Source organism: Lissotriton helveticus, chromosome 5_1, assembly GCF_964261635.1.
Source record: "Lissotriton helveticus chromosome 5_1, aLisHel1.1, whole genome shotgun sequence".
Lineage (NCBI taxonomy): Eukaryota > Metazoa > Chordata > Amphibia > Caudata > Salamandridae > Lissotriton > Lissotriton helveticus.
Window position 1 is genome coordinate 2128492382 of NC_136065.1, and position 144179 is coordinate 2128636560.

Below are 144179 nucleotides of genomic sequence, written 5' to 3' on the forward strand. Positions count from 1 at the left end.
CCCTGGGGGGCATTACAGGCGTATGAGCATGCACTATGGCAGAAGATAATGGGCCCGCCTGACAGAGTGGCTAAATATACAGCAAACGTGAATAGCGATCAATGGGCCATGAATATACGGCCAAAGAGTGCTAGCCTCTAAATCACACGCTAAACATATGAATAAGACATGATGATCTCACTTGTATTTTAAAAGATCCACACCCCATGGGTCTCGGGAGGGGGGTGGAGGCGACAATGGCACACCCTGTAGGTAAAGGAAAGCCTGGTCAGAGAAATGCGCTAGGGGGTAGCAAAAATTATTATTATTATTTTTTTTTTTACTTAGCTCTTTGTAAGTGCTGTGAAGGAATCTTACGCCCGCAACGCCTGGCACCCGCTCGGCACCTAGCTTCTCCTGCAACCGGACCCCGTGGATGTGGGCCGGGGCGTGGAGAAAGCTAATGAAGAGTGTCGGCGGGGGCCGGGTGACACGTCACGTACCGCAGCCAATCGGAAGGCTGCATGAAGACGAGGCTTGAAGACCAAGCCCGTGTGGGAGCCAATCAATGGTTAGGCTTGGGTACGAGGCTTGCAGGGCAAGCCCGTGAACTGGCCAGGAATTCTGGCAGGTTCAGAAGACCAAGCCCGTGTGGGAGCCAATCAATGGTTAGGCTTGGGAACGAGGCTTGCAGGGCAAGCCCGTGAACTGGCCAGGAATTCTGGCAGGTTCAGAAGGAGGCTTGGAACTCAAGCTCCAGTGGCAACTATGAGGATTAAATCGGCGGGCCCTCGTTAATGCGAAAAGATCGCGTGAAACAGAGGGTCTTGAAGTTACATTGAAAACAAACACCATATTTAATTTAATTGCCATCAATATTGAGTATCAATCATATTTCGATGATTATGGTAAGTAAAAAGGAAAAAGGAAAAAACTGAAAAAATTAGAACGGAATAGGGACTTGGATCTGAGGGATTTTAGGGTGGTTGGTGTTCCCAAAGGCATGGTTCAATAAACACGGTGGCCCCAGATGGTGCAGGTCAAATTATTAATAAAACAGGTTGAAGCCTATGTTGGGGGTATTCAGCCCAGATTGCAGGGAGTACTGTGGATCCCATGTTGGATTGGGGGATCGTGTCTGGATCATACTTGAATAATCAGCGTTTTAATACAGTCGACCAAGGGATATGGTCATTCAACCCATGTAGATGTGTACCGAGTCTGTACACCCAGCGTTGTTCTTTTTCGTACAGTACAGTAGTGATGTTTCTCTCTGAGACAATTTGCTCAATGATGTTCCATCGCAGGTCGTTCGGTGTATGGTTCTGTTGAAGGAAATGCTCGCTAAGCTTGGTGGTTACTTTGCGGCATCTAATATTGCTCCTGTGTTCACAGATACGTTGTTTTATTTTCCGGGTGGTCATTCCAACGTATCTTTTTTGGCATGTGCACGTGATTAGGTATACAACATTCATGGAGTTGCAATTCGTGTGTTTGGTTTGTGTCCATGTTTTTCCAGGTTCAAGAGAGAGTTCTTTAGTGTGTGTCGTCAGGTGGCAGACACTGCAATTGGAACATGGGCAGTGTCCTACTACTGGTGGCAGGCCCCATACACTCGTGATGGATCTGTCAGTGTGGGGGGTAGATTGTCCACTTTTACAGCGTGTGTGGACCAGAGAATCCTTGAGGCTTGTGGCCTTTTTAAAAGAGAAAAGTGTTTTTTCCCAGTCTCTTTTGTTGCTCGTAATGATTCTCCAGTTCCTGTTTACTGATTTTTTCATATCATTTGAAAGACTGCTGTAGGTTGTAACGCACGTTAGTGGTATCTCTGTGGGTGCCTTGATGTTGTCTTCCAGAAGTGCCTCACGTGGCTGGTTTCTGGCTCGTTTGTTGCCTTTTTCAAGGATTTGGGCAGGGTATCCCCTTGACTTTAGACGCTGTGTGAGAACCGCTGCCTGAGTCTTATAATCGTTGGTATTGCTACAGTTTCTACATATCCTGAGGTACTGGCCATAGGGTAGGTTCTCCCTAAGTGGTCTCGGATGACAACATCAAGGCACCCACAGAGATACCACTAACGTGCAGGAACTGGAGAATCATTACGAGCAACAAAAGAGAAAAAAACCACTTTTCTCTTTTAAAAAGGCCACAAGCCTCAAGGATTCTCTGGTCCACACACGCCCTAAAAGTGGACAATCTACCCCCCACACTGACAGATCCATCACGAGTGTATGGGGCCTGCCACCAGTAGTAGGACACTACCCATGTTCCAATTGCAGTGTCTGCCACCTGACGACACACACTAAAGAACTCTCTCTTGAACCTGGAAAAACATGGATACAAACCAAACACACGAATTGCAACTCCATGAATGTTGTATACCTAATCACGTGCACATGCCAAAAAAGATACGCTGGAATGACCACCCGGAAAATAAAACAACGTATCTGTGAACACAGGAGCAATATTAGATGCCGCAAAGTAACCACCAAGCTTAGCGAGCATTTCCTTCAACAGAACCATACACCGAACGACCTACGATGGACCATCATTGAGCAAATTGTCTCAGAGAGAAACATCACTACTGTACTGTACGAAAAAGAACAACGCTGGGTGTACAGACTCGGTACACATCTACATGGGTTGAATGACCATATCCCTTGGTCGACTGTATTAAAACGCTGATTATTCAAGTATGATCCAGACACGATCCCCCAATACAACATGGGATCCACAGTACTCCCTGCAATCTGGGCTGAATACCCCCCAACACAGGCTTCAACCTGTTTTATTAATAATTTGGCCTGCACCATCTGGGGCCACCGTGTTTATTGAACCCTGCCTTTGGGAACACCAACCACGCTAAAATCCCTCAGATCCAAGTCCCAAGGACAGATACAGCCACAGGCTAACGGGTACAGCACTGAGTGCACAAGAGCAGGAACAGCCACAGGCCAAAGGATACAGCACCGAGTGCACAAGAACAGATACAGCCACAGGCTAACGGGTACAGCACAGAGTGCACAAGAACAGATACAGCCACAGGCTAATGGGTACAGCACCGAGTGCACAAGAACAGATACAGCCACAGGCTAATGGGTACAGTACAGAGTGCACAAGGACAGGTGCAGACACAGGCTAACAGGTACAGCACAGAGTGCACAAGGACAGGTACAGCCACAGGCTAAAGGGTACAGCACTGAGTGCACAAGAACAAATACAGCCACAGGCTAAAGGGTACAGCACCGAGTGCACAAGAACAGATACAGCCACAGGCTAACGGGTACAGCACAGAGTGCACAAGAACAGATACAGCCACAGGCTAATGGGTACAACACCGAGTGCACAAGGACAGGTGCATCCACAGGCTAAAGGGTACAGCACAGAGTGCAAAAGGACAGGTACAACCACAGGCTAAAGGGTACAGCACTGAGTGAACAAGGACAGTCACAGGCTAAAGAGTACAGCACTGAGTGCTCAAGGACAGATGCAGCCATAGGCTAAAGGGTACAGCACGAGTGCACAATGACAGACACAGCCACAGCCTAAAGGGTACAGCACTGAGTGCAGAAGAACAGATACAGCCACAGGCTAATGGGTACAGCACCAAGTGCACAAGAACAGATACAGCCACAGGCTAAAGTGTATAGCACAGAGTGCACAAGAACAGATACATCCACAAGCTGAAGGGTATAGCACAGAGTGCACAAGAACAGATACAGCCACAGGCCAAAAGGCACAGCACAGAGTGCACAAGTACAGATACAGCCACAGGTTAAAGGGTACAGCACAAGTGTACAAGGACAGCCACAGGCTAAAGGGTACAGCACAGAGTACACAAGGACAGATACAGCCACAGGCTAACAGGTACAACACAGAGTACATAAGGACAGGTGCAGACACAGGCTCACAAGTATATCATCAAATACATAGGGACGGGCTTAAAGACCCCACAGCGAGCACACTCTGTTATAGGTAGCCCAGTCGCCACACCACACGTTCTGAGGAGGTGGGGTTTGGGGAGGGCTGCACACTGGTGCTTTTGTCTGCAGAACCACTTTTGTGTGAACAGTAGTGTGGACCGGCCGGTTACCTGTGGTGAACCTCTAATAGTGCCCCGAAGAAGGGTGTGGGCAGGAGCTGCGCCCCCTGTGCCATACTCACTGCCCGGCACCGGCAGTGCCAGCAGGTGCCCGTCTGTCCCTCGTGCGTCCCCCAGGATCACACAGCGAGCCCTGCGTCTTAACCCCTTCGCTGCCGGGTTTATTCCCCCGCTGTGCTGGGAGGGGCACGCACAGCGCCCCCATGCACATGACGAGCTCAGCTCGTCATGAGCTACGGCGCTCCGGTGCTCATGACGAGCTGAGCTCGTCACAGGTGTATTGACTCCCGTGGAACGCTCAGCACAGCAGGAGAATTCACCCCGCACCTGAGCGTTCCACAGGCCATGACGAGCTGAGCTCGTCATGAGCACCGGAGCGCCGTGGCTCATGACAAGTTCAGCTCGTCATGAGTGTCGAAGGAGTTAATACCTTTTCAATTGCGCGAAAGGGCACCAGCTCAAAAAAACAAAACAATACTTTCATTTGCAGCAGGCACCATCGGTAAAATGGAAGCGAGGGCGCATCGGCATTGGAGAGCGCGAGCCACCGACGACAGTACAGGATCGGCACGTGATGGGAGCGACACCTAGGTATATGCACAGGGACGTGCACACGTGCGCCGGCACAAGGGGCACACGCACACACGTGCACAGGCATAGCACAATTTATAAATAGAGGGATTTGAAATATGGTTTCCGTCGAGAGATCACAAATGGCGTAAATTACCACAGACATTCACTAGGTGACCTCTTAACCCAAAGTTACCTCTGTAGCTCAGTGAAAGGAGTGAACAAACTGAATTGGCTCCAAACATCTGGATTTGTGAAATGCTGCAAATGCAAGGCATGCAAATATGGCCAAAACCGAGTGTACATCGAAATTCACAAAGGATACAAGAGAAAAATCAAGGCGAGACTACTCTGTGATACCACCAGTAGCGGTCGGCAGTAGGTGTTTCTGTAGGGCAGTGACGTGGGCAGAGGGAGGGGCAGGGTGGGGGGTAGTAATGTATGGATTACGGAGTTTTACAGGTAAGTAAACATTTAAATAAATAAAACGAATCTCGTTGCGCGCACTGCATCACATTTGGTGTGAAGGAGAGACGCGTTTCAGCTTTGACAGCCTTTATCAATCTATATATATATATCTGCTCCCAAGCACGCCAAACAGCGAGTCACTTTTTCAGACGGGTGCTGTAATGCGGTGGCGTACCGCGAAATTAATATACACTCGATAATCCTCTCCAAGTCCTTAGAAAAGATAAACAGCACTCACGGGAAATTTCAGCATAGTGGGTTTTATTGCCAAGACAGACGCGTTTCGGGAAAGTTCCCTTCCTCTGTGTCTAACTGTAACACGGTGCGCGGCGCCATTTTGAAAACAAATTTGGAAGGTTGAAACAAAAGAGGGACATTGCGCGCTAAGACAATTCATGGGCGAGTCCTTCCCTAATTTTGACAGTCGGAATGCAAATAAAATATGGCGTTTCAAATGTGTGGCGGTAACATCGAGAAAGGCACTTCTGCCGAAACGCGTCTGTTGCTGTAAATAAAAGAATTTGCATTTGAAGCTGCCCGGAGTGCGGTTTTCCTTTGGTACGTCAGTACAGTAAGGATTTTGAGCTATACATATATATATATATATATATATATATATATATATATATATATATATAAACACACACAAGATTGGCATGCTTAAGCCACTTACACGGCGGGCTCACGACGGGGTACGCCAACCCCTACTATATAAACACACTCCAGGTCAAGATTCATCCATGAAAAACCAGAGTCGGAGCCCAATTGTGATACGGTGCTGTCAGTTTAATCAGCAGAGAAAACCCTACGCGTTTCGAGATCAGCCGATCTCTTGCTTGTACACAGATGACATTTTCTGTATTTGGAATGGCACCCTTGACCAGATACACGAATTTGAATATATCCTGAACAATAACTCTCTCAATCTAGAATTCACTAGTGTAATCAGCAAAGAACAATTGGAATTCTTGGACATCAAGCTGGAAATTGAGGATGGAAATCTAAAAAGCACTCTATTCCGCAAACCCACAGCTGGAAATAGCCTGCTTCACGCAGGGAGCGGTCATCCCCATAGTCTTATACGCAGTATTCCAATAGGTGAACTAATAAGGGCCAAAAGAAACTGTAGCTCGGCAGAGGGTTTCTCCAAAGAAAGCAAAATCATGGTGCAGCGATTCTCTGAGAGGGGATACAGTGAAAAAATAATACAGCAGGCCCTAACCAAGGTCAATTCCATGGATAGGAAAGATCTGTCAGTCCCCAAACAACATAAAATTGATGAAAAGGTACGTTTTATCACTACCTATAGTAGTCAATCCTGGAAACTACGTAAATGTTTAACCAAGTATTGGGAGACATTAAAGCTGGACAAAGATGTAAAAGAGGCAATTCATGAAATTCCGTCGCTGACATTCAGGAAGGCGAAATCGCTCAAGGACACATTGAGTAAGACACTGATAAGAGAAAGTAAGAAAACCAATTCTATCCAGGGTTTTTATCCATGTCGCAGGTGTAAAGCCTGCAAATACAGCAACACTTGTAAATCGATAGAATTGTCCAAAGACAGATGTGCTCACAAAATCACTAAACATCTCAGCTGTACGACTGAGTTTGTTATTTATGCCCTTGAATGCCCCTGCAAGAAATTTTACATAGGGTGCACAACGAAACAAGCAAAACTGAGAATTTTAGAACATCAGAGGGCAATCAGGAATGAGAACCAGCAGTATCCTGTAGCCAGGCATTTTGCTGATGTACACAACAAAAATCCAAATTTAATGAAATTCTGTGTTCTGGACAGCATTGAGAAAAATGAGAGGGGAGGTAACAGGTGGCTAGAGTTAAGAAAACTCGAATCCAAATACATTATAATGTATAATACTCTGCAACCGACAGGACACAATTTGGGGGAAGAGTTAGCCATTCATCTCCAAACCTGAAATATAGTTCTAATGATGTGAAATATTCTGCTGCTTCTTTGGTAACTGAATTCAAATTTTAATTGGTTTTAATTATGCATTGATCTAAAATGTAAATATTGTCACGTATAGCTATGTCTTTTTTCTTCCTTACAGGAATATGGAATGAACCATCGCCCACATGGGCAATATTGGAGGTCTCCACCAAAATGATTAACTGATTGACTTTTGCCCACTTGGGCAGCACAATTCATGAACAATGACCATGGGTACCGGTGTGAATTTAACACAGTATCGCAATTGATGCCGGGAATTACGGCGCACTTTAAATTGGACAGTTCAAATATATTTAGTGCTGTTCCATAATTACGAACATTGTTTAAATACTTTGACAGGTCAAATCGGACTATATAATGATTGGTGGCTTCCGAATGTTTCCAATTTAATTTCTGTTTGGAAGTGATACAATTGTTTACATGAAACACTGTTTCTACTTGGCAGACATAGCCTCAACTTGTTTATTTTCTTTATGTCTATGATCACATGCTGCAACTCGAAAAAAATATGTCACTTTAAATGAATGCTGGTACTGGTGAGCTCCACCCGTGAGCAAGAGATCGGCTGATCTCGAACCCGTGAGCAAGAGATCGGCTGATCTCGAAACGCGTAGGGTTTTCTCTGCTGATTAAACTGACAGCACCGTATCACAATTGGGCTCCGACTCTGGTTTTTCATGGATGAATCTTGACCTGGAGTGTGTTTATATATATATAAAGAAAGATTTGCCAAGCCTGGTTAAGAACAGTTCCAGCCATTTAATACAATTCTGCAGCTCCACACCTTACGCGTTTAGGCTTTGTTAAGCCTTGTTCACAGGTACGCGACATTACATCATGATTGCAAGTGCTCAAATTTATCGAGTCATGTGACTTTGCATATTAGCACTACAGGTTCCAAAATGCATCAGTTTTACTTTAGCACATATGTGCGGAATATATTATTTTGGCTTAATAGCATTCTTTGCCATCGTTGCACTGTTGTTAATGTTGCATCTCGTAATGAAAAGTCTGTGTGCAAAAAATTTCACTAGGTAGCAGCAGCTTAATTTCGAAATGGCAGGATGTTCAAAACTGTCCAAGCGAGGAGTGCCCTTGCTTTTCTTTCTTTCTCACCTCTGCTTCCAAAATTACCACAGCCCTCCAAGGTTTGGCGTATCAAAACAATACCCTTTCGAGCATAGAGTGATGCAAAAATTAAGCAAAAAAAAGAAGCAGAGAACTCTGGGTATTTGAGAATTACCCAGAGTTCTCTGCTTCTTTTTATGTGTATATATATATATATATATGCTCTAAACGACTTCAAATATTAGGTATGTGTGCTCTCCCCCACGTGGATAATGTCCATGGTACATACCCGGCTGGGAAAGTGCTGGGACAGATCCCGTGGGGGCTGCGAGTAAACACAATCCACAAGAATTTACACTGAGAATAATAATGCTGCTATAAGAAAACTATTAATGTTTAGTTATTATTGTTTTTTCACTGTGCACGTTTTTTTCTTCAAACCAGGTTAATTACCATTGATATACGAAGGAATGTATAGGTTTTTTAACATTTGGTTGTACACATATATTTATTTATCGTTTGAATTACTTTGGTGTTGGGTTACAGGCCCCGTGTGGACCTGATGTATTTGTCTTAACTCGTTTTAACACATACATATTTTAAACATGGAAACCTTGGCACTCTAGTAGTGATTTTCAGCATGAACTTGTATGACTAATGTGTGACAATTGCGAAATTAGATGTACCCGTTTAGGATTTGAAGTTATAGTAAAATATACTGTATAGATCCCTGTATGAGTAGAGATATATTATCCTGTCTCCTCACCAACATTCGATATACAGGCTAATGTTTCCTGTATCTAAGTGGAATGAATCAGGACCCCAGCATATTGCAGTATATGTATTTGCACATTGCCTATTTTGCACATATTGATGCACTTTCAAAGCACTTATGCACTTTAGAAAGTTAGCACGTAGCACTTTATATGTATTTTATGCTGGGATTCCTGAATTGGAAAACAAAACTGTGAAATTTTTCTCACAGTTTCGTAATTATAATGAACGGGGTTTCTATCAATTTATATCTTATAACCATGGTTTTAAAACGGGTCAGTACAATAGATCTGTGCATTTTACCTTAAAACTTTTTTTAGTCATCAATGTTACTTAATCTGTTGAATGTCACTCTTATAAAATTTGAATCCAAATGTATTTTACATGTATTAGGAAATCTTTTAGAAATTTTACTGTATTTTACATCTATTTGGAAATTGCATTGCTGAGTGTAAAGAATGGTAGTATGTTTTCCATGTTTATTAGCAAGTTTGCACAGGTGTTTTACGTTAATCACTCGCTTCCACTATAAAAGGTGTACCCAGTCAAAAATACGCTGTCATGTGATCAAGGCTCCGTTAGAGCCGAAACGTTGGTGACTCTTTCTGCGTGAATAAAGCTGTTTATACCTCGAGGTCCGTGTCCGGAGTCTGCTTGCTGGGTCTGCGCGAGCGTGCTAGCTGGGAGACAGACGGTGCACAGGATATATATATATATATATATGTATATATATATATATATATATATATATATATATATATATATATATATATATATATATATATATATATATATATATATATATATATATATATATATATATATCCCAAACAAACTCCATTTTGGTGGGGGCCCCCGACCCTGCAGGGCGGGCTCTGTGGCAGGACTGGAGATCCTGTTGCAAATGCTTTCACGACCAAAATGCAGAGCCACAACACCAGGTTGATTTTTTTCGTCTTAGGCAGCATGTAAAAAAGCAGTCCTTCTCCTTACGCGTTTCAGCGAACTAACGCCTTGCTCACAGGTGAGTGGCATTAAGACCCAGTGGTCACATGGCCCTTGTTGTAAACTACGAGGCCCAGCATGCATCACCACGGTTCTTCCACAACGTAACAGGAATAAAATTGAATTATAGCTTAGTAGCGTTTCAAAACATCTCATTGTCACGTACATATTTCTGAACCAAATTCGAGGTGCATGTCTATGAATGAAAGCAAAATGCATATGCTGCCACGCTCATGATAAGTACTTGGAATGCGGGCCACCGGAGAGAGGAATGACACCTCCCTCGTCTCCCTTTCTCTGTCATCACACCAAATGTCCATGGAAATCCAGTGGCTGGCGTGTATGTATATATGTATTGTGGGAAGTTGAGTCGGCCTGGCATATGCTGTCCACTAGTCATAGTGGGCACCTTGCACCAGTCCAAAGAACCCCTTAGAGGTGATAGGTTAAAGAAAACCTTATTTAAAAGCGATACTAGTGGTAGCTATGGAGAGCAGCCTTCAGGCATCACAGAACAGTCCCAGAGAATAGGTTCCGAAGGTTGCAGAGGGGTCCTGCTCATGCATGGACACCCTCTCACACAAAACCCAGCACCCTGCCTTCAGGACTGATAAGGCCTGCCATAGGAGTGACCGATAGGTTTACATGTGTAGTGATTTAAGGTAGATATAGGTAGCCTATATCTCAGTAAGGGCTCCTAGGAAGGAGTTAGGAAGAAAGTGGCATAAGGTTACTTGTGCTACCCTGGACCCGGTATTCCACTTTGAGACAGAGTACCTCTCCTCTGACATAGATGAAAATGTCCTTAGGCTGAATGCTGCTCTCATCAATGCGATTGACTCCATCGCCCCCCAGAAAATCATCACTTCCACTAGATCTCGTCCCTCTGCCCCCTGGTTCACTACCCCTCTCCGGGAGGAGAAAAGCAGATGTAAAGCTCTTGAACGTAAGTGGAGACTAAACTACGATCTCGAAGCCAAACTTGTATACAAATCTGCCCTGAAAAAATTCCGTAAACAAAAAAAGATCGCTATGAAAGATCACTTTGCCTCTCAAATCACCAAGGCCAATAACTCATCAAAAACCCTCTTCAGCATTGTTAAAGATTTCATTAATCCTCCGGCCAGGGCTCCTCAGAACACCATGAGTCAGGCTCTTTGCGAAGGACTCGCAGACTTTTTCCTCGAAAAGATCAATAAACTCTGTGTCTCCTTCCCCAAAGGGCCAGCCCCCATGTCTCCCTCCACTAGTCCTCCTGAGTTTCCGTCCTTTCTTTCTTTTAATAAGCTCAACCAGGAGGATGCTATCAGGTTACTTACCCTTTGCAAATCCGGCGCCCCCTCCGATCCTGTACCCGCGAAACTTATGGGAGAACTGGCGCCTTCTCTAGCCTGCTCCTTCCTCTCCATTTGGAATGCCTCCCTACACCACGGCTTCTTCCCTACCACCTGGAAGGAGGCCTTGGTGATCCCCATTCTAAAAAAAGCGGACGCAGATCCCTCTGTTTTTTCTAATTATCGCCCCATCTCCCTCCTCCCTAAACCCGCTAAAGTCCTGGAAAAAGCCGTGCAGCTGCAACTTACGGAATATCTAGAAACCCACTCTCTGCTGCATGGATCACAATCCGGATTTAGAGCCGGATTTAGCACCGAGACGGCTTTGCTGGAGGTTTCCGAAACAATTCGGGAGTGTGTGGACAGGGGCGAGGAGGCCATGTTGGTCCTCCTCGACCTGTCCGCAGCTTTCGATACGGTCTCCCACCCTATCCTCCTTGACCGACTTAAACAGATAGGCATTGGTGGCACTGCCTTCAACTGGATTAAGTCCTTCCTCTCGGCAAGAAGCCAGAGGGTACTGTTGCGACCTTTCAAGTCAGAAAACAAACCTCTGTCATGCGGGGTGCCACAGGGTTCTGCCCTCAGCCCCCTGTTTTTTAATGTTTATCTTGCCCCATTGGCCGACGTTGTGGAGTCCTACGGAGTCAGGGTGGTCTCTTACGCTGACGACACTCAGCTGGTGTTTTCTTTCAGGGACCACTCTGACTCCGCATTCGCCAACTTCCGCCAATGTCTCACCAACATCAGTATCTGGATGACCGCCAATCACCTCAGACTGAATGCAGACAAAACGGAGGTATTGTTTTTCAATCAGAGAGCGTCCATCCCCTCCTCTTGGTGGTGGCCCACGGCGCTGGATCCTGCCCCATCCCCCGTTCACTCGGCTCGGAATCTGGGTTTCCAGTTTGACGACTCCCTGTCATGTAAAACTCAGGTTAATAAAGTTACCTCTGCTTGTTTCCTGAAGTTGCGCATGATCAGAAAAATCCTTCCCTACCTCCCCCTGGATTCCCGCCGTACTGTTTGCCAAGCCCTCATCACGTCCCACCTGGACTATGCTAACAGCCTCTATGCAGGTGCCCCCCAGTACTTGGTAGACCGGCTGCAGATTATCCAGAACGCTGCAGCCACAATGATTGCCAACATCCCCTACCGCCAATCTGTTTCTGCCTATCGGAGGGAACTCCACTGGCTTCCAGTGGCCAGCCGCATCCAGTTCAAAGTCCTCACCCTCACCTATCGAGCCGTTAACGACTGCGGACCTAACTACCTGAAAAAACGTGTCTCGATATCCCGCTCCACTAGATCCTTGAGATCCAATGACCTTCGCCTCCTGATCTCGCCCCGTTTTAAATTATCTAGAATGGGTGGCAGAGGGTTCAGTGTCATCGCTGCCAAGCTGTGGAACTCCCTACCAATCGAGCTGAGATTCTGTTCTTCCGAATTCATCTTCCGAGCCAAACTCAAAACCTGGCTCTTCTCCGGACTCTGAATCGCTCTCCAGCTCTTTCTTGCTACTCTCCCTATTCCACCTGGGAGGCTCAGGATTTTAGCGCCGGGACACCCCTTCGGGGGTAGCTGCGCGCTCTATAAACTACATAAAATAAATAAATAAATAAAATAAGGGGTACCTATGCCCTTGCTACCTAAGGTACCATATACTAGGGACTCATAAGGGTACCCCAGTAATCAAACTGGAGTGTACCTAAAGTACATGGAATCAATTTAGAAAGGAAGCAGCTAAGCCTGGGTCCTGGATAGCAGGGCCCCAGCCCGACTAAAGTAAAAAAACAGTGAAACATCAGCAAAAAGTGGGGTTAACCATAAGAGCAGATCCTACTTTCCTATATATATATATATATATTGTGGTTCACAAAGCACAGTGAAGACTGTGCCGATGCACTCCATTCAAGTGGCACATCAATCACTTGAGCAGTTGGGTGTACTTGCAAAGAATGGTATTTATTTCATATCGGTTCCATACACAGATACATGAAACAGCCCAACGCGTTTCAGCGAACCAGTCGCCTTGATCACGGGTAGTTGAGTGATGTTTCAAACACATATAAATAAAGTTTCAAAAAACATACTAGTGCACACGTGATTACTAAGTGAAAACATTAACAAAGGACAAAGTCAAAGGGTGGTGGCCATCTTGTAGTGGTGTTTGTGGATGGTAAAGTGTAATGAAACACATATAAAGAAAAACTATCAATCATACTATGTTTACTATCCAAGAAAATAAATGTTTCAATTACTGCAATATTTGTACCCTATTTACTGCGGGATCTGAAATTCATAGAAGGAGTATCTTGATAAATTTGAAAATTAGACTTTATGTTCACATCAGATTGTCTAGTTGCCCGTGATGTCCCAAATGAAATTCCAAATAAATGCAAAATAGCTAATCTCTTGAAATTGCTCCGCATAACAAACAATTTGTATAGCGCAAGTGCCTAATATGTATGAATTCATGGAATTCCCAATGGATTTGAAAGCCAAGCAAATCTTAATTACAAATTATTGATTTAGAAAAGGAGAAACATTTGAGCAAACCAGAAAAAATAAATCTGAGAACATCCTGCTACCCCAGTGGGTGATATCATGGCGAATGTCCCGATTAATCAAGCTTTAAGAATGTCTTTCAGCAACCACAGTCCTCCACATCTCTCTGCAGGAAAAGGGGAAAAGACAAAGCAAATATGCCTGTCAATGCTAATGTCTTATACATAACACCTTTGCAGATGACTACAATGACTTTCTTAACAGTGCCCTATTCTTCCCTAAAGGAAATAAATATGTGAACAACAAAATCAATTAATCAATGGTTAAAAACAAGTTCTCGCAGAATTCTCAGGTAAGTCTATTTACATTATATAATACACGATGCAGAAATAGATCTAAACAGACAGTACTGTGAACACCCCACATGGTCGGGCATGGCCTACGTGTCTCCAAGATGCCATATCATTTCCTCTTCAGAATTGAGGCCTCCAGGGATCAAGGTATCTAGATTAATAATATATCTGTTTTCCAACTGTCTCAATTTTCGGATTTTATCTCCTCCCCTTGGCATTGGTGGAAGTTTGTCGATGACAAAAAATTTTAGGAGATCACGATTGCTTTTGTGATGCTCCTCAAAATGACGAGCCACAGGGGAGATTTGGTCTTTATTCTGGATGGCCCTCATATGTTGAAGAACTCGTATTTTGGCTGGGAACATAGTGCTCCCAACGTATTTTTTAGAGCAGGGGCATACCAGAATATATACACAGTATTCAGAGAGACATGTTAGATGTTTCCCGATGTTCTTCTCTTTCTCTTCTACTGGGAAAAATACCTTTTTCACGTTAGAGCTATATTTGCACGCTCTACATTTCATACACGTAAAGAAACCTTGAATGTTACTGGTCTTAGATCTTATTGTGCTAATTTCATTGTGACTCACTTTAGCTCTTAATGAGTCTGCCCTCCGGTATGTCATATTGGGATTATCACCCAGAACATCAGACAAAGCTGATTCAGTTTTAAGTACTTTCCAGTGTCTGGCAAGGCTTTTCAATATTCTCTATGATTTGGAATGGTAAGTTGATATGTACCTGATGATTTCCTTATCCTGCCCTTTCTCTTTACTTACAGGGTTCACTAAAGATTCATGACTGATCTTATTAGCCTTCTGGAATGCCTCTTCGATGACTTTAGGATGATAACCTCTCTCTTCAAATCTTTCCTTCATGCTTTTGCTTTCTTTGGCAAAGTCTTGATCCTGACTACAGTTCCTCCGAGCCCGGAGGAACTCGCCGTATGGAATACTGCGGATCAGTGTTTTAGGGTGTCCGCTATCTGCATGAAGCAGAGTATTCCCGGCTGTCTCTTTGTGGAAAAGTTTTGTCGTCAAGGTTTTATTAACCACCATGATGGATAGATCTAGAAAAGTAGCTTCAGAGCTACTGATTTGTCCTTCTAGTTTCAGATTGAGATTGTTATCATTCAGATCTTGTATAAATGAATCAGCTTGTTCTCTAGGGCCATGCCACACGATAAAAAGATCATCAATATATCGCAGCCATATTTTCACATATATAAGCCCTGATCTTTGGACTGGGTAAGAGTGGTCTGCTTAATTCAGACACTCTGTTCATCACCACCCCCTTTTCTGTATCGTTTTTGGCCACTATAGGTGTGGCAGGGTATACTCAGACATGAGTCCCTTTCTCACTGCTCCATCAGGATTCAAGCAAGCCGGGCCGAAGAGGCTGAAATACCAGAAACCGGTCCCCGGTAGCTTGTCTCCTTTCTGGTGAAGAATTGGCTTGGTAGTTTGGTCTGCCCTGTTCCCATGATGCACTGGGCCAGGGACAGACTAATTTGCATATAGCCAGGTTCTGAGCTGGGATGGGGCAGTGAGATAAATAACGGTGATGGATCAAGCCCTGATCTTTGGACTGGGTAAGAGTGGTCTGCTTAATTCAGACACTCTGTTCATCACCACCCCCTTTTCTGTATCGTTTTTGGCCACTATAGGTGTGGCAGGGTATACTCAGACATGAGTCCCTTTCTCACTGCTCCATCAGGATTCAAGCAAGCCGGGCCGAAGAGGCTGAAATGCCAGAAACCGGTCCCCGGTAGCTTGTCTCCTTTCTGGTGAAGAATTGGCTTGGTAGTTTGGTCTGCCCTGTTCCCATGATGCACTGGGCCAGGGACAGACTAATTTGCATATAGCCAGGTTCTGAGCTGGGATGGGGCAGCGAGATAAATAACGGTGATGGATCAAGCCCTGATCTTTGGACTGGGTAAGAGTGGTCTGCTTAATTCAGACACTCTGTTCATCACCACCCCCTTTTCTGTATCGTTTTTGGCCACTATAGGTGTGGCAGGGTATACTCAGACATGAGTCCCTTTCTCACTGCTCCATCAGGATTCAAGCAAGCCGGGCCGAAGAGGCTGAAATGCCAGAAACCGGTCCCCGGTAGCTTGTCTCCTTTCTGGTGAAGAATTGGCTTGGTAGTTTGGTCTGCCCTGTTCCCATGATGCACTGGGCCAGGGACAGACTAATTTGCATATAGCCAGGTTCTGAGCTGGGATGGGGCAGTGAGATAAATAACGGTGATGGATCAAGCCCTGATCTTTGGACTGGGTAAGAGTGGTCTGCTTAATTCAGACACTCTGTTCATCACCACCCCCTTTTCTGTATCGTTTTTGGCCACTATATGTTGAAAATTAGTACGTTTTGGTGAACATTATCTGCGCCATCTTGCCTCTTCCCCTGATGCCACACTTTTGTCGTGCGCGCCCGCCATTTTTAAGATGCCCCGATCAGAACGAACCCTTTTGCATGCCGCTGGCCCCTGACATAGCCCTTCGCCTTCACTAAGCCGGCACGCTGACCACCCCTGCTTGCACCTGCCTTGAGTCATAAACCCCTCTTCGGCGCTGCTCTGCCCCAGGCCCTCATCCTGTTCCCAGCGCGACACCTCCCTGCTTCCCTTTCATGATCTCCGGCCCTTAGATGCAAACCCCCTTTTTCCCTGTGTGCCCGTTTTGTCTTCCCCGTTCCCAGGCCGACACCCAGCTCTGCCGATACCATTCCTTGCCCCTCCCCGTACAATAGAAAGCTTCCCCCATCAAAGGATCCCCGGGTTGATCAAAGCCCCCACTCCATGAGATCCGATCAAACCCCCCCCACATTCCGTGAATCGGCGGAATATCCAGCTGCGTGATACTCATCACCTGTTGTGACTAGGGTGGGGACTTCAACTGTAAATGTGTGTGGGAACGGGCCCAAAGGGGGTTTCCGGGAATGTCTTTTCCATACATCAAAGCTTTTAACATGAATGTGTAATCTACAATAAAGTCATTAAACAGTGTATAAGAGGCCAGGCCTCAGAAATGTATCTAGAGCACCTCAGAACGATACCTTCTGTCCGTTTCGTTGTGTTCTCCTCCGGAGAGAATAAAAACCTTGTTTCCTGCTTTCCAGTCTCCAGCGCCTGCCTCTTCATTGATTAAATAACTAGAGGGTCACAGAGGCAATACCGCCGGGCAAATATCGATTGTCCCCGACCCGACTCAGGTTTTAACAATTGGCGTCCCAAGCGTGGGGCCCATCAGCGACTCGTGGATCCAGTGGGAGAGGTCCCGACGACAGAGTGAACGACTGCAACGATCGGGAGAGCTCTTGCCCAATAGACCCTCGTCTGGCAGCCGATCATCCGAACTTCACTAGTTCCGAACAGACCTCTCTCGAGTGATCTACGGTCCTGACTGGGGACCATCAGGAGTGCCGTGAGAAATACGAGAAAAAGAGGACGATCAGGCGCTGGATTCGGAAGACAAGAAACTGTCCACATGGTCCGGGTAAGGTCGTGTAATCACGACAAGTTGCGAAATAATTGCTTGATTGTTTGATTGTTTAAAAATACTAGTATTGCTCTTTATTTATTTGGAGATTCACTGTCTACAAACGGAGAAACAACGGGCTCTCTCTTTGCAAGCAGTGGAGGATAGGTAGGGCAGCAGCCGTGCTTATTTTTCTCCCCCACTCAATAATTACTTGAAACTGAACTGTTGTTCGCAAAACTATTGTTTCCTGGAGATTCCCTGTCTGCAAACAGGGAAGAGACCACCCTTTTTGCAGATAGTGAAAAGGGTAGGTAACGCAGATCTTTGCGGACCTACTCATTCTCCCCATTGTTATTTATTGGTCTTTTTGTTATTTTTGATCCATGAGGTATTCACTGCCTGCAAACAACGTTGAATAGAAATATTCTGTCCAGTCTTTGCACCTAGTGATAAGATAGGCAGTGCTGACTTTTTAGTCCCTCGTTACGAGCCGTCATGTCTGTCTTCTCCCCACTGATTAATAGCCTGTTTAGCCCGGACCGTGTATTAGAGGTGGACCATATAGCTCCACTAGAAGGCACCCCTAATAAGGACATGTTCATAAACTATGGATTAGTCACCATAGCCTATAATAAATTGTGGCACAGGTATACCGAAGAGAGTCAAGACAAACAGTGGCCACTGGCAGGATCCTTTGACCTTGATAAAATAGAAACGTTAGAAATAGCCCTTCGAAATAATAAGACAACGCCAATTATGCTCGACAGTCTCGGTATGTGGCGCAGAGAGGCCATGCAACGACAGAGAAAAGACGAGGACAAACCAAGTAGAGAAATATACCGACAGGACAACCCCAGGACATCGCTACCCACAACTTATCCCCCGACACTATGCAAAAGACGACCAGACTTAGGGCCAGACCAATGCGCTTTTTGTAGGTATGTCGGACACTGGAAAGCCCAATGCCCGACTCTACTGAGCGTGAGTAAAGGCAAAGGGCCGACAGGAATGACAGACCGGCAGTACGAGAAAAAGCGCGAGACAAAGAAGAACCCGACTTACATAGACAGACCAGACAGAACCACCACGTTTGATTATGCCCGATGGCACAGATTTCGCCAGGACAATTTCAGCGGCATGCTCAAGTTCTCCTAGGTCGGGCAACGTCAAGACGGGAACCCAGCCTCGTTTCAAATTCGCAGACCGAAAGAGATAATTATGACCAATAACTGTTTTATATTCTTCTTGGGTCTTTGTATGTCGTGCTTGTACTGTCCCCCGTCTGAGTTTGTGTGTATGTAATGTACAAATCTGCGTCATCCCTCTACACGTGTTTCCGTGTTACTCAACCTCTGTTAGCAGAAACTTAGCATAAAAGCAACCTGGAAAGAAAGAAATGGTAAAACAAAATCCGTAGACCATTAATGAACTTGAACTTTTAATTTAGCACAACAAACAAAGAATAATAACGATAAACTGTAGAAAATGAAAGTCAAACAGAGCATTCGCCCCCCCCCCCCCCATTCTGGAACCTTCCAAAGTAGGGCAGGGTTACGGCTACGCCCAACCAACGGCAACCCATATAAGGCGGGTCCGGCCGCCAACTCTTGGTCAGGAAATCTTAACGTATGGGGGAGCCGGAGGAGAGGCAGGAGCCAGCAGCCCGGGCAGTTGTAGGTAGTCCCGCCACATGTCTCCTCAGCCAGCCGCAACGGGCCTGGATAGACTTAAGTAGTCCCGCCACATGTCCAGAGAAGAACGAGGCACCTCTTCCTTTTCTCTTCCGTAACAGCCGCAGCAGCTCTGGACGGCGGGATGTCCTGCACGTACCTCCACAACAATTTGTCCAAGTTGGGCTGGGAGGGAGAGGCGACGCGGACGAGCCTCTCCCACCTCCACCGATAGGAGGTCTCCCAGCCCCCGGCCCGACGCCGAACACCCCCAGTCAGGCGATGGTGCCAATACTTCCACAGCACCGAACACACCATGGTGGCACCCCAGTACTTGCGCAGCACCGAACGTGCAATGGTGGCCATATTTTCGGAACACCAAACCTGCAATGACTGCACTGATACTCGTGCCGCGCCGAATGCGCGCCACAGGTGGCCATACTCCCACAGCACTGAGCACAGGACTTGGGGAACACCGGATGTGGAGAGACCTTCATGCGGGGCGATGAAAAGGAGCGGCATGGAGTGCACCGGGAGAAGGAGACGATGCGAACGAGTCTCCCTCGCCCCCCCCAGGTGGGGGCATCACAGCTGCACCCCAGCTGAACGTCCCGCTTTCACACAACAGGGACCTCTTCCTTTCACTCCGAAGGATCTCTCCCACTCTTGCAAACTCGACGAGAGTGGCCCCTGTAGGGCCTCAAAATGGCGTCTGGGTCCGCTGAAAGGCGGGCCCCGGCCACTAGAGTAACTTTGACCAGCAATATAACTCGAACATTTGCCCCCTGGAGCACGAGCCCCCATCTCCGACAGCATCTCCGCAGCCTTGAAGATCCTACAAAGGTCCCCGGCGGAACCTTCGGCCTTTGCAGGCTTCCGGTAAGGGACGGCTGCCTTGGTCGCCAACGAAACAAACATGACATTGCCACTCCTTCTGTTAGCATGAATTCTAGAACTGCCGAAAAGGACTCTGGTCCAAACTGCCAGTAATGGGAAACATTTCCCCCTGATGCTGCTTCCGGACTGAGCCGGCCCCGCCCAAAATGGCGCTGGTATCAATCGGAACTTACGAACACCTCGTGGTGTTCCTTCGCACTAATATAAACTTGATGTTCTGAGATTTTATATGATCCTTTGTACACTTGGCTAGAAAAGACAAGGAGAACTCACTCGACGAACAGTATGAAAGGATCCCCGTTACAAATGTTGATTACAAATGTACAATGTATTATATTTTTATAACTGATGTAAACCTCATTTACGACGCACACGTACGGTATGCATATAGGAAATCTGATTACCACTATTATGATTATGCTTCTAAATTATGAAAATAAATGCCCCCGAACCCCCAGCCAATTAATAGACGTTTTAGTCTCTTACAAATGAATGAGTAAAACTTTCCGATGTTTTTATTGCTGCAAACGACACCCCCCACTGTACGCACTTTAGCCATTGCCACGACCGGCCAAATACGACCGCACCCTCATAATCCTCATGCTGAAATGATTTTGCAAAATAAAGTTTTTGAAACTATGGACGGGTATTGCATGCTTTATTTTAAAAATGTGGGATCGGTGGGAAAGTTCTTTTCTGTGCACCCTACTCTGCTCTCTCCTTAAGGTTAAAAGAAGATGGTTGCCCAGCCCTGGAGGACGGATCGGATCGACAACACGACACTCCGCCTTCAAAGTACGCGACTGACTCATGAACTCTCGCGTAGAGGAAGACCTTGACTTCCAAGGATGGGTAAAACGAACGGTGTAAATGAGGGAATGTAAAAGGAGGGTGAAATGAAATAATGTAAATGTGATAAAGTACAACGTTCCAAAGTATCAGGGAACGGAGCTGACCCAAGAACCGAAGAACCTTAGAACGCCACAGCGTTGAAAGAGGTTTAAGGATCCCGATAGTGAGATACATCCTTTGACTAGATACCTCGCACTAAGCACCTCTGGTTTCCTTTTTACGTTTCCCCGCACACGACCTATATGGGCACACTAACCCCCCCTCGACTCCAGAAACCATATCCCCGGGGACCCTGCCCCGAGGAGGAAAGACGAGTAAGAGGTAAGTAAAGGACTTATGAATCCATGTATTTGAATATGCGCGAATGCTGTCTCCCCCACCCCCCCCCCCCTTTTTTCCTCCCTCTGTAGGTTACATCAGAGATTACAGCCGAGGTGTGGCGAAGATCTGAAGCCTTGCCATGTCTAATACACGAAGCGGACTAGCGCCGCAAGGTGGTGTCTAAGCACGCCTGCAAACTACTCACGTATCGAACAAACCCGGAAAATTAGCACAACCTGATAAAAAGTGATCACCCTTAAACCAGACCGGACGAATGAACCCATGTCACGTATGATGCGAAACTATGAGGGAATGTGTGTGTGTGACTGAGGCGTCGACCCAACTGGTCGAAGGACCGAGAATGCGAGAAAGTGCGACAAAATGGTACCTCCTTTCTTCTTTCCTTTTTCTCAAGGCACGTCCCCTCTACCCTGTCTAATGCTCAAACTGCATGATTACAAGATTCTAACGCAGACCCGTGAATGCCCTTTACTGTGTAATGCACTAAATAGCCTTTCTTGAATACACTGCCACCCTCTCTGTTGCACGTGTACTATTTAGCCTGCCGTTGCACTCTCTCTCTCTCTCTCTCTCTCTCTCTCTCTCTCTCTCTCTCTCTCTCTCTCTCTCTCTCTCTCTCTCTCTCTCTCTCTCTCTCTCTCCCTCTATTTTTGCACTCCCACTCTTCCGAGTGATTAGCCCCGAAATTGGCAGACTGCCACCCCTAGCACACCACCTAATTGGCTTCAAATACCGTCAGTATTTGCACAAAAACTTGTCTTTAATACAATCACCCTGAGGCCGCGTCATTACCTCTCCTTTTCCGCTAGAAGTCAATGAACCGAGGTTGGGCCGTAAGGGAAAGGACAGGTAAGACGACAGAGGTTCCCTAATCTGGCCCGAAATAAGGGAACTACATGTCGACGGCTCCTATGGTATAAAACAAGGACCTCAGAATACGCGACCCTCCCCTCCCCGAATTGTCGCAATACCCAAACCGGAAAAATGATCACCCCTGTTACCTCCCCTGTATCAGCCGCCCAAAAACTGGAATTATGAAACTACCCCTCATTTCCGGTTGTGAGAGATGGGTCGATTTATGCCCTTACCACAAGTTTCCTATGTCCCTGGTTGTTCCCCATAAAACCCCTGTCCTTCCTAATTAAGTAATCGGGCTGTAAAAGGTTACGTAGGATCCAGAGTGATGTTTTACAAGGTTAACAGACTAGTCCAAGGTAAAGAAATCATCGAAATGAACCCCGTAGTAGTTGAAAGGCAGGATGCATCGATAGAAAGGAAATGTTTAGCCATGTTCGTCTCTCAGCAAAATACCTGTGTAGTACCATGTTGACGACTCACAGTACCCTTTGTAAATATGAAACTCTAGAGAACGGCGTATCTTTGCCAGGTTCGTCTCACGAAGGTGGGTCACCATCAGATGAACTGTCGTGACTGTAATAAATAATTGTAAAGGAAAGTCATAGTAAATCCAACAGGCCCGTCACCGGTCATTCATATGCCAGTTGTGAACACTAATATAACGGGCATTTTTCATTCTTTGCCTGGAGCTGGGAGAGAAATAGACTTTTTGATTATCTTCATCTGCAAATTCTCTAAAGACTGTCTTTTCAAACTTGTTTAAGGGTACTGCTGTTGGAGGAGAGAAGGACCGGATGTGGGAGCACGAGGCCTGACTGCAGACTAAGGAACACCTGCGACATTAGCCAAGGCGAGACCACGACAGAAAAGAGCTGCAGGACGAGGCACTGTTTTCGACAACATGAGAAGAAAGGGTCGACCTGATGCCCCTGCTCGATGTCCAGTGTCTGTCGACAAGTCCCCGCTCTCTGAATTCGGTCACACGCCCGCCTATTTGAAGTCTCTCGTTCCCCTAGTTTGTTCCTAATTTGGCCTTGCTCCATCCCCCTTTTTCCTCTGACCTACCCTATGGACTGTTTTGTACGCTCTTCTTCCATCTGAACTTTCTGACAATCACCTCAAAGGACACAGGGCGAAAAGGACCTTTCCGACCAGAAACGCGAGGAAAGGGTCGTGCCCTGCAACGCAGAACTTAGAACAGAGCTGGACTTGTAGCTCCACCGCCGGTGCTCAACAGCGCCAACGAAAGGCAACAAAGAATGATGAGAACTCGTTAAACTTCGAACATTTGACATCCCCAATCGCCGTTTCTGCTAGACCTCATTTCTCTCCCAGCCGCCATTGTATTGATCATGCTCCAATCCGAACCTGATATATATGTAATAACCTGCCAGTATGAAATATGCTTGCTGCTCTCGCTACAGAATCGTTTTTGTATTGCATTCCTATGACTTTCCTGCTAAACAAATTGATCAAAGTTTATCAAATAGGCCCACCTCCTAAAAACTAGAAATGTTAAAATGTATTGTTTACAACTCTTTTTCTCTAAGGTTCCTACCGTTTTCTTTCTCATGCCCACCACAATAGAACCGGGTAGAAAATGGACCAGCAAGATGTCTTGAATATGTTAAAGGGAGGACTGTTGAAAATTAGTACGTTTTGGTGAACATTATCTGCGCCATCTTGCCTCTTCCCCTGATGCCACACTTTTGTCGTGCGCGCCCGCCATTTTTAAGATGCCCCGATCAGAACGAACCCTTTTGCATGCCGCTGGCCCCTGACATAGCCCTTCGCCTTCACTAAGCCGGCACGCTGACCACCCCTGCTTGCACCTGCCTTGAGTCATAAACCCCTCTTCGGCGCTGCTCTGCCCCAGGCCCTCATCCTGTTCCCAGCGCGACACCTCCCTGCTTCCCTTTCATGATCTCCGGCCCTTAGATGCAAACCCCCTTTTTCCCTGTGTGCCCGTTTTGTCTTCCCCGTTCCCAGGCCGACACCCAGCTCTGCCGATACCATTCCTTGCCCCTCCCCGTACAATAGAAAGCTTCCCCCATCAAAGGATCCCCGGGTTGATCAAAGCCCCCACTCCATGAGATCCGATCAAACCCCCCCCACATTCCGTGAATCGGCGGAATATCCTGCTGCGTGATACTCATCACCTGTTGTGACTAGGGTGGGGACTTCAACTGTAAATGTGTGTGGGAACGGGCCCAAAGGGGATTTCCGGGAATGTCTTTTCCATACATCAAAGCTTTTAACATGAATGTGTAATCTACAATAAAGTCATTAAACAGTGTATAAGAGGCCAGGCCTCAGAAATGTATCTAGAGCACCTCAGAACGATACCTTCTGTCCGTTTCGTTGTGTTCTCCTCCGGAGAGAATAAAAACCTTGTTTCCTGCTTTCCAGTCTCCAGCGCCTGCCTCTTCATTGATTAAATAACTAGAGGGTCACAGAGGCAATACCGCTGGGCAAATATCGATTGTCCCCGACCCGACTCAGGTTTTAACATATAGGTGTGGCAGGGTATACTCAGACATGAGTCCCTTTCTCACTGCTCCATCAGGATTCAAGCAAGCCGGGCCGAAGAGGCTGAAATGCCAGAAACCGGTCCCCGGTAGCTTGTCTCCTTTCTGGTGAAGAATTGGCTTGGTAGTTTGGTCTGCCCTGTTCCCATGATGCACTGGGCCAGGGACAGACTAATTTGCATATAGCCAGGTTCTGAGCTGGGATGGGGCAGTGAGATAAATAACGGTGATGGATCAAGCCCTGATCTTTGGACTGGGTAAGAGTGGTCTGCTTAATTCAGACACTCTGTTCATCACCACCCCCTTTTCTGTATCGTTTTTGGCCACTATAGGTGTGGCAGGGTATACTCAGACATGAGTCCCTTTCTCACTGCTCCATCAGGATTCAAGCAAGCCGGGCCGAAGAGGCTGAAATGCCAGAAACCGGTCCCCGGTAGCTTGTCTCCTTTCTGGTGAAGAATTGGCTTGGTAGTTTGGTCTGCCCTGTTCCCATGATGCACTGGGCCAGGGACAGACTAATTTGCATATAGCCAGGTTCTGAGCTGGGATGGGGCAGCGAGATAAATAACGGTGATGGATCAAGCCCTGATCTTTGGACTGGGTAAGAGTGGTCTGCTTAATTCAGACACTCTGTTCATCACCACCCCCTTTTCTGTATCGTTTTTGGCCACTATAGGTGTGGCAGGGTATACTCAGACATGAGTCCCTTTCTCACTGCTCCATCAGGATTCAAGCAAGCCGGGCCGAAGAGGCTGAAATGCCAGAAACCGGTCCCCGGTAGCTTGTCTCCTTTCTGGTGAAGAATTGGCTTGGTAGTTTGGTCTGCCCTGTTCCCATGATGCACTGGGCCAGGGACAGACTAATTTGCATATAGCCAGGTTCTGAGCTGGGATGGGGCAGTGAGATAAATAACGGTGATGGATCAAGCCCTGATCTTTGGACTGGGTAAGAGTGGTCTGCTTAATTCAGACACTCTGTTCATCACCACCCCCTTTTCTGTATCGTTTTTGGCCACTATAGGTGTGGCAGGGTATACTCAGACATGAGTCCCTTTCTCACTGCTCCATCAGGATTCAAGCAAGCCGGGCCGAAGAGGCTGAAATGCCAGAAACCGGTCCCCGGTAGCTTGTCTCCTTTCTGGTGAAGAATTGGCTTGGTAGTTTGGTCTGCCCTGTTCCCATGATGCACTGGGCCAGGGACAGACTAATTTGCATATAGCCAGGTTCTGAGCTGGGATGGGGCAGTGAGATAAATAACGGTGATGGATCAAGCCCTGATCTTTGGACTGGGTAAGAGTGGTCTGCTTAATTCAGACACTCTGTTCATCACCACCCCCTTTTCTGTATCGTTTTTGGCCACTATAGGTGTGGCAGGGTATACTCAGACATGAGTCCCTTTCTCACTGCTCCATCAGGATTCAAGCAAGCCGGGCCGAAGAGGCTGAAATGCCAGAAACCGGTCCCCGGTAGCTTGTCTCCTTTCTGGTGAAGAATTGGCTTGGTAGTTTGGTCTGCCCTGTTCCCATGATGCACTGGGCCAGGGACAGACTAATTTGCATATAGCCAGGTTCTGAGCTGGGATGGGGCAGTGAGATAAATAACGGTGATGGATCAAGCCCTGATCTTTGGACTGGGTAAGAGTGGTCTGCTTAATTCAGACACTCTGTTCATCACCACCCCCTTTTCTGTATCGTTTTTGGCCACTATAGGTGTGGCAGGGTATACTCAGACATGAGTCCCTTTCTCACTGCTCCATCAGGATTCAAGCAAGCCGGGCCGAAGAGGCTGAAATGCCAGAAACCGGTCCCCGGTAGCTTGTCTCCTTTCTGGTGAAGAATTGGCTTGGTAGTTTGGTCTGCCCTGTTCCCATGATGCACTGGGCCAGGGACAGACTAATTTGCATATAGCCAGGTTCTGAGCTGGGATGGGGCAGTGAGATAAATAACGGTGATGGATCAAGCCCTGATCTTTGGACTGGGTAAGAGTGGTCTGCTTAATGCAGACACTCTGTTCATCACCACCCCCTTTTCTGTATCGTTTTTGGCCACTATAGGTGTGGCAGGGTATACTCAGACATGAGTCCCTTTCTCACTGCTCCATCAGGATTCAAGCAAGCCGGGCCGAAGAGGCTGAAATGCCAGAAACCGGTCCCCGGTAGCTTGTCTCCTTTCTGGTGAAGAATTGGCTTGGTAGTTTGGTCTGCCCTGTTCCCATGATGCACTGGGCCAGGGACAGACTAATTTGAATATAGCCAGGTTCTGAGCTGGGATGGGGCAGTGAGATAAATAACGGTGATGGATCAAGCCCTGATCTTTGGACTGGGTAAGAGTGGTCTGCTTAATTCAGACACTCTGTTCATCACCACCCCCTTTTCTGTATCGTTTTTGGCCACTATAGGTGTGGCAGGGTATACTCAGACATGAGTCCCTTTCTCACTGCTCCATCAGGATTCAAGCAAGCCGGGCCGAAGAGGCTGAAATGCCAGAAACCGGTCCCCGGTAGCTTGTCTCCTTTCTGGTGAAGAATTGGCTTGGTAGTTTGGTCTGCCCTGTTCCCATGATGCACTGGGCCAGGGACAGACTAATTTGCATATAGCCAGGTTCTGAGCTGGGATGGGGCAGTGAGATAAATAACGGTGATGGATCAAGCCCTGATCTTTGGACTGGGTAAGAGTGGTCTGCTTAATTCAGACACTCTGTTCATCACCACCCCCTTTTCTGTATCGTTTTTGGCCACTATAGGTGTGGCAGGGTATACTCAGACATGAGTCCCTTTCTCACTGCTCCATCAGGATTCAAGCAAGCCGGGCCGAAGAGGCTGAAATGCCAGAAACAGGTCCCCGGTAGCTTGTCTCCTTTCTGGTGAAGAATTGGCTTGGTAGTTTGGTCTGCCCTGTTCCCATGATGCACTGGGCCAGGGACAGACTAATTTGCATATAGCCAGGTTCTGAGCTGGGATGGGGCAGTGAGATAAATAACGGTGATGGATCAAGCCCTGATCTTTGGACTGGGTAAGAGTGGTCTGCTTAATTCAGACACTCTGTTCATCACCACCCCCTTTTCTGTATCGTTTTTGGCCACTATAGGTGTGGCAGGGTATACTCAGACATGAGTCCCTTTCTCACTGCTCCATCAGGATTCAAGCAAGCCGGGCCGAAGAGGCTGAAATGCCAGAAACCGGTCCCCGGTAGCTTGTCTCCTTTCTGGTGAAGAATTGGCTTGGTAGTTTGGTCTGCCCTGTTCCCATGATGCACTGGGCCAGGGACAGACTAATTTGCATATAGCCAGGTTCTGAGCTGGGATGGGGCAGTGAGATAAATAACAGTGATGGATCAAGCCCTGATCTTTGGACTGGGTAAGAGTGGTCTGCTTAATTCAGACACTCTGTTCATCACCACCCCCTTTTCTGTATCGTTTTTGGCCACTATAGGTGTGGCAGGGTATACTCAGACATGAGTCCCTTTCTCACTGCTCCATCAGGATTCAAGCAAGCCAGGCCGAAGAGGCTGAAATGCTAGAAACCGGTCCCCGGTAGCTTGTCTCCTTTCTGGTGAAGAATTGGCTTGGTAGTTTGTTCTGCCCTGTTCCCATGATGCACTGGGCCAGGGACAGACTAATTTGCATATAGCCAGGTTCTGAGCTGGGATGGGGCAGTGAGATAAATAACGGTGATGGATCAAGCCCTGATCTTTGGACTGGGTAAGAGTGGTCTGCTTAATTCAGACACTCTGTTCATCACCACCCCCTTTTCTGTATCGTTTTTGGCCACTATAGGTGTGGCAGGGTATACTCAGACATGAGTCCCTTTCTCACTGCTCCATCAGGATTCAAGCAAGCCGGGCCGAAGAGGCTGAAATGCCAGAAACCGGTCCCCGGTAGCTTGTCTCCTTTCTGGTGAAGAATTGGCTTGGTAGTTTGTTCTGCCCTGTTCCCATGATGCACTGGGCCAGGGACAGACTAATTTGCATATAGCCAGGTTCTGAGCTGTGATGGGGCAGTGAGATAAATAACGGTGATGGATCAAGCCCTGATCTTTGGACTGGGTAAGAGTGGTCTGCTTAATTCAGACACTCTGTTCATCACCACCCCCTTTTCTGTATAGTATATTATTTTCACATGGCTGCGATATAAGTGATGGGTCCTCGCTACTTGTTGCTCCCAGCTAGCCATGAACAAATTAGCAAAGCTGGGAGCAAAACAAGTTCCCATCGCAGTACCCTGCTTTTGACGATAATAAATATCGTTGAAAACAAAAAAGTTTTTCTCTAGGCAAAAGGTCTTCATCTGGATAATCATCTCTGTATGTTCCAGATAGGAAATGGATCTGGTCTTGAGGAACCTGCTGCACGCATCGATGCCATCATTATGTCTTATTGACGTGTATAAACTACACACGTCAAGGGTGATCAGCAGGTAACTCTCCAACCAAACAAATTTCTGTATTTTGTTGATGAAATCCCTACTATCCTTAAGATAGGAGGGAGCTCCTTCCACAAATGGACGTAAAAAGAAATCAATATACTTCGAAGTGTTCTCGAGTAGAGAACCCATCGAAGACACAATGGTGTCCACATCTATGCCCGACTTTAACACCAAGGTTGTCCTGTGGCTTAGATACATCAATGAATTTTTTTTTATTTGGAATGGGAACACAGAATCAGCTAAGAACTTTGTGAACCAATTGAACAGAAATTCTTATAACCTGGTATTTTCTGAATATATTCACAAAACAGATATAGAATTCCTAGATATCCGTGTTAAAATCAAAGGACAAAGGGTAACCACCAGCTTCTTCAGAAAACAAACAGCGGGCAACAGCATCCTAAGTGCTAGAAGTGCCCATCCTAGGAATCTGGTTGACAGTATACCGTATGGTGAACTGTTACGGGCAAAGAGGAACTGCAGCACGACAAAAGCTTATGAAAAAGAAAAACAAGTTATGTGCTGCCGCTTAAGGGAGCAAGGTTACAAATGGTCCACAATCAAGAATGCATGCAATAGAGCAGATGCTACTGTGAGAAATGAACTTCTTAACCCTAACCAAACACCCACGAACGAAGAGAAGGTCAGATTTATAACAATATTCTCTGGCCAAGCTAAGGATGTTAGAACTATCTTCAAGAAACACGGGCATGTTCTCTTAACAGATCAACATCTCAAACCTTATTTAAATGTGAATCCTCAAATCACGTTTAGAAGAGGGAAATCTTTGAAAGATGATTTGAGTAGACATTTTGTGACCAGTAAGACAGTTGGCAAAGGTGCTGCAGGCTTTAAATGCTGTAGAAGCTGTAAGGCCTGCAGAAAGAGTGTAGAATGTGATTCTTTAATAGTCCCCAACTCTGGAAGAGAGTTTACCATCCGTAAACCATTGACCTGCAACACGATGTATTGTGTTTACGTACTCATCTGTCCATGTGATAAATGGTACGTTGGGTGCACAATACATTGAGCTAAGAAACGTGTGGTGGAGCATGTGCGGGTGCCAAAAAACAACAATCAACAATACCCCATAGCCCGTCACTTTTATGACTGTCACTTTCAAAATGAAAATGTATTGAGAATGGTTGTTATTGATATGGTGGATTTGGGGATCAGAGGTGGCAATAGGAAACTTGCACTGCGCAAGTTAAAATCAAGGTACATAATCGACTTTGAATGTATGAACCGGATAGGCCTTAATTCGGATGAGGAGTTAGCCGTACACCTTGCTGAATGAAGATGATGAAAGAAAATTTGTAAATTTATTGCGATTTACCCGCAGCCTGCTTTTCAGTCTTTTATTATGTTTTTGTTTTAGGTGATTCTTGGTAACAGTGGACAATTTTGGCCTTCAACATGCTACATCGGAATATCAAAATAAACATGAATGACCATAATGAGACAACACTAACATAATAGACTTTTTGGGTATATATCAAGACTTGCCCACTTGGGCTGGGATGTTAATGTATTCATACATCAATGGATTGAGATTATATGAACACTGAGTACGACTAAAATTGATGGAGAACTGTAATCGATTTATTTTGCCCACTTGGGCGTGGCTTCAATCTAGTGATAGCAAAAACGAACTCGATTGTGCATACGTCTATCACAATGGTCTCTAACTTTATTGCACGAACAAAACGTGCTGTGGGACACAATTTTAAAACAGGTATAATGTTGCACGCAATTGGTGCTAAATACTCAGCTGTTTAAACACAGTGTTTTCTAATCATTAACGGTAACAGTAACTGAAATTATAATTGTGTATGTCAACGAGAAAATAATAAGTATTTGATTCTTGATTTTTTTGACAAATTTCGAATTGTAACAAGCTCATTAATTTAGATATGATTGAATGGGATACATTTGGAGAAATAAGAGTTATCATGTATTATTTAATAGTGAATGACCTATTACAAAATGGCGGCCAAGTTCTACACTTTTACACAGTTACTTCACTTATGTGGTGGAAGTCCCATTTCTATGATGAATATGGGATAAAAATTGGTGCACACATCAGAACGGCTGAAACGTGATCAAGCCGATAGGTGAAACGCGTTGTTTCCTGCCTAATAAATTTTGTGCACAACAACAACTTCTGGTGTCCGAGTACGTGTGTTCTGATGAATGAAGTTTCTTTTGGATATATGGGCAACCGGTAGCCCTTCCTCGGACCACCTGTGAGCTGGCTCATCAAGTTTCCATGACCGGAGCTGTGGTTTGATATACATATATATATATGTGATCAAGGTACGTTGTGTACCGAAACGCGTAATGGCCGACATCCTGAACAGCTAATAAAGAAGATTGTAAGCACTTATCTGGGTCTGTGCTCCACGTTCTTTTCAGGAAGCGCAAACGACTGCTCGTGGGAGTGGAGTGGCGCGATATATATATATATATGGATGGTCCAGTTGAAGGCAGGAGCCGAAACGCGTAGACCGTCCTTTTTTGTTGCACGTTATGTTTGCACTGGTGTGTAAATAATAAAAACGCTAAAAACTACTGCTGCTGTGCCGTGTCCTTTGATCCGTAAGAAGTGGAGAGAAGAAGCTGTGGCAATATATATATATATATATATATTGTAATACAAGATGCTCAGAGTTGAAAGAAGCACTCCACAACAGCTGGTCGCACGCAACCTTTTATTGCTTTGAAGGTGGCATTTCCTCCGTTTTTTAAAAACCTTCCACCAACGCGTTTCAGAGCTGTCCGCTCTTTCTTCAGGGTGAGATGGCTTGATGCGATGATTTTCAGCTGCCTCACAGTCTCCTGCTCACGTGCCTTTAGTAGTTGCGAGCCGCTTTGTTGCGCTGTGCATTGTGGGACTTGTGGTGTTATGAATAGTCAGTGTCTGCCCACAGTGGGTTTCGCATATTCGCCATCACTAATATCAAGGTCCACAATGATTAGTGAATTCATTGTAGTGTTCAGGCACTCCAGTGTGCCCCGGAACGATCTGCTGACCTTCAATTATTCAAAGCGCTGCTGCGCCGTCTTTTTCACAGGCACGGTTTCCTGCTAAGACAGTCCCATTCCTCCTCAGCTCCCTTTCAATCAGCTGGGAGGTGCTCCTTTCCGCGACCGAAGCCGTCGCGTAAATTTTGTAATACAAGATGCTCAGAGTTGAAAGAAGCACTCCACAACAGCTGGTCGCACGCAACCTTTTATTGCTTTGAAGGTGGCATTTCCTCCGTTTTTTAAAAACCTTCCACCAACGCGTTTCAGAGCTGTCCGCTCTTTCTTCAGGGTGAGATGGCTTGATGCGATGATTTTCAGCTGCCTCACAGTCTCCTGCTCACGTGCCTTTAGTAGTTGCGAGCCGCTTTGTTGCGCTGTGCATTGTGGGACTTGTGGTGTTATGAATAGTCAGTGTCTGCCCACAGTGGGTTTCGCATATTCGCCATCACTAATATCAAGGTCCACAATGATTAGTGAATTCATTGTAGTGTTCAGGCACTCCAGTGTGCCCCGGAACGATCTGCTGACCTTCAATTATTCAAAGCGCTGCTGCGCCGTCTTTTTCACAGGCACGGTTTCCTGCTAAGACAGTCTCATTCCTCCTCAGCTCCCTTTCAATCAGCTGGGAGGTGCTCCTTTCCGCGACCGAAGCCGTCGCGTAAATTTTGTAATACAAGATGCTCAGAGTTGAAAGAAGCACTCCACAACAGCTGGTCGCACGCAACCTTTTATTGCTTTGAAGGTGGCATTTCCTCCGTTTTTTAAAAACCTTCCACCAACGCGTTTCAGAGCTGTCCGCTCTTTCTTCAGGGTGAGATGGCTTGATGCGATGATTTTCAGCTGCCTCACAGTCTCCTGCTCACGTGCCTTTAGTAGTTGCGAGCCGCTTTGTTGCGCTGTGCATTGTGGGACTTGTGGTGTTATGAATAGTCAGTGTCTGCCCACAGTGGGTTTCGCATATTCGCCATCACTAATATCAAGGTCCACAATGATTAGTGAATTGGTGAATAGGTGGAAGGTTTTTAAAAAACGGAGGAAATGCCACCTTCAAAGCAATAAAAGATTGCGTGCGACCAGCTGTTGTGGAGTGCTTCTTTCAACTCTGAGCATCTTGTATTACAATATATATATATATATATATATATATATATATGAGGTATGTAAAGTTCCAGATGTCCACAAGCGCTGCAGTTGACCGCACAAACGAACAGGAACCAGCGAGACCCAAATCAAGGTGCAAAGTTATTTTATTAAGTTCAAACCCAGCACCAGTCCGCCACGACGCGTTTCGGCTAGAGATAGCCTTGTTCACATGACATCGTCACGAGGGCTGGCCACCCATTTAAAGTGCATAATCACCATCACATGTTATGGAAATGGAAAAGTTACTATAGTTTCATAATGTAACTCCCACACAATTCAAATTACCGCTTAAATGCTATTAATTTGCACAACATATCACATATTAAATCAATGTAAATATGCTTCTGTACACTTGTCTGTAAAATACAAACTAGAACCCCAAGTTAATAAACCACAATACAAGTCAAAAATTTCATATATAAACATTAAATGACAATAGGTAATCAATATTTACTAAAAACCTCCAAATGACATATAAAAGTTAAAACTATAAATATTTTCACTTAAACCATGTCCTAATGATATAAATGACTCATGGGTTTATATGAAATTAACCACACTGACATCTAGGTCAATGTATAGGGTATACAGTACAGTTGATTGTTGTGCAAAATTGCAAGATTTGTGCAAAGTATTTTTTTATATATCCAGATGGCAAGAAAGTGCTACAATATAAAGTGCAAAGTGTGAATAAATTCATTAAATGTGAGTTAAAATAGTTACATTACAGTTCAGAAGGCGTCCAGGGTACATGATAAAACTCAATGTCCATATATAGCTACAGATAGGCATTATAACTCAAGGTACACATCTCTCAATGGACAGACAGCATTATAGATAGGTGTGGCAGTCCTCCCCAGTATTCAGGCCCTGTGGTGCCTTGGTGTCCAAGAGAATAATATAACGCGTCTCTAATTTGCGCAACAGGGACTCTCTATCTCCTCCCCTCCTCTGGGGAGGAACACAGTCTATCACATAATAAGACAAGAGGGAGGCATCTTTCCCATGGCACTGATCAAAATGCCTGGCCACTGAGTATGAGGGGTCAACGTTGCATATGGCTCGCAGATGCTGAAGAATGCGTTTGTGGACCTGTGGCCTCGTGCTGCCCACATATCTTAGCCCACAAGGGCACTCTAAAACATAAACTGCAAATTCAGTTTTGCAGTTGAGCTTGTGTCTAATCTTAATGGGAAATGGCGACAGTGGCGTTTTTACTTCTGTTTTACTAATGCCATTTTTACAAGCCTTACAACTCGAGCACTTCAGAAAACCTTTGCTCTCATTCAGCCAAGTTCCCGTTACCACCTCAGGGCTACTGGATACCAAGCTATCTTTCATAGACCTCGCTTTGCGATAGGCTATGCTGGGGAATTTAGGAATAACTGGACCCAGAACAGGATCTTCGGACAGTAATGACCAGTTATCCTTAATTATTTTGTAGATGCTGTTATGTTGGTTGCTATAACCCATAATCATCCTTATAACCTCTTGTGAACCCTTGACCCGTGGTTTCAAGTTGGTCACTCCTGAGCCCAGGAGTGTTGTTCTGTCCATTCTATTTGCCTTGAGAATTGCCACATCTATAGCTTCAGATTTATAGCCTCTAAGAAGGAAACAAGATTTGCAATGGAATTGTGCCAGCCGGCATTCTTCCTCACTGCTGCAAATCCTCCTGACACGGAGCATCTCCCCATAGGGTATGCTCCGTATCAGGTGTGCAGGATGATGGCTTCCGGCATGCAGCAGTGTGTTGCCCGCAGTAGGCTTGCGGTGCAATCTAGTGTGGAGACTGCCTGCCTGGACGTAAATCTCCACATCAAGGAACACAATGGAGGTGGCATTGATACTGCTGGTGAATTGGATGTTAAGGTTATTGTCATTTAATTTGTCAATAAAATCACTCACTTCCGTCTCAGTACCATCCCATATAAAGAACAGATCATCAATGTATCTTGACCACAGTTTTACTTTAGAATTCATAGTGGCAGAATGTTGTCGCAAGAGGACCTGCTCCTCCCAGTACCCCATGTGTAAACAGGCGTAACTGGGAGAGAAGCAGGCCCCCATGGCCACTCCCCTTGTCTGAAGAAATAACTGTTTGGCAAACATGAAAACATTGTTCTCTAAGCAGATTGCAATCATATCTATTAACATTTTTGAATGATCCTGGAAACAATTTAGTCTTTTCCCAAGAAAATGTTGCACTGCTCTTATACCATCTTGATGGAATATACTGGTATATAAAGAAGTGACATCCATGGATACCAGTATATAGTTAGTATTCCATCTAAAGTTTGCTAGTTTCCTCAATAAGTCACTAGTATCCAAAATAAAAGATGGCAAGTTTCTCACAAAATCTTGTAAAAAGAAGTCAATGTATTTACTCATGTTCTCTAACAGGCTGTTGCAAGCAGAGATTATGGGCCTGCCTGGTGGTTGTTGGTAACACTTGTGAACCTTCGGGATGAAGTAGATGACTGGTGTAACCGGAAAGTCGTTCCTCAAAAATTTGAGTTCATCCATAGTAAGCAGGCCCTTGCTCCTCCAAGCTGTAAGTGTGGAGTATATTGCATTCCTCGCCTGGAGAGCATCTTGTGGGGTGATACGTTTGTAGCAGTCCCTATCATTAAGCTGTTTCAGGGCTTCCTCTAGGTACATCTTACGTGGCCATAAGATCACGTTGCCCCCTTTGTCTGATTGTCGTATCACCACATGTTTGTTTGCACTCAGTTTTTTGATTAATTGATGGTATTCACTGTCCCTATAATTGAAGCGTTTGATTTTGTGGGCATTCCTAATCTGTAATTCCTTCAATTGTCCCGTCACTTTATCATGAAAAAGATCCACATTGTCCTTTATCATAAGTGGACAAAATTTAGACTTAGGTTTGAAGGGTGATATGCAAGAGGCAGTGACAGGTTCACCCCCGAGTATTGTTGAGTTGTTAAATTCTAAAGGAGATTCCTCCCCTTGAAGCTCGAAGAGTTCTTGTGTAAGAGCTGATCCTGTAGTAGTCGTATCGTTGGTCGCCTCCAAAGTACTGGGACTGCTATCTACAGGTTGAATATTGCTAGATACATTACGGTCCAATGCTTTGTGTGAATTATGATATTTTCTCAATTTTAATTTACGCACAAATTTGAACATGTCGATCTTAGTAGTTGTATAATTAAAATCACCCCGTGGACTGTACGTTAGTCCTAACGCCAGGATGCGTGTTTCTTTAGGGGTTAGATCGATATCAGTCAGATTGATGACAGAGTGTACGTTATCATCAACTTGTATATTAGCATTCACTCCTGTGGTGGTACCAGATGTGCCTTGTTGCGCTACCATCTGGTGCGCTGTCTCCTTGGAGTTCCCCTTGCGGTTGCGGCGTTTGTTGCTTTTGCGCCTCTCTGAACGTTTCCTGTTGGCTTGCTGCCTACGGGTAACTGATTTGCTGAGCGCAAGGTTAATTTGCGATCCTGCTGGACCAACTCCAACTCCTGCCCTGGGGTGAATTTTCGAAACCCCGACCGTTGTTGTCGCCTTACTTCTGTGTCCGACTCACTCTCGGGTTGTGAGCTGTCCCCCGAAAATGAGGAAAGTTCTACCTGTTGTGACGGTGCTGTGGTGTCTGTTGAGCTCGCAGCAGCAGTAATGGATAAGGTTTTATTCTGTTTAATACTATCATATTTCTTTGCAAAAGTAAAGATTTGGCCGTTTTCATAGTCCAGTCTGTCCCGTATAAACTTGAAAGCTTTTCTCTTCTTGATTATGCCTTCCTCACGCGCTATATATGACCTACTGGCGGTCGCCAGTAGGTAGTTATAGTTAGGATCACGTTTCCATCGGAATTTTTTTTTCATGTGCTTATAACTTTGGCATAGTTTGAGGAATCTTTACAAAATTTTCCCAAAGGTTTCTATGTTTAGATCAGCTCCTATCTACGAAGTTTGGGGGTGATTGGTCAAGGGGGGGGCTGAAAAAAAAGTGGAGTCCCAAAACATGTTTTTTTCCATGCAATTTCCATAGGAAACTTTAGACAAGGCGACAGGTCAAACTGCTAAACGGAATGACGCCAAATTTGGCAGGGAGAAAGGACTTGGTCCAGAAAGCACGCTTTTGTTTAAATGGGGTAAATCCGTTCAGAAGCTTTTAAGAAATATCAAATTTTACAAATATCGATATATGAGAATTCTGACAATCTGATTGGCTGAGGGGTTACGAGCACGAGCTTGCGGCTCATTGGCTGTGAACAGTTGAAACTAGGAAGTGTTGGCAGCCATTTTGTGACTCAGTTGCAAGGAGTAGGGGGAAAAAAGAGAAAAATTGTATAAGAGGGTATAGTAGGAACACTGTGGAGTTACTTTACGTAGTCTGTATGGTGCAGAGGCAGGGAGTTTGAATGTTGCGTTGGCAGTGGAAATCACGTCTGCAGAATAACGGTGTGTGGTATTGCGGCAAGATTGCGTTGGCTGTGGAAAGCCTGTCAGGAAAACAATGTGCCGTATTGCGACAAGCAGTGTGTAGGGTGCACACACAGGTAGTGTGAATGTTGCGTAGGTCGTGGAAATCACGTCCGAAAAACAACGATGCGCGGTATTGCGGTAATGTTCAGTAGGCTGTGGAAATCATATGGGGAAACAACAATACGCCGTATTACATCCTTCCTTTAATATAATGCGGAGTAATGTTTACTTATAATGCAGTGTTCACTTTTATCATTGATAGTGTCACTTTGTTAGAGGAAATTTAATACTATGTGGGAGGGCGTGTTCTCTCCCTGTGCATGGAACAAAATTAACGTTTAATTGGCTGAGGTGTTCCAATAATGAGCTTAATGTTCATTGGCTGCGAACCATTGAAAGTAGAAGTGTTGCCAGCCATTCCCTTCCCCTCCGCGGAGTAGGAGGGACATCTGATTGGCTGACGTGTTCCAAGGAGGACCTTCCCAAACTTAATGTTGATTGGCTGTATACCATTGAAAGTAGAAGTGTTGTCAGTTATTCCTTCCCCCTCCGCGGAGTATCAGGGACATCTCATTGGGTAATGTGTTCCAAGCAGGACCATCCCAAGCTTAATGTTTATTGGCTGTGCAGCCTTAAAAGTAGAAGTGATGGCAGCAATTCCCTCCCCTTCTGCAGAACACCATGGATATTTTATAGACTAAAGTGTTCCGAGAACAAGTTTGCTCCTTATTGGGTGGGAACGGATCACTGTTGTCAGCCATTTTGTGACGCAATTCAAAGGAGTGAGGGAAAACAAAGTAGTAGAGGGGAGGGTAGGAACACTATTAACTCTTTACAGTGGTCACAAGGTGGTGGACAGGGACTGCGAAGGTAAAAATAGTTTTTTATATATTTTAAGGGCCAATTATATAATTTGCTAGGGGCCTACAAATCACTTGGGAAAATAACAGTATGTTGTGGTCTTCTTTTTATTAAGTCAGCGGGTGGGATACTTCACACGAACAGTATTCACTTATAATGTGGTGGTTACTTTTCTGATGGGGAGTGTTACATCTTTGGAGCAAATATTATAATATGGAGGAGGGGGTTGAAAAAAACAGCGTGCTGTTGCTGTCGTCATTTAAAATAAATAAGGTTCTGAGGAAGCTACTTCTCGGGAGCAATGTTTACTTATAACGTACAGTTATAGTGCGGTGCTTACTTCTGTCACGGGTAGTGCTATTTCCTTGCAACAAAATAGTAGGTGTGGTTGCGTTGCAAAAAATTAAGTCTAGGTTTGAAACAGTTATTATTCAGCAATCAAAAATATACTTTCTTAGGAAAGTGTAGCTCTATATATCAGAGGGGTGACAAATAAAAATGCAATTCATAAAATATTCCTTAAGCGTGGCCACACCTTCCTTTTTTTTGTCGCCTATAGTTTGTAAACGTGTTGCCCCATATTCTTGTTAATATAAGAGGGCATCAGTTACTTTTAGATAAAGTAAAAAAGAAGTGCTACAAGAAACACTCCCGCACTACATCATCTCAGGTCACAACAACAATAACAAGTAAAAAACAGTTAAACACAAATGACATCATATTACCTAGAAATGTATGCTTCATCGAAACATTAAATAAAGCACTATGTATACAGTTTTTTAGGGACTACTATTTCATCAAATATTAGCAGTGTTGCAAACTATGAGGTAGTAAGTTATCAATGGAAATATCTGTAGTAAATGTTGTTAATATGTCGCAGAGATAGATCTCTAACCTCTCTGAAGTAATATAAGTTCACAGTATTAAAATAGACACAGTGACTTTATAGTATTCCACAGGAGAAGAAGAATAAGGGCCACATCAAAAAAAACATTTTTTTACACTCTCTATTCCATAGAAGTCTGGCAAGTTTTGTCGCAGTGCTTAGAGGTCTCTCACTGCTCTGCTAACAGATCACGTACTCCTTTAAGAATATTAAGGAAAGTAGTAATATATACAATACTAGTCCTATATAGTCTATAGGGAGAACGAGAATAGGAACCACAACAAAGAAAAAGAGAAATATGAAAATACCAATTAAGAAATATAGGGTTTATCAAAGGCATTCAGTAAAAAAGTGTCTTTGTAAACAATCTTTTTTTAAACTGCAATTTCGAAAAAATATTCTCACTGTAAAAATATCTGATCAAATAAGTTATAAAGATCTGTAAGCTGTATTTCAGATAGTTTACTCCTAGCAGCGACAAATCTCCAATTCCTCTTGTGTGAAAATATAATACTCTACTACAATATAGAGAGTTTCACTGATGCCACACAAAAAAGGAAAAGGGAAAAAAGTCATAAACACAAAACAAGATCAATAACGAAATATTTTTCAGCGGTGAATATGTTCAAAGCTTTTTTTTCTGGAACTACGAAGTTTTTCGGCTCCACGCCGATGGCTCATACTCTCCTTTCAGATCATAATGACTGTGAATCTTATAATATACATATTCACAGTATATGATCAAAGGGGGAAACAGAGTAAGAAGGAGAAGCTTTTCACGTTACATATTAATCTTTAGTCTTTGAGTCACCAACACCTCTGAAGTTTGCTATACTCTGATTATTACAATGTACATAGTCACAGTATATAACTTCAAAGAAGCCAGAAAAGGAACAGTGTTTCCTCTATTCTGGGTGTTTCTCAATACAAGCCGCTGACGTTAGATATAAATGGCAAAAACAACCAATAACACTTTTTTTTGTAATACAAATCTTTAAATATTCACAAATAGCTATGTATTATAAATATCTACTATGCCATGATCAAACAACTTACAACTCCGTAATATGTTTTGTTGTCGCAAAAGAAGAATCTGACGCTAGAAAAGGGAACCTGCATCACAGAATGGACACGCGTAAATAACTTGCAAAAGCTAAACTAATCGAACAACTGGTGTGGTTTATATACTTTTTGGTTATTGAGTAGTCTATGGAAGGAAGACGCGGCTCCGCCCATTTAGATGTCACGTTTTACAGTTGACACGTGCTCCAGTTTAACTTGTGCACGTGTTGGGAAAAGTTGCAAAATGTGAAGCGGTCAAGGTTTCACTTTTGTTCCTCATAAGTATAAGTTCCTTAATATGTACATACGTTGGAAAGCTTAAATACTGTTACCCGGCAAACCGTGTCATTTCCTGTCTCGTAACTAAAAACATCTATTAATTGCCGTAATTCTAAATAGAAGATATAACAAAAATATCGTTCAGAATAGAAGAAAAAAAAGTATGTGCTAATATTTCTCATCACTATGGTTTTAAATAAAAAAAATACCAGCATTTGTAAAGCGTACAGGTACCCCCGGAAATGTGTGCAGGTGCTCGGGGCATCGGGAAGATTAAGGAAGGTGTTGCCCACAGTGGAGCTGGGAATCGAACTGTGAACGCTGTTGTTCGAAGTCCGGTATCATAGCTGCTGCGTCATACTTTTTCCACACTTATATGGTAATTACTAATAATTACGTTTTAAACATTGTTAAATTATAACATATAACAGGCTACTGTTACAGTTAGTTTTTCACTACAAAAAGTGTGCACTTCTTTTTGAAATGTACTTAAAAACAATATAGGTTTCAGTGATATTGTAGTTAGAAATCAGCATTTGAAAAACCTTAGAAATTCACAGAAAAAAATATAGGTTTCAGGGATGTTATAGTTAGCTGGACATTTCTCTCGTACAAAACCAAAGAAATTCCACCGTTATAGTTAGTTCAGCTAACTATAACTTGCGCCCCCGCAATGCACTGCTCATGATGTCACATATTACATCATTGATGGCATGGTCAGTGACATCACGGATGACATCTCAAATGACATCACTGATGACATCACTAATGACATCATCTACATGAGAATCTGATGCCCCTCCTCACAGTCTAATATAACCTTTGATACACCCACTGTAATATACAGACTACCATTTTTGAAACCATCAAGACACCAATACAGTTACTACATACGCACTCACTGATTCCTAGGTCTACACACACATCCACTCATTCACCCATACAATCACTTATACATGCAGTCACACATCAATACAATACTATCATATGCACTCATTCACCTATTCAGACACTCGCATACCACCAATCATCCATGGAGTTACTTACACACCTAGTCAGTCATATAAAGAATCAATCACACTCCCATTTACTCACCTATACAGTTATACACACACCACCTCACTAATTAATATAGTAACACATACTTACTCTCTTATATAATCACTGATACAAGTACACACTCATCCATACAGTCACTCTCACAATCACTCTCTCTCACATATAGTTATTTATATACACCATTACTCACACATACTGCCTTTACATATGTAGTTACTCACATGAACCACTGAGACCTCCACTCACTCACCAACACACCCATACACACACTCACCCACTCATAGAGCTGTTTCCACATGCACTCTTGAACCCATACACCCAGTGAATCAACTACTCACACATCTATGCACATAGTCACACACCTCCAACCCACTCAGGCACCCATAAAAATACTCAGGTAAACAATCAATAACCCATATAGACAGTCATGTAGCTACTGACCATCCCATGTGCCAGCTTACACAACAACAGACGGACTGATACAGATATTCACACAGTTTAGTCACCAACCCATGAATTCAGTAAGACACGTTTAATCAGTCACTTATACAATCAGTCACACACCTCATAAATCCTCCATCCAGACACTTATACACCCACTCATTCTTCAATACATCTTGGCATATATATAAAACATATTTAAACTTTAGGAAACACACAGTCACTGGATGATGTCATCAGTGATGTCATTTGAGATGTCATCAGTGATGTCATCAGTGATCTCACTGACCATGCCATGAATGATGTATATGTGACATCATGAGCAGTGCATTGAGGGGGCGTGAGTTATAGTTAGCTAAACTAACTATGACAGTGAAATTTCTATGGTTTTGTACGAGTGAAATGTCCAGCTAACTATAATGTCCCTGAAACCTATGGTTTTTTCAGTGAATATATATATATATCATGGCTTCGTTTTATTGATGACCTTTTTATAGTTTGGCATGGAACTGAAGAAAGTGTTTTAAAATGTATACAGGAAATCAATGTGAATGATCTTAATCTAAATTTTACTTCTAGTATCAGTAAGGAATCGGTGACATTTTTAGATGTGCAGGTTTTTTTAGCTAATAATGTTCTTAGTACTACCCTTTTTAGAAAGCTGACAGCGGGTAACACTCTTTTACATGCAACGAGTGCCCACCCACAACACCTGATTAAATCAATCCCATACCGTGAGATGCTTCGCATCCGCCGTATATGCAGTAATGATGAGGATATGAAGGTGAAGCAACATGAAAGCTTGTCTAGATTTGTGGATAGAAGATATGGTACCAGAATAATAGAAACCGCCATCAGAAAGTCACGACAGAAAGCTAGAAGTGATCTCCTAAAATACAGCCCAAAAGTGAGCCAAACCCAGAGTGTAGATACTAACCCAGTTCGGCTAGTACTGACATACTCCAAACAAGAAAAGGAGCTAAGGAGTATAATCAGACAAAACTGGCATTTTGTACAGGATGATCCAATCATTGGAGAATTGATGCCCGCCAATCCATCGATAACCTACCGTAAAGGAATGAGTCTGGGCACAATTCTAACCAAGAAGAGTCAGGAATGCCTCGGTAAAGAACCCTGGCGACCCATCAGCAAAGGGTTCTACAAATGTTTTACATGTAAGGCATGTCAATATGGTGTGAACACCAAAAAATATACCACAGTCATCCCAAAGACAACTAGGGAGATCAAAAAACACCTGACTTGTCAAACAGAATATTGTATATACATCCTGGAATGCGAGTGTCGGTTGAAATATGTAGGCAGCTCTAAGCTGCCGGTTCATAAAAGAATCTTGCAGCACTTACGTGCTATAACTAATAAAGATCAAAGTTATCCAGTTGCGAGGCATTTTGAGGCATGTCACAACAGTAAACCTCAATGTCTAAAATACTACGTAAATGAATCTATCCCGGCAACGAAACGAGGAGGGGATAGGGAGGCCTACATGTGAAAAACTGAAACTAACTACATCCTGGAATTTGACTCTAAGTGGCCTGGGGGATTGAACACCACAGAAGACCTCCACACATACTTGTAAACGACCATCGAGTAAAGTTATATGTGAGGTCTCTAATAGGAATATGGGTTGGGAAGTGTTAAGCAACATAAACATCTAAAATAGAGTTTAGTATAACTAGGATAATTGGGATATTAACTTGCTAGATTTGCACAATTTTTGTACTAAAAATATTTATTTCTTTTAAACTATTACAGTTTTTTAGATATAGTACATGTGTAGAATAAATATTTATTAGCAGTAGCCCATAATCAACTCTGGCTGTTTTTTAGATATCAGGGTAGGTTTTATCCAGGTGTCTGTTAGATAGTTAGGTTTTATTTGTGTCACCGATATCCTTTTTTTATATAAATGTATTACTTGTATTAATGTGTTTTAACTTAACTATATTTCCGTAAATCATGGTGTTATATTTTAGCAACATACTAAATATACTGTCAATCACATGAAGTACTGTATAAATTAATTTGAACATGACCTTGAATAGAACATCAAATTTATGAAATTTTCTTCCCCCAAATATATCCGACGTTACACTGAACAATGAAACTGAACTTATACCATTATGAACTGAAGATTGATAAGTTATATGTGGTTTTATTAAATTTTGTAAGCATGAGTCACTTTAGCTGATTTGCACTTTTGCACGAGGTCACTTTAGTAATATCATGGGAGGGGATCCTCCTATGTAAGTTAAACAATTATGTGTTAGACACAACAAGTATTTATGTATACTACTGAGAATGACTCGTTCATATTGTTTAGTGACTCAAACTACACTTACAAAGGTATCTCCTGTGCAGTCTTTTTCCTTATTACATAGGGTTTAATTCTGAGCAACGTTATGATTTTTTTTAAAGAATTCTTTATTATGATTTATAGTTTGTGCACGATAGGGTGAGCATGTGTAACAATTAACAGACATGGCAAATGGTTATCGTCTTTGTGAATTATGTGTTGGATTATGGTATAAGCATTTATGCTATTAGTTTAAACTTGATTTTCGGTGGAAACTGTCTTTGCCCGAAACATAAGAAATTCACAATTCAAGCAGTTGATTAACTGTCTTTTCGATGTATACGTATTTATACGGTTATAAATGAGACAGCATACTTGAGACTTATCAATGTATTTAAACAGAAAGTATTTTTTCTATCTCCATTTGTACATGTGATGCAATTGCAACTTTAAAAGGGGATGAGTATATGGCATTGTCATGTGACCAAGGCCGCAGGGACGGCCGAAACGCATCATGACTAGCTGTTGGGGCGAATAAATTATATGCTACACAAGAAGTGGTCCATACCTTGTTTTTCACCTGAGTGGTGGAGCGCTGCGAGGTATTGCGGATATATATATATATATATATATATATATATATATATATATATATATATATATATATATATATATATATATATATATATATATATATATATATGTGAGAGCAAAGCCTTTGAGCATTTGAAGAGGGCTACTCACACGCTGTCTGCCATCCGGCCTCATTGCCCTGCAGCACCCATTAACAGCCTTCATAATGTGTAAACCAAGTTCGACGCGTTTCAGGGCCAACGCCCCTTCCTCATGAACTGCGCATAAAGGGAAATGACAAGCTCACCGCACCTTACTTTTCCGACCTTTATTGAGGGAAAAACACCCTACAATGGGCGTGGCAACTGTTGAAATACCCAGCAGCATGCTGGTTAATGCAGTCCTTGGTGCAATGAGTCCAGTGTTTTGCCCTGAGTGGGCTCAGTCCCCTTTACTGGTTGTTTGCGTTTGTAATCCTTGAGTAGGAAAGAAGGTGGCTATTGCGTGCTGAATTTCCAGTGACAACGTGTACTTCAAATGAAAGGGAGACAGTTCCGTTTCTGAAGCGCCTTCATGCTCCCGCTGCTCTTAGTTGGAAGCAGAAGTGGTGCCCCTCCTCCACGGCCAAAGGTAGCCGTGTAAGTATGTGTGAGAGCAAAGCCTTTGAGCATTTGAAGAGGGCTACTCACACGCTGTCTGCCATCCGGCCTCATTGCCCTGCAGCACCCATTAACAGCCTTCATAATGTGTAAACCAAGTTCGACGCGTTTCAGGGCCAACGCCCCTTCCTCATGAACTGCGCATAAAGGGAAATGACAAGCTCACCGCACCTTACTTTTCCGACCTTTATTGAGGGAAAAACACCCTACAATGGGCGTGGCAACTGTTGAAATACCCAGCAGCATGCTGGTTAATGCAGTCCTTGGTGCAATGAGTCCAGTGTTTTGCCCTGAGTGGGCTCAGTCCCCTTTACTGGTTGTTTGCGTTTGCCCGTGGAGGAGGGGCACCACTTCTGCTTCCAACTAAGAGCAGCGGGAGCATGAAGGCGCTTCAGAAACGGAACTGTCTCCCTTTCATTTGAAGTACACGTTGTCAACGGAACTGTCTCCCTTTCATTTGAAGTACACGTTGTCACTGGAAATTCAGCACGCAATAGCCACCTTCTTTCCTACTCAAGGATTACAAACGCAAACAACCAGTAAAGGGGACTGAGCCCACTCAGGGCAAAACACTGGACTCATTGCACCAAGGACTGCATTAACCAGCATGCTGCTGGGTATTTCAACAGTTGCCACGCCCATTGTAGGGTGTTTTTCCCTCAATAAAGGTCGGAAAAGTAAGGTGCGGTGAGCTTGTCATTTCCCTTTATGCGCAGTTCATGAGGAAGGGGCGTTGGCCCTGAAACGCGTCGAACTTGGTTTACACATTATGAAGGCTGTTAATGGGTGCTGCAGGGCAATGAGGCCGGATGGCAGACAGCGTGTGAGTAGCCCTCTTCAAATGCTCAAAGGCTTTGCTCTCACACATACTTACACGGCTACCTTTGGCCGTGGAGGAGGGGCACCACTTCTGCTTCCAACTAAGAGCAGCGGGAGCATGAAGGCGCTTCAGAAACGGAACTGTCTCCCTTTCATTTGAAGTACACGTTGTCACTGGAAATTCAGCACGCAATAGCCACCTTCTTTCCTACTCAAGGATTACAAACGCAAACAACCAGTAAAGGGGACTGAGCCCACTCAGGGCAAAACACTGGACTCATTGCACCAAGGACTGCATTAACCAGCATGCTGCTGGGTATTTCAACAGTTGCCACGCCCATTGTAGGGTGTTTTTCCCTCAATAAAGGTCGGAAAAGTAAGGTGCGGTGAGCTTGTCATTTCCCTTTATGCGCAGTTCATGAGGAAGGGGCGTTGGCCCTGAAACGCGTCGAACTTGGTTTACACATTATGAAGGCTGTTAATGGGTGCTGCAGGGCAATGAGGCCGGATGGCAGACAGCGTGTGAGTAGCCCTCTTCAAATGCTCAAAGGCTTTGCTCTCACACATACTTACACGGCTACCTTTGGCCGTGGAGGAGGGGCACCACTTCTGCTTCCAACTAAGAGCAGCGGGAGCATGAAGGCGCTTCAGAAACGGAACTGTCTCCCTTTCATTTGAAGTACACGTTGTCACTGGAAATTCAGCACGCAATAGCCACCTTCTTTCCTACTCAAGGATTACAAACGCAAACAACCAGTAAAGGGGACTGAGCCCACTCAGGGCAAAACACTGGACTCATTGCACCAAGGACTGCATTAACCAGCATGCTGCTGGGTATTTCAACAGTTGCCACGCCCATTGTAGGGTGTTTTTCCCTCAATAAAGGTCGGAAAAGTAAGGTGCGGTGAGCTTGTCATTTCCCTTTATGCGCAGTTCATGAGGAAGGGGCGTTGGCCCTGAAACGCGTCGAACTTGGTTTACACATTATGAAGGCTGTTAATGGGTGCTGCAGGGCAATGAGGCCGGATGGCAGACAGCGTGTGAGTAGCCCTCTTCAAATGCTCAAAGGCTTTGCTCTCACACATACTTACACGGCTACCTTTGGCCGTGGAGGAGGGGCACCACTTCTGCTTCCAACTAAGAGCAGCGGGAGCATGAAGGCGCTTCAGAAACGGAACTGTCTCCCTTTCATTTGAAGTACACGTTGTCACTGGAAATTCAGCACGCAATAGCCACCTTCTTTCCTACTCAAGGATTACAAACGCAAACAACCAGTAAAGGGGACTGAGCCCACTCAGGGCAAAACACTGGACTCATTGCACCAAGGACTGCATTAACCAGCATGCTGCTGGGTATTTCAACAGTTGCCACGCCCATTGTAGGGTGTTTTTCCCTCAATAAAGGTCGGAAAAGTAAGGTGCGGTGAGCTTGTCATTTCCCTTTATGCGCAGTTCATGAGGAAGGGGCGTTGGCCCTGAAACGCGTCGAACTTGGTTTACACATTATGAAGGCTGTTAATGGGTGCTGCAGGGCAATGAGGCCGGATGGCAGACAGCGTGTGAGTAGCCCTCTTCAAATGCTCAAAGGCTTTGCTCTCACACATACTTACACGGCTACCTTTGGCCGTGGAGGAGGGGCACCACTTCTGCTTCCAACTAAGAGCAGCGGGAGCATGAAGGCGCTTCAGAAACGGAACTGTCTCCCTTTCATTTGAAGTACACGTTGTCACTGGAAATTCAGCACGCAATAGCCACCTTCTTTCCTACTCAAGGATTACAAACGCAAACAACCAGTAAAGGGGACTGAGCCCACTCAGGGCAAAACACTGGACTCATTGCACCAAGGACTGCATTAACCAGCATGCTGCTGGGTATTTCAACAGTTGCCACGCCCATTGTAGGGTGTTTTTCCCTCAATAAAGGTCGGAAAAGTAAGGTGCGGTGAGCTTGTCATTTCCCTTTATGCGCAGTTCATGAGGAAGGGGCGTTGGCCCTGAAACGCGTCGAACTTGGTTTACACATTATGAAGGCTGTTAATGGGTGCTGCAGGGCAATGAGGCCGGATGGCAGACAGCGTGTGAGTAGCCCTCTTCAAATGCTCAAAGGCTTTGCTCTCACACATACTTACACGGCTACCTTTGGCCGTGGAGGAGGGGCACCACTTCTGCTTCCAACTAAGAGCAGCGGGAGCATGAAGGCGCTTCAGAAACGGAACTGTCTCCCTTTCATTTGAAGTACACGTTGTCACTGGAAATTCAGCACGCAATAGCCACCTTCTTTCCTACTCAAGGATTACAAACGCAAACAACCAGTAAAGGGGACTGAGCCCACTCAGGGCAAAACACTGGACTCATTGCACCAAGGACTGCATTAACCAGCATGCTGCTGGGTATTTCAACAGTTGCCACGCCCATTGTAGGGTGTTTTTCCCTCAATAAAGGTCGGAAAAGTAAGGTGCGGTGAGCTTGTCATTTCCCTTTATGCGCAGTTCATGAGGAAGGGGCGTTGGCCCTGAAACGCGTCGAACTTGGTTTACACATTATGAAGGCTGTTAATGGGTGCTGCAGGGCAATGAGGCCGGATGGCAGACAGCGTGTGAGTAGCCCTCTTCAAATGCTCAAAGGCTTTGCTCTCACACATACTTACACGGCTACCTTTGGCCGTGGAGGAGGGGCACCACTTCTGCTTCCAACTAAGAGCAGCGGGAGCATGAAGGCGCTTCAGAAACGGAACTGTCTCCCTTTCATTTGAAGTACACGTTGTCACTGGAAATTCAGCACGCAATAGCCACCTTCTTTCCTACTCAAGGATTACAAACGCAAACAACCAGTAAAGGGGACTGAGCCCACTCAGGGCAAAACACTGGACTCATTGCACCAAGGACTGCATTAACCAGCATGCTGCTGGGTATTTCAACAGTTGCCACGCCCATTGTAGGGTGTTTTTCCCTCAATAAAGGTCGGAAAAGTAAGGTGCGGTGAGCTTGTCATTTCCCTTTATGCGCAGTTCATGAGGAAGGGGCGTTGGCCCTGAAACGCGTCGAACTTGGTTTACACATTATGAAGGCTGTTAATGGGTGCTGCAGGGCAATGAGGCCGGATGGCAGACAGCGTGTGAGTAGCCCTCTTCAAATGCTCAAAGGCTTTGCTCTCACACATACTTACACGGCTACCTTTGGCCGTGGAGGAGGGGCACCACTTCTGCTTCCAACTAAGAGCAGCGGGAGCATGAAGGCGCTTCAGAAACGGAACTGTCTCCCTTTCATTTGAAGTACACGTTGTCACTGGAAATTCAGCACGCAATAGCCACCTTCTTTCCTACTCAAGGATTACAAACGCAAACAACCAGTAAAGGGGACTGAGCCCACTCAGGGCAAAACACTGGACTCATTGCACCAAGGACTGCATTAACCAGCATGCTGCTGGGTATTTCAACAGTTGCCACGCCCATTGTAGGGTGTTTTTCCCTCAATAAAGGTCGGAAAAGTAAGGTGCGGTGAGCTTGTCATTTCCCTTTATGCGCAGTTCATGAGGAAGGGGCGTTGGCCCTGAAACGCGTCGAACTTGGTTTACACATTATGAAGGCTGTTAATGGGTGCTGCAGGGCAATGAGGCCGGATGGCAGACAGCGTGTGAGTAGCCCTCTTCAAATGCTCAAAGGCTTTGCTCTCACATATATATATATATATATACATATATATATATATATTCAGCCAATCCTGTTTACCAACATGCAAAAGCAGGCACCGACTCTGTGGGATGATTTACAAGGATAGTTCTTTATTCCATACGATTTGACGCGTTTCGGCGGTCACAGCCGCCTTGGTCGCAATCTTCGTTGCTTGCACCTCCTGAGAATTAACTAACACGGACCACAATTGATGTGCATATATTTTTCTTTACTGTGGATTGCCCGCCGATATGCATTTCAGCTGTTACCGGCCTTGATCACATGACAAAGCTGTGCTATAGGATCAGATATTTTAAAGTGACAAGAGCTGTGCAATTCATAGATACAGACAACAGATTTAGTCTACGTTCTGCTGGTAACTGTACCTGTACAAATACTTAATTTAGTGCATTGCACATGGCCCAGCCTTTTTCCCAAACATTTGCAATTCAATGTGTGCATAATGTTAAACATACTATATATAATCCATTGGAATTGTCATAAATTAAAGTACAATACCCTTCTCATCTGATTTGTCCTTATTGTGCTGATAATAAGTGCAAAAAAGTGAATGAAGTGGCATTGTGCGTGCAAATGCGCAAAATAGATATATCTTAGAAAAGGCCTCTTTATTAGGACAGGTCTACAATGTAAAAGAGTGACTCCAATAAAATGACAAAAAGAATTCTACCCCAAAAATACAATAATAATCCTTGCACCCGCCCCCAACTTCAAGAAGTGACTCCACATAGCTGTACTGCCAACCAGGAAAACCCAATAAGGTTTTTTTGTCCTCACCCAAAGCACCCTGTTACCTACATTCACCCCAACATCACTAACACCTCAAGTTTCACCAAGCTGCTCACCACTTTCCCCCCCAGTTCCAATAAATGATGTTCATTTCCAATGAAGGAGAAGTGGACCTCATCCGTCCGGAACAATGAGCGCTCCCCCGCCCCATGTCCTGGTGCAGTCTAACTCAGGTGTCATGATGCTTACGAAGCACTCTAACTTTTCTGTTAAGTCTTTCTCTCTCTCTCTCTCTCTCTCTCTCTCTCTCTTTCTCTCTCTCTCTCTCTCTCTCTCTCTCTCTCCCTCTCTCCTTTCCCTCTCTCTCTCTCTCTCTCTCTCTCTCTCTCCCTCTCTCTCCCTCTCTCCTCTCCCTCTTGCCCTCTCTCTCTCTTCCCTCTCTCTCTATCTCTCTTTCTATGTATCTCTCTCTCTCTCTCTCCAGAGATTTATGCTTAGTAGCCCCTTCTATACTCTCCTTGCAATAGATTCCTTCCATACGATGGGGGCGCCTGCCAAGTGCAAACAGCCTTTTCAGTCGCAGCAAGTCTGTCTTCACTGTCTTCAGCAGCACCATATCAGAGAACTGCACACAATGTTCTCCCCTTGATGCACAACTAACAGGTCAGAAGTCTACAAAAAAGTGATGGATGGAATGCTTGAATTATTCCCAGCCGGCGGCAATTACTCGGGCCGCCTCCCAGTCCATCGTTATTTTGCACACCATGCCACCTCAGTTTGGATGAAGCTATATATATGCAAATCACTCTCGACTCTGCTCAAATGGGGACAGTCCAGTCCGAATTGCCAGGCCACATCCTCCCTGTACTGGAACACAAGTAACCCAAGACCGGTTTCACCCTTGTTCGGGCTCATCCATCCGGTATAGATTGGCTCCAGTGGCACAGTGAGCACGGGGCCCATGTCTGGGCATACTTGTCCAACTTAGAGCATCACACTGAAGTATACAAAACAAGTGGCAGATGGAATGCTTGAATCAATCTCAACCACTGGTAATTACTCTGACCTGCATCCCAGCCCATCATTATTTGCACACCATGGCTCTTCCGTTCAGACCCAGCCATATGCAAATCAGTTTTGACCCTAGGAACCATCCAGCCCGAAATGCTAGGTTTAGGTCCACCCTGAACCAGAACACCAGCAACCCAGGACAGGTACACGGGACCCACGTCTGGGCATACCTGTCACACTTAGGGCGTCGCACTGAAGTATACAAAAAGTAAGTAATGGAATGTTTGTGTTCATCTCAGACACTGGTAATTATTCAAGGTCACATCCCAGTCCACTGTTATTTTGCAAACAATGCTGCCTCCGTTTGCACCTAGCCATGTGCCAGTCAGTCTTGACTCAGTTCCACTAGCAACAGTCCAGCTTGAGCTACCAGGCCAGGTCCTCCCTAAACTGCAACCCAAGGTAGATGTCACACTTATTAGGGGCTCATCATTTGGTTATAGCTTGGTTTCAGTGGCACAGTGTGCATGGGACCCATGTCTGTAAAAACCAGTCCCACTCAGGGCGTCACACTGAAGTATTAAAAAATGTGATCGGTGGGACCCTTCTATCCGTGGCCTGTATTCGACTCCTGATTGGTCAGACAGAATCTCCCTCTACGCTAACGACATTCTCTTACATTTGGCCAAACCCCGAGCTTCCCTCCACGCGGTACTCCACATTCTCACACTTTTTTTTAAATACTCGGGCTACACCATCAATTGGGACACGTCATTGATCTATGTCCTTAGTGGGGAGCCCCAGTGACTCTCTCTGGGCTGCAATGCTTGCATAGTCACGGACGGCTTTTGCTACCTGGGCATTTATGTCACGAAAGATGCGGATGTCTTCTACCAGAGAAACCTCCTCCCACCGGTACTCCATTTCCGGGCTGATGTGCAGCACTGGAAGATGCTACCCCTCACTTTATTGGGCAGAGCTGCCCACTTCAAAATGATGGCACTCCTGCGCTTCTTATATGTCATGCAGAACGCATCTTATCCCATCCCGATTAAATATTTCCAAACGATTGATTCCGAGGTCTGTCCACTATTGTGGAATGGAGGCACACCCTTATTGCCCTAACAAAACTTACACGCAGTTGGTATGATGGGGGTATTGCTCTCCCTGCAATCAAACTATAATATTGGGCCTCCCAATTGGTGGTCCTTAATCACTGGGCTCACCAGCCCATAGCAGACCCAGCATACAGAATGGAAAGATACACTATGATGGCAGGCAATTATATGAAGGCGACCTTTGGGGGACCTAAACAGCTGCTCACCTTTACCCCTACCTCTACCACAATCTCGATTTGGCACACCACGACGGCCACGCTGGGCTGGAAGGGCAAAATAATGCGAGTTACTCCACTGTTGGAGTCTTGTCTCCTGGGTATGCTATCAAGTCAACCCGGGTTTGATAAATGGCTCCTGATTGGTCTTTCTGCAGTGGGAGATATGTGGACTAAGGGGGTAGTGGTTCCTTTCAATGATCTGAAAGCGGAATGCCAGTTACACGAGGGGGAAATGTTCCTGTATCTTAAGTTGCGTAGTGCATTAAATAATGCCATCCCCAGGGGTTCCGACTTGCCCCACTCCTCACTCCTAGAAGACAGGCTTCTTGACGACTACCTCCCAGATGAAGCCATCTCCTTAACCTACCGCAAGATACCTAACAATTTACCAGGGCCTCTCGACAAACTCCAGACAAAGTGGTCAGACGACATGGGGGATATGCCTGATGACGACTGAAGGGAGGCCCTAGCATGAAGTTGAAGTTGAAGGAAGTTGAAGGGTTTTGTAAAGCGCTCTACTACCAAATGGTTTCTTGGCGCTGAAGAAAAAACTAACCTGAGGGTAGCAGGGGAGGAACTACAGTGGGTAAGCTAGAGTGAAGAGGTGGGTTTTGAGAGCTTTACGAAAGTCCATGTAGATGGAAATGGATCTAATGGTGAAGGGAAGTGCGTTCCAGAAGAGGGGGGCAAGGGTAGAAAAGCTAGAACCGCCAAGTTTTTTCCTGCGGTAGTGAGGTACGCTAAGGAGGAGCTGGGTAGAGGAGCAAAGGCTCCTGCTAGGGACATAGGCCCTGATCTTTGAGCTAATGAAGTCAAGAGCCGTACCGGCCAATGACAAAAAGATCAGTCAGCCCATCTGGAAAAGGGAGCGTTCCAAGATGGGAAGCCAGTGAAGGGCCCTAAGCAGGGAAGAGGTGTGATGGAATTTCGGAAGTCTGTAACTGAGGCGGGCTGCCTGGTTTTGGATAAGCTGCAAGCGACGGCGCTCGTATGCGGGAATACCAACATACAGGCCGTTGCCATAGTCCAGGCGAGATAAAATCATGGCCAAGATGATAAGTTTGAGGGCTTCAGCAGAGAAGAGACGGGAAAATTTGCGGATGATTCTGAGGGTCAGGAAGCAAGTTGAGACTACTGAGCTGATCTGGGGACACATAGAGAGGTCTTGACTGACTTTAATACCCAGGGTTTTCACAGAGGCGGAGGGTAAAGGGGAGGAGCCAAGGGCAGGGGGCCAGAAGGCAGGAGTCCAAGAGTTAGAGGGGCCACCGATCAGGACCAACTCCGTCTTATCAGGGTTCAGTTTTAATTGATTGAGGTTCATCCAGTCGTAGATGAATGTCAGGGTGGAACGGAACTTGAGAATAGAATCAGGAGAGGAGGAAAGGTTAAAAATGAGCTGAAGGTCATCAGCTTAATTGTACACTGTGACCTCCATTTCCGGCAGAGCAGCAATAAGGGGGTGTATATAGAGGTTAAAAAGGAGGGGGGAGAGAGACGAGAGAGATGAGCCCTGGGGCACCCCGCAGGAGACTGGACAAGTGGGGGCGGAAAAACCCTCCAGTCTAAGGGCCTGGGTGCGGTCCGCCAAAAAGGAGGTAAGCCAGGCTAGAGCTGATCCCCGAACGCCGGCGCCCCCGACACAGTCAAGGAGGATGGAATGGTCGACCGTGTCCAAGGCGGCGGACAGATCAAGGAGGACCAGGGCCTGAGGAGAATTGATGTCGGCACTCCTCCTGAGCTCATCCACCACGGAGAGAACAACGGACTCCGTGGAGTGAGCAGGGCGGAAACCGGCCTGGTTAGCGGCCAGGAGGTGATTAGCTTCGATAAAGGTGGAAAGACAGGAAGTGGTAAAGCTCTCCAGGATTTTGCCCAGGAGTGGGAGCAAAGAAATGGGTCTAAAGTTCGACAGAAGAGAGGGGTCAGCGCCCAATTTTTTGAGAATGGGGATAACCGTGGCAACTTTAAACAGGTCTGGAACAGTTCCCTGAGTAATGGAAGAGTTAAGAAGAGTAAAGGGGAATTCCGGGCAGCTGGAGAAAATCTCCCTCAAAATATAGGCAGGGCAAAGGTCAGTGGGAGAGCCCGTCTTGACTTTCCCCAGCAGAGCCAGGAAGGCCTCCTTGGAAATCAAGGGGAAGTGGTCAAGGGTAGGAAGGGTCGGCGGCAGTGAGGGACAGGAGAAGGAAGGGGGAGGCCGGGGAATGGTGCGCTTAATCGTGGCAATCTTCTCAATGAAGTAGTCGTTGAGGGCATTGCATAGGGATTGGGAGGGAATGGGCTTAAGGGCGACTCTATCAGAAGCTGCAAGCTCATGTACGATCGTAAAGATCTCTTTGGGTTTATTGACCGCCTGCTGAATCTTCTGGGCGAAATATTCAGATTTGGCTGAGAGTATAGCTTTTTTATAAGCACGAAGGAGGGCCGAGTATTGAGCCTTAAGATCAGGACAGTACCTACGCCTCCAGTGGCGTTCAGCCTGCCTGAGCGCAAGTTTCTGTGTTTTAAGATTGATGTTGAACCATCTGTTGGCATCATGAGAGCGACATGTTCTGATCCGTCTAAGGGGGGCAACTTGGTCACAAGCAGCATGCAGCCAACTGTTAATGGCGGCCACCTGAGAATTAGGAGAGCTGTCAGCCAAAACAGGAGATGAGGAAGCTAGAGAGCGACAGAGAGCAGGCAGATCCACTCGGTTCCAGTTTTGGGCCCAGGTGTTTTTGGGAAGGGAGGGAATATTGGCCGCCCCCAGGTCGAGAGAGAAAGAGATCAAGGAGTGGTCCGACCAGGCACAGGGGAGAACCGTAGGGGTGGAGATGGGCTGATTGGCGAACCAAACTTGGTCGAGGGTGTGGCCATGAATGTGGGTAGGGAGAGAGATGTGAGAGGTAAAATTAATACAGTGGAGGGTGTCATTAAAGTCTTTCGACATGGGGTCCTCACGAAGATCACCAGGCCAGAAATTGAAATCTCCCAATAGGAATTATTGACCACAAGGGTGGCTAGCAGTTCCTGTATGACAGGGATAAAATGGGGCATTGCCTGGGGGGGCCGGTAAAAAGCGCACAGGTAAGAGGGATCGTAAGGTTAGTAGAGCGGACAACCAGACAGTCGACTACTGCAATGGCGGGTGGGGGAGAAGTTGGAACTGGAGGTTGGAGTGGACTATCATCGCCACTCCACCGCCGGCCTTCCCCTCCGGACGATCGGCTCGAAGAACATAGTACGAGTCGGGAAGGGCAGCAAGGACGTCCGGTAAAGAATCAGGAGTAAACCAGGTTTCGGTCGGGAACAAAAGATCGGGCTTAATAGTGTCCAAGAGGTCAAAGAGCTCTATTTGGTGTTTGACCGCTGAGCGGGTGTTGAGGAGGTAAGCAGTAGCCGCGGGGGAGGACTTGCACTGGGCTGGTAGGAGGCGGCGCAGAGGTTTGTAAACCCAACGTGTGGGTTGGCGAGAAATGTCAAGAGTGTTAAGGCGAGCTAAGATGGAATTACTGATAGGCCATTCGCCGTTGCATGCTAGCAGTTGTGCAGTAGAATAATTAAGGAAAGTAGCATAGTGAGGGGCCCTGAGTCCCGGTCTGGCGCGGACGGGCGCAGACGGGCTTGCCTTTGGAGCGCCGCCGTCGCGCCGGCTGCGCGGCCGGGGAAGGGACATCCTCTTAACCTGATGAAGAGAGGGCGTGGCCTAGCGTCAGCAACGTCACCCAGGGCTTCCCCCGAGATGGCGGCGATTCTCCCCGTAACCCGCTGCAGCGCCTAATCGGCTGTGCGGGTAAGAGCGGTGAGGGGAACTGAGGGAAGAAGGGGGTAAGTGCCTAGAGGTTAAGAACTAACACAAAAGTAATTGCCTCCGGCTTTCCGCCTCAGGAGTTAGTCAATATCTGATCCAGATTGCCCCTAGGTAGGTGGCAATCTGGTCCCGCTTTAGGTTGATACAGCTTAAACTACTTCACAGGGCTTATTACACCAACATAGCACTTGTTAAAATGGGTCTGGCGATCTCCCCACTTTGTCCCCGTGGCTGATGCTCCTTGGGTACTTTTTTGCACCAGTGGTGGGACTGTCCTCTTATTCAACACTGTTTGGGCGTGGTGATGTCTAATATGTCCAGAATATGTCTGAACTCAATTGAACCCTCCCCTCGACTCTGTCTCTTAAACATTTGGGATGCCACCGATCTTAACCATACCGAACAACTATGGGTTTCTTTGGGTTGCACCATCGCAAAGCGCAATATAGCCAGGACATGGACCGGGATAGTGATTCCACGACACACGGAATGGGCCAACGACATGGACTGGTGCATTAAGACTGAGAAGGTGATATACGTAAGCAGGGGATGCCCAGGCAAATGGACTAAAATATGGGGCCCCTGGAGCGAAAGCAGAGGGTTCTTGTGTACCCCCTTCACAAATGACTCCCCATTCAATGTTTATAATGAAACATTTTGAGGGTTTAATATTAATGCGGGGACATATCCCTATCTGTATTGTTTTTTTGGATTTAGTGATTGTATGCCTGAGATGTTTAATCTATACGATAGACTTATTTTGATGACTGCTCTTTTTCTTTGCGTTGTTGTTTTTATTGTATTATTGTTTATTGATTCCTTAAATAAAAAAATATTTAACCAAAAAAATGTGACAGGTGGAATGCTTTAACTAATCTCATCCATATTGTGTTTGATTACCTACAGCCCGAAACAAAACCTGCAAAACAAACAAGTATTGTTAACTAGATGCAAACCACTAACAAAATGCAATAGACATCCTAATGTACAGCTCACAAGACTATTTGCATCAACTTGTCCACATGATGTAATCTCTAGAGAAACAATTTATCCTTTTTTGTAGCCATCCCAGTTCTGAAAGATGTGTCAGGTAATCCTCAGAGTGCAAACACAACGCTCGTAATGCTGCCCTCAATACTCCTAGTAAGTGTGACGCTTCAGCCTGCTTCCACGTTCATGATAGAAACTCTCCACAGTGACCACAGCAATATTTGTTCCACATGGCCTCCACACTCCTAGCAGGAAATGTTATACAGCAGCACCTCTTTCAAAACCATCCAACATCTTTTCCCTTCTGATCAGATTTTTGTTGTCTAAACCATAATGCCTAAATCCCATTCCTTGACCTTTATGTCTCCTCTTATAATACCCTCCTTATTTCTACAATCTAACAATTCTGAAATCATAAGGACCCCAGAGAACACCAACACCAGACATAATGCCACAAATTCACCTCAAGCACCAAATAACAAAACACCAGCAAAATCCTTATCATGTCCCTCAACATGTCAAACGCAACCAGTTAGCCCACTTCCCCAACCCACCCTTTCTCCCTTGTCCATTCAGCTAGTTTACACTTGACAACTCCCCAACAATGGGATCACATCCCCAAAACATCTTACTGATAAATTAAATCCCTGCCAACTTCTTCACAAAAACAACCAGTGAAAGCTCACCCCAGCCCAACCAAACTGCACCATATTATCTCTTGTCTCCTGCAACCCAACATTAGCTATCTCCCTTCTGCTCATGCTCCAAGTGATATATTCCTTCCATGTCTGCTCATAATCTCTTTTGGTAGATGTTGCTAAAGCTAATTTGACCAGTTCAATCTTTCTCAATTCCTAATACTGGGAATTCTCTCTGAATCACTGTCTTCTACGCCACCGCCCCTGGAGCCAGTTTTTGGAACCTCTGTCACTGTGAACGAGACAAAGCATCTCCATTGTTATTCTCCGAACCTGGCCTGGGTCTGGCTATAAACACAATATTGTGCAGTAAACACCCCATCATAAATCTTCGCAACAGTTTTAAAACCCTTACGTCCTTTGCCTACTGTCCATTAACCAATGCTCATGCTTTTTGATTTGCAACAATAAATGTAATTTTTCTGTTTGCCAATTCTGTACACACAAAACCACCACCGCCAATGAGAAAAATCCCCAAAAATGCAATGGTCCTACCTTGTCTTAACCAATGCTCTGGCCATTACTATGAACATCATCTCCCATCCCGAAGCCGACCAAAACCATACGCACCTTCCAAATCTGATTAATCTGTCTCCTCCACAACTTCTCGAATGACCGTATTGTCACACCTTCAAAATGCCCCAAGAAACAGAACTAAACTTGCAACCCCGCTCCTACTGCCACCAAAACCTGTAATCTGCAATGAGACAACACTGCAACTGACATGGCAAACCCCAGCCATCTACAGAATGTCCTCTCTGCTCTCACCTCTCCATATGCACAATTCAAATAGCCTAAAAAAACTGTACTTACCTCAACATTAACTTCTGAGCCTCAACTTCTTATTTAAAAATGACCACAATCTCCTCAACATTTTTCTGTGAGAACCGTACCTGCATCAACATTGCGTCCATGTTGAAATCCAAAAGGTCATTGTCATATTCGGCTTCTCTGTCTTCTCCGCTATCAACGGGACACCAAACTTCCTGAAATCTTCCAAAGTCTTTCCATACACATGTTTTAAAAAATCATCCAAGTAACAAGTCACCCTATTCCAACCTGCCTTCACCCAAAAGTCAAAATGTAAATAAGTACTGAACAATCAAACATTGAACAAGATAATGCACTGCCCATTGACAGAACTTTGTAACCAAATATTACACAACCCAATTGCATTCCAAGTAGGACAAAAATTAGCATGGTGCATTTGCACAATGTGAAAAGGAGATTTAATGTCACACTTCACCAACTTCACCACCATATCACAAGTCCACACTAGTTTCAGTACCTTATCTACTGGGGCTTACTGAGCTGACATTTCTACTGTGCAGTAAAGTCACAGACGGGGTACCATCAGGCCTGGATAAATGATGGATTAGCCTCTGGTCTTCCTCTTCCTTGTGGGCACTACGCCTAGACACAATATCATGCATAGTTCCTCAATGTCTGACTAACCACAAGAGAAAATCACCTGTAGACCATAAAGTACCATTCAAAAGTAACAGCAGGAGTGTCCCTGAGTAGATCATAAAGTATCATTCAAAAGTAGCAGCAGGAGTGTCCACCTGTCGATCATAAAGTACCATTCAAAAGTAACAGCAGGAGTGTCCCTGAGTAGATCATAAAGTATCATTCAAAAGTAACCGCAGGAGTGTCCACCTGTCGATCATAAAGTACCATTCAAAAGTAACAGCAGGAGTGTCCCTGAGTAGATCATAAAGTATCATTCAAAAGTAACCGCAGGAGTGTTCCTGAGTAGATCATAAAGTACCATCCAAAAGTAACATCAGGAGTGTCCACCAGTCGATCATAAAGTACAATTCAAAAGTAACCACAGGAGTGTCCACCTGTAGACCATAAAGTACCATTCAAAAGTAACCGCAGGAGTGTTCCTGAGTAGATCATAAAGTACCATCCAAAAGTAACATCAGGAGTGTCCACCAGTCGATCATAAAGTACAATTCAAAAGTAACCACAGGAGTGTCCACCTGTAGACCATAAAGTACCATTCAAAAGTAACATCAGGAGTGTCCACCTGTAGATCATAAAGTACCATTCAAAAGTAACATCAGGAGTGTCCACCTGTAGATCACTGAGTACCATTCAAAAGTAACATCAGGAGTGTCCACCTGTAGATCATAAAGTACCATTAAAAAGTAACAGCAGGAGTGTCCGTGAGTAGATCGTAAAGTACCATTCAAAAGTAACCACAGGAGTGTCCACCTGTAGACCATAAAGTACCATTCAAAAGTAACATCAGGAGTGTCCACCTGTAGATCATAAAGTACCATTCAAAAGTAACATCAGGAGTGTCCACCTGTAGATCATAAAGTACCATTCAAAAGTAACAGCAGGAGTGTCCACCTGTAGACCATAAAGTACCATTCAAAAGTAACATCAGGAGTGTCCACCTGTAGATCATAAAGTACCATTAAAAAGTAACAGCAGGAGTGTCCTTGAGTAGATCGTAAAGTACCATTCACAAGTAACAGCAGGAGAGTACATCTGTAGATCATAAAGTACCATTCAAAAGTAACAGCAGGAGTGACTACCTGTAGATCATAAATTAGCATTAAAAGTAACAGCAGCACTGTCCACCTGTTGATCACTGAGTACCATGCAAAAGTAACAGCAGGAGTGTCCACCTGTAGATCATAAAGTACCATTCAAAAGTAACAGCAGGAGTGTCCACCTGTAGATCATAAAGTACCATTCAAAAGTAACAGCAGGAGTGTCCACCTGTAGATCATAAATAACCATTCAAAAGTACCAGCAGGAGTGTCCACCTGTAGATCATAAGGTACCATTCAATAGTAACAGCAGGAGTGTCCACCTGTAGATCATAAAGTACCATTCAAAAGTAACAGCAGGAGTGTCCACCTGTAGATCATAAAGTACCATTCAAAAGTAACAGCAGGAGTGCCCACCTGTTGATCATAAAGTACCATTAAAAAATAACAGCAGGAGTGCCCACCTGTAGATCATAAAGTACCATTCAATAGTAACAGCAGGAGTGTCCACCTGTAGATCACAAAGTACCATTCAAAAGTAACAGCCGGAGTGTCCACCTGTAGATCATAAAGTACCATTAAAAAGTAACAGCAGGAGTGTCCACCTGTCGATCATAAAGTACCATTCAAAGGTAACAGCAGGAGTGTCCACCTGTCGATCATAAAGTACCATTCAAAAGTAACAGCAGGAGTGTCCACCTGTAGATCATAAAGTATCATTCAAAAGTAACATCAGGAGTGTCCACCTGTAGATCATAAAGTACCATTCAAAAGTAACATCAGGAGTGTCCACCTGTAGATCATAAAGTACCATTCAAAAGTAACATCAGGAGTGTCCACCTGTAGATCATAAAGTACCATTCAAAAGTAACATCAGGAGTGTCCACCTGTCGATCATAAAGTACCATTCAAAAGTAACAGCAGGAGTGCCCACCTGTAGATCACTGAGTACCATTCAAAAGTAACAGCAGGAGTGTCCACCTGTAGATCATAAAGTACCATTCAAAAGTAACAGCAGGAGTGTCCACCTGTCGATCATAAAGTACCATTCAATAGTAACAGCAGGAGTGCCCACCTGTAGATCATAAAGTACCATTAAAAAGTAACAGCAGGAGTGTCCACCTGTAGATCATAAAGTATCATTCAAAAGTAACATCAGGAGTGTCCACCTGTAGATCATAAAGTACCATTCAAAAGTAACAGCAGGAGTGCCCACCTGTCGATCATAAAGTACCATTCAAAAGTAACAGCAGGAGTGCCCACCTGTAGATCACTGAGTACCATTCAAAAGTAACAGCAGGAGTGCCCACCTGTAGATCATAAAGTACCATTCAAAAGTAACATCAGGAGTGTCCACCTGTAGATCATAAAGTACCATTCAAAAGTAACAGCAGGAGTGCCCACCTGTCGATCATAAAGTACCATTCAAAAGTAACAGCAGGAGTGCCCACCTGTAGATCACTGAGTACCATTCAAAAGTAACCGCAGGAGTGCCCACCTGTAGATCATAAAGTACCATTCAAAAGTAACAGCAGGAGTGTCCACCTGTCGATCATAAAGTACCATTCAAAAGTAACAGCAGGAGTGTCCACCTGTCGATCATAAAGTACCATTCAAAAGTCACAGCAGGAGTGTCCACCTGTAGATCATAAAGTATCATTCAAAAGTAACAGCAGGAGTGCCCACCTGTAGATCATAAATTAGCATTAAAAGTAACAGCAGGAGTGTCCACCTGTAGATCATAAAGTACCATTCAAAAGTAACAGCAGGAGTGTCCACCTGTCGATCATAAAGTACCATTAAAAAGTAACAGCAGGAGTGTCCACCTGTCGATCATAAAGTACCATTCAAAAGTAACAGCAGGAGTGTCCACCTGTAGATCATAAAGTACCGTTCAATAGTAACAGCAGGAGTGTCCATGTGAACATTATAAATGTAGGAGGCTGGCTTACTATATCATGCTCAAATATGTAAGTGATGCACCTTGCATTAATCCAGAGAACACTTGTGGTGTTTTAATGGTCTTAGACAACCTTATAAAGCTCTCTAAGTGGTAGCTGTAGAGAGCACCCTTCAGGCTTAGTCCAGAAGGAGTGTAAAGCAGCTTCTTTCACCAGTACTTCATCTTATGATATAGATAAAATCAAAAATAACCACACAGTGTAGTTATAAAAATGTGTATTTATTATAAACACTCACTAACACATTGCAATATCTCCTACCAGGAGATTTAAACACAATATACACAATACTTTGGCAATACACAGTGATCTCCAAGGGAAGACCAAACCATAATCTAAAATAGTGGAATACGAACCATGACTTAAGTCGAGAATGGACCCAGAAGACGTAGGATCCAAGGAACCACCCAAGGTAATTATCTCGGAACCTCTTAGAAGTCGTGTGCTAAGTGGAAACACGACGGCGTGCTCAATGTAAATAAATAGGTAAGTCGTGGTTGCAGTTTTAAAGAAAAAGGACCTTTCCCAGTGGACCCTGAAAAATCCCTGTGGAATATGGAAAGTTGGAGAGTCACCGCACCCGTGGTTACCCTAGTACCCAGGACACCTACACCAGGGAAGCCGGGTGCAAAGGTGCGAAGTGACATTGGAAACCGCCGTTGACCACATTGGAGGACTTCAAAAAAGATAGAGCTGGCGAAGAAGGTGAAAGAGTCCAGTGGAACTCAAAGGTGGATTCAAGATGAGAGGTTCCTGACAGCAGAGGGGACAGAGTCTATGCCACTCAGGATTGACCAGGAGGCACGGAAGACGAATGCCAAACTATGGGGAGGCAAGAGAGTTGATGGTACCCTTGAAGTTGCAACTGTGCGGACCAGGTGATGCTGTGGAAGGCCAGGAGCCACTCAAGAGCGGTCCGACACCGGATGTCAAGAGCCAAGGGGTCAGTGTCTGGCAGGGGCACCAACAAGCATTGGCAACGGCAACCAAAGTAGTTGTAGAAAAAGGTGCAGTGTTGGACCAGCAAGGTTCAAGTGACTCACAATGAGCAGGTAAGTCAGAGCATACCCCAAGCAAGTTGGGAAGCCCACTGGGGCCAAAGAAGACCCAAGATCGGACTCACGGGCCGGTGGCACAGGAGTCGCAAGAAGACCTCGAGCAACTCACCAAAGTATGAAGGCCCACGGTGCAAAGGATGTGGTGCAGGCAAAGATATTGTCTTTAGTTGTTGCTTGAGGCTGGAGCTTCTTGGAGACCGAAGAGCTATGGAGGCGACAGTCAACAAGCCTTGGCAATGGTAAATTGATGCGGTGCACAGGAGTGCTAATCCAGCAGCTCCGACAAGGAATACTGGCCTTAAACTTGGTGAGAAGACAGTGCAGACCTTGTGGAAGTTGCAGAACCACTACCTGTGTTCCTGAGCCTTTTGGAGTTCGTGGGAGCTCAGGATCAGCAGACCGGTCAGCTGTGTTGCGGTGTCTGCAGGGGAGTAACTCCTTAACTCCAAGGGAGATTCCTTTGGGTGTCTTGGATGTCCACAGGCCCTATGAAGAACCTGCATAGAGCACAGGCACAGACGTTGCAACAGACTTGCATTACAACCAAACCAGGAACAGCAGGAGTCTTCCCAGTTGCAGTCTTGGTTCCCAAAGGGAAGTCCAGCAAAGTCCAGAGTACCCAGACGGTTGAAGTAGAAGTGGTTTCAGATCTGAATATTGTCCCATGACGAATCTAGGGACCCACCGACAGGTAAGCCCTTAAGTACCCTAAGGAAAGTGTTGGGACCATTAAGGGGTAACTCCCAGAGGAGGGGAGGGACAGTGGGGAGGATAATCCGATGTCCTTTGTACAGTTTCGCTCCAGATTGGAAGCCAACGGCTCCCTGAACTGGTTTCAACTGGAGTATGTAAGGAGGGCACAAATGTGCTCTTCAAAACAGTCTAATGGCGCTGGCAAGTGCCCCCACCCTGTTCCAATACACTAAGTCCTGTCTGGGAAATGGTCACAACTCCCTGTGACAGGATGCCTACTGTTCTGCCTTCCCCTGCTCGAGCTTGGCTCAGCAGCTGGAGGGCAAAATCATGTCTGTGGGTGGCTGCAGGCATAGTTTGCTGTCTTGGTCTAGAAGACTGGTACCAGGAGAAATAAGAGCCTCCTGGAAGAGCTTTACAGTGCATGGAATCATACCAGTGTTGGGGTATGATTCCAGCATGTTTGATACCAAACACGACAGGGTTTGACGCATGGCCACTCTATATATCGTAATGGCTGGTGCAATTACAACCCAGAAGAATGGACTATGTGGATTGTAGGGGTGTCCTGCCCATGCATGGGTACCCTCACACTTATAACCGAGCACTCTGCCTTCAGGATTGAAAGCCTCACTTAGGGGCGACTTATAGGTTTTAAGTGCAGTGACATCAGATATAAGGAAACTTAAATCTGTTGTATGTGGTGCTAGCACCAGCTTACACAGGCTGCAATGGCAGGCCTGTGGTCGCAATTTGAGTGGTCTCCCATGGGTGGCATAATTCATGCTTCAGCCCATGGGGGACCCCTGGTGTACCTAAGCCCTGGGTACTTTTATTTAATTTATAAAAATGTTCTCCAACGCTCATCAGCAGGCACTGATGTCTCCCCCTTATTGCTGTGTTTGCCTACTGGATTTTGATTTACATAGTACTTCTTTTCCAGTGATTTTAGCCACGTTAGCCTGCCAAAGAGTCTTCTATTTCCTGGTATATCATAGCAAGCTAGAAGGCAAGAAAGTCTCAGTAAAGCATCATATCTATAAATTACAGTTCACACAGCCTATCTCGTCCAGAGTTAGCTTGTGATGCTGAACTTGACATCTGTTCAAGTGTTTCCACATCCTCGGTACATTAGTACCATATACCAGGGACTTATAAGGATACATCAGTAACCAATCTGGGGGGTACCTCAGTACTCATCATGTCCAATTTAGGGAAGCAGCACAGAGACTGCAGCCCTGGCTAGCACAATCCCAGTCAGACTAGTTGGAAAAACATAAAGGCACCAGCAAAAATTGGGGGTGACCATGAAAGCAGATCCGACTTTAATACAGTCATGAATTTGCAATTAAGTAAATAACAGTGGTTTCTTGTAATTCTGAACAAAAAAGACATTAGAGATGTCGATTAGCTTGGAAAAAATTGATTAAGAATTGTTCCATTAAAAATATAAAGAAATAATATTTTAAGATCTCACAAGATGCTCGCAGGTATCTCGCAAGAGGTGCGGGAAATGGACCACACCCTAAGAATGGATTGTGATTGTTTCATATGGATGTATTTTTGCTTTAATTCACTATTGAGTTTTGGTGAGAGTAGATATAGTTGCCTTACTATCCTTTCCTGTTTGTGTTTCTACAGAAAGATATCTTAATCAGATTCTGATAACTATGCTATGGGCGGAAAATCTGTTCCGCTCGCGGAATTTGTGGATTTTCTGCAATTTCGTGATCCGCGAATCTCGCGAAATTGCTGAAAAATCCGCAAATCTGCTCGCGGGCGGATTTCAGTTAAGGCAGGTGCTTGAGTTGAAGAAAGCAAACTTTGTAACCATTTTAGAATGGCGCCGGCAAGCTGCCAGAGTTGCAACTTGCAAGTAAGCAACTCTGGCAGCTTGCCGGCGCCATTCTAAAATGGTTACAAAAGTTAGCTTCAACTCGGGCACCTGCCTTAACTCTGTAAGTGCTTCCTGTGGGCCAAAAATTAAACCTCAACAGGAAGCACTTACAGATATAAATAAAGCAGGTGCCCGAGTTGAAGCTCAAATTCAGTAACGTTTCAATCAGCCCAAAACATTAGTGAGCACAGTCGAGACTGGGCAAGTGTGCTTTAACCCCATATCTGCCGTCGAAAATTAGCTGTAATACTCGAGGGAGGTCTTTGAATCCATGAGTTTCTCGAGTGCAATTCCCGTGTAGTTCCTGTGACCAGGAGGCTGCTTTCTCCTCACCTGCTGCCCTGCTCGCTCTCTGACCCTTTATACACAAGAGGCATGTTGACACGCAGAGAAGCCCCGCACCACACACTAGCGGTATCAAACGTCTTCCCGCCCTTTCTAAACTATGATGGACAGCTCACTCAAGGAACCTCAGCGCCTTTTGGCGCGGTGGCAAAGTTACAGGCACACATGGTCAGTGGAGACAAATCTTCTGGCCCTTTACGCAACTGCAGTGTAGGAAAAACACTATACATTTACCCAATGAGGTAGCACTTACTGATTAGCCAGTAGAAAGTACTCCAGTTGAGTAGATGGAAATCGCAAAAAAATCCGCGAATTCGTAGACTTTTTTGCGATTTCACGTGAATTTGTGGACCGCAGATCCGCAAAATTCGCCCATACTTAATTCTGATGAGCAACCAGGGGAAACTGCACCAGATCAGCTATCTCAGCCTCCAAATGAATCCTTGGTGTTTCAATTCTTTGAAAAGAGTACAGGTAGTAAGAACATTTCGGCAAAGTGTGTTACCTGTAAAATTTGTAGCAAAGAGTTCATCGGGAGAGCAGAAATTAGCAATATAACATGAGTACCATTGTGATGCGGAGACACCAGAGGTCTATGTATCCACAAAAGCTTACACCGGCAGAGTTGGCTTGTACTGAAGAGCTAGACTACTATACAGGAGTATACACTATACAGGACTATGGCCCAGATGTAGGTAAAACTTATTTACCGATTCTTATTTACCGAATTTTACCGATTCGGTAAATAAGAATCGGTAAATAAGAAGGGGGGGTATGTAGGAACATCCAGATGTTCCAATTTACCGATCGGTAAATATCTGTATTTACCGAATCGGTAAATACCGACCGGTAATGCTCCATTCATTCCTATGGGCTTTGAAGCCCATAGGAATGAATGGGGCATTACCGGTCGGTATTTACCGATCGGTAAATACCGATTTTGACAAGGGTGCAGGGGTGTCACTTTGACACCCTCTGGCACCCCCAAAAAAGGTTCGGGGGCCATATGGCAGGCAGACCTGCCCTAAGGGCAGGTCTGCCTGTCATATGGCACAGGTGTGCATGCACATATGTGCATGCACACCTGAATCGGTATTTTAACATCAAATACAATTTGATGGTAAAATACCGATTTTGTAGGCCTTGTGGGACTCAGAAGAGTCCCACCTACATATCAATTTTACCGGTCGGTAAATATACCGGTCGGTAAATTTACCGACCGGTATATTTACCGACCGGTAAAATTACCGATTTGCAGCGTAACAGTCCCCCTACATCTCGGTAGCCAAATACCGGTCGGTAACGGCCGAATTCGGCCGTTACCGACCGGTAATTGGCCACCTACATCTGGCCCTATGTCCATAGTAGAGTAAAAAGTGGAGTTTATTATCATTTGCACTAGAAGATATTGTGCCTGGGCAGGTTCTAAGTGACAAAAACCCTGCTTTTTTTTTTTAAATAAAGAACTATTTTGCTGCTTGTGTAAGCGGATCACTTTTTCATCAGAGAGTAGTTTTTTAAAGAGTTGTTTAACAGTTTTTTGCAAGATTTTCTCCTTTTTAGGTTTCGCCCTGGGTGTTGCCGCCCACGGCGAAATCTCTTGATCCTACATATGGGCTTTGGTTCCGCCTCTGTCTCCCATTGGCTAGCTCCATAAATGGAGGCTAGCCATTGGGAGACAGAGGCTGTCAATCACGCTTTCCAGTGAAAACGCGATTCGGGGGCGTTTCTCGGTCTTTTTTTAAGTCCCGCCCCTTTGTCCTGGGCCGCGCTGTCATTGGCTGCCGGCCCGGGACACCCCCGTGATGTCATTCCCCGGGCCACGCTGTGATTGGCTGCCGGCCCGGGACACCCCCGTGACGTCATTTCCCGGGCCGCGCTGTGATTGGCTGCCGGCCCGAGACCTGACTTGTTTTCCTAGCCTTCTGAGGTTTGTAGTTCTTGTGCGCACACTACCACTTATCGATTCATTGTATAACACAAAGGCCCCTTGTTTATATTACATGTCGATTAGACTATCCTATTCCATGTCGTTTCTTCATTTTCTGCACGGATTAGTCATTTGACCACGTATTAAAGTTGGCAAATATCGGTCGTTTTTTAAAAACAAAATATCGACTTATTTTAACAATATGCTGGTTAGTGTTTCCCATGAATTGGATCGTTTACAGTTGATTGGTTTGATTGGGGCATAGAGCGGTTCGTTTTTCTGACTGGCAGGAGACTTGACTCTCTGGGGCCCTCGGTCTGTTTTGCGGGCAGTGGTGCAAATTTAATGCCCTACGGAGACAAGCAGCGCACCGCCTCAGATTGGAGCCACAGGGTTGTGCCCATACTCTCAAACCCTGAAGCCCGTCCTGTGCCGAGATTGTGGAAAGAAGCCGCAGGCGCCGCAGTCGGATTGTCTGAAATTGTACGAGGCGGCAACCAGGCCGCACTGCGCATTCACTGCTTTGAAAATGGCTTCTTCGATCGTCATCGTGCAGCCAGGTAAGTTAGAGAGTTGGCTGTCAGAGTTGACCGCTTTATACCCGAAGCAAGAAGTGCTGTGTATTAGGTGGCTGTGCGTCACGGGGTGGGCCACTGGGCCCCAGTTCATTTTTAATTAAAAGTGCTACAGTGCGTGCAGAAAGAGACATCATTTCAGACTAAAAAGGATAGCGGGTCTTTTAAAAATGAGGCGAGCGGGAGAGATGCAACATTCTGGGAGGTGCATGCCTCAGTCCCCTGAAGGGCTATCATTTTTAGAAGTAGCCTGTTGTAAACTGCACAGGGCAAGGCACACTGGTAATACGGCACACAGTGCTGTATAACCATAACGGCAAGCGGCTTTCTCGTCCTGGCTGTTAATTACCCCCCCCCCCCGCCGAATGCAGTTGGAGTGGAGTCAGTGATGACCCGGGTTGCTGCAGTGAGTTATCGGCAGGACATTCTATCACTGGACGGCCCCACTCAGCACTCTCCATGAACAGCCTGGACGGACAACTATCACTGGAGGCGGGCCGGGGCGGCATATCCGAATTGCCGAGCCTGCGGTGGCTCAAGGCCTGAGCCTGCCTTGCACACACTGAGTGTGAATGGCCTGCAATTAATGGAGCGCCACCGTCCTCCGGCCCAAGTAAGTAAAGCCACCCGAGTGTGTATGCTTATTACCGTGTGAAAACAGTATGTGCTGAATACGTGCCTAAACCCATTCTTCACAAGCAAGCCGAAATAAGTGACAATGTTGAGTTAAAACATTACACGACTATCGTTGCGAGTATTAACACATGCCATAAGTCTGCCTTTGTTTAGGTGTGTTTTTTCAATGATTGGCGAGTTTTGTGCAGGTTAGTGTCTTTGAGGGACGTGCGAGAGTTGTTCTATACATTGGTCATCGAATGTCACGTCCGGTTCATGCTCCCTCGCTGTGTTTCTACACGTAACTCCTGTTGTGCACAGATCCTGGACGTTTTTTCTCAGGCAGGGAAATGTAACCTATCATTTGGTTAAAACCCTATTCTGGCTGTAAAATTCTATCATGACATACGAAAAATTTTCCAACTGTAGTATAAATTGCAAAGATGGGTGAAAGTAAAGGCTTGTGCCAGTAACTTTTTTTACAATAATAAATGTGCAAGTCCTAATACATCACAGCTTTTGCGCCATCCGGATTGAGCATAATCTTTACAACAGAGCTGGCTCGTCGCCTTCTTCAAAAGAAAGTGTTCTGAAAGTCAGGTAAGTAAGACTTTGCTATCAGCCTGGCTGTGGCCTAAATGAGTGCCTCCCACGCTCCACTTTCTAATGCAGCTCCACCTGCAGCTCATGTGGTCGGCGGCAATCTAGTGACTCTGCGAGCCACTCACCTGACTATAATAAATTATGAACGCCTTCCAGGCTGCTTTATCTATTTTCTGGAATTTTGGCTGCAGTCTGATGAATTAGTTGTTTAACAATTATTTCTTGTGCTTTATAGCAGTTAACTTAAACTCTCTCTTTGCTCACATGATTATAATTTCTGATATTTATGTTTCCCTCTTCTTCGTTGCTTTATTTTGCACGTGAGCAAGTGTCACTCATAGTCCCTGAAATGTCACACATAATTCCAGTGAAATTATGAAAATGTCACACAAACCAATCTGAAACCTTGGCAGCTATGTTTAATGTTGGTATATTTTTTATCGCAAAGTGGTTAATTCATTGTGTCTTGTTAGTTAGTTTGTGTCAGTTTTCATCACTCTAGTTCGTTTTTGGCAGAAATTGATTTATTTTGTGAAATTTCGATTTGTTTTCGTGACAAGTCGGTTATTTTTTGCTTCCTTTAGTTCGTTTTTGACAAAAATCATTCTTTTTTTATTTTACAAAAGGATTGGTCGAGAGTATGTTGCGAGAACTGAATGAACCCGGAAATGGGAGCAAAATGTGAACGTTTTTATTACAATGCTATCTATGCATTGTATTCTTGTTCCGAAGATAAAAATGTCTCTGAAAAAAGCTTTATAGATCTTATAGGATATTTAGCTCTATATATAAAAAAATCGTAATTGGATCACTTAGTAATTATATATATATATATATATATATATATATGTGTGTGTGTGTGAGTAATTACTTTGCGAGCAAATGATTAAAAATCATATTGACATTTTGCAGTCCTCTGATAAAATGGACGTTTTTTTGTCCATATTTTTTATTAATCCTCTCTAGCGGCATTTTTCCTGTTTTCGTTTTTCTTTCGCCCCTTTTGTTTTGCATTTAGCCACAGGTCGGTCCTCTTAGCAAGTGGGGAAAAATAGTGATAAAAATAAAGAAGCGCGGAATGATGGCTCTGTGGGTAGGTAGGTCCTTTAGTGCATGGTCTTGAATAGTGCTAAAAACAAATAATCGAGGAGTGATGGACGCAGATACATTGTAAATGTGTATATTCCGTGCCCGCAGCCCAGGGGTTAACCTGAACTTTGCGCTAAAAAAAGCGTGGTTCTACTTTGTAGAGTTACATTTATCTCTATGTGTGGGTGGCTCTGTGTGTGGGTGGCTCTGTGTGGGTGTGTGTGGGTGGCTCTGTGTGTGTGTGGGTGGCTTTGTGTGTGTGTGTGGCTCTCTGTGTGTGTGTGCGTGTGGGTGCAAATGCAATAGGTCTCGCATTTGCGAGAGATTAAGCTATTGGCATTGTAAATGACAATGCCATTTATTTATCGGTTTTCAAAACCAACACATAAATAAAAAAAATTGTCATTTACAATGCCAATAGCTCTAACTTTTACAAAGGCGAAACCGTTGCATTGTAAATGCTTGTTGTTTTTAAAGAGATGCTGTTTGTGTTTAACATTTCAAGTTTTATATTTTTGCCGTACCCTTTTTAAAATAGAATTTGAAATACCCCAAAAAATATTTAAAATAATTGAAAATACAAAATATGCAATCATTGTTTAAAACTGTCAACAAGAACGGCTCTTTTTCAGAGACACCCTATAGTTTCTTAATCTATGTTGTTTGTACTATATTTCCCTTCTCCAAAGCTTTTGCAAGTGAGGCAATCACTTGTGTGCAGTCCAAGGGAGCAGTCCTCTCCGGCATACTCTTGCGAGATCGTACTTTTTATAATGGGATTTGCATTTACACTCAATATATCCTGACGAAGTATGTATAATTTATATAAACCAGAACAGTAACGGTGTGTTTAGTTTAATGAAATGCAATCCATTATATAATAGTGGGGAAAATAAACCACTTCGATTTATGAAAAAAAACTCTTGATTTAACTGCATGGGACAAACATTTGTACACAGCACGAATTGATACTCATTTATTTACTTAAAGTCCATTTATTATTAAAAAAAACTTCAATCAGTACTTTTTTTGCAATCCCGCGAGAGTCTCACGAGATCATAAACTCTTTTTTTAGAGTATTTAATATATATTTCTGCTCATACCTGTTCCCATGCTGACAAGTATGCATAGTAGACAGGGGAGGAAGTGCCCTATTTGATTGCAGATCTCGCTTGCATGTTTAGTCTGCGTAGTACAGTTTGGAAAGAATGTCCCCTCTCCTGTGACTTGGATGATGGGTGTGCAAATTACAGTGTGAAAAGGGGCTTACCTCGCTCGCCACAGCTCTCCTCAGGATGACAGTTGTAGAAGGTGTAGGGATGAGATTACCTCTATGCTGAGAGTCTTGTCTGCAAAACAACTATAGAGAGTATAGTATGGAAACGCACTGTCCTGTCAGATGGGGCATCTCCCCAGAGTAACATATGTGCAAGGTGGACTGAGGGTAGAAACTGTTTTCACTGCACATACCTCTCTTCATAGAGATAAATGTCCATAGTAGAGTAAAAAGTGGAGTTTCCTCTCTGTTGAAAACTGTGTCTTGCACAACAGCTTTCCATATTTGATGGTTGGGACATAGTCACCTCTCTATCAGACATCTCCTAATGGCGTCAGTCATTTGTAATACTGTGTGCATAGCAGCTGGCAAGGGTGTGTATTAGATTATAAAGGTACCCTCTGTTCTAAGACCTCTCTCTTATATCAGAGGTCCCTATCCCACAGCGTGGACAAGGACTGATCTCTCTAACATCTCACTGTTGAATAACAAGTCACCATAGCTGCATAACAAAATAATAGGCCTCTCCATTACCAAGTCTTTGTATGATAAAAGATATGCATAGTAACATAGAGATACATGTACACACAGCACCCTATTTACAGTCTATGTGAATACTGCAATGCTATGATAAAATTGAAATTTATAATAAGTATTAAGCTAAGAAATCAAAAATAACATACACATTTTTTATAATAACAGAACAATTTAATAACAATTCAAAACTACAACAACTATATTAACAAACAATATGAACAACTAATAAACAAACAAAATTAACACATATATAATATATAAAAATGTTTTCCAAGGCTCATCAGCAGGCACTAATGTGTCCCCCTTATTGCTGTGTTTGCCTACTGATTTTGATTTACATAGTACTTCTTTTCCAGTGATTTTAGCCACCTTAGCCTGCCAAAGAGTCTTCTATTTCCTGGTATAGTATAAAAGCTAGAAGGCAAGAAAGTCTCAGTAAAGCAGCAAATCTATAAATTACATTTCACAAAGCTTGGCTCGTGTAGAGTTAGCTTGTGATGCTGAACTGCACAACTGCTCAGCTGCTTCCACATCCTTCCGACCCCAATACACTGTGCCTTAAGAGGTTGGTTAGAAACATGCATAGCGATTTTACATTTTGGGACCCCCTTTTTTCTAAGCCCCTGCATGATGGATCACCATGAGATTTTCCAGGAAGGAGGTGAGGTAGATGAACATTTTGGGGAGGAAGTTTTGTGAAGATTAGAAAAAAATTGGGCTAATGTTATTAGCGGACAAAAAAAACAACGCTCCATTTATAACTGTAATTACCTAGTGGGGGTTGGTGCACAGTGGCGGTAGCTGGCCCGCTTGTAAATGCTAAAGAGATCCTTGTGTAAACATTACTACTCAATTGAGGCTTTGACAAAGACCACATGGTCAAAACGTGTCAGCCATTATAATAAATTGTGGCGGTGATTAAGGAGTGCTGGCTTTTCTTCTTTTGTGTAGTGATGTTTACACAAGGATCTCTCTAATATATATATATATATATATATATTACCTACTGGCGGTCGCCAGTAGGTATATATAGTTAGGATTTTTTCTCTATGGGATTTTTGAAAATTCTATGTCTAATAACTTTGGCGTTTGTGGACGGAATTGGCTGAAATTTTCAGGAAAATGGCACATTTTGTTTCTGAGCAGCCCCTGAAAATTGGGGGGGGGTTCGTCCAGGGGGGGTCGAGAAAAAAGGGGGGGTCGAGAAAAAAGGGGGGTCCCAAAACGTGTTTTTAACATTGAGTTTTCCATAGGGCGGTTGGCCTCACTTTTAGCCCGAACGGCTGAATGGATTTGCACGAAACTTGGCAAAATTGTAGGGACTGGTAGCCCGATGTGCCTTTTGTAGGTCTCAATATATGTGCTACAGTGGATTTTGAGAAATTAACGTTTAAAAAAAGATATATATCTGTAACAGCGGACCGGGCAGCGCTCCAGTACGCGTACTTTTCGCGCAACGGAGCTTTGTGAAGCGAAGCTGATTGGTTCTCCGGCGTCTGTAAACATTCCAAACAGTCCGTAGCGGCCGCCATCTTGTCTCTCGGTAGGATCGAGAGACAAGAGGAGGCCAAAGCGAAGGGGCAAATGACCATAAGGGGGCATAGTAGATCCTCGCTGACCCCCTAGGTTTGATGTGGAGGTTTTAAAAGGGCCCCGCGGGGCAAAAAAAAAAAATAATAATAATAATCGAACGGCTGAATGGATTTGCACGAAACTTGGTAAAATATTAGGGACTGGTAGCCCGATGTGCCTTTGCTAGGTCTCAATATATGTGCTCCAGTGGATTTTGAGAAATTAACGTTCAAAAAAAGATATATATCTGTAACAGCGCTCCGCTTCGCGTAACGGAGGTTTGCGAAGCTGATTGGTCATTCTGTCACTGGGCTATAGTTGGGCTACATCTGGCTGATATTTGGGCTACATTTGTTTTTTTTGTCTCTGGCGGCCATCTTTGGGCTACATTGGGCTACATTGGGCTTCATTGGGCTTCATTGGGCTACATTGGGCTACATTTGGGCTCCAACATATATATAGGCCAATGTAGCCCAATATATATTTTTCAAAGTTAATTTTCGTAAAAACCACTGGAGCATATATCTTGAGACATAGCAAAGGCACATCGGGCTACCAGTCCCTACAATTTGGCCAAGTTTCGTGGAAATCCATTCAGCCGTTCGAGCTAAAAGTGAGTCCAACCGCCCTATGGAAATGAAGGAAATGAATGGGTAATTTGTAATTAGCAAATAGCTCATCGCAAACTAGGAATGGTAAAGAATCGCTATTTATTCCTTAAAGTTCGCTATTTAGGAAATGCAAAAAACTTTGATGATACATATGGCGGTTCATCTCTAACAAGATAAGAAGCATAGGGATAGATTTATGATGACTGGCGCATCACCAGGGATGTGTTAGTCATTCTGTGCCGCTGTTCCGTCACCTATGGTGTGCTGCATTTACAATGCGGCGCATCATGGGGCAAAAACAGCACAGATGCGTGATGTATCTGTGCCGTAAAGGTGGCGCATTGCTGGAGTTGTATCGCAAGTGTGATGAAGCTCCAGCAAGGGTCGGGGGTGCCCCTGTCGCAGGGTTTCTGTTCTCACACAGAACTGTGGACAGAGGATTGGAACCTCGGCGAATTAGGGTGTCCCAAAACTCACCTTAGTAATCAAAAACCCCTTAGCAAGCTAGGTACAGTGTCACATTGGATATAACAAACTCTCAATGTTTAGACAATCCAGAATATGAACTTATAGTACCTCAGGATACGTGGAACTCATGAACAGTCGGTCGTTATATATTTCTTAGAAACCAGAACATGGAGTTAAGAAGAATACATGTGTATTTGAAATGTTTATTTACTAATGCCGTCTTCTCAGGCGTAGTATCTTAGATAATACAAGTACACATATTATCAGTAGCAAAATTACCAGCATAGTTACTAGTACATAAAAAGCGAATGGTGACAGTATGTTAACATGCTGTAAATGAATAAGAGTTAGCAACACTTATAAGCAGCCACGGGCCGTGGAGGGAGTTACGGTGGGGCAGGGAGGCGGGGAGGGGGAGGGGCAGGGTGGAGAGGGCTCCACCCTGCCCCTCCCCCTCCCCGCCTCCCTGCCCCACCGTAACTCCCTCCACGGCCCGCGGCTGCTTATATCTCACCCTCCCTAATACACATATTATATTATTTGCTAAGAAGGTCTGTTTGTGTTGGTTTAGGGCGTGCCCATACTTTAGTGTCTTAGATTTGAAGGAATCACATCAGCATACACCAGCTCTCTCTTCATGTGAACCGCATCAACTGTTGTGTATGTGTGTTCGGCAAAGCAATATAAAACCCGCCTCATGCCCAGAATTGGCAGAAGCTGCACTTATGTTATGAGTATGAAGTCGTGGAGATCAGACCTCATAACAATTCTGTATCGTGTTGTTCTTGAAACTTCAGCACTCGCTGTACAGATATAGTTTAACAAGCAAAGCAGATAGTAGAGCAATAACATATTATTCTCATGTAAACCACGATGAACTACTAGGTTGAAAGCTAAAGCAACAACTAAGTGTCGTGTGCAGAAGTTGCAAAAAAGGAAAAATGGCGTTTAAACCGGTAATGAGCCCATGCTAACTTAACACGGTGTAAAGATATCCAGGACCTAGATGACACCTCCCCATGATCCGGAAACGAACTGAATAAGATAATAGAAGTGCCATCTCATGAGAGCAGATTGCAACTTTATATGTGGACGGTCCGCAAGGTAAAACATTAAAAACTAGGAAAATTTAATGCTAAAGAAAAATAAAACAGCCAAGTACTTTATCGAGTCTTAAGCCAATAGGCAAGCTAAATAATAAAAACTTGACAAATAAGTCAATGAATTGTCAATGAAATGCTAGTACTCAGCATATCAAACATGAAAAAGGTCTATGACATAACTGTGTATGCAAAATAAGCTGCAACAGCCTCCAATAGGAAGTCACCGTCTTCATCCGAAAAGAGTTCAGCCATCCAATTTAAAAGCGGAAAAGAACATACGTGCTCTCCCAGCACCGGATCCTCTATCACCATCAGAGGACAGCTCGGTGGGTTTTCAAGAAAGCTCTGTTCCAAGAAAGACTGTGTTGCCGCCAGTAAATTCCAGGGACCAATTAGTCCATGCATCAATGCCACAGCCATAATCCTTTCGCCAGGACAAACCAACTCGTGAGTAATGATAGGAGTCATCAGCTGATTAAAGTCGACGTCAGGAGAAACCGGTCCGCAGAGACACAAATCAATGGCCCAATCGAAATCACAGGTCAGGCAGTGAAATACAGGCTGGACACAGGTGAAGTAGGAGAATCGAAAAGATAATCCATATGCCGTGCTTAATATCGCCAACGGCATTGTGCCATAATATTCTAGCATGCGATTGCGGAACAGTGTCAGCAGCTGCAGGGCGGGAGCTTGCACAGGAGGGACATCCATATTTAAAAATGTAAAAAAGCACAAGAGCGTCCGCTGGTAATGCAAGTAAAAATGGGAATCCACGAAGCAGAGTGGAAAAAATAGAATGAAAGAAAGCAGGGATGATTCCAAAGATTTTCTCAAATGAAGTCACGAGACCACTGGTAACAACTTTAAAAAAGTGCGCCAGGGCCTTTGTGGAGGACGCGTCAAAGATAGTCCGAACCATGTCGCTGAAATGCAAAGGCGAATCAGTATTTAAAAGGGTCTGCACCTCTGTACGGGTGTTCGCTATGTGAAGCACGAAAGTTTCACGGGCCGAACTCAAGGCCACCTCTCTCTGAGACAAAAGAGCTCTTATTCTTGCCATGCCGTTGAAATGTGCTCCCAAGGTTGGTATTTGTGGCCAGATTGAAAACTCCCTATGTTCATGTGTGGGAGGAAATAGAACATTTCTGCAGCAAATAACCAGTTCACTTACTGTTCCGATAAAAGGAATACTTTTAATTAACCCAGAACAATCTTCATTATTGAGCATCAAATAACTACCATTTTCCAACAACTTGAACGTGGGGATGATAGCAGGAACTGGCGTGCCTTGCAACACGCAAGCCATATTTGGTCGGTGTTTGTTGCATGAACCGTGTAACTGTATGTGCCTACACATTAGTGAATGATCTGGCGTCTCAGTGCATTCCTCTCCATTCAGATAAACTTCTTGATCATCTTTGAAACATCTGTATGTGTATGGAAGCGACCAGACCTCATGAAGAAAAGCACTACCTAAAGGTTCATAACGACCTATTGGTATATATTTCATACAATTTGAAAACTTATATAAAGCAAAAGGCAGCGTTATTAAACCGTGGATAAGGCACGTTGCCAAAAAACCCGCAATCCTCTGCTGATGATGTCACTGAGCATGTCATGAATGATTTAATATGTGACATCATCAGCAGTGGATTACGGGTAATAGTATCTCTAGTTTACTCCCCTATAGCTGTCTTTCTTTTAACATAAGTGTCTGTTTCCTTCCCTTATACTTACTGTTTTTTTTTTTTTTTTTAATTTTTGGTTCACTTCCGGTTCGCGTACCGGCGAGCGAACTGGGAAGCGAACTACGAGAAATAGAGGTTGGCACAGTTCCAAATATTGTACCAATTTTTTAATAACGGGGAGGTAGTTCTGAAAAGAACTTTTTTTTTATTGTTTTTGTTGTTTTATATTTTTTTTATTATTTTTCTGAACATTTTTTTACTTTTTTTGAATTTTTCTGAACAGTTTTATATTTTTTTGGGTTTTTCTTGCAGGGGGCAATGAAAACGATTCATTGTAAAGGGCTCAACAGGAGCAACAAAACAAAAAAAAAGTATTTATTATTTGGGGCGTTTCGTACAAACTTGCATATGATAGTCAATAGCTCTCAGAGTGATGCTTCTTTCTCCGTAGCAAATGAATCCATTGCAATGTACGCAGACGTGTTTTACTTCATGAAATCTCGTTTGAATATTTGGCACCATCTCCCTGCCCTCTGGTCCCGTTACTTCCGGTACAACAGATCTTCTGGCCATAATAGGGAGATTATCTAGGTCGTTACGAAACTGTGCAGCACTGTAGTTGTTAGGATGCCACCTAGTCATATGGCGATGCATTGTGTAGTTTCCGAAACTGTATTTTTTGTCGGTCCCTCTGGACAGTCTATCTTGACATATAAGGCAAGTTACGTATCTTGCATTTACTTTTTTCTGACCTTTGGGAATTTTAAAAAATTGCCAAATGAAGTTTTCTTTCCGGTGAGACGTCCTGGGCTCCTCAGGCAAAAAGTGCCTCTCTTCGTGCTCGTCGTCCTGTTCTTCTTCTTCCTCTTCTTGCTGAATTATAACTTGAGCAGGTGGTCCACTCTTCCTTGGATGTGGTGGAGGTGGTGGGGAAGCACCAGCTGAAGCTACTAAAGAAGCCATTGCTCACTGGTAACAAAGGGTCTTTCTCTCACAAAGATGAAAGTCAGAGTGAGGAAAGAAGGAGGGGTTTTCATCATTTGGGAAAAACAATAGTTCTCAACCAATGAAAAGTGTTCATTTTAGATTATATGACCTAGTCTTACATCATTAGGAAACCAAAAGCGAAATGAACCAATGAAAAGTGTTATTACCAAGTCACATGACCTGCTGTGTTTACGTTAAGCGCTTTGCAGGGCCTCCAGGTTTGCTTCCAGAAACCTGTGCTTTGCGACTCGGTAAGCATACCAGTTCACTAACGTAGCACGTCATATGACGTATCACGCGACAACTCGAAACGTCATGCGGACGGGAGGCGTCACGATGTTGTTTTCTAACGTGGCAGTTGCGGTAAAGAAACGTTTACCGGCTCGCGGTCTATTTCGCGGCATCAAGGTCAGCTAACGGGAAGCTTCCCGATTCGCGAAGCGGGAACGAAGAAAAAAAAATATTAAAAAAAAAAATTATTAATAAACATATAAAATATATTTTTGGATTTAAAGAAGAATATATTTTACAGCTACAGATATTAGCTGTTAAAAAACCAATGAAATTCACTGAAAAAACCATAGGTTATAGACCATATATAGTTAGGAATTAGCATTTACAAAACCTTGAAAATTCACTGAAAAAACCATAGGTTATAGACCATATATAGTTAGGAATTAGCATTTAGAAAACCTTATTTTACTCACACAAAACCATTGAAATTCCATATATAGTTAGTTGCACTAACTATATATCGCGCACCCGCAATCCACTGCTGATGATGTCACATATTACATCATTCATGACATGGTCAGTGACATCACTGATGACATCACTGATGACATCTCAAATGACATCACTGATGACATCACTGATGACATCTCAAATGACATCACTGATGACATCATGACACACCAATACCAGTTACTACATACGCACTCACTGATTCCTACGTCTACACACACATTCACTCATTCACCCATACAATCACTCATACATACAGTCACTCATTATTACAACACTATCATATGCACTCATACACCTATGCAGACAGTCGCACACTGCCACTCATCCATGGAGTTACTCACACACCAAGTCAGTCCTGTAAAGAATCAATCACACTTCCATTTCTTCATCTATACAGTTAAACACAGAACACCATACTTCAGTGACATCACTGATGACATCACTAATGACATCTGAAATGACATCACTGATGACATCTCAAATGACATCACTGATGACATCATGACACACCAGTACCAGTTACTACATACGCACTCACTGATTCGTACGTCTACACACACATTCACTCATTCACCCATACAATTACTCATACATACAGTCAGTTATTATTAGAACACTATCATATGCACTCATACACCTAGTCAGTTCTGTGAAGAATCAATCACACTTCGATTTCCTCATCTATAGTTAAACACAGAACACCATACTTTTCACACATATACTAACACATACTTACTCTCTTATACAATCACTGATACAAGTACACATTGATATGCACAGCGTCACACACCTCCCAGCCAGCCACACACACACTCAGTCTTCCATCCATCCAGTCATTCTTCAATATGTAAAACGTATTTAAACTTTACAAAAACACACAGACACTAGATGATGTCATCAGTGATGTCATCAGTGATGTCACTGACCATGTCATGAATGATGTAATATGTGACATCATCAGCAGTGGATTGCGGGTGCGCGATATATAGTTAGTGCAACTAACTATATATGGAATTTCAATGGTTTTGTGTGAGTAAAATAAGGTTTTCTAAATGCTAATTCCTAACTATATATGGTCTATAACCTATGGTTTTTTCAGTGAATATATATATATATATATATATATATATATATATATATATATATATATATATATATATATATATATTACCTACTGGCGGTCGCCAGTAGGTATATATAGTTAGGATTTTTTCTCTATGGGTTTTTTGAAAATTCTATGTCTAATAACTTTGGCGTTTGTGGACGGAATTGGCTGAAATTTTCAGGAAAATGGCACATTTTGTTTCTGAGCAGCCCCTGAAAATTTTGGGGGGGTTCGTCAAGGGGGGGCCGAGAAAAAAGGGGGGTCCCAAAACGCGTTTTTCCCATGTTAATTTCCATAGGGCGGTTGGCCTCACTTTTAGCCCGAACGGCTGAATGGATTTGCACGAAACTTGGCAAAATTGTAGGGACTGGTAGCCCGATGTGCCTTTTGTAGGTCTCAATATATGTGCTTCAGTGGATTTTGAGAAATTAATGTTCAAAAAAAGATATATATCTGTAACAGCGGACTGGGCAGCGCTCCGCTACGCGTACTTTTCGCGCAACGGAGCTTTGTGAAGCGAAGCTGATTGGTTCTCCGGCGTCTGTCAACATTCCAAACAGTCCGTAGCGGCCGCCATCTTGTCTCTCGGTAGGATCGAGAGACAAGAGGAGGCCAAAGCGAAGGGGCAAATGACCATAAGGGGGCATAGTACATTGTCGCTCACCCCCTAGGTTTGATGTGGAGGTTTTAAAAGGGCCCCGCGGGGCAAAAAAAAAAAAACATAATAATAATCGAACAGCTGAATGGATTTGCACGAAACTTGGCAAAATTGTAGGGACTGGTAGCCCGATGTGCCTTTGCTAGATCTCAATATATGTGCTTCAGTGGATTTTGAGAAATTAATGTTCAAAAAAAGGTATATATCTGTAACAGCGGACTGGGCAGCGCTCCGCTACGCGTACTTTTCGCGCAACGGAGCTTTGTGAAGCGAAGCTGATTGGTTCTCCGGCGTCTGTCAACATTCCAAACAGTCCGTAGCGGCCGCCATCTTGTCTCTCGGTAGGATCGAGAGACAAGAGGAGGCCAAAGCGAAGGGGCAAATGACCATAAGGGGGCATAGTACATTGTCGCTCACCCCCTAGGTTTGATGTGGAGGTTTTAAAAGGGCCCCGCGGGGCAAAAAAAAATAAAAATAATAATAATCGAACAGCTGAATGGATTTGCACGAAACTTGGCAAAATTGTAGGGACTGGTAGCCCGATGTGCCTTTGCTAGATCTCAATATATGTGCTCCAGTGGATTTTGAGAAATTAACGTTCAAAAAAAGGTATATATCTGTAACAGCGCACCGCTTCGCGTACTTTTCGCGTTACGGAGCTTTGCGAAGCGAAGCTGATTGGCTCTCCGGTGTCTGTAAACATTCCAAACAGTCCGTAGCGGCCGCCATCTTGTCTCTCGGTAGGATCGAACAGCTGAATGGATTTGCACGAAACTTGGCAAAATTGTAGGGACTGGTAGCCCGATGTGCCTTTGCTAGGTCTCAATATATGTGCTTCAGTGCATTTTGAGAAATTAACGTTCAGAAACAAGATATATATCTGTAACAGCGCTCCGCTTCGCGGAGATAAAATTATATGTGTATTACCTAGCTGTTGCTAACACCAGTTAGCGACGGCTAGTAGAAGATAGCGACCATCTTGGGCCCCACTTTGCATGTGAGTGATATTTATCACTAATGACATGCAAAGTGGGCATGCCAAGATGTTAGCGACTGGAAACAGTCGCTAACATCGCTATCTCCTATTATCAACTTTTGGAAATATTCGAGATAAGGGCGAATATCTCCAAAAGCTACCACCTGCCCTGAGCAGTTCTTAGCCATGTTATCCAATGGGAGGTGGATAACATGGCTAAGAGCATTAGCTCGGTAATGCATGAATATCGCTGAGTTTTCAGCGATATTAATGCATTGCGGTCGTTTTTTATCGTATTTCCGATAAACCTTGATAATAGCAAGGTTTATCTGCGATAATTTCTGACGGTAAAAAAATCGTTGCTAAGCATCGTTAGGGATAAATATCGCTTAACTTTGGTAATATGCCCCAACGTCTGTTAACGTTCGATTCGAAGGAAATCAGGAAGTGTTGAAAAACATTGTCTGCGCCATCTTGTCTTTTTTCAAATGCCACACTTTTGTCGTGCACGGCAGCCATTTTAGATGCCTTGACCAGACCCACTCTGTGCACGCTGTCGATCCTTAGCATGGCTCCCCACCCTCGCAAGCATCTCCCCCAGGCAGTGGTCACCCCCGCTCTCTGTCTTATGCATGGGTAATAAACCTCCCCCATCTGCGCTGCTGTTCCCTGAGAATCACACCCTGTGCCCGCCCGACACCTCCCTTTCGCCCTATTCACTACCGCACCCTCTGACACTCCTTTTCCTCTGTGTCCGATTGTCCAGGCTGGTCCTAGGGTATCAGCTAGCCCTGCAGATGTAGTTTATGGCCACAGCTGTAAAGAATCACCCCTCTTCAAAGGAGTTATAGTAGATCAAGGCCCACACTCGATGAGATCCGTCACAGCAGAAGCGTTGCTATTATCTGAAAACCATCCTGTATTGTGATTGGGGAGGGGACCGAGCCTGAAGCGGAAGATTCCAGGGATGACTGTTTGTACATCAAAGTTTTTACAATTATGTGTCACATTAAAAATATATAGCACTCCGACAAAGTAGTAAGATTATAAAACTTTAATAATTTATAAATATATACAAGAAAACAAAAATAGTAATAACATATAAACATTTTTAGGGAAAAACAACGAAGTAGCGGTCGGCTGTGCGAATAGTCCCAATGCAGCACAACGTCCAGATTTCCGGCGTGGGGCGTCGCGGGGGGGGTCATCAGTAGCAAACTGTTGTGCGAATAGTTCCAAGGCAGCAGAACGCGCCGAAATCTAGATGACACGAAAGTGATGTCTAGTAAGTTGCCACCCAGCAAATAACGGCATGGGGCGTCGCGGGGGGTGGGTCATCAGTAGCAAACTGTTGCGCGAATAGTTCCAAGGCAGCAGAACGATGGCACCAAGGTGATGTCCAGTAAGTTGCCGCACTGGTTTTGGTATCCTACAATGCTGCTCCGAATAACGGCGTGGAGCGCCCCGGGGGAGGCGGCGTGAACGGGCCTCTCCAGGTGGAGTGTCATCTGTTGTAGTGGGGCGCCCCTTTACCGTTTCAGTTGCCATTCCGTCCGTTTTTGGTCCACTGTGTCAAAAGCCGCAATTCAGCTGAGTTGCGCCCACTCTTGCGGTGCAGCGATAGGCGGCTGTCACAGGACTCTCAAAATGGCGGCAGGCTGTTTCCTTTTTGGGCCTGGTCCACTGAAATGGCCCTGGGACACCTTGGAAATCGGACGCTTGTCTGCTAGGTCTTGGACCCCATTCTCGAAAGCGTCCCCTCCGCCTTGAGAATTCATCAAAAGTTTTGGGGGCTCCGACTCCTGCAGGCTTCTGGTGGGGAGCGGCTGCCATGATTGCTCGCGGAATGACCACGACGGAGCCACGAGATGGTGGTGCTTTCATGCTGACGCCAGCTTCAGTCTGAAACATCCAGAAACAAGGTGGGGCTTTCATCGTTTGGGAAAAAAAAAAAGTTTTCATCCTATGAAAAGTGTTGTTTTTAGGTCACATGATCATGCCTTCCATCATTAGGAAACCAAAAGTAAAATGAACCAATGAAAAGTTTTATAAACAAGTCACATGACCTGTTATGCGGCATAGGGTGTAAAATGCGGAGAAAATACGTTGGCACGTGAGGCGGCGTCAGTAGCGGACCGATGTGCGAATAGGCCGAAGGCAACACAACGCGCCAAGATCCGGATGGCACCGAGGTGGTGTCCAGCAAGTTGCAGCACTGGTGTGGCCATCCTACAATGCTGAAAGTCGGCGTGGGGCGCCCCGTTGGCCTGTGAGTTTGCGTCAGTAGCGGACCGATGTGCGAATAGGCCGAAGGCAGCACAACGCGCCAAGATCCGGATGGCACCGAGGTGGTGTCTAGTAAGTTGCCGCACTGGTGTGGCTATCCAACAATGCTGAAAGTCGGCGTGGGGCGCCCCGTTGGCCTGTGAGTTTGCGTCAGTAGCGGACCGATGTGCGAATAGGCCGAAGGCAGCACAACGCGCCAAGATCCGGATGGCACCGAGGTGGTGTCTAGTAAGTTGCCGCACTGGTGTGGCCATCCAACAATGCTGAAAGTCGGCGTGGGGCGCCCCGTTGGCCTGTGAGTTTGCGTCAGTAGCGGACCGATGTGCGAATAGGCCGAAGGCAGCACAACGCGCCAAGATCCGGATGGCACCGAGGTGGTGTCTAGTAAGTTGCCGCACTGGTGTGGCCATCCTACAATGCTGAAAGTCGGCGTGGGGCGCCCCGTTGGCCTGTGAGTTTGCGTCAGTAGCGGACCGATGTGCGAATAGGCCGAAGGCAGCACAACGCGCCAAGATCCGGATGGCACCGAGGTGGTGTCTAGTAAGTTGCCGCACTGGTGTGGCCATCCTACAATGCTGAAAGTCGGCGTGGGGCGCCCCGTTGGCCTGTGAGATGGCGTCAGTAGCGGACCGATGTGCGAATGGGGCCAAAGGCAGCGCAACAATATTTTCTGATTTGAAGACACCACAAGGCGCTGAGATGCCAAGATCCGGATGGCACCGAGGTGGTGTCTAGCAAGTTGTGGCACTGGTGTGGCCATCGTACAATGGTAAAAGTCGGCGTGGGGCGCCCTGTTGGCCTGTGAGATGGTGTCAGTAGCGGACTGATGTGTGAATGGGGCCAAAGGCAGCGCAACAATATTTTCTACTATATTTTCGGAGTAGAAGACACCACAAGGCGCTGAGATGCCAAGATCCGGATGGCACCGAGGTGATGTGTAAGTTGCGGACCGATGTGCGAATGGGGCCAAAGGCAGCTCAACAATATTTTCTGAAGAGAATACACCACAAGGCGCTGAGATGCCAAGATCCGGATGGCACCGAGGTGATGTCTAAGTTGCGGACCGATGTGCGAATGGGGCCAAAGGTAGCGTAACAAGATTTTCTGTATGGAAGATACCACTAGGCGTTGAGATGCCAAGATTCGGATGGCACCGAGGTGATGTCTAGCAAGTTGTGCCACTGGTGTGGCCATCGTACAATGGTAAAAGTCGGCGTGGGGCGCCCTATTGGCCTGTGAGATGGTGTCAGTAGCGGACTGATGTGCGAATGGGGCCAAAGGCAGCGCAACAATATTTTCTGACTGACACCACAAGGCGCTGAGATGCCAAGATCCGGATGGCATCGAGGTGATGTCTAAGTTGCGGACTGATGTGCGAATGGGGCCAAAGGCAGCGTAACAATATTTTCTGTATGGAAGATACCACTAGGCGTTGAGATGCCAAGATTCGGATGGCACCGAGGTGATGTCTAGCAAGTTGGTGTGGTCATCCTACAATGCTGAAACTCGGCGTGGGTCACCCCATTAGCCTGTGAGATGGCGTCAGTAGCGGACCGATGTGCGAATAGGCCGAAGGCAGCACAACGCGCCAAGATCCGGATGTCACCGTGGTGGTTTCATAGTTGAGAGGCACTTCATCTGCAGTGGGGCGCCGAGATCCGGATGGCACCGAGGTGATGTCTAGCAAGTTGCTGTACTTGTGTGGTCATCCTACAATGCTGAAACTCGGCGTGGGTCGCCCCATTAGCCTGTGAGATGGCTGTTCTTTGGATTTGGGCCTGGTCCACTAAAATGGCCCTGGGACACCTTAGAACTCGGACGCTCGATTTTTTTTTCCTTTCCTGTACATGCAAAAAAAGGTAAATGCCCGGTATGTTACACGCTTCATCTGCCACGATGAACTCTCCAGAGGAACCGAAAAAAAATATAGTTGTGGTAACTATACCATGCATCGTCATATGGAGAGGTGGCACCAATTAATTATAGTGCTGCATAAAAGAGAGATTTGGAGGAGAACCCCTGACCTGCTAGTACATTCATTAAAGAAGTGGCACTGAGAGCTTCAGAGGCAAGGGAAACGGTCCCAAATATTTAGAAGAACTTTGGAAAGATTAAAATGACATGTTTAGATTGTGGTAAATTAATTTCATGTGGGCAGATGAGTGTTACTCTAATAAATACAGCATATGAACATCATCATAGTCGATGGTTGGTAGAGACATTTTGACTATATCCTGGACCTGCCCGTCCTCGCCCAAAATGGCGCCGGAATAAATGGGACTCGTAACTCCTTGTTGTGTACTGGTTGCACAACCTTGATATCACGAGATACGTATGCAGTTTTGAAGCACATGGCGGGCGGGGACGAGAATTGATTGAATATTTCGACATCCCTATTGATATTAAGTTCTGATGTGTTATTGATTACTGTACTGTTGAAAATTCGAATTAACGTCACCCATGGTACTTGCCCGCAAATGTATATCTAGATAATTTTATTGTAACTGGCCCTGTCGTATTTTAATTATAAAATGTACGTCCACCGATTCCGTAACTGTTAGACACCTTAGTTTTTGCAACCTAATGGCCCGCCCGTTACGTTGCTCTACAGTGTAAATGTCTATTCATCATATACGATTACAGTTTGCTCCGTGGCAGGCCCACGTGGTTATAGGCTCGTATTTGTATAATGAAATTTTCACAATAAAGGTTTTTAAAAGAAAACATGGTAGTAGTGTATACATTGGTAAAGTTTTTAATAATAGTCACTGTTTTAGAATCATTAAAAGGCAAGTGAAATAAAGCAGACCAATTACATGAAGGGTAAAAGGTATAATACGAAGGAACGCAGTAAAGATAAATGGTCAAGGGCTGTTGTGTTTTCTATTCCTGCAACATAAAGTGATCGATAAGAATCTCATATTCAGGCGTATCGGCGACTAAGACAGCAGGTCGACCCTCTTTTGCTCAACGGCTCCGTCATGGGACGAAGAAACGCTCTTTTTCTCGAAAAAAGAATATATTTTACTTGCAGGAGAGTTGTAAAATTTCCGGGAAAGTACATTAGCCTGGAACATTATAACATATATTTAAGAGAAAATAATGTTCGGAAGTAATTAAAAGCGTAATTTTTAGGTGATATGACCAAGGCTTTCATCATTAGAATAAGAAAAGTAAAATGAACCAATGAAAAGTTTTATTAACAAGTCACATGACTTGTTATGCTTACGTTAAGCGCTGCGCGCCCCGGATGACTTCCGGATGCGCTAACGCGGCGCGTCATATGACGCATTACGCGACAACGCAGGTCCAGAATATAGTCAAAATGTCTCCACCAACCAGCGGTCGAAACAGAACCCCTTTCAGCAGGCTAAATAGTTCTGTTAAATGACAACAGAAGGGACAGGCAACAAGAACCATCAGTCAAAGAGGGGAGGGCTAGTTCTTCTCTACCGGGTTACATTGGGGCGCTACCGGAACTGATCGAATTGGTAGTCTACAGTGTTTCTGGATGTTTCAGACCGAAGCTGGGGTTAGCATGAGAGCAGCACCATTTCGTAGCTCCGTTGTGGCCATTCCGCAACCAATCATGGCAGCCGCTCTTTATCGTTATTTTGGGCGGGGTGGGTGGCGGAGCCGAGCTGTTTTGCAGCCATCATTGTGTGGAGTTCAGTTCATCTCACTAGTTTTGTATTTGTCATGAGGGGTTGTTCCTAATGTTTCTATTTTAGCGAGGTCAAAAAGAGATCCCATTAGTGGCCTACTGATTTTGCTCGATTCCTTTTCTTTTTTTTTACACGATTTTTCGTTATCTGCAAAGACTAAACAGAGTATTGCGACTCTGTGTTTGTTTGTAAATAGAGAATGAACCAAAGAGAACTAATTCTAAAACAGTAAATACTTGGATAACAATCAATCAAATGGAGAGAGAAGCAGGCACGACGGATTACAACGGGGGCAAAGGCCTGCGTTAACTACCTTTCACTATCTGCAAAGAGAGAGTACTCCTAATAGAAATGAGGGGGGGGGGCACCATTCAAAGCAGATCAGTGTGCATAAACACGAAAATGTTTTCACTTACCACGTACTTGACATTCGACAGCTTATGATATTTGCTATTAAAAAACCATTGAAATTCACTGAAAAAACCATAGGTTATAGACCATATATAGTTAGGAATTAGCATTTACAAAACCTTGAAAATTCACTGAAAAAACCATAGGTTATAGACCATATATAGTTAGGAATTAGCATTTAAAAAACCTTATTTTACTCACACAAAACCATTGAAATTCCATATATAGTTAGTTGCACTAACTATATATTGCGCACCCGCAATCCACTGCTGATCATGTCACATATTACATCATTCATGACATGGTCAGTGACATCACTGATGACATCACTGATGACATCTCAAATGACATCACTGATGACATCACTGATGACATCTCATTTGACATCAATGACCACATCACTGATGATATCATTCATGTGACAATACAATGCATCTCCTCACATTTTAATATAACCTCTGTTTCACCCAGTGTTAAATACAGAGTATAATTTTTGAAACCATTGACACACCAATACTAGTTACTACATACGTACTCACTGATTCCTACGTCTACACACACATTCACTCATTCACCCATACAATCATTCATACATACAATCACTCATCTTTACAACACTATCATATGCACTCATACACCTATACAGACACTCACACTCTGCCACTCATCCATGGAGTTACTCACACACCTAGTCAGTCCTGTAAAGAATCAATCACACTTCCATTTTCTTGTCTATACAGTTAAACATAGAGCACCTTACATTTTCAAACATATAGTAACACATACTTACTTTCTTATACAATCATTGATACAAGTACACATTGATCTGCACAGAGTCACACACCTCCCAGCCAGCCACACACACACTCAGTCTCCCATACAAATACTTGGACAATCAATCAATAACCCATATAGTTAATCATATAGCTACTGATCAACACATGCAGTAGTTTACAGAACAACAGACATAATGATGCACAAATTAAGACAGTTTAGTCACTAACCCATGCACTCAGTGAGACACATTTAATCACTCACTCATACATTCAGTCATGCACCTACTAAATCCTTCGTCCAGACAGTTATACATCTACTCATTCTTCAATATCTAAAACATATTTAAACTTTACAGAAACACACAGTCACTGGATGATGTCATCAGTGATGTCATCAGTGATGTCATTTGAGATGTCATCAGTGATGTCATCAGTGATGTCACTGACCATGTCATGAATGATGTAATATGTGACATGATCAGCAGTGGATTGCGGGTGCGCAATATATAGTTAGTGCAACTAACTATATATGGAATTTCAATGGTTTTGTGTGAGTAAAATAAGGTTTTTTAAATGCTAATTCCTAACTATATATGGTCTATAACCTATGGTTTTTTCAGTGAATATATATATATATATATATATATATATATATATATATATATATATATATATATATATATATATATATATATATATATATATATATATTACCTACTGGCGGTCGCCAGTAGGTATATATAGTTAGGATTTTTTCCTATGGGATTTGTCAAAATTCTATGTTGAATAACTTTGGCGCTATGTCTCAAGATATGTGCTACAGTGGTTTTTACGAAAATTAACTTTGAAAAGATATATATTGGGCTATATATATGTTAGAGCCCAAATGTAGCCCAATGTAGCCCAATGTAGCCCAATGTTGCCCAATGTTGCCCATAGATGGCCACCAAAGACAAAAAAAAAAAATGTAGCTCAAATATCAGCCAGATGTAGCCCAACTATAGCCCAATGACAGAATGTCCCAGAGTGTTCTAAAGAACAACTAGAGCGCTAACAGTCTTACTTATGACAAAAGTATGGCACACCTGAAGTCATCTTGATTGGAATAAAGTGTTAACACTTAATACATTTATTTTGAAAAGGAACAAAATGAGGGGTTTCATTTTGCCATAGAAATTTTATATATATATATATATATATATTCATGCTCCGTTTGCCCAACAAATTGAGTTGCACTCTGACACAGGCGAAAGGTGGCAAGCCTTTATTTCCAGTATGAGCTGACATCTGCCTGCTGTTTCCAAATCCAGTCTCTCCCGAACGTAATGCCTGACGCGTTTCTGGAAGATACGACTTCCTTCATCAGAGGCTTTTACGGGATTGATGTGTGCTTTAGGACTCTGTTCCTCTTAATCCAATGCGACTTTACACGCCCCCAGATGGGCGGGTTCCTTAACCAGCAAGGCATTGTGGTATACAGAGTCCTGGCATTTCACGCACTATTTCTGGAGAAAACAGTTCGCGCCCTCAGATGGGCCCCCATCCAACAGTGCCAGCTCTCATCCCTAGCCGGTGTCCCACAATGCGATTCGGCAACTTCCTGGTCGCGTGGTCCCCACCGTTAGTAGGGGTGGTGCAACTCGGCGACTTGGGCAGCCGCCTAATATTCATGCTCCGTTTGCCCAACAAATTGAGTTGCACTCTGACACAGGCGAAAGGTGGCAAGCCTTTATTTCCAGTATGAGCTGACATCTGCCTGCTGTTTCCAAATCCAGTCTCTCCCGAACGTAATGCCTGACGCGTTTCTGGAAGATACGACTTCCTTCATCAGAGGCTTTTACGGGATTGATGTGTGCTTTAGGACTCTGTTCCTCTTAATCCAATGCGACTTTACACGCCCCCAGATGGGCGGGTTCCTTAACCAGCAAGGCATTGTGGTATACAGAGTCCTGGCATTTCACGCACTATTTCTGGAGAAAACAGTTCGCGCCCTCAGATGGGCCCCCATCCAACAGTGCCAGCTCTCATCCCTAGCCGGTGTCCCACAATGCGATTCGGCAACTTCCTGGTCGCGTGGTCCCCACCGTTAGTAGGGGTGGTGCAACTCGGCGACTTGGGCAGCCGCCTAATATTCATGCTCCGTTTTCCCAACAAATTGAGTTGCACTCTGACACAGGCGAAAGGTGGCAAGCCTTTATTTCCAGTATGAGCTGACATCTGCCTGCTGTTTCCAAATCCAGTCTCTCCCGAACGTAATGCCTGACGCGTTTCTGGAAGATACGACTTCCTTCATCAGAGGCTTTTACGGGATTGATGTGTGCTTTAGGACTCTGTTCCTCTTAATCCAATGCGACTTTACACGCCCCCAGATGGGCGGGTTCCTTAACCAGCAAGGCATTGTGGTATACAGAGTCCTGGCATTTCACGCACTATTTCTGGAGAAAACAGTTCGCGCCCTCAGATGGGCCCCCATCCAACAGTGCCAGCTCTCATCCCTAGCCGGTGTCCCACAATGCGATTCGGCAACTTCCTGGTCGCGTGGTCCCCACCGTTAGTAGGGGTGGTGCAACTCGGCGACTTGGGCAGCCGCCTAATATTCATGCTCCGTTTGCCCAACAAATTGAGTTGCACTCTGACACAGGCGAAAGGTGGCAAGCCTTTATTTCCAGTATGAGCTGACATCTGCCTGCTGTTTCCAAATCCAGTCTCTCCCGAACGTAATGCCTGACGCGTTTCTGGAAGATACGACTTCCTTCATCAGAGGCTTTTACGGGATTGATGTGTGCTTTAGGACTCTGTCCCTCTTAATCCAATGCGACTTTACACGCCCCCAGATGGGCGGGTTCCTTAACCAGCAAGGCATTGTGGTATACAGAGTCCTGGCATTTCACGCACTATTTCTGGAGAAAACAGTTCGCGCCCTCAGATGGGCCCCCATCCAATAGTGCCAGCTCTCATCCCTAGCCGGTGTCCCACAATGCGATTCGGCAACTTCCTGGTCGCGTGGTCCCCACCGTTAGTAGGGGTGGTGCAACTCGGCGACTTGGGCAGCCGCCTAATATTCATGCTCCGTTTGCCCAACAAATTGAGTGTCACTCTGACACAGGCGAAAGGTGGCAAGCCTTTATTTCCAGTATGAGCTGACATCTGCCTGCTGTTTCCAAATCCAGTCTCTCCCGAACGTAATGCCTGACGCGTTTCTGGAAGATACGACTTCCTTCATCAGAGGCTTTTACGGGATTGATGTGTGCTTTAGGACTCTGTTCCTCTTAATCCAATGCGACTTTACACGCCCCCAGATGGGCGGGTTCCTTAACCAGCAAGGCATTGTGGTATACAGAGTCCTGGCATTTCACGCACTATTTCTGGAGAAAACAGTTCGCGCCCTCAGATGGGCCCCCATCCAACAGTGCCAGCTCTCATCCCTAGCCGGTGTCCCACAATGCGATTCGGCAACTTCCTGGTCGCGTGGTCCCCACCGTTAGTAGGGGTGGTGCAACTCGGCGACTTGGGCAGCCGCCTAATATTCACGCTCCGTTTGCCCAACACATTGAGTCGTATCTTCCAGAAACGCGTCAGGCATTACGTTCGGGAGAGACTGGATTTGGAAACAGCAGGCAGATGTCAGCTCATACTGGAAATAAAGGCTTGCCACCTTTCGCCTGTGTCAGAGTGCAACTCAATTTGTTGGGCAAACGGAGCGTGAATATTAGGCGGCTGCCCAAGTCGCCGAGTTGCACCACCCCTACTAACGGTGGGGACCACGCGACCAGGAAGTTGCCGAATCGCATTGTGGGACACCGGCTAGGGATGAGAGCTGGCACTGTTGGATGGGGGCCCATCTGAGGGCGCGAACTGTTTTCTCCAGAAATAGTGCGTTAAATGCCAGGACTCTGCACACCACAATGCCTTGCTGGTTAAGGAACCCGCCCATCTGGGGGCGTGTAAAGTCGCATTGGAGTGAGAGGAACAGAGTCCTAAAGCACACATCAATCCCGTAAAAGCCTCTGATGAAAGAAGTCGTATCTTCCAGAAACGCGTCAGGCATTACGTTCGGGAGAGACTGGATTTGGAAACAGCAGGCAGATGTCAGCTCATACTGGAAATAAAGGCTTGCCACCTTTCGCCTGTGTCAGAGTGCAACTCAATGTGTTGGGCAAACGGAGCGTGAATATTAGGCGGCTGCCCAAGTCGCCGAGTTGCACCACCCCTACTAACGGTGGGGACCACGCGACCAGGAAGTTGCCGAATCGCATTGTGGGACACCGGCTAGGGATGAGAGCTGGCACTGTTGGATGGGGGCCCATCTGAGGGCGCGAACTGTTTTCTCCAGAAATAGTGCGTTAAATGCCAGGACTCTGCACACCACAATGCCTTGCTGGTTAAGGAACCCGCCCATCTGGGGGCGTGTAAAGTCGCATTGGAGTGAGAGGAACAGAGTCCTAAAGCACACATCAATCCCGTAAAAGCCTCTGATGAAGGAAGTCGTATCTTCCAGAAACGCGTCAGGCATTACGTTCGGGAGAGACTGGATTTGGAAACAGCAGGCAGATGTCAGCTCATACTGGAAATAAAGGCTTGCCACCTTTCGCCTGTGTCAGAGTGCAACTCAATGTGTTGGGCAAACGGAGCGTGAATATATATATATATATATATATATATATATATATATATATATATATATATATATATATATATATATATATATATATATATATATATATATATATATTATATATATATATATATATATATATTCACAGAAAAAACCATAGGTTTGAGACCATATATAGTTAGGTATTTGCATTTACAAAACCTTGAACATTCAATGAAAAAACCATAGGTTTGAGACCATATATAGTTAGGTGAATATTTTAATCATACAAAACCAATGAAATTCCCATATATAGTTAGTTGCACTAACTATATATTTCGCGCACACCGCAATCCACTGCTGATGATATCACATATTACATCATTCATGACATGGTCAGTGACATCACTGATGACATCTCAAATGACATCACTGATGACATCATCCAGTGACTGTGTGTTTCTGTAAAGTTTAAATATGTTTTACATATTGAAGAATGAGTGGATGTATAAGTGTCTGGATGAAGGATTTAGTAGGTGCGTGACTGACTGTATGAGTGAGTGAATAAATGTGTCGTACTAAATGCATGGGTTACTGACTAAACTGTCTGAATGTGTGCATCAGTATGTCTGTTGTGGTGTAAACTGCTGCATGTGTTGATCATTAGCTATACGAGAGGCTATATGTGTTATTGATTGGTTGCCCAAGTATTTGTATGGGAGATTGAGTGTGTGTGGGGTGGCTGGGAGGTGTGTGACTCTGTGCATAGATGTGTAAGCAGTTGATTCACTAGGTGTATGAGTTCAAGAGTGCATGTGGAAACAGCTACATGGGCGGTTGACTGTGTGCATGAGTGTATTGATGAGTGAATGGATATCTCAATGCTACATGTCATAGTAAGTACATATGTAAAACACAGTACATGTGAGAGTTGGCATATATAAATAACTGTGCATGAGAGCCAGTGAATGTGTGAGTGGCTGTATGGATCATTGTGAACTTGTATCAGGGATTGTAGAAGAGAGTAAATATGTGTTAGTATATGTTTGAATAAGTAAGGTGTGTATAACTGTATAGTTGAGGAAATGGAGGTGAGATTGATTCTTTGCATGACTGACTAGGTGTATGAGTAACTCCATGGATGAGTGACAGTGTGTGAGTGTCTGTATACACTGAGTGTATCTAAGGTTATATTAGAGTCTGAAGAGGTTCATCGTATTAGCACATGAATGACGTCATCAGTGATGTGATCAATGATGTCAAATGAGATGTGATCAGTGATGTCATCAGTGATGTCATTTGAGATGTCATCAGTGATGTCATCAGTGATGTCATTTGAGATGTCATCAGTGATGTCATCAGTGATGTCATTTGAGATGTCATCAGTGATGTCATCAGTGATGTCACTGACCATGTCATGAATGATGTAATATGTGACATCATCAGCAGTGGATTGCGGGTGCGCGAAATATATAGTTAGTGCAACTAACTATATATGGGAATTTCATTGGTTTTGTATGATTAAAATATTCACCTAACTATATATGGTCTCAAACCTATGGTTTTTTCAGTGAATATATATATATATATATATACATATATATATATATATATGTATATATATATATATATATATTCACTGAAAAAACCATAGGTTTCACACCAGTTATAGTTAGGAATTAGCATTTAAAAAACCTATTAAATTCACTGAAAAAACCATAGGTTTTACACCAGTTATAGTTAGCTGGAAATGGCTACTGTAGCAGCAACAGCTGGAGCATCTGCACCACCACCACCACCATCACCAACAGGACCACCACAACAATACATTGGTGGTGAAGAAGAGGAGGAGGACAAAGAGGAGGAGGAGGAGGGGAGAAGATGGCTGCCTGAACAAAATACCCCATACAAGCCAATAGAACACATTGTATGGGAGTTTTTTTCACTCTCAGAGGGCAAGAAAAAAGTGAATGCGGCCAAGTTAACTTGCCTAATCTGTGGCGAACAACTCTCAAGGGGCAATCCAGACAAAAAAATGTTCATTTGGTAATAATACCATGATTCGACATATGACCCGGAAGCATCCTAACAACTATTCTCAAGCAGAGATCAGGGAACTGGCCAGTCACCTCCCCCAGTGTTCAAGGACCAGCTCCAAAAGAAAGCAACCCACTCCATCGGGACCAGATACAACGGAGACGATGCCTTGTATTCAGCCACGATTTGCTGATTTTAGAATCACCTGTATTGAATGTGGCAAGCTCATCGCCTATGGTGAACAGAGCATGAAGCTCGTCGTCCTTGCTGGTGACAATCACAAATGCCCCAAAAAACTGTAATTTTTTCCGTTTCTTGTTTTTTGCTCCTGTTGAGCCATTTACAATTCCCTGTGTTTTGTTTCTCCCCATAAAAAATACAAAAAAAATATAAAACTGTTTTGAAAAGCCAAAAAAAGTACAAAATGTTCAAAAAAACATTAAAAAAATATAAAACAACAAAAAGAAGAAAAAAAACAGTTCTTTTTAGAACTACCTTTCATTTATAAAAATAAACCTATATTTTTAATGAATCACTGTCAATTTTTTTTTCTTAGGGTACGCGTAACGGGGCGCGCCCTCCAAAAAAATAGAAAAAAAAAATGTATGAAGGAGTTACCATGAGGGAGGAACACAAAGAGAGTAATGTTAAGAGAAAGAGAGCTACAGGATGACCACAGAGGGATTGTTTATTAAATAGTAAAAAACAGAGAAGGTGTAATAGGGTGAAAGTAAGAAAAGTAAAATGACTAAAGGAGCGAAAGAAGGGAAAAGAGAGAGGAAGAAGCCTAAAGCAGAGATAGTGGGAGAATGTGAGTGGGTGTTGAAAGAAAAAGAAAGGACAGTAAAAAATTGAGAATGAAGGGTAGTGGCGTAACCGGGATAAATGAAGAACGGTGAGTGAGGGTAAGAAAAGACCAGTTAGTGTAAGTAAAGAGGGGTGAAAGAGGGTGAAAAATTTAATTAGGATAAGACATGGGGAGTGACAAAGAGAAAGGACAAAGAGAGTAAAGAAAACAGTGCCTGAATGGATTTGAGTGAAACAGCAAAGAAAGATAAGTAATGCAGGGTGTGTGACTTATAGGGAGTCAGTGGTTGTAGGTCGGGGTGCGGGTGTGTAAGGTGTGTCTGTGGGTGTGGGTGTGTGGGGTGTTTTGGTGTGGGTGGAGGTGAGGGTGTGTGAAGTATGTGTGAGGAGTGTATGGGTGTGGGGTGTATATGTGTGTGATGTATGAGTGTTTATGGAATGTGTGTGTGTGTGAGGAGTGTGTGTGGGGGATTTTTTGTGTGTATGAGGTGTGTGTGTGGGGTGTGTGTGGGGTGTATGTTAGAGGTGTGTGTATGTGTTGAGAGGGGGATGAGGGTGTGTGTAGGAGTAAGGTAAATAATTAAGAAAAATAAAATGAGTGAAGAAGCAAAGGAAGGGAACAGAGGGTAAGTGAAGTAAAGAATAGGGATTGAAAGAAGTTGAATATGAGAGGGGAAATAGGGAAATTGGAGTAAACATGGAGAATAAGAATAAGTGTGGTAAACAGAATAAAGACACAGGAGTGAGGTTGGTTGAGAAAATATTAGTAAGCTTAAAGCAAAGGGTGATGACAAAGTACATTTTTTTTGTCATACTTACCATATAATAAATGTAGCTTTAATTATTTTTTTACTGCACTTTGTATCTGTGAAAGAGAGAAGAAAAAATAAGTTATAATTAGTAAAATGTGTATTTTAAATTAAAATATACAAATGAAGAGGTTAAAAATCATAACAGTGTATCTAGAAATTAAGTAAGAGTGAAGGACACAGAAAGGGAAATAAAGTAAGGTAGAAGGATAAAAAGAGAAAAAAAGAAATAGAATGAGAGCAAATTACTAAAAGTAAGGCATATAGATTCACTAACAGAGAGGAAGAGAAGAACAGAGAAATGAACTGAAGGTAAGAAAGATACTAAAACAATGAGACTTAGCAAAACTAAATCAGGAAACAGTAGTCAGTAAAAATATAATGACTGAGACGGAAAAGATAAACACAAGTGAACATAACACAAGGAGAGTGAGGCACTGAGGACATAGAAGTAGTGAACGAAAAATAGAGAGAAAAGGTCAAAACTAAGGAGAAAACAAAGATAAGCGAGGGAGAGTGGGTGATTTATAGTGATAGAGTGCGATAATACTGCTGAGTGAGTAAACAGGAATTACTAAAAGAGCAAAGGAGGAAAATACGGAAACGGGAAGTAAAGCAGAGAGATTGAAAGCTGAAAACTTATGTAAGGGAGAGAGGGGATGCAGACAGTTGAAATGAGAATGAGGGCTTGTCAAAGAAGTGGAGTAAAGGAACGGGGGTTACAGAGAGTGAGAGAAAGACATTATAAGTGAGTAAAAAGAGCTGAAAGAGGATGGAAAAAGGAAACTGAGTGTCAGAGAATGGGAATACAATTTAATTTACACAATCCAAAGTATAGAATAACTTGTACAACATGTTACATAGTTTAGTTTTGCTGTTCTCAGAATATATTGAATTCACTTAAAACAGTGAGTTCAAATTACTCATCATATGACAGCGGGGAAAAAAAACACAATCTAAAAGATTGTGTTTTAAAAAAAACCTTAGATACTGACAAATAACAAATGTACACTAATCTTTGATTGACTTACTTTTCCTTGAGGCCAAATAGTATATCATAGAGGTCCTTTTCTCGTTGCAAAGTACTTTGCTGTTCAGTAAAAAATCCATTTAATCGACTTTCTAGAAGAAAAGCTCCAAGAACATCTTAAATAGTTTCATTATTTTCATATATTCCTTTTTTTCAGTCATGACTCTTTACTCATTCCTGTACCTTTCCTTTTGGCCAAATAGTGTCAGATGTATGAGTATATTTTCAAATTAATTCCAAGAAACTCTGAAATTACCTTTTTTCCGACGTTCTGAAAGAAAGGCTCTACAACATTTTCACAATATTTAACTATTTGTAAAACCATCTCTGACTCACTCATGTTCATCATTTTCTATAATACTAATATCACTTACTATGAGATCCACTTACAGTACCTATATGACAAGTCAATTTTTTATATTACCTGGATCACTTTTACTCAGAATATATTTTTAAACAGCAAAATAACCTTTATTAACTGCTCCCGTTTTCGTAGGCCAATTACCTTTACCTAAATTTTGGTTGTAAAAACACTAGGTATGAATTTTTTAAGCCAAAAGGGAAACGTTGTTTGAAAGTCAAATGAGTGTTGTTACATTGGGTCCAACCTTTACAACTTTTTAAATAGCATGTGGAATGCCCTGATGTTGTAGAAGGACCTTCATGAAAAATAATCGCTGCAGTTGCAAAGGTTCTTCCTGATATCAATAACTGTGAAGCCACGAAATTTTTAATAGAAGTTGTCAATTTAGTTCCATCAGGTCTACATCGTTGGAACATTAAAATGACATACTGACCATAATTTTGTAGAAATAATGTGGACAGCATTGTAGACTTACATTGGGGACACACCATGGGGTCGATTCCGATGCGGTAAAATCCCCGTCCGTACGAATCGTATCCGGAGCTGTTTCCGTACGACTCGTACGGACGCCGTACGACCGGACGATTCCGATCCCGATCGGCCGACCTGGACGCGATTCGTACGGTACACGTCGATTTGTACGGAAAAAGCGCACGATCACCTACACACCGTATCACCTACACACCGCATACCCCCCATGATCGCAGGGGTATGCGCCGTACCCCTGTGATCATGCGGGGTACCTGCCGTACACCCAGCGTACATGGGGTACGTGCCGTACACCCACCGTACATGGGGTACGGTGCGTACCCCATGTACGCTGGGTGTACGGCGCGTACCCCGCATGAGCACAGGGGTACGGTGCGTACCCCTGCGATCATGGGGGGTACGTGCCGTACCCGGGGGGGGCATTCCGTACCTGTTTCGGCACGAACTCTGCATTTACGACTGTTTTCGGCTCCCGTAGGAAAAGGGTCGTACGGCGCGTACCCGACACGAATCATACTTGCTGGGTCGTAAAAACCAGCCGCGAACCGTAGTGTTGTCGCGTACAGCCAGTTCCGAGTGAAACTCGTACGGAGATTTGAGTCGCACGGAGTCCTGTACGACTCGTACGGAGTTTGGCACCTGGTACGGATCGTACTTCGTCGTACGTACGGGGCGTCTACGGGTACGATTCGTATGGGGAAAAAACTCTCCATACGACGATTCGGAGCGCATTTTACCGGATGGGAATCGACCCCCTAATTGTGATCCGCTGCTTTAACTAGATTATTAAAAGGCACTGATTTGCAGTCTGGTAAAGTCAAATATATAAATCTTTCAGTGTCTATTCTAGTAGTACTTGATAAAGTACAGTTGTCGCAGTCATGCTGCCATTGATAAGAAAGGCTAAAAAGATTTTTTATATCTACACCTTCATCTTCCAATACATCAAACATATACATTAAAAATTCCTGACAATCCTGCTGAATATTCTGTGAAAATTGATTTTGACCAGTACATATGTCTAGAAGATTTCGAATTTCTGAAACACTTTCTATTTTTGCTCTATCACTGGTACATTTCTCAAACACGGAATTCAACAAACAACAGAATCTTTGATCCCGATTTTCAACAATCTGTTCTTGAATATTTTGAAGAAAAAAAACAACATTAACCACAACATTAGCATAGCAGTTGACACCAGACCTGTTTTCAAACTGAAATCCAACAACATCTTCAACAGAATCCTTTTTCCTTCTGCTTACAATTACAGTTTTGTCTACTTTTTGTCTTTTTGCTACTACCTCACTGCAATTACTCTCATTTCTTCTTTTTCGGTCTACCACACGTTTTTCAATCAGAGGATATTGAGGCAAATGTGGAGCATACTCTCTTCTTAACCTATTGTATTCTTTAACACAATGTAGATCTGCACAAATCTTTGTTTCATCACACTCAATCAAGTACAATCCTGATAAAGTTCTGACTCGTGATAATGCCACATATGCCATACCCTCTTTAAACACAGAACTTCCAATGTTCACCAAAGCGCTATCTACACTTAAACCTTGAGACTTATGAATTGTCACCGCATATGCCAAACAAATAGGAAACTGTTTTCGGCGAACACATAAGTCTTTCACGAGCAAAAATCTAGCTGAACAACGACAAATTTGTTCTATTTCATCAATGCCATCAAATTTAATTTTTAAAATTTCAATTCCATCTATATTTTTGTAATTCACAAAACCAACAACATGACCCATTGCTCCATTTACCAAACCTCTTTCAACATTTAAATTCCTTCTCAAAATGATGCGACAATTTAAACACACATTCAGAGTCTTTTCAAAACCAGCAGTTTTAGATATAGTCTTCTCTAATGAATACAATTTTGATTTCAAATTTTCAGACAAAATAATTGTTGCTCCCATATGCTCTATTTTATCTGTAGCTTCCAGTTTCACTATCTCTTCATTTTCTAACTTTAACATTTTGTTGTTGAACATGGAACATTCTTTCAGAGTTGGCATCAAACATATGCCAGATTTCTTCTCGTTAATTTTCTTAAAAATATTCTCTGGAAGAATGTTTTCATTTGGGTACAAATTTGAAATTAATCGTCCATGTAAAGCTTCTTTCCCTTGCTGACTTACTTTTCCGATTCTTACATCTTGTAAAATATTTTTATAATCTTCATCCTTTGCCTATTTTGAAGCAGTTCTGCATATTTGAAGTTTAACCATATATTAACGTTTCCAATGCTTCCTAGGCACTTCCTGGTATCTTCATGCGTGAGCATTTTGAACACAGGTTGTCCTTTCACTGGAGTCAACTGCAGTAGATCTCCAAAAACAATAATGTGTTTTCCTCCAAATAACACATCATAGTCTGTTCTAAGAATTTCTTGCATTCTCAAATGCACAAAAGCAAGCATTATATTTGACACCATGCTTACTTCATCAATGATAAGAAGTTTCATTTTCTTCAGGACTCTCGAAACTTCGGAACACGCATCTCCAGATAGCTTGTGATATTGCAATTTGTTATCATGCTCCACTGGCAGCATCAGTAAATGATGTAAAGTAATCCCTTTAATGTTATGTGCAGCCAGCCCAGTTGGAGCGGTAACAACACAAGACAGCGGTGATTCAGTCCTTTTCTGCAGATAAGTTGCAATTGCTTTAATCAGAAAACTTTTTCCGGTTCCCGCTTCTCCACTCACGTACAGTTGGACAGGCTTAAATGATGAACATGAGCACTCTTTTTTCTCATGATTGAATCCATGTTCAACCTGTTCTGTGACTTCGTCATATATCTGTTTCTGCTCAAGGTTTAGTTGTTTCACCAAATCTTCTAAGTTAACTACCTCATCTTGAGCTTGTTCCATTGCTCTTTACACCTCATCCATGGCAGTGGCAGCTTCATTTTGTATAATTGGTCCTCCAAGTGGATCCTGACTCAATGAAGCAGAACTCTGACTGTCTTGAGAACTGTCTCTAGCAATCTCTGCAGCAATTGTGGCTTCTTGCTCTATTTCTTCATTCAACATTTGCAGATAATTTAGAAAAACAGGGCATTCGATGGTATCCTTGATTGCATTAAAAGAATCTTCGTAACACAGAAAATCTCCAAGTAGTTCCTCTTCTGTACGCCATGGTTTAAAGAGTTGCAAAAGAGCTAAATAGTAAAATTCCCTTTTCTCTGGATTTTCGCAACTCAATTTTCGATGATTAATCAAATGGCCTTTTTTCTGTCTCACTAGACATCCTTCACACCCAATGATAGCATATATTCCATTGTTAATATCTTGTCTTATGGTTCTCTTATAAATATAGTTTTGCAGAACTTCATACAAACAACTGTTCTCAAGATGACTACTTCTATTTGGATAGTATGTATCCAACATGTTTGTCTTCAAAATATCTGTACTTTCTGGTTCTTTCTCCGCCAAATACTCTATTTCTTGTACAGATTTCAAAACTCGGTTTCATGTTGCAGCAAGACCTAGACTCACCCAAATGATGGTTCTAGATTTGGCATAGAGACTTGCTGACGACAATCGATCAGAACATTCATATGCTCCAATTTCTCGATGCGACAACATCTTCAGACTGTAACTGTATAATTTCTTGCTTAGACTCTTTTCATGTGAAATGTCCTCCCACATTTCCTTCAGTTCTGTCTTTTCTTTTTTTTGTGATGTAAGACGTCACATATCAAGCCACAGCAATAGAGTTGTCAGCAACGAACTGAATATCCATGTTAGCATTCCACATGGACAAAATCACTGGGTTGTAGTCGTTGATGTACTTGGACTCTTCGTTTCTTTTTAAATTGTATGTATTTTTTGGTGATTTCCTCGTCACAGTATGTCACAGAGAAGACATCAAATTATTTACTCTTCCTTTAGAAATCACTGGTCATGGAAAGCTGCAACGACATTTTGTGTAGAACTTGTCCTTGTTTCTGAATTTTCGACGACAGTACTTTCCACAACGATGGGATTGAAAGCGTAAAACTTGTTGCCTTAAACTGTTTTCCTCTGTAGTTTTCGGAACAGCACATGTTGAATACTCTTCAATGAAACTCATCACTGTTTCATCCGAATCTGTTCCAAATTTGGGTGCATCTTTAATCCACAACAACATATGTATGTGAGGAGCACCTCTCGCTTGATACTCCTTTCTCCAAAAGAAATCCAAAACCTCTCCAAGGGGAGGATTTTTTTTGTTGGTAATAAAAGAAATCAAAGCTTCAAATCTATGATTGAAATATCTGAATACATTCACTGGATCCAAAGAACACAGTTCTCCAGGTGTTTTGAATTCTATATTTTGTGTATTTGCATTTGCCTCTCGTAGAAATTGAAGTAAGTCGTCCCATGCATACTCGGCACAGCTAAGAGTGAGGAACCATGTAGGAGTTCCTAAGTTTCTTAGCATACATTTCAATTCCCCATGACGACGGTACCAATACTCATTTGTACCACGCTGATATACCATGAGATTGATTAGATGAGATTCTAAAATATTATCTTGCAGATTCACTTTCTCCATAAAGTCCCTCGCCTAAACATTTTGCAGATGTGCTCCACTTTTCAGTATATGGTTTACTGCATAAGAAAGCCCAGACAAGTCACTTTCATACAGTAGATGAAAGAAATAGGGAATGCATTGACGAAACCTTGGATCTTCAGCATATAATCTTACAGTTTGATATTCAGATGCAGGAATTTGAAGTGGACGATCGTCATATCGTCCACCTCGACCTGTTGGAAATAGCTGTGGAAAACAACGAGCTTCCAAACTTTCTTCCCATACACTAATGGGACTTCCTTTTGCTGCTTTCATTTGAAACAATTCAATTGCATTCCCCATTACTTCTTTGGAATGCAAAGGATGAACAGTGTAATGTTCATATATGTCTTCACTTCTAGACACATCAACTTTTTCAATTTTTCCGCCTGAACAATCACTGTCTTCATCTGCAGCTGTTTCCTCTGCTGCAACACATACATCTTTGTAATACTCATTGTTTTTGACTAAATACAACCTTGCCTTTTTGACTTTCCTAACATCCACTAAATCTTGCCAGATTTTCTTACTCTTTGTCGGAACCCCATTAACTAGAATAACTAAAGGTTCCTCTTCTACTTTTTCTATACCAATTGTATCAATATTTTTTTTTTTAAATCAAGAGGCAAATAAACAATTCTTCCCTTTAATCCTCTCTGCAAATCTGTAGGAGGCAATTTCCCTATCTTAGGCTCCATGCGAACAATTGCCTGAAAAGGGTGGACACATTGAATCAAAATAGACTCATATGTATTTAAATCCATCAATTCACGGGGAATGTCTACCAACTCCAGATTATTATGAACAGCTCTAGCAGGCATTCTGTTTTGATTTAATTTATCATAAAAATATTTACAAATACGCTGATCAGAACTCAAATCAAAACAATTCTCCACCCACAAATAAGTTGCAAAATCCTTCCACTCATAATTATTCATCTTTTTACTTTTTACGTTTAAATCAACTAATCTAGTTTGATGCTTATAATGACTTCGTCGACAACACACACAAGCAAAATTCGGCCTTTCACTTGATTTCACCTTAAACCTGGTAATTTCCTGCTCAAACTTTTCTGCACTTGAAATCTGTACATTGTCTTCCACATTACCTTGAATTGCTGTGTCAATTTCTACACTATCCTCTTTTTCACCAAAATAACAAATCTCAATTTCTTCACAAATCTTCTTCACATCTAATTCAGTTCCATGCAAAAGAGCACTGTTTAATTGTTTAATCTTAAGTGCTGGACTTTTTGCATAATACAACATTCTCACTAATTTCCTCATTTTGGTATGATGCACTGCTAACATCCTAAAATGATGAAAAACACTCTGACAGACTTTTCTAGAAAGACAAGCCAGTGAATGCCCTTGCAAACCTGTGTTTTCTCTCACTCTGCAAGGATCTAACTCTTGCAACAACTTCACTTTCTGCTTTAGACTTTTGTTACTATATGTACGTAAGAAATTACAAAACAAATCAATTGATTCCTGTCGCACACTACAAATACGACTACACCTCCAAGTGTACACTGGACCCTTAGTACGTCTCCCTAAAACTTCATCAGTTAACACCTCTTCTGGTTCTCTAGGCACAAGTTTCTCTTTTTCAATCGGACAACCGTCTTTCACTTCATACGCTCGACCACTGGTGTCAACTGCATGCACTAAATCATTCTCCTGGAAGTAACTCTCCTCATTAAAAAATGGCTCACAACTTGAACTGTGCATCCATTCTCCTGAAAAAACTTTACAAAAATTAGTCCGATCTTTTCCATCTACTGTTTGATTTGAAAACATCAATTGTCTTGTTAAGTGTCCTAATTCTATTGATTATTAAAATAAATAATTTTTTCTTAACTTCAAAAGCCTGATCAACAATCTTCTCTACACCTTTCTTTTTCTTATAAAAAGCAGCTCTCTGTTTACCTTTCCCAATGTTTTTTAACAAATTTAAAACCACCCTATTCCGAAACATTCATTTACGAATGTCTCTAAACTGATTCTGCCTTCTATTCCTATACATATTATTCTCTCCTGCTCCAGTTGTAGGATTCTTTGAGGTTCTCTCCTTCCTTTTCAAATTTACTCTCTCATTCTCTTTTTCTACATGCTGTCCAACAATTTTTTTTTAAGTACATATGTTCCGTATAAAATACTTAGTTGTCTTACCAGGAGCTTGGTTCCTGTTTTTTGAAGTATTTGTTGTGGAAGAGTGCTGTAATTCCGTTGCTGTTTTTGTTTTTTGGCGGTTATGTTGTTTTCTTCTCCTTTCCCTTGAGGGCATGTTTGCTTACTCTTGAAATCTTGATTTCAATCTGTGTTAAAGAAAAAAATAGCACATTATAGACCACTATTACCAAACAACAAAGCAATGACAAAAAGCAAACGATATATTCAGGGTTACAGATCAGGTGAGGATTCTCCAGGGGTGCACAAAAGGTGAGGCCTGTATTGAAGAGTATAGTGGAAGACAGCTCTGTCCACAGGTACAAAGAAGATTAGACCTGTGTCTAAGAGTCCAGTAGGGGATAGACTTCATGAAGTCTAGTCCACTGCACTCTTATACACCGGCTTCACCACCTATGCTTCCCGGGAAAGGCCTCTCTCCCACTACAGTCTTGATCATAAACCTCACCTCCTCTGTCCCTCTGGACATGTCTCACCTCATCTGCACAATCTACTTTGGAGAGGTGTGGCGCAGCGGCCAGGGCGACTGACGCTGGAATCTGGGGATCACGGTTCGATCCCCGGCTGCGGCGGCAGGTTAGCCCACCACCATGCGACTCTGGGCAATAGCTTGCTTAATCTTCCCGACGGCCCCCAGTGCCTAGAGACCCTAACGGGTGATTGTGCGCTATACAAATGTGGATTATTATTATTATTATTATTATTATTATTACTTCCTAATCTCAGGTAACACAGGTGACATAATTGTGAAAAGGTCACATTTTTTATGTAATCATGCACACACTATTTATTCTTTATCAAAAATGTAGAATTCATTGATTAGTCCCAAAATCGATTTTTCAATAACATTTTAGAAACACAGTGCAGGTCCTACTATTTAAACTTTCTCAAAAATTTAAAACTCATTAATTTGCAGCAAAAATATTTTAGTAGTGTAATGAAAAGCTTATACATATGACCTTTTCATTGTTTTTCAAATGTTATTCTAAAAAAAAATTATAAGGCCTAAGCAGGAATACTCATGTGATGAAGCCTGTCCAGGGAAGCACAAAACGTGAGGCTTGTGTCCAAGAGTGCAGTGGACAGGACTAAACTGGAGTAGTGTGCAAGAAAAAAATAAGCCTCATTTATAAAGCCCTGCGTCAGTTTTGCGCTACTGATGCGTCACTTTTTGTGACGCATTGGCGGCATAAAACATGTGCCTTGTTGCGCCATATTTAAAAAGTGACGCATGTAGGTAGATGCGTCATTTTTTAAACCTTTTGCGCCACATTATACCTCTGTCAAGTGTAATGTACAGAGAGGGGTCATTTCTCTGCAAAAAGCCTCGTAATAATGACACAGTGAAATCTATGAGATTTCACTGCGTCACTTTTAGGACACTGTTACGTCAAAATCTTGCACTGCCTCACAGCAGGGATAAGACTGAGGCAAACACTTTCACATGGAGCTTTCCCCATATGATAGGATTCTGACACCTAAGCAGGAGTGCAGATGAGATGAAGACTGTCCAGGGGAGCACAAAAGGTGAGGCTTGTGTCCAAGAGTGCAGTGGACAGGACTAAACTGAAGTAGTGTGCAAAAAAAAAAGAACCTCATTTATGAGCCCCTGCATCAGTTTTGCACTGCTGACGCGTCACTTTTTGTGACGCATCGGCGGCATAAAACATGTACCTTTTTGCGCCATATTTAAAAAGTGACGCATGTAGGTAGATGCGTCACTTTTTAAACCTCTGCGCCACATTATACTCAAAAATGTAAAAGCCATTCATTTTCCCCAAAATCGTTTTTGACATCACATTTAGGAAACACAGCACAGGTCCTATGAACAAGCATTCCATGTCATTACTGAAACCTCACTATTTTACAAAATACAATTCTTCTATGCAAACAAACTCAATATGCTTCCTACACTGAGTTAACACAGGTAACATCATTGTAAAGAGTCAAATTGACGCCTGTGTCTAAGAGTGCAGTCGGGGATAGGCTTCATGAAGCCTAGTCCACTGCACTCTTAGACACAAGCCTCACCACCTATGCTCCCCAGGAAAGCCCTCTCTCCCACTACAGTCTTGAACAAAGGCCTCACCTCCTCTGTACCTCTGGACATGCCTCACCTCATCTGCACAATCTACTTCCTAATCTGAGGTAACACAGGTGACATCATTGTGAAAGGGGCAAATTTATGTCTTTAAGCATGCAAACACTCTTTATTTCCTCTCAAAAATGTAAAACCCATTCATTTTCCACAAAATCGTTTTTGACATCACATTTAAGAAACACAGCACAGGTCCTATGTACAAGCATTCCATGTCACTACTGAAACCTCACTATTTTACAAAATACAATTCCTCTATGCAAAGAAACTCAATGTGCTTCCTACACTGAGTTAACACAGGTAACATCATTGTAAAGAGTCAAATTTATTTCTTTAAACATGCACACATTATTTATTACTTCTAAAAAATGTAAAAGCCATTCATTTTTCCCAAAATCGTTTTTGACATCACATTTAAGAAACACAGCACAGGTCCTATGTACAAGCATTCCATGTCACTACTAAAACTTCACAATTTTTCAAAATACAATTCCTCTATGCAGTAAAAACTTTTTACCAAGCATTATCAAAAAGCATGACACAAAGCAACATTAAAAAAACACAATTTGCTTCCAAATCTTCTCCATAGAGTATACAAGTCTCTATGTATATTAAATGAATCATAACTCACCTTTACAAATGCTCTAGGAGATTCAGAACAGTGTCAGATACACACAGCAATATTTCTTTAGCAGAGCAAAAGGTATGTTCTCCAGGCACTGCAACCATTAATGGCACAGAAAACCTCTGTTTCTACCCACATATTGCTCATGGTAACCAATCAAAACTCTTCCCTCTCTATTTTCAAACCAACACCCTTCCTCCCCTCAGCCCTTTCTACCTGTTATCATAGCAACTCCCTCCTCACTGAGCTCTCATGTTTAAAAGTTTATTCTACAATGTTGCAAATCACCTCAGCAAGGATGTTTGACCTGCGAATACACCAGCTTATCTGGTGCAATGTTTCTTTAAATGAACACAACCATGCACCCTAACTTTCAGTTTTCAACTATCTCAATCTACCAATCATTGCTTGTGATTCAAGAGCACTGAAACTCCACAGGTTTTTTTTGCAAACTCCTACTGTTCCAACTGCCATTTTATTCCTACACTTCATCTGACTGCACCAGAACCTCCTCTACCATGTATTCTGTCTGGATTATTGGACATAGCTATATCCACTGGGCTCAAAGGTATGCAGCTACCAGAAATTTTCACAACCTTGATTTACCAAATGTGAACATTAAATGGATTGGCCAGAGAGGATTGAGATGTCACCAAGTGATACCATTGGTGAAAACCTTTTTGCATTTGCCACACCCTAACCTCATAATTCTGCACTGTGGTGGAAATGACTTAGGCACTTTGACTGGGGTAGGTCTGGAAATGCTTTTAAAGGACACCTTTGAACAATTGATGGCACTTTTTTCTCAAACTGCCTTGGTATTTTCCAATATATGCCAAAGACAGAAATGGAACTGCTCCAACCAATTTTGTCCACAGTTTGAGAAAGCACGGAAACATGTGAATAAATCTGTTTCTGCTTACATGAGAGACTATGGAATGGGTTCAATATACAACAACAACTTGTGTTACAACATGCAAGATATCTACAGAGGAGATGGTGTGCACTTCTCAGATGAGGGGAATAGAATATTCCTCCTGAATTTAAGACTGTGCATTGGTACCTACTTGTAGGTACCTAAATCAGCCACAGAACCCAAAAGCCCTTTTCAGGGCTACCCTATCTCTGATCACTCCAAATGATTATCTTTTTCTAACTTTTTTCACTATTTTTCACCACAGTACGCTCCCCGGTACGCTTCCCGCGAAAATTTTAAAAAAAACAATTTTATTTTTTGGCCTATATGGGCCTCCTAAGACCCCCCCAGAAAACCTAGAGGGTCAGGGAGTGCCTACCATGCCCCCTTATACCCATTCCCAATGTTGTTTGTCGTCTATTTTCTGTCTCAAATCTACCGAAACACAAAATGGAGGACTCCCGTAGCGCTGCCGGTACGCGTACCGGGGCGCGCACCGGGAAGCGATCCCAAAAATCTTTTACAGTTAATTTACATAAAAACCACCGGAGACACTTTCATCAAATATAGAATAGGCCATACTACATACCAGTCCCTACCATTTCCTAAATTTGGTGGAATTCCATTGAGCCATTTAACCTGTAGACCTCTCTAAATATCCTGAGGTGAATTACTTCACAAAAACACATCTGAAGTGTTAGAATTTACAACCAATTAAAATGTTACTTTCATTTTCTACTATTATTTCATGACATTTGGTTGGTTATGTACATGAATATATATAAACAAAGAGAGGGAAACACAGCCATTTTGACTACTACTTCCTGAAGTACATTTCAAAATCATTTCCACTGAGAACTTAAACTTATTTTTGAAAGGTAAGATGGTATTTTGAAAACTGAAGTATGTTGTGCACTTTAAGTTAATTTGGAAAACATTTTCTGATAGTTATATACTATCCCTCTGCAATAGTTATAGATTGAGATACGCTTCTCTGTTATAGTTATGGATGGAGTTAGGCTTGTCTTGTATAATTATGAATTTACTTAGGCTTCATGATATACACTTTTTTATATTTCTACTTCCAGCCTGATACCATACACTGCCCAAAGATAACTTCACTGTTAAAAAATCAAAACTACCTGTATGAACTTAAACCCAACAGTGCCCTATCTCTACTGATATATTTATTTTTTATGCAAATTACAGCAAGAAAATGGAAGGAGAGGAAAATATTTCCTTTGCAATTGTACTGGAGAGCAACAATGAACAAGTTATTGAACCCAATGAAGACTTAGAATTCATGGATCAATCACAGGACTATGAATTAGTTCAATGTGTGGAAGCAGTAGATTTGCTAATTCAAAATGAGGACATTTCCGACAATCTGTTAATGGAAGTTATGTTAAATTTGGAAAAAGAATCTGAAAAATAAATTTATATTGAATAATTCTAAACTTGTTTCAGACATTATTCATTTTTATATGTAATTCATAAACTAGTACCAAATTGATTATAATGTAAAGTCAGATTTATAGCATACTGTGCAACTTTTTTATGTTACATAGTAATTTTGCTCATAGATACTTCCTTTCTCCCAATATATTATCTCCAATGTCTATTTGACATCTCTTTTCCATCTCCTGCCTCCATGTTGTTTCTGCTTTCCTGACAGACTATGATGTGGATTCCATATAGCACAATAACTTCTGTAACAACATGCAAGATATGTACAGAGGAAACGGTGTACATTAAATTTAAGACTCAGCATTGGTACCTACATGTTGGTACTTAAAACACCCAAACAACACAACAACTCTATGCAGAGCTACCCTACCTCTAATCACTTTAAATTATTATTTTCCTGTTTCACTGGGTTTTTTCCATGGTACGCTCCCCGGTATGCTCCCCGATGCGCGTACCGGGCGCTCCCCCCGCGAAAACCGAAAAAAAAAAATGTTTACCCGAGGGACCCTTTTATGGCCCCCACATCAAACCTAGGTGGTCAGGGGGGGTCAACCCTGCCCCCTTTTGGATATTTTCCCCTTTGTTTTTACCACCTCTTGTGTCTCGATCCTACCGAGACACAAGATGGCGGCCGCTCCGGACTGTTTCGAATGTTTACAGACACCCGAGAGCCAATCAGCTTTCCGTGCAAAAGTCGCGTGGCGCGCCCGGAGCGCTCCCCGGTGCGCGTACCGGGGCGCGGCTATAGATATATAAATTTATTTGAACCTAAATTACTCAAAATGCTCTGGAGCATATATCTTGAGACATAGCAAAGGCACATCGGGCTACCAGTCCCTACAATTTTGCCAAGTTTGGTGAAAATCCATTCAGCCGTTCGAGCTAAAAGTGCGACCCTATGGAAATTAACATGGGGAAAACACGTTTTGGAATCCCCCTTTTATCTCAGCCCCCACTTGACGAATCCCCCCCACACTTTCAGAGAAGGAGCGGAGCGCCGCGAAGCAAAGTTGCTGAAAATTTCAGGCAGATTCCTCCACCGGCACCAAAGTTATTCCAAATAGAATGTTACGATTTCCCTATGGAAATCAATCCTAACTATAACTACCTACTGGCGACCGCCAGTAGGTGATATATATATATATATATTCTATATACACTTTTACAGCAAAGTCTTTATTCATAGGATTAGCTAACGCCTTCAATGCTGTGCTGAAAAATGATTGAAACATTCCAGGCTCAGTATTGCAGCTTTTGGTTGATAGACCACCATCCAAGCCAACCTGGAATGATAAAAACAGTCCCTGATGCATATGTTTTGCTCTTATTTGAGTGCATCTGAAAGGCAAAGCTCTGCCCAGACACAAGGAGTACCAGTATAAGTCAAAGCAATACCAGCTCATCCTGTGCTTAAAGACTTTGCTGCAAAAGTGGCAAAAGGCTTTGTCACTTTTCTAGCTCAGCGTGGATGGCCCTGTGCTAATCCTGTGCTTAAACCGTCATTTGAGGAGAGCAGTTTCAGAGTGTCGGTGGTGTGGTGTAGAGCTCCATATGAAGGAGCTGCTCTCCACCTAAAACACAGGCACTACCCAGGGTTCTCTACTTCCTTTTTGCATGTAGACATACTAGAGATTTACATATATTTACAATATGTATATGTATATATGTATATATATATATATATATATATATATATATATATATATATATATATATATATATATTTATTTTTTCCCAAAACATTTATGAAGTTTATTTTTTTTATAAAAGATGCAATTAATTTTTTTATGTAATTATATAAATATTAACAGCTGAACAGCACAATAATCCTGCTTGGGTTAACAAGGCTTTTTTTTGCTGCTTATGTAAGCAGATATTTATTTCCTCAGAGACAAGTTTCCATTTTCCTCCTTCAAAAGGACAAAATAACAAAAAAGATAAAAGTTACATACTAATCAATAATTCGTAACAGTGATACATCCCTATATTGTCCAAGGTTTACTAAATATTTATATCTAGTGCACCAGGAACTGGTTATTCCTTTCTCCTGAAACATTCCTCACCCTCAACCAGTCAATTTTCATATTTTTTAAATTAAATCATAACATTCCATTACCTCTTCTTCCATAACAGTTTATAAAGTAGCACAGAGGAAGGGGCAGTGTAAGTTTCATTTTTGTCACTGTCCTCACTTCAGTTCATGCTCATTCACTCTGGACACTAGTATCCCAGCCTTTTTCGGCCTTGGGATAATATGAATTTCGATTTTGCAAGCATGTTGTTTGTTGATAAAACTCAATAAAAGATTTAAACCATAACGTAGCACATTCATCTTCACACACCTTTGCTAACATTCACCAAAGTGTTTCACTCTAGAAATAGAAATATCACCACTGGAACATCCCATAGGGCTAAAATATGTATACAATTAGGTTCATAAGAACAGTAGAGCTTATATTATTACATTCTTCGTTTTATAATTCAAGAAACAGTACTTCCATTACCTACAAGTATATTCTGTGGAAACACTTTGGGGTATATTTACAAGGGGATAGTGCCACCAGAACGTCACTTTTACTGACGTTCTGGTGGCGCTATGCCCTTCTCCATATTTACAAAGTGGTGGTAAGCCACTTTGAGTTTCAAGATCATGCAAACTGACATTGCAGGCTGGCTGTCTTGGTGCATAGAAAACAGAAGAGTGGACATGGAACACATCCCAGTGTGCCCTGCCACAGACACTGCATAAGGTAAAGGTACGTCCCCCCCTACTGTAGGTCTTACTGCCCTAAGACAGGGTGCACTATATCACATGTGTGGTCGTATCTGGCGCTACAATATCTAAGTCCATTCTTGGATATTGTAAGTGTGCAGTAAAGCAATAAAGAGTAACTGGCTTGCCACCCATCATTATGGGATCCCCAGCACCATGATGGCTTCACTGTGCCCAGGGATGTTTGATACCAAACATCTCATCTTAATAAACCCAGACTGATTCAAGGTTGGATTTATTAATAAATGCATATAAAGGGCACCTTAGAGAGCATCCTGAAAGCCCACCAAACAATGGTGTGGTCTCTGACTAGTCCTAGCCAGCCTTCCACCACCAGACAAGTTTCTGACCTCATGGAGTGAGAACCTTAGCTCTCGGAGGCCAGGAACAAAGCATGCTCTGGGCGGAGGCGTTCACACCTCCTCCAGACCGGAATGACATTCCAAGGCGCGAAGCTTCAAAAGCGATGCTGCCTTTGAAATGCAACCCAGGCATCTCCAGTTAGTGGAGGATGCCAAGCCCCTGTCCCACTCCACTTTTGGCAGGAGGACAGACGGTGAAATTAGTTAGATTAGGGGGTGTGCCCACATTCAGCCAGCACCTTCCCCAAGGTGGGGCAGTAGATGTGAACCCCACTTTTTGCAATTGCTCCATCTGGTCTTGGAGAGAATTAGCCAAGCAGGGTCGGGATTGTGCCCACTTTCCAACGGAAGTGGTCATATTACAGCGTAGTCACCCTAAAGTTAGGGAGCCGATTGGCTACCAACTGTCACTCCCTCTAACACCTCTAATTTTATTATTTAGGTGGCAACCCTAGACCCTGAACTTCAGCTTTGAAGGACCTAAGAAGAAAATGGACAAAGAAGAGCTGCTGATCCGAGAACGAAGTACCTGCTGCAGAATTTTGGTGCGAAACCCTGCCTGCTGCCTCAAAGAGTCGACGATCATGGTGTGCTGTCTCATCCTGACTCTACAAGGCCTCCCCCAAGAACCCTAAAGCACCTCCAGCCCTTTGGTAATCATGAGAGAGCTTCCTTGGAGTAGAGGAACTACTCCCCTACAGTCGCAAATCATCTAATGCGCAGAGTCCGACTCAAAGACCTGCCACCCACTAGCGACGCTGATGCAGCAACCAAACAAGATGAGGTACTTTAGCTCTGGAGGGTCAGATCTGTCGCCTCGCTGAGTGCGGAGATACCAGGACCTACCGTGCCATAGCAATGCCCAGGGTACCGGACCCACTGCAAACGACACCAAGACGAAGAGTTCTATCTGGACTCCAACTACCCAAGAGGGACATCAGTATCCCTGAGACCCATTTTGTACCTGGCTCAGCTGTCCAGAAATCATCCCTGCAAGCTGCTTGCCCTGGACCACGAAGATCACCTTGACACGAGAGTCTGGCTGACCTATTTGCTCAGCACCCAGTTCGCACAGCCAGGGTGCCGTAAAACCAGCTGTGCTCCTCTGGTCCTGTTTAACTTATAACCTGAACCCTTGTTTGGGGTCCACTGAATTTACCTGTAAGTCCCACTGTGCAGCCTGCTTTCAGGTGGCCTCCTTCTTTGCAGCACATCAGCTACCTCTGACCTGATCACCCTGCTCCTGGCTGAATCAGAGATACTCCTGATGATTCGATGGTGGAACATTGGACTTTGGCCTGCTGATACCCTAAACCTCAAAGGTGAATCCTTAGAAGCAACTGTATGACTTTATATGCATTTTTTAATTTTGTCCCATGGAAATGCAGTGTGTGTAAATGTGCACATTAGTGAGTTATTTTTCGAAATTTGATAAATCATAAGGAATTAACGGCCTGATTCATCAACGGGCCGTTTTGCGAGCCCCTAATAGCGATTCATAGCGAATCGCTATTGAGGACTCGCAAAACGGTATTCATGTAGGAATCGCTAAATAAATAGCGATTCCTACACATTCCTTATTTGCGAGTAACAATTTGCTACTCGCAAATAAGGAATAACTCCCCATTCATTCCTATGGGCCAAAAGGCCCATAGGAATGAATGGGGAGTATCCCTTATTTGCGAGTAGCAATTTGCTACTCGCAAATAAGATAGCGATTTTAAGGGTGACAGGGGTGTCCAAAGGACACCCTGTAGCACCCCTTAAATGCACATGTGAACAGGTGTTGCGCACACACATGTCCAAAGGACCTGTGTGTGTGTAACATGCAAGAGAAAAAAATGCACTAAAGTGCTTTTTACACTATTTTTGCAATTTACCACCAAGTCAGACTTGGTGGTAAATTGAGACCAAATATTGTGATTTCGCTATTTCTAATTGGTTGATGAATTGCTTTTAAGGAATCTCTATTAGAGATTCCTTAAATCCAATTCCTCGCAAATATGCGATTTCGGTAATAGTGATTTTTGCATTTGGGATGATGAATCCCAATTGCAAAAATCGCACTCGCAAAGGGCCAGATTCTCAGAATCTGGCCCTTTGCGAGCGCAAATCAGCTTGATGAATCAGGCTGATAGTACTTACCTGTGAATTAAGTTTTTGGTCCTAAAATGTATATAACATCGTTGTTGTTTCAGCAAATTGGTCTCAGATTTATTCTCGAGAGGGTGTCTCATTTATTGTCTCAGTGAATATGACGGCCGGGATGTGTCCTGCGGCAAGAGCTGTGCTGTAGCATGGCCGGGCTGTGTCCTGGGGCAGGAGCTGTGCTGTAGCAAGCCCGGGCTGTGTCCTGGGGCATGAGCTGTGCTGTAGCACGGCCGGGCTGTGTCCTGGTGAAGGAGCAGTGCTGGAGCAAGGCCGGGCTGTGTCCTGGGCCAGGAGCTCTTCTGTAGCAAAGCCGGGCTGTGTCCTGGGGCATGAGCTGTGCTGTTGCACGGCCGGGCTGTGTCCTGGGACAGGAGCTGTGCTGTAGCACGGCCGGGCTGTGTCCTGGGGCAGGAGCTGTGTTGTAGCATGGCCGGGCTGTGTCCTGGGGCAGGAGCTGTGCTGTAGCACGGTCAGGCTGTGTCCTGGGGCAGGAGATGTTCTGTAGCACGGTCGGGCTGTGTCCTGGGGCATGAGCTGTGCTGTAGCACGGTCAGGCTGTGTCCTGGGGCAGGAGCTGTGCTGTAGCACGGCCGGGCTGTGTCCTGGGGCATGAGCTGTGCTGTAGCACGGCCGGGCTGTGTCCTGGGACAGGAGCTGGGCTGTAGCACGGTCGGGCTGTGTCCTGGGGCATGAGCTGTGCTGTAGCACGGTCGGGCTGTGTCCTGGGGCAGGAGCTGGGCTGTAGCACGGTCAGGCTGGGTCCTGGGCCAGGAGCTGTTCTGTAGCACGGTCAGGCTGTGTCCTGGGGCAGGAGCTGGGCTGTAGCACGGCTGGGCTGCGTCCTGGGGCAGGAGCTGTGCTGTAGCGCGGCCGGGCTGTGTCCAGGGGCAGGAGCTGTGCCCTGGGGCAGTAGCTGTGCTGTAGCATGGCCGGGCTGTGTCCTGGGGCAGGAGCTGTGCTGTAGCACGGCCGGGCTGCGTCCTGGGGCAGGAGCAGTGCTGTAGCATGGCCGGGCTGTGTCCTGGGACAGGAGCTGATCTGTAGCAAGGCCGGGCTGCGTCCTGGGGCAGGAGCAGTGCTGGAGCATGGCCGGGCTGTGTCCTGGGACAGAAGCTGTTCTGTAGCAAGGCCGGGCTGTGTCCTGGGGCAGGAGCTGTGCTGTAGGAAGCCCGGGCTGTGTCCTGGGATAGGAGCTGTGCTGTAGAACGGCCGGGCTGTGTCCTGGGGCAGGAGCTGGGCTGTAGCACGGCCGGGCTGTGTCCTGGGGCAGGAGCTGTGCCCTGGGGCAGTAGCTGTGCTGTAGAATGGCCGGGCTGTGTCCTGGGGCAGGAGCAGTGCTGTAGCAAGCCCGAGCTGTGTCCTGGGACAGGAGCTGTGCTGTAGCACGGTCAGGCTGGGTCCTGGGCCAGGAGGTGCTGTAGGACGGTCAGGCTGTGTCCTGGGACAGGAGCTGTGCAGTGGTATGGTCGGGCTGTGCCCTGGGGCAGGAGCTGTGCTGTAGCACGGCCGGGCTGTGCCCTGGGCCAGGAGCTGTGCTGTACCACGGCCGGGCTGTGTCCTGGGGCAGGAGCTGTGCTGTAGCACGGTCGGGCTGTGTCCTGGGGCATGAGCTGTGCTGTAGCACGGTCGGGCTGTGTCCTGGGGCAGGAGCTGTGCTGTAGCACGGTCGGGCTGTGTCCTGGGCCAGGAGCTGTGCTGTACCACGGCCGGGCTGTGTCCTGGGGCATGAGCTGTGCTGTAGCACGGTCGGGCTGTGTCCTGGGGCAGGAGCTGGGCTGTAGCACGGTCAGGCTGGGTCCTGGGCCAGGAGCTGGGCTGTAGCACGGTCAGGCTGGGTCCTGGGGCAGGAGCTGTGCTGTAGCACGGTCGGGCTGTGTCCTGGGGCAGGAGCTGGGCAGGAGCACGGTCAGGCTGGGTCCTGGACAAGGAGCTGTGCTGTAGCACGGCCGGGCTGTGTCCTGGGGCATGAGCTGTGTTGTAGCATGGTCAGGCTGGATCCTGGGCCAGGAGCTGTGCTGTGGCATGGCCAGACTGAGTCCTGGGGCAGGAGCTGTGCTGTAGCACGGCCGGGCTGGGTCCTGGGGCAGGAGCTGTCCCTCGGCACGGTCACACTAGGTCCTGGGCCAGGAACTGTGCAGTGGTATGGTCGGGCTGTGTCCTGGGGCTGGAGCTGTGCTGTGGCACGGCCAGGCTGTGTCCTGGGGCAGGAGCTGTGCTGTAGCAAGGCCGGGCTGTGTCCTGGGGCCGGAGCTGTGCTGTAGCACGGTCAGGCTGTGTCCTGGGGCAGGAGCTGTGCTGTAGCATGGCCTGGCTGTGTCCTGGGATAGAAGCTGTGCTGTAGCACGGCCGGGCTGTGTCCTGGGACAGGAGCTGTGCTGTAGCACGGCCGGGCTGTGTCCTGGGGCAGGAGCTGTGCTGTAGCACGGTCCGGCTGTGTCCTGAGGCAGGAGCTGGGCTGTAGCACGGTCAGGCTGGGTCCTGGGCCAGGAGCTGTTCTGTAGCACGGCCGGGCTGTGTCCTGGGGCATGAGCTGTGCTGTTGCACGGTCAGGCTGGGTCCTGGGCCAGGAGCTGTGCTGTGGCATGGCCAGACTGAGTCCTGGGGCAGGAGCTGTTCTGTTGCAAGGCCGGGCTGTGTCCTGGGACAGGAGCTGTGCTGTAGCATGGCCAGGATGTGTCCTGGGGCAGGAGCTGGACTGTAGCATGGCCAGGCTGTGTCCTGGGATAGGAGCTGTGTTGTAGCAAGGCCCGGCTGTGTCCTGGGACAGGAGCAGTGCTGTAGCATGGCCGGGCTGTGTCCTGGGACAGGAGCTGGGCTGTAGCACGGCCGGGCTGTGTCCTGGGGCAGGAGCAGTGCTGTAGCATGGCCGGGCTGTGTCCTGGGATGAGAGCTGTGCTGTAGCGCGGCCGGGTTGTGTGCTGGGGCTGGAGCTGTGGGGTGGCACGGCTTGGCTGTGCCCTGGGGCAGGAGCTGTGCTGTAGCACGGCCGGGCTGTGTTCTGGGGCAGGAGCTGTGCTGTATCATGGCTGGGCTGTGTCCTGGGGCATGAGCAGTGCTGTATCATGGCTGGGCTGTGCCCTGTGGCAGGGGCTGTGCTGTAGCACGGCCGGGCTGTGTCCTGGGACAGGAGCTGTGCTGTAGCATGGCCGGGCTGTGTCCTGGGGCAGGAGCTGTGCTGTAGCACGGTCAGGCTGGGTCCTGGGCCAGGAGATGTTCTGTAGCACAGTCAGGCTGTGTCCTGGGGCAGGAGCTGGGCTGTAGCACGGCCGGGCTGTGTCCTGGGACAGGAGCTGTGCTGTAGCACGGTCAGGCTGGGTACTGGGACAGGAGCTGTGCTGTAGCACGGCCGGGCTGTGTCCTGGGGCAGGAGCAGTGCTGTAGCAAGGCCGGGCTGTGTCCTGGGACAGGAACTGTGCTGTAGTATGGCCGGGCTGTGTCCTGGGACAGGAGCTGTGCTGTAGCATGTCCGGGCTGTGTACTGGGACAGGAGCTGCGCTGTAGCATGTCCGGGCTGTGTCCTGGGGCAGGAGCTGTGCTGTAGCACGGCCGGGCTGCGTCCTGGGGCAGGAGCAGTGCTGTAGCATGGCTGGGCTGTGTCCTGGGACAGGAGCTGTGCTGTAGCACGGTCGGGCTGTGTCCTGGGGCAGGAGCTGGGCAGGAGCACGGTCAGGCTGGGTCCTGGACAAGGAGCTGTGCTGTAGCACGGCCGGGCTGTGTCCTGGGGCATGAGCTGTGTTGTAGCACGGTCAGGCTGGATCCTGGGCCAGGAGCTGTGCTGTGGCATGGCCAGACTGAGTCCTGGGGCAGGAGCTGTGCTGTAGCACGACGGGCTGGGTCCTGGGGCAGGAGCAGTCCCTCGGCACGTTCAACCTAGGTCCTGGGCCAGGAACTGTGCAGTGGTATGGTCAGGCTGTGTCCTGGGGCTGGAGCTGTGCTGTGGCACGGCCAGGCTGTGTCCTGGGGCAGGAGCTGTGCTGTAGCAAGGCCGGGCTGTGTCCTGGGGCATGAGCTGTGCTGTAGCACGGTCGGGCTGTGTCCTGGGGCAGGAGCTGGGCTGTAGCACGGTCAGGCTGGGTCCTGGGCCTGGAGCTGGGCTGTAGCACGGTCAGGCTGGGTCCTGGGGCAGGAGCTGTGCTGTAGCACGGTCGGGCTGTGTCCTGGGGCAGGAGCTGGGCAGGAGCACGGTCAGGCTGGGTCCTGGACAAGGAGCTGTGCTGTAGCACGGCCGGGCTGTGTCCTGGGGCATGAGCTGTGTTGTAGCACGGTCAGGCTGGATCCTGGGCCAGGAGCTGTGCTGTGGCATGGCCAGACTGACTCCTGGGGCAGGAGCTGTGCTGTAGCACGGCCGGGCTGGGTCCTGGGGCAGGAGCTGTCCCTCGGCACGGTCACACTAGGTCCTGGGCCAGGAACTGTGCAGTGGTATGGTCGGGCTGTGTCCTGGGGCTGGAGCTGTGCTGTGGCACGGCCAGGCTGTGTCCTGGGGCAGGAGCTGTGCTGTAGCAAGGCCGGGCTGTGTCCTGGGGCCGGAGCTGTGCTGTAGCACGGTCAGGCTGTGTCCTGGGGCAGGAGCTGGGCTGTAGCATGGCCTGGCTGTGTCCTGGGATAGAAGCTGTGCTGTAGCACGGCCGGGCTGTGTCCTGGGACAGGAGCTGTGCTGTAGCACGGCCGGGCTGTGTCCTGGGGCAGGAGCTGTGCTGTAGCACGGTCCGGCTGTGTCCTGAGGCAGGAGCTGGGCTGTAGCACGGTCAGGCTGGGTCCTGGGCCAGGAGCTGTTCTGTAGCACGGCCGGGCTGTGTCCTGGGGCATGAGCTGTGCTGTTGCACGGTCAGGCTGGGTCCTGGGCCAGGAGCTGTGCTGTGGCATGGCCAGACTGAGTCCTGGGGCAGGAGCTGTTCTGTAGCACGGCCAGGCTGTGTCCTGGGGCAGGAGCTGGACTGTAGCATGGCCAGGCTGTGTCCTGGGATAGGAGCTGTGTTGTAGCAAGGCCTGGCTGTGTCCTGGGACAGGAGCAGTGCTGTAGCATGGCCGGGCTGTGTCCTGGGACAGGAGCTGGGCTGTAGCACGGCCGGGCTGTGTCCTGGGGCAGGAGCAGTGCTGTAGCATGGCCGGGCTGTGTCCTGGGATGAGAGCTGTGCTGTAGCGCGGCCGGGTTGTGTGCTGGGGCTGGAGCTATGGGGTGGCACGGCTTGGCTGTGCCCTGGGGCAGGAGCTGTGCTGTAGCAGGGCCGGGCTGTGTCCTGGGGCAGGAGCTGTGCTGTATCATGGCTGGGCTGTGTCCTGGGGCAGGAGCAGTGCTGTATCATGGCTGGGCTGTGCCCTGTGGCAGGGGCTGTGCTGTAGCACGGCCGGGCTGTGTCCTGGGACAGGAGCTGTGCTGTAGCATGGCCGGGCTGTGTCCTGGGGCAGGAGCTGTGCTGTAGCACGGTCAGGCTGGGTCCTGGGCCAGGAGATGTTCTGTAGCACGGTCAGGCTGTGTCCTGGGGCAGGAGCTGGGCTGTAGCACGGCCGGGCTGTGTCCTGGGACAGAAGCTGTGCTGTAGCACGGTCAGGCTGGGTCCTGGGACAGGAGCTGTGCTGTAGCACGGCCGGGCTGTGTCCTGGGGCAGGAGCAGTGCTGTAGCAAGGCCGGGCTGTGTCCTGGGACAGGAACTGTGCTGTAGTATGGCTGTCCTGGGACAGGAGCTGTGCTGTAGCATGTCCGGGCTGTGTACTGGGACAGGAGCTGCGCTGTAGCATGGCCGGGCTGTGTCCTGGGGCAGGAGCTGTGCTGTAGCACGGCTGGGCTGCGTCCTGGGGCAGGAGCAGTGCTGTAGCATGGCCGGGCTGTGTCCTGGGACAGGAGCTGTGTTGTAGCAAGCCCGGGCTGTGTCCTGGGACAGGAGCTGTGCTGTAGCACGGCCGGGCTGTGTCCTGGGACAGGAGCTGTGTTGTAGCAATCCCGGGCTGTGTCCTGGGACAGGAGCTGTGCTGTAGCATGGCCGGGCTGTGTCCTGGGACAGGAGCTGCGCTGTAGCATGGCCGGGCTGTATCCTGGGGCAGGAGCTGTGCTGTAGCACGGCCGGGCTGCGTCCTGGGGCAGGAGCTGTCCCTCGGCACGGTCACACCAGGTCCTGGGCCAGGAGCTGTGCAGTGGTATGGCCGGGCTGTGTCCTGGGGCAGGAGCTGTGCTGTAGCATGGCCGGGCTGTGTCCTGGGACAGGAGCTGTGTTGTAGCATGGCCGGGCTGTGTCCTGGGGCAGGAGCTGTGCTGTAGCACGGTCGGGCTGTGTCCTGGGACAGGAGCTGTGCTGTAGCACGGCCGGGCTGTGTCCTGGGACAGGAGCTGTGCTGTAGCATGGCCGGGCTGTGTCCTGGGACAGGAGCTGTGCTGTAGCATGGCCGGGCTGTGTCCTGGGACAGGAGCTGTGCTGTAGCATGGCCGGGCTGTGTCCTGGGACAGGAGCTGTGCTGTAGCATGGCCGGGCTGTGTCCTGGGGCAGGAGCTGTGCTGTAGCATGGCCGGGCTGTGTCCTGGGACAGGAGCTGTGCTGTAGCACGGTCAGGCTGGGTCCTGGGCCAGGAGCTGTTCTGTAGCACGGTCGGGCTGTGTCCTGGGGCAGGAGCTGGGCTGTAGCACGGTCAGGCTGGGTCCTGGACAAGGAGCTGGGCTGTAGCAAGGCCGGGCTGTGTCCTGGGGCATGAGCTGTGCTGTTGCACGGCCGGGCTGTGTCCTGGGGCAGGAGCTGGGCTGTAGCACGGTCAGGCTGGGTGCTGGGCCAGGAGCTGTTCTGTAGCAAGGCCGGGCTGTGTCCTGGGGCAGGAGCTGTGCTGTAGCACGGCCGGGCTGTGTCCTGGGGCAGGAGCTGGGCTGTAGCACGGTCAGGCTGGGTCCTGGGCCAGGATCTGTGCTGTAGCACGGCCGGGCTGTGTCCTGGGGCAGGAGCTGGGCAGGAGCACGGTCAGGCTGTGTCCTGGGGCAGGAGCTGGGCAGGAGCACGGTCAGGCTGGGTCCTGGGCAAGGAGCTGTGCTGTAGCACGGCCGGGCTGTGTCCTGGGGCAGGAGCTGGGCAGTAGCACGGTCAGGCTGGGTCCTGGGCCAGGAGCTGTTCTGTAGCACGGTCGGGCTGTGTCCTGGGGCAGGAGCTGGGCTGTAGCACGGTCAGGCTGGGTCCTGGACAAGGAGCTGTGCTGTAGCACGGCCGGGCTGTGTCCTGGGGCATGAGCTGTGTTGTAGCACGGTCAGGCTGGATCCTGGGCCAGGAGCTGTGCTGTGGCATGGCCAGACTGAGTCCTCGGGCAGGAGCTGTGCTGTAGCACGGCCGGGCTGGGTCCTGGGGCAGGAGCTGTCCCTCGGCACGGTCACACTAGGTCCTGGGCCAGGAACTGTGCAGTGATATGGTCGGGCTGTGTCCTGGCACTGGAGCTGTGCTGTGGCACGGCCAGGCTGTGTCCTGGGGCAGGAGCAGTGCTGTTGCAAGGCCGGGCTGTGTCCTGGGGCCGGAGCTGTGCTGTAGCACGGTCAGGCTGTGTCCTGGGGCAGGAGCTGGGCTGTAGCATGGCCTGGCTGTGTCCTGGGATAGAAGCTGTGCTGTAGCACGGCCGGGCTGTGTCCTGGGACAGGAGCTGTGCTGTAGCACGGCCGGGCTGTGTCCTGGGGCAGGAGCTGTGCTGTAGCACGGTCGGGCTGTGTCCTGAGGCAGGAGCTGGGCTGTAGCACGGTCAGGCTGGGTCCTGGGCCAGGAGCTGTTCTGTAGCATGGCCGGGCTGTGTCCTGGGACAGGAGCTGTGCTGTAGCACGGTCAGGCTGGGTCCTGGGCCAGGAGCTGTTCTGTAGCACGGTCGGGCTGTGTCCTGGGGCAGGAGCTGGGCTGTAGCACGGTCAGGCTGGGTCCTGGACAAGGAGCTGGGCTGTAGCAAGGCCGGGCTGTGTCCTGGGGCATGAGCTGTGCTGTTGCACGGCCGGGCTGTGTCCTGGGGCAGGAGCTGGGCTGTAGCACGGTCAGGCTGGGTCCTGGGCCAGGAGCTGTTCTGTAGCAAGGCCGGGCTGTGTCCTGGGGCAGGAGCTTTGCTGTAGCACGGCCGGGCTGTGTCCTGGGGCAGGAGCTGGGCTGTAGCACAGTCAGGCTGGGTCCTGGGCCAGGATCTGTGCTGTAGCACGGCCAGGCTGTGTCCTGGGGCAGGAGCTGTGCTGTAGCACGGTCGGGCTGTGTCCTGGGGCAGGAGCTGGGCCGGAGCACGGTCAGGCTGGGTCCTGGGCAAGGAGCTGTGCTGTAGCACGGCCGGGCTGTGTCCTGGGGCAGGAGCTGGGCTGTAGCACGGTCAGGCTGGGTCCTGGGCCAGGAGCTGTTCTATAGCACGGTCGGGCTGTGTCCTGGGGCAGGAGCTGGGCTGTAGCATGGTCAGGCTGGGTCCTGGACAAGGAGCTGTGCTGTAGCAAGGCCGGGCTGTGTCCTGGGGCAGGAGCTGTGCTGTAGCACGGCCGGGCTGTGTCCTGGGGCAGGAGCTGGGCTGTAGCACAGTCAGGCTGGGTCCTGGGCCAGGATCTGTGCTGTAGCATGGCCGGGCTGTGTCCTGGGGCAGGAGCTGTGCTGTAGCATGGCCGGGCTGTGTCCTGGGACAGGAGCTGTGCTGTAGCACGGTCAGGCTGGGTCCTGGGCCAGGAGCTGTTCTGTAGCACGGTCGGGCTGTGTCCTGGGGCAGGAGCTGGGCTGTAGCACGGTCAGGCTGGGTCCTGGACAAGGAGCTGGGCTGTAGCAAGGCCGGGCTGTGTCCTGGGGCATGAACTGTGCTGTTGCACGGCCGGGCTGTGTCCTGGGGCAGGAGCTGGGCTGTAGCACGGTCAGGCTGGGTGCTGGGCCAGGAGCTGTTCTGTAGCAAGGCCGGGCTGTGTCCTGGGGCAGGAGCTGTGCTGTAGCACGGCCGGGCTGTGTCCTGGGGCAGGAGCTGGGCTGTAGCACGGTCAGGCTGGGTCCTGGGCCAGGATCTGTGCTGTAGCACGGCCGGGCTGTGTCCTGGGGCAGGAGCTGGGCAGGAGCACGGTCAGGCTGTGTCCTGGGGCAGGAGCTGGGCAGGAGCACGGTCAGGCTGGGTCCTGGGCAAGGAGCTGTGCTGTAGCACGGCCGGGCTGTGTCCTGGGGCAGGAGCTGGGCTGTAGCACGGTCAGGCTGGGTCCTGGGCCAGGAGCTGTTCTGTAGCACGGTAGGGCTGTGTCCTGGGGCAGGAGCTGGGCTGTAGCACGGTCAGGCTGGGTCCTGGACAAGGAGCTGTGCTGTAGCACGGCCGGGCTGTGTCCTGGGGCATGAGCTGTGTTGTAGCACGGTCAGGCTGGATCCTGGGCCAGGAGCTGTGCTGTGGCATGGCCAGACTGAGTCCTGGGGCAGGAGCTGTGCTGTAGCACGGCCGGGCTGGGTCCTGGGGCAGGAGCTGTCCCTCGGCACGGTCACACTAGGTCCTGGGCCAGGAACTGTGCAGTGATATGGTCGGGCTGTGTCCTGGCGCTGGAGCTGTGCTGTGGCACGGCCAGGCTGTGTCCTGGGGCAGGAGCAGTGCTGTTGCAAGGCCGGGCTGTGTCCTGGGGCCGGAGCTGTGCTGTAGCACGGTCAGGCTGTGTCCTGGGGCAGGAGCTGGGCTGTAGCATGGCCTGGCTGTGTCCTGGGATAGAAGCTGTGCTGTAGCACGGCCGGGCTGTGTCCTGGGACAGGAGCTGTGCTGTAGCACGGCCGGGCTGTGTCCTGGGGCAGGAGCTGTGCTGTAGCACGGTCGGGCTGTGTCCTGAGGCAGGAGCTGGGCTGTAGCACGGTCAGGCTGGGTCCTGGGCCAGGAGCTGTTCTGTAGCATGGCCGGGCTGTGTCCTGGGACAGGAGCTGTGCTGTAGCACGGTCAGGCTGGGTCCTGGGCCAGGAGCTGTTCTGTAGCACGGTCGGGCTGTGTCCTGGGGCAGGAGCTGGGCTGTAGCACGGTCAGGCTGGGTCCTGGACAAGGAGCTGGGCTGTAGCAAGGCCGGGCTGTGTCCTGGGGCATGAGCTGTGCTGTTGCACGGCCGGGCTGTGTCCTGGGGCAGGAGCTGGGCTGTAGCACGGTCAGGCTGGGTCCTGGGCCAGGAGCTGTTCTGTAGCAAGGCCGGGCTGTGTCCTGGGGCAGGAGCTGTGCTGTAGCACGGCCGGGCTGTGTCCTGGGGCAGGAGCTGGGCTGTAGCACGGTCAGGCTGGGTCCTGGGCCAGGAGCTGTTCTGTAGCACGGTCGAGCTGTGTCCTGGGGCAGGAGCTGGGCTGTAGCATGGTCAGGCTGGGTCCTGGACAAGGAGCTGTGCTGTATCATGGCTGGGCTGTGTCCTGGGGCATGAGCAGTGCTGTATCATGGCTGGGCTGTGCCCTGTGGCAGGGGCTGTGCTGTAGCACGGCCGGGCTGTGTCCTGGGACAGGAGCTGTGCTGTAGCATGGCCGGGCTGTGTCCTGGGGCAGGAGCTGTGCTGTAGCACGGTCAGGCTGGGTCCTGGCCCAGGAGATGTTCTGTAGCACAGTCAGGCTGTGTCCTGGGGCAGGAGCTGGGCTGTAGCACGGCCGGGCTGTGTCCTGGGACAGGAGCTGTGCTGTAGCACGGTCAGGCTGGGTCCTGGGACAGGAGCTGTGCTGTAGCACGGCCGGGCTGTGTCCTGGGGCAGGAGCAGTGCTGTAGCAAGGCCGGGCTGTGTCCTGGGACAGGAACTGTGCTGTAGTATGGCCGGGCTGTGTCCTGGGACAGGAGCTGTGCTGTAGCATGTCCGGGCTGTGTACTGGGACAGGAGCTGCGCTGTAGCATGGCCGGGCTGTGTCCTGGGGCAGGAGCTGTGCTGTAGCACGGCTGGGCTGCGTCCTGGGGCAGGAGCAGTGCTGTAGCGTGGCCGGGCTGTGTCCTGGGACAGGAGCTTTGTTGTAGCAAGCCCGGGCTGTGTCCTGGGACAGGAGCTGTGCTGTAGCACGGCCGGGCTGTGTCCTGGGACAGGAGCTGTGTTGTAGCAAGCCCGGGCTGTGTCCTGGGACAGGAGCTGTGCTGTAGCATGGCCGGGCTGTGTCCTGGGACAGGAGCTGTGCTGTAGCATGGCCGGGCTGTGTCCTGGGACAGGAGCTGCACTGTAGCATGGCCGGGCTGTGTCCTGGGGCAGGAGCTGTGCTGTAGCACGGTCGGGCTGTGTCCTGGGGCAGGAGCTGGGCTGTAGCACGGTCAGGCTGGGTCCTGGGCCAGGAGCTGGGCTGTAGCACGGTCAGGCTGTGTCCTGGGGCAGGAGCTGTGCTGTAGCACGGTCGGGCTGTGTCCTGGGGCAGGAGCTGGGCAGGAGCACGGTCAGGCTGGGTCCTGGACAAGGAGCTGTGCTGTAGCACGGCCGGGCTGTGTCCTGGGGCATGAGCTGTGTTGTAGCACGGTCAGGCTGGATCCTGGGCCAGGAGCTGTGCTGTGGCATGGCCAGACTGAGTCCTGGGGCAGGAGCTGTGCTGTAGCACGGCCGGGCTGGGTCCTGGGGCAGGAGCTGTCCCTCGGCACGGTCACACTAGGTCCTGGGCCAGGAACTGTGCAGTGGTATGGTCAGGCTGTGTCCTGGGGCTGGAGCTGTGCTGTGGCACGGCCAGGCTGTGTCCTGGGGCAGGAGCTGTGCTGTAGCAAGGCCGGGCTGTGTCCTGGGGCATGAGCTGTAGCACGGCCGGGCTGTGTCCTGGGACAGGAGCTGTGCTGTAGCACGGCAGGGCTGTGTCCTGGGGCAGGAGCTGTGCTGTAGCACGGTCGGGCTGTGTCCTGAGGCAGGAGCTGGGCTGTAGCACGGTCAGGCTGGGTCCTGGGCCAGGAGCTGTTCTGTAGCATGGCCGGGCTGTGTCCTGGGACAGGAGCTGTGCTGTAGCACGGTCAGGCTGGGTCCTGGGCCAGGAGCTGTTCTGTAGCACGGTCGGGCTGTGTCCTGGGGCAGGAGCTGGGCTGTAGCACGGTCAGGCTGGGTCCTGGACAAGGAGCTGGGCTGTAGCAAGGCCGGGCTGTGTCCTGGGGCATGAGCTGTGCTGTAGCACGGCCGGGCTGTGTCCTGGGGCAGGAGCTGGGCTGTAGCACGGTCAGGCTGGGTCCTGGGCCAGGAGCTGTTCTGTAGCAAGGCCGGGCTGTGTCCTGGGGCAGGAGCTGTGCTGTAGGACGGCCGGGCTGTGTCCTGGGGCAGGAGCTGGGCTGTAGCACGGTCAGGCTGGGTCCTGGGCCAGGATCTGTGCTGTAGCACGGCCAGGCTGTGTCCTGGGGCAGGAGCTGTGCTGTAGCACGGTCGGGCTGTGTCCTGGGGCAGGAGCTGGGCAGGAGCACGGTCAGGCTGTGTCCTGGGCAAGGAGCTGTACTGTAGCACGGCCGGGCTGTGTCCTGGGGCAGGAGCTGGGCTGTAGCACGGTCAGGCTGGGTCCTGGGCCAGGAGCTGTTCTGTAGCACAGTCGGGCTGTGTCCTGGGGCAGGAGCTGGGCTGTAGCACGGTCAGGCTGGGTCCTGGACAAGGAGCTGTGCTGTATCATGGCTGGGCTGTGTCCTGGGGCATGAGCAGTGCTGTATCATGGCTGGGCTGTGCCCTGTGGCAGGGGCTGTGCTGTAGCACGGCCGGGCTGTGTCCTGGGACAGGAGCTGTGCTGTAGCATGGCCGGGCTGTGTCCTGGGGCAGGAGCTGTGCTGTAGCACGGTCAGGCTGGGTCCTGGGCCAGGAGATGTTCTGTAGCACAGTCAGGCTGTGTCCTGGGGCAGGAGCTGGGCTGTAGCACGGCCGGGCTGTGTCCTGGGACAGGAGCTGTGCTGTAGCACGGTCAGGCTGGGTCCTGGGACAGGAGCTGTGCTGTAGCACGGCCGGGCTGTGTCCTGGGGCAGGAGCAGTGCTGTAGCAAGGCCGGGCTGTGTCCTGGGACAGGAACTGTGCTGTAGTATGGCCGGGCTGTGTCCTGGGACAGGAACTGTGCTGTAGCATGTCCGGGCTGTGTACTGGGACAGGAGCTGTGCTGTAGCACGGCCGGGCTGCGTCCTGGGGCAGGAGCAGTGCTGTAGCATGGCCGGGCTGTGTCCTGGGACAGGAGCTGTGTTGTAGCAAGCCCGGGCTGTGTCCTGGGACAGGAGCTGTGCTGTAGCACGGCCGGGCTGTGTCCTGGGACAGGAGCTGTGTTGTAGCAAGCCCGGGCTGTGTCCTGGGACAGGAGCTGTGCTGTAGCATGGCCGGGCTGTGTCCTGGGACAGGAGCTGTGCTGTAGCATGGCCGGGCTGTGTCCTGGGACAGGAGCTGCGCTGTAGCATGGCCGGGCTGTGTCCTGGGGCAGGAGCTGTGCTGTAGCACGGTCGGGCTGTGTCCTGGGGCAGGAGCTGGGCTGTAGCACGGTCAGGCTGGGTCCTGGGCCAGGAGCTGGGCTGTAGCACGGTCAGGCTGGGTCCTGGGGCAGGAGCAGTGCTGTAGCACGGTCGGGCTGTGTCCTGGGGCAGGAGCTGGGCAGGAGCACGGTCAGGCTGGGTCCTGGACAAGGAGCTGTGCTGTAGCACGGCCGGGCTGTGTCCTGGGGCATGAGCTATGTTGTAGCACGGTCAGGCTGGATCCTGGGCCAGGAGCTGTGCTGTGGCATGGCCAGACTGAGTCCTGGGGCAGGAGCTGTGCTGTAGCACGGCCGGGCTGGGTCCTGGGGCAGGAGCTGTCCCTCGGCACGGTCACACTAGGTCCTGGGCCAGGAACTGTGCAGTGGTATGGTCAGGCTGTGTCCTGGGGCTGGAGCTGTGCTGTGGCACGGCCAGGCTGTGTCCTGGGGCAGGAGCTGTGCTGTAGCAAGGCCGGGCTGTGTCCTGGGGCATGAGCTGTGCTGTAGCACGGTCGGGCTGTGTCCTGGGGCAGGAGCTGGGCTGTAGCACGGTCAGGCTGGGTCCTGGGCCAGGAGCTGGGCTGTAGCACGGTCAGGCTGGGTCCTGGGGCAGGAGCTGTGCTGTAGCACGGCCGGGCTGGGTCCTGGGGCAGGAGCTGTGCTGTAGCACGGCCGGGCTGGGTCCTGGGGCAGGAGCTGTCCCTCGGCACGGTCACACTAGGTCCTGGGCCAGGAACTGTGCAGTGGTATGGTCGGGCTGTGTCCTGGGGCTGGAGCTGTGCTGTAGCAAGGCCGGGCTGTGTCCTGGGGCCGGAGCTGTGCTGTAGCACGGTCAGGCTGTGTCCTGGGGCAGGAGCTGGGCTGTAGCATGGCCTGGCTGTGTCCTGGGATAGAAGCTGTGCTGTAGCACGGCCGGGCTGTGTCCTGGGACAGGAGCTGTGCTGTAGCACGGCCGGGCTGTGTCCTGGGGCAGGAGCTGTGCTGTAGCACGGTCCGGCTGTGTCCTGAGGCAGGAGCTGGGCTGTAGCACGGTCAGGCTGGGTCCTGGGCCAGGAGCTGTTCTGTAGCACGGCCGGGCTGTGTCCTGGGGCATGAGCTGTGCTGTTGCACGGTCAGGCTGGGTCCTGGGCCAGGAGCTGTGCTGTGGCATGGCCAGACTGAGTCCTGGGGCAGGAGCTGTTCTGTAGCACGGCCAGGCTGTGTCCTGGGGCAGGAGCTGGACTGTAGCATGGCCAGGCTGTGTCCTGGGATAGGAGCTGTGTTGTAGCAAGGCCTGGCTGTGTCCTGGGACAGGAGCAGTGCTGTAGCATGGCCGGGCTGTGTCCTGGGACAGGAGCTGGGCTGTAGCACGGCCGGGCTGTGTCCTGGGGCAGGAGCAGTGCTGTAGCATGGCCGGGCTGTGTCCTGGGATGAGAGCTGTGCTGTAGCGCGGCCGGGTTGTGTGCTGGGGCTGGAGTTGTGGGGTGGCACGGCTTGGCTGTGCCCTGGGGCAGGAGCTGTGCTGTAGCACGGTCAGGGTGGATCCTGGGCCAGGAGCTGTGCTGTGGCACGGCCGGGCTGTGTCCTGGGGCATGAGCTGTGTTGTAGCACGGTCAGGGTGGATCCTGGGCCAGGAGCTGTGCTGTGGCATGGCCAGACTGAGTCCTGGGGCAGGAGCTGTGCTGTAGCACGGCCGGGCTGGGTCCTGGGGCAGGAGCTGTCCCTCGGCACGGTCACACTAGGTCCTTGGCCAGGAACTGTGCAGTGGTATGGTCGGGCTGTGTCCTGGGGCTGGAGCTGTGCTGTGGCACGGCCAGGCTGTGTCCTGGGGCAGGAGCTGTGCTGTAGCAAGGCCGGGCTGTGTCCTGGGGCCGGAGCTGTGCTGTAGCACGGTCAGGCTGTGTCCTGGGGCAGGAGCTGGGCTGTAGCATGGCCTGGCTGTGTCCTGGGATAGAAGCTGTGCTGTAGCACGGCCGGGCTGTGTCCTGGGACAGGAGCTGTGCTGTAGCACGGCCGGGCTGTGTCCTGGGGCAGGAGCTGTGCTGTAGCACGGTCCGGCTGTGTCCTGAGGCAGGAGCTGGGCTGTAGCACGGTCAGGCTGGGTCCTGGGCCAGGAGCTGTTCTGTAGCACGGCCGGGCTGTGTCCTGGGGCATGAGCTGTGCTGTTGCACGGTCAGGCTGGGTCCTGGGCCAGGAGCTGTGCTGTGGCATGGCCAGACTGAGTCCTGGGGCAGGAGCTGTTCTGTAGCACGGCCAGGCTGTGTCCTGGGGCAGGAGCTGGACTGTAGCATGGCCAGGCTGTGTCCTGGGATAGGAGCTGTGTTGTAGCAAGGCCTGGCTGTGTCCTGGGACAGGAGCAGTGCTGTAGCATGGCCGGGCTGTGTCCTGGGACAGGAGCTGGGCTGTAGCACGGCCGGGCTGTGTCCTGGGGCAGGAGCAGTGCTGTAGCATGGCCGGGCTGTGTCCTGGGATGAGAGCTGTGCTGTAGCGCGGCCGGGTTGTGTGCTGGGGCTGGAGCTGTGGGGTGGCACGGCTTGGCTGTGCCCTGGGGCAGGAGCTGTGCTGTAGCACGGCCGGGCTGTGTCCTGGGGCAGGAGCTGTGCTGTATCATGGCTGGGCTGTGTCTTGGGGCAGGAGCAGTGCTGTATCATGGCTGGGCTGTGCCCTGTGGCAGGGGCTGTGCTGTAGCACGGCCGGGCTGTGTCCTGGGACAGGAGCTGTGCTGTAGCATGGCCGGGCTGTGTCCTGGGGCAGGAGCTGTGCTGTAGCACGGTCAGGCTGGGTCCTGGGCCAGGAGATGTTCTGTAGCACGGTCAGGCTGTGTCCTGGGGCAGGAGCTGGGCTGTAGCACGGCCGGGCTGTGTCCTGGGACAGGAGCTGTGCTGTAGCACGGTCAGGCTGGGTCCTGGGACAGGAGCTGTGCTGTAGCACGGCCGGGCTGTGTCCTGGGGCAGGAGCAGTGCTGTAGCAAGGCCGGGCTGTGTCCTGGGACAGGAACTGTGCTGTAGTATGGCCGGGCTGTGTCCTGGGACAGGAGCTGTGCTGTAGCATGTCCGGGCTGTGTACTGGGACAGGAGCTGCGCTGTAGCATGGCCGGGCTGTGTCCTGGGGCAGGAGCTGTGCTGTAGCACGGCCGGGCTGCGTCCTGGGGCAGGAGCAGTGCTGTAGCATGGCCGGGCTGTGTCCTGGGACAGGAGCTGTGTTGTAGCAAGCCCGGGCTGTGTCCTCGGACAGGAGCTGTGCTGTAGCACGGCCGGGCTGTGTCCTGGGACAGGAGCTGTGTTGTAGCAAGCCCGGGCTGTGTCCTGGGACAGGAGCTGTGCTGTAGCATGGCCGGGCTGTGTCCTGGGACAGGAGCTGTGCTGTAGCATGGCCGGGCTGTGTCCTGGGACAGGAGCTGCGCTGTAGCATGGCCGGGCTGTGTCCTGGGGCAGGAGCTGTGCTGTAGCACGGCCGGGCTGCGTCCTGGGGCAGGAGCTGTCCCTCGGCACGGTCACACCAGGTCCTGGGCCAGGAGCTGTGCAGTGGTATGGCCGGGCTGTGTCCTGGGGCAGGAGCTGTGCTGTAGCATGGCCGGGCTGTGTCCTGGGACAGGAGCTGTGTTGTAGCAAGCCCGGGCTGTGTCCTGGGACAGGAGCTGTGTTGTAGCATGGCCGGGCTGTGTCCTGGGGCAGGAGCTGTGCTGTAGCACGGCCGGGCTGCGTCCTGGGGCAGGAGCAGTGCTGTAGCATGGCCGGGCTGTGTCCTGGGACAGGAGCTGTGCTGTAGCACGGCCGGGCTGTGTCCTGGGACAGGAGCTGTGCTGTAGCACGGCCGGGCTGTGTCCTGGGACAGGAGCTGTGTTGTAGCAAGCCCGGGCTGTGTCCTGGGACAGGAGCTGTGCTGTAGCATGGCCGGGCTGTGTCCTGGGACAGGAGCTGTGCTGTAGCATGGCCGGGCTGTGTCCTGGGACAGGAGCTGCGCTGTAGCATGGCCGGGCTGTGTCCTGGGGCAGGAGCTGTGCTGTAGCACGGCCGGGCTGCGTCCTGGGGCAGGAGCTGTCCCTCGGCATGGTCACACCAGGTCCTGGGCCAGGAGCTGTGCAGTGGTATGGCCGGGCTGTGTCCTGGGGCAGGAGCTGTGCTGTAGCATGGCCGGGCTGTGTCCTGGGACAGGAGCTGTGTTGTAGCAAGCCCGGGCTGTGTCCTGGGACAGGAGCTGTGTTGTAGCATGGCCGGGCTGTGTCCTGGGGCAGGAGCTGTGCTGTAGCACGGTCGGGCTGTGTCCTGGGACAAAAGCTGTGCTGTAGCACGGCCGGGCTGTGTCCTGGGACAGGAGCTGTGCTGTAGCATGGCCGGGCTGTGTCCTGGGACAGGAGCTGTGCTGTAGCATGGCCGGGCTGTGTCCTGGGACAGGAGCTGTGCTGTAGCATGGCCGGGCTGTGTCCTGGGGCAGGAGCTGTGCTGTAGCATGGCCGGGCTGTGTCCTGGGACAGGAGCTGTGCTGTAGCACAGTCAGGCTGGGTCCTGGGCCAGGAGCTGTTCTGTAGCACGGTCGGGCTGTGTCCTGGGGCAGGAGCTGGGCTGTAGCACGGTCAGGCTGGGTCCTGGACAAGGAGCTGGGCTGTAGCAAGGCCGGGCTGTGTCCTGGGGCATGAGCTGTGCTGTTGCACGGCCGGGCTGTGTCCTGGGGCAGGAGCTGGGCTGTAGCACGGTCAGGCTGGGTGCTGGGCCAGGAGCTGTTCTGTAGCAAGGCCGGGCTGTGTCCTGGGGCAGGAGCTGTGCTGTAGCACGGCCGGGCTGTGTCCTGGGGCAGGAGCTGGGCTGTAGCACGGTCAGGCTGGGTCCTGGGCCAGGATCTGTGCTGTAGCACGTCCGGGCTGTGTCCTGGGGCAGGAGCTGTGCTGTAGCACGGTCGGGCTGTGTCCTGGGGCAGGAGCTGGGCAGGAGCACGGTCAGGCTGGGTCCTGGGCAAGGAGCTGTGCTGTAGCACGGCCGGGCTGTGTCCTGGGGTAGGAGCTGGGCTGTAGCACGGTCAGGCTGGGTCCTGGGCCAGGAGCTGTTCTGTAGCACGGTCGGGCTGTGTCCTGGGGCAGGAGCTGGGCTGTAGCACGGTCAGGCTGGGTCCTGGACAAGGAGCTGTGCTGTAGCACGGCCGGGCTGTGTCCTGGGGCATGAGCTGTGTTGTAGCAAGGTCAGGCTGGATCCTGGGCCAGGAGCTGTGCTGTGTCATGGCCAGACTGAGTCCTGGGGCAGGAGCTGTGCTGTAGCACGGCCGGGCTGGGTCCTGGGGCAGGAGCTGTCCCTCGGCACGGTCACACTAGGTCCTGGGCCAGGAACTGTGCAGTGATATGGTCGGGCTGTGTCCTGGGGCTGGAGCTGTGCTGTGGCACGGCCAGGCTGTGTCCTGGGGCAGGAGCAGTGCTGTTGCAAGGCCGGGCTGTGTCCTGGGGCCAGAGCTGTGCTGTAGCACGGCCGGGCTGTGTCCTGGGACAGGAGCTGTGCTGTAGCATGGCCGGGCTGTGTCCTGGGACAGGAGCTGTGCTGTAGCATGGCCGGGCTGTGTCCTGGGACAGGAGCTGTGCTGTAGCACGGCCGGGCTGTGTCCTGGGGCAGGAGCTGTGCTGTAGCACGGTCGGGCTGTGTCCTGAGGCAGGAGCTGGGCTGTAGCACGGTCAGGCTGGGTCCTGGGCCAGGAGCTGTTCTGTAGCATGGCCGGGCTGTGTCCTGGGACAGGAGCTGTGCTGTAGCACGGTCAGGCTGGGTCCTGGGCCAGGAGCTGTTCTGTAGCACGGTCGGGCTGTGTCCTGGGACAGGAGCTGGGCTGTAGCACGGTCAGGCTGGGTCCTGGACAAGGAGCTGGGCTGTAGCAAGGCCGGGCTGTGTCCTGGGGCATGAGCTGTGCTGTTGCACGGCCGGGCTGTGTCCTGGGGCAGGAGCTGGGCTGTAGCACGGTCAGGCTGGGTCCTGGGCCAGGAGCTGTTCTGTAGCAAGGCCGGGCTGTGTCCTGGGGCAGGAGCTGTGCTGTAGCACGGCCGGGCTGTGTCCTGGGGCAGGAGCTGGGCTGTAGCACGGTCAGGCTGGGTCCTGGGCCAGGATCTGTGCTGTAGCACGGCCAGGCTGTGTCCTGGGGCAGGAGCTGTGCTGTAGCACGGTCGGGCTGTGTCCTGGGGCAGGAGCTGGGCAGGAGCACGGTCAGGCTGGGTCCTGGGCAAGGAGCTGTGCTGTAGCACGGCCGGGCTGTGTCCTGGGGCATGAGCTGTGTTGTAGCACGGTCAGGCTGGATCCTGGGCCAGGAGCTGTTCTGTAGCACGGTCGGGCTGTGTCCTGGGGCAGGAGCTGAGCTGTAGCACGGTCAGGCTGGGTCCTGGGCCAGGAGCTGTTCTGTAGCACGGTCGGGCTGTGTCCTGGGGCAGGAGCTGGGCTGTAGCACGGTCAGGCTGGGTCCTGGACAAGGAGCTGTGCTGTAGCACGGCCGGGCTGTGTCCTGGGGCATGAGCTGTGTTGTAGCACGGTCAGGCTGGATCCTGGGCCAGGAGCTGTGCTGTGGCATGGCCAGACTGAGTCCTGGGGCAGGAGCTGTGCTGTAGCACGGCCGGGCTGGGTCCTGGGGCAGGAGCTGTCCCTCGGCACGGTCACACTAGGTCCTGGGCCAGGAACTGTGCAGTGATATGGTCGGGCTGTGTCCTGGGGCTGGAGCTGTGCTGTGGCACGGCCAGGCTGTGTCCTGGGGCAGGAGCTGTGCTGTTGCAAGGCCGGGCTGTGTCCTGGGGCCGGAGCTGTGCTGTAGCACGGTCAGGCTGTGTCCTGGGGCAGGAGCTGGGCTGTAGCACGGCCGGGCTGTATCCTGGGACAGGAGCTGTGCTGTAGCACTGCCGGGCTGTGTCCTGGGGCAGGAGCTGTGCTGTAGCATGGTCGGGCTGTGTCCTGAGGCAGGAGCTGGGCTGTAGCACGGTCAGGCTGGGTCCTGGGCCAGGAGCTGTTCTGTAGCACGGCCGGGCTGTGTCCTGGGGCATGAGCTGTGCTGTTGCACGGTCAGGCTGGGTCCTGGGCCAGGAGCTGTGCTGTGGCATGGCCTGACTGAGTCCTGGGGCAGGAGCTGTTCTGTAGCACGGCCAGGCTGTGTCCTGGGGCAGGAGCTGGACTGTAGCATGGCCAGGCTGTGTCCTGGGATAGGAGCTGTGTTGTAGCAAGGCCTGGCTGTGTCCTGGGACAGGAGCAGTGCTGTAGCATGGCCGGGCTGTGTCCTGGGACAAGAGCTGGGCTGTAGCACGGCCGGGCTGTGTCCTGGGGCAGGAGCAGTGCTGTAGCATGGCCGGGCTGTGTCCTGGGATGAGAGCTGTGCTGTAGCGCGGCCGGGTTGTGTGCTGTGGCTGGAGCTGTGTGGTGGTGATCCAGCGGGCTATAGAAAATATATCATAAACTACGTTACTCAACTTCATAACCTATAAACAAAATTCTATACTAAACATGGACCCATTTATGAACCTGATATATTTTGGGCCTACTGAATCAGGTGGTCAGAATAAATCTATATACACATTATCTACACACTATATACATATTTATATATTTGTAGAAAGAATATTGTCATTAGAATAAAACTCAACCATTTAAACGACCACCATAGGTGACGTGATCTAGCTAATGGTAACCTATACTTCTAAATAACCAAGACCAGCTTGTTTGTCAAAAGTAAGATTTTATTTTCTAAATTATGATATATATGATGTAAGTTTTATAAATGAAATTTATTTGCAATAAAGCAAGCATGATGGTAAGAAATATGGAAAAACACAATTTAAGCAATTGAATCAAATTTAAAGAAATTATATAAAGTTTAGCATTTCTAAAACCTATTTCCCTAACTGAGCTAAATAGACAGAAATTAAAGTAAAGTTCTTTGAGGATTCTTACGTGCTCCACGCAAAGTCCAGCAGCACATCACCCTCATCGGAAAGTCAGAAAGCAGCAGCCAGCCCAACCCTAAGGGCATGACTTTTTATACCTTTCTACGCTAACTAAACTAGCAAAGGAAAGTTTTCAGAAATCTACGACGTCCCATTGGTTGAGAGTGACAAGTGACATGTCACCCGATTCTTAAAAGTTCCACAAAATCATGTCTTACAAAGACCATTGTCTCTTCCATGTGAAGCCAGAGGCTTCCTGCGATTGCAACTTTGTATTAAGTTATCCGCAGCTTCCATAGTCTTTCAGTGCAACTTCCGCGGATGCCAAGTTAAGGACTGACAAAAAGTTCACTTTCGACCTTGGTCATGTCCGACAGAATGATGTCAGCTCATCAGTTTTTGCTTTGTGAATGCAGCTTCAATAAACGTTTTAATTCAGAATGGGCGTCTCGTGACTTTCTGCAGAATTATATATCAGCTTTGTTTCTGTGGCTCAAATAGCTAGGCCTCAAAAGCAGGCAACTTATGATTTCTAGTATAAAACAAACACAAGAAAAGTATTAATGTAAGAAATAAAGTATTTTCTGTATCCACTCCATGGTTTACTAATTAATTAACCCACCCTATTAATCAAAATGTTACCTAGCCATTGCAAACAAATAAAGCAGCGTTTATATTTACCAGTCTCCGTTTTTCAATGAGACCCATATGCACCTAGAATAGTAGAAATGACATTACACAGACAAGGAAAAGCAAAACAAGCACATGCTTATTTAAGTTTGCAGCAGTTAGTAATGACAAAAACGAAAACAATAATTTATTTTATTAATTTGCACAAACAGAAAGATGCAACATTTATGCACGTTTATGAGCACACATGTTAGTCCCTCCACGTGTAAAGTTTAATCTAGGTTGTATTAGCACGACATATCACAAATCATTAATAATTTTATTCATGTTATGGAAATGTGACTTTGCGAGTTTAAACAAAATTTTGTTTTCTATCTCGCTCCATCAACTCCCTCATCTGGTGATTAACAAATCACCACACCAGCACTCAAAATTTTGGTAAGTTAAATTTTTAAGAAATCGATTCAAATTCATTTGTATTAGTAAACCTAAAAGTCTGTTTCAGCATAATCTTTGCAACTAACATGACGCTCTCTATGTAACTCCTGTAACTCGATCTCCCTTTCCTCTTCTTTTCTGAGTTTATAGATTCTCTTCTTTTCCTTTAAGTGTTTCTTTCTTTTATGTAACAAACAACCTACTTTAGTCAAAATAAAAATGAATACTACTATAATCAAAGGTGCCAGAATCTTGCCAAGAATTGAACTTCCAATATTATGAAACCAGTTTTTAATTGCTTGAAACCTTTTTGAAAGTTTCCCAGTAAAATCATCTTCTTCTAAAGGAATTATTTCTGAATGCATTTGTGTAATATTCTTAATATACATTTCAATATTCTTACTTTCATCCGGTATATATGTACAGCAATGTTGGACATGTAAAATGCCACAGACTCCTCCCTCTTTTGCTAAGAGTATGTCTAAAGCAAGACGATCTTGAATTACCATGGATCTAATAGCAATAACTTCAACATTCACTAATTGAAACCCATCAGCAGTGTCAGTTGATAATCTATCAACTATAGTGGACAATTTTCTGATTCTCCCTGCATTTAGGGTTATACCAACAAAAGGTATTACAGCTTGAAAAATATCTCCCAGAACTTCAGTAAAAGTTTCTCTTTTAGCTCTATTTACATAATTATGAATTTTAAACAATCCTTCTGAATCTCTGTCAACATGAAACACTTTAGGAAAAACAATTCCCACATAACAAGTTCCATACCAATGGTCTGGAAGGTTATAGTAAGCTTTGTCACCACAAACAAAATAAATTCCAGGGAAGATAGGATCTTTTCCACCTTTAAATCCCCAACCTCCCATAATCTGATAAGTATCTTCACAGTTACTTGCACCTACAAAATAATTATCAAAAAGTGTATTATCTCTTCTAATGCAAAGCTTTCCACTAACAGGTTTGTCTATGTGAATTGCAATATTTTCAAGCATTTTGCCATTTAATTTCTCATCCTCTTTTTGCCAGAAGGATGACTTAGTCTGCTTGACTAATTCATTTCTCTTATAAATTGCTCTTCTCTCCTCAACCATATTCAAAAATTTCTTTCCTTCAGCACTTAATTTACATGTTAGATTATTCTTGTAAGCATACTCATAAGTGAGTTCGTTAGTAACAAGGAAATATTCTCTCATTTGTTTAGCTCTCTTATGTTTATTTAAAGCATTATCAATTTTAACATTAGCAAAAATCTCATCATAATTTGAATAGTAATATTCTAAACGACCAGTTTGATAAAATAAACTAGTTAATACACTACATGTAACAGCATAAGTGAGAGGAAGCATATTATATGTTACTCCCTCAGAAACAGAAGCGGGTAATTTAACGCATACATAACAGTCCTTTGCATCCATTACCTTTACATATTCACTCAAAAGCTTTGTGAATGTATTGCTTGAAAAATCACCTATTGATTTATCTTGATGAATGTTAGGCTGATGATCAATTACTTTTGCAGATGTACTATGTTTAGTTTGGCTAACCAGAGCTTTGCTTGTTATGTTAACTTTGTGTAATTCTCTATTCATTTCTAAAGGTATAATCACAGCTAGTACCAACCAGAGCAGAACTAAAATGAGCAGACACACCAGAGTCATCTTACAGCATCTTTTAAAAACAGAACATCTTGAAGTGCTCTCCTTAACGTAAGGCATTTTTAGGTTAGTTTTAGCCTCAAAAATAAAATAAAAATAAATTTTAAAATTTATATACACCCCCCTTTTAAAATATATTTTTCTTTTATATCCCTAAACAAGATTTCTTCGACCTTATGTCATACATAAGTTTTCTTCAACTAAACAGTTTTTCTTCGACCTTGTGTCAACTAACAAATTATCTTCAGCCTTTTGCCAATTTAATAATTCTGTACTTCAATCATTGTCACTAATTTCTTGGATTTCGTTTTCTTCTTCACTACTATCATATATGTCAATAACAGGTGGAATTACCAAGTAAGTCCACTCAGGAGACTTGTATTTCTGGTTTGGTCTAATTATTCTCTTCCCTTTCCTCGATATCACTTCTATTTTTCTTCCAACTCCAACTTCTTTTCCAGGACTCTTTTGACTACTTATTTCTTCAACTTGTTCTATTGGCTTTTTGATTAATCTCACTCTCAATCTTCCACCAGGCCAGAAGTCTGCTTTTCTCACGTACTTTTTCTTTGGTTCAGAATTATTTGATTCTGACTTCCAAGTCCTTTTCTTTCCGTTTTCACTTCCACCTTCCACGTCACTTTCTTCAGTTTCGTAGTCTGAAATTTCAATTGACTCAGGAACTTCTCTATTCGGCAATTTCACTCCTTCAGGAACTTCACTTTGTCTTCCATCACTGGTACTCGGTAATTCGTTCTCCTCCTCTTCTTCAATTACCTCTAGCTTCCCAGATTTCGGATTTTTGTTCCTTACTTCAGAGCTTGTTCTCTGCCTTTCGATATTCTCCTGGTCTGAAACTTCTTTTGGTTCAGCTTCTTTGTCTTCAATATAGACAACCGAATCCTCAGTTATCTTTCCTTTTAGCAGATTCTCTTCACCTTCAGAATCTATTTCAATTATTTCTAAGTCTTTTCTTGTCAGATTTCCATTCACTGGCACAGTTTCCAGATGTCGACTTTCTTGTCGATCTTCAGAATCTGGAATTACTTCACCTTCTGTTCTGTCTTCTGCTTCAGAATCAGAATCATCTGTGGTATCACTTTCAACATCAGAATTCTCAGGAGTTGGTATTGGAATAGTATGACTTGGATGAATCCAGCGCTTCAATCCTCTGCACTTTACAGCATTAGTAGTGATCAAGATTACCTGCCTAGGTTTCTGCCATCTAGGAGATAGACAATTCCTCCTCCGATGTACTTTTGTTCTGACCCAGTCTCCAGGTCTCAGATCATGTGTCAAAACTTTGTCATTTGATTGAGCTTCAGTTCCCACCTGATTAGACACAGAAGTTACCATATCAGATAACCTTTTACAGTAATCCAAAATTGCACTGTCATTTATGCTCAACAGTTTACCTACAGGTACAAAAGCTTGCCTCATAACTCTTCCCATTAAAATTTCATGAGGACTCAGACCTGTCTTTTTATCTGGTGTACTTCTTAATGACATCAAAACAAGTGGAAGAGCATCAGTCCACTTAACTCCTGTCTCTAGACACATTTTTCCAATTCTGTTTTTGATAGTTCCATTTATTTGTTCAACTACACCTGATGCCTCTGGTCTGTATGCACAGTGTATTTTCTGCTCAATGCTCATAGCTTCACAAATTAACTTCAACAGTTTGTTATCAAAATGGCTTCCTCCATCACTCTCAATAGTGACTGGAAAACCGTACCTTGGGATGATTTCTCTGAGCATTAGTTTTGCTACTGTAATTGAATCACAATGTCGTGTAGGGAAAGCCTCTACCCACCTTGAGAATAAGCA